The 107,289-nt window shown below is 46.5% G+C and overlaps 1 protein-coding gene and 2 long non-coding RNA genes across 5 annotated transcripts; 1 reads left to right on the top strand and 2 right to left on the bottom strand.

The window, feature by feature from the left end:
- Positions 1–19,297: 19,297 nt before the first annotated feature.
- LOC309535672 lies at positions 19,298–21,874 on the bottom strand. Its single transcript, XR_014221339.1, has 2 exons — positions 21,744–21,874; positions 19,298–21,713 (listed from the first exon to the last, which is right to left on the bottom strand). It is a non-coding gene; the product is annotated as an uncharacterized lncRNA (long non-coding RNA).
- Positions 21,875–25,894: 4,020 nt separating this feature from the next.
- Positions 25,895–100,966, bottom strand: CLMN (calmin). 3 transcript variants are annotated; one of them, XM_082228794.1, is made up of 13 exons: positions 100,756–100,966; positions 54,252–54,313; positions 53,182–53,277; positions 51,811–51,894; positions 46,577–46,669; positions 37,913–38,103; positions 36,314–36,507; positions 36,020–36,102; positions 34,037–35,305; positions 31,741–31,928; positions 29,250–29,310; positions 28,208–28,272; positions 25,895–26,098 (listed from the first exon to the last, which is right to left on the bottom strand). In XM_082228794.1, exons 1-13 carry the CDS (start codon positions 100,835–100,837, stop codon positions 25,936–25,938), a joined length of 2,631 nt encoding a protein of 876 aa, XP_082084920.1. In that variant the 5' UTR covers positions 100,838–100,966; the 3' UTR covers positions 25,895–25,935. The 3 variants fall into 3 exon arrangements, with proteins under 3 accessions (XP_082084920.1, XP_082084921.1, XP_082084922.1); XM_082228795.1 differs by lacking the exon at positions 100,756–100,966 and adding an exon at positions 55,028–55,123; XM_082228796.1 differs by lacking the exons at positions 51,811–51,894; positions 53,182–53,277; positions 54,252–54,313; positions 100,756–100,966 and adding an exon at positions 50,303–50,459.
- On the top strand, positions 41,267–42,741 carry LOC309535682. The gene is made up of 2 exons (XR_014221343.1): positions 41,267–41,964; positions 42,087–42,741. It is a non-coding gene; the product is annotated as an uncharacterized lncRNA (long non-coding RNA).
- Positions 100,967–107,289: the final 6,323 nt, after the last annotated feature.

Genomic DNA, 107,289 nt, shown 5'->3' with positions numbered 1-107,289 from the left:
GCAGTTATTGGGAAGCATTGCTGTAGGTTGACTATGTGCTCTGCCCTGAATCTGCCAGCATTCAGCTTGACTTGCATGGATGTCCCATGAGTTCTAGTCAGCGTTCGAAATTGCCATTGTTCCAAGGTGCATTTTGCGCCTAAGATTTTGGATTTGAAACTGCAGAGTGGAGCTTTTTCTGCTTCCCCACCTACAGCTACTCTCTGAAGAATGGAGAAGAGACCCTCTTAAAAATATTAGGGGGGCGGGCAGGGGAAGGACCAGACCATGTGGGAAATGAACATAACATTTATCTGCAGTTCATTTTCAGCTTTGTATTCTAGTTATATAAAAAAGCACGCCTCAACATTCCGTTGTTGCGCCCATAACCTAGGTTCACAGCATAAAAATTTAAAAAGCAGCAAAAAACCATAAAAAACAAACAAACCCGTAACCCCACCCCAGCCCATTTTTAAAAGGACGCCCTAAATGGAAATACTTCTCCCCCATCCCCACAAGGTACTTTTAAATATTTCTTCCAGCCTTTGAGATTGGATGGAGATAGAAACTCTCCTTCTATCTGGGATGTCCTCTCCCACTTAGCTTGGGAAGCTTGAAAGCCAGACCTTAGTGCAACAGTGCTTTCCATATATGTGATTCCTGCCAAGCAGCATTCATAGGCATACTGCCTCCAACTGTGGAGGTAGAAAATGGTTATTGTGGCTAATAACTATGAATTTTGGTTGATAAAGGAATTATAACATTTAATCTAGCTTTCTGTTTTTCACTAATGAAGCAGCATAGCTACCTACAATGGGTGTGTACATTTCATTCTTACAAATGCCCTTCATTATATGAAGGTATGTTGACATGCTTAATAATAATATAATAATGAATTTTATTTGTACCCCACCCTCCCTGGCCGGGGCCGGGCTCAGAGCAGCTAACATCATATAAATAACACAGTATACATAAAAACAGGCATCAATTAATTAAAATACATCTTAAAATTAATTCAGACAAATGAAAATCTGGACAAATGGCAGTTATCAGGTTAAGACTGAGAGCACTTAATACTTGCCAGGCCCAACTGTTTTCACTGATCATATAAGGACCTGTGAACAGGCTGGGAGGCCTCCTTCATGCTTGTTCTTATACAAAGGAAAAAGGTCAGACTGCACCCTGGCCAAAGGCCTGTCGGAACAGCTCCGTCTTGCAGGCCCACCAGAAAGATATCAAATCCTGCTGGGCCCTAGTCTCTTGTGGGAGAGCGTTCCACCAGGCTGGGGCCACAGCCGAAAAGGCCCTGGCTCTGGTCAAGGCCAGTCTAATTTCCCTGGGGCCCGGGATCTTCAGTGTGTTATTGTTCGCAGATCTTAAGCATGCTTATTCAAATACAGGTTATTACTGCATACCAGGGGGTTGGACTAGCTGACACTTGGGAGTCACTTCCAATTCTACAATTCTAAGAATCCAGATCCCATTGTAGTCAATGGGGCAGACTCCCAAGCAAATGCACACAGGACAGTACTCATAATTTTACCTACTCAGCCCCTAAGGGACCAGTACCCTGATTCTAATTATATTTACTTGCAATGCAGAGTCTCTTCTCTTCAAAGCCTTATGGTGCAAGCCCCTCTCTGTACAAATTTTAAACTGCAGCCAAACCCACTTAAAAGTGACAGGTCAAGGCAGGAGCTTAATCACTCCTTTCTTTTTTGTCTGAAATTCTACTGTAAAATGGAGTGCCCCTATCTTATGAGCATCAATAATTTCCTAGTATCCTGATTTCCACATATGCCTAATCAGTTGTTAAGTGGGTCAAAGTGATTTTGTTTCAGATTGCGGGCTGTATATGTGGCATGTGGCATCTATCCTTGTAGATTTGTTTTGTTTTTGAAGCTTAAAGCAGAAAAGGAATTTACATAATGAAACAGACCAGAACAGACTCCAGCAAAATACTCAGCACTGGGGAAACAAAACATAATGATGGAATCAAGAAATTAATAAAAAGATCAAGCACTTGAAAGTGTGTTTTATTTGTGTAGGCCCCGTGCACAATTTAGAACCCCAGCAGAAGTCTGCAGAAAAAATGTTTAGATGTGGGGAAGGGGCTCTATCAGTGGCAACTTAGAAGATACATGGACTAAAGATCATTTGAGGGGGTTGAAAAGGATTTGACAGCTGCTTCCAACTACCATACTATATACTGTGTAGTTAGCGTTCCCTTCCTTCGGTTCATGAGATGAGTGTCAAGTCTCATCTTCAGCTGTCCTGAGGCCTCTAAAATTCCAGTGTCTCATCCAAGGGAACATAGAACTCCAGAGTGTAAAAAAATATTTTAGATTCCATACGCCCATATTTCTGTTAAAAGAGCCACATGTAAACATTAAAATCTCAATTACTCAGCGGCAAGAGTTACTACCTAGTAAAGGAAAGAATGATACTGTTAAATTGTGCATTTATATGTTTCACATTATTTGATATCAACCAATGGCTTACATAGGAAACAGTAAGGGGCTAGCAATGTGCTTGTTGCAGTGGAAAGCTTCTAAGCTAAATTTATTTTCTATTAAAGAGCCATTTGAAGTACATCGTCCAATCTCCTTAAAAAAAACCCATGCAATTTTAAAGGATTATAGTACTATTTAGCATTTATATGATGTTTACAGTGTTCAGAGCACTTCATATACGTTATTGCAGTAATCTTGTTTGGATAAAGGAGAGGTTATAAAAGAGCCAGCTTTCTATATAGACAGACAGAAGAACAAGTATAATCACTTGGGGAAGGGCCATTATAGCTTAATGGCAGATCACATACCTTGCCCACAAAGGGTCTTTGTTTTACTCCCCAGCATCTTCCAGTAGGGTTGAGGAAGACTCCTGCCTGACACCTGAGCCACTGCCAGCCAGTATAGCAAGGCAGAGGTGGGGAACCTTTGGACCAGAGGATGCTGCGTCACTTCCATCAGCTCCAGCCGGCATGGCCAATGGCCAAAGGTCAGGGATGGTGGGAGTTGTAGTCTAGCAGTATCTGGAGGGTCAAATGTTCCCCATGCCTGAGATAAGGGCTGGGAGATCTGTGCCCCTCCACTTGTTTTACCTACAACTTTCATCATCCATGACCACTGGCCATGCTGGCTGGGACTAGGGGGCTTTGAAACTAAACCAGGGACTCAGCTATACAGCTGCAAATGTGTTGTAAAGTGCAATATACAAATGTGACACTAGATAGCAACAGTGAGCTATGTCAAATTCAATGTAGTTTTCAAAACTTTGTTTTTAAAAGCATTTTTACAGCATTTTTAATATGTGTGTAGAAGATTCCACCCAGATCTGGAGACCTGCAGTTCTCGCCCTTGGTGTAGACCAGTGTTTCCCAACCTTTTTTGGGCAAAGGCACACTTGTTTGATGAAAAAAATCTCGAGGCACACCACCATTACAGCCCTGTGACGTCAGCGCGCAGCGTCACGCCGGGAGGGACGCACGAAAGTGTAAGTTTCAATTTTTTCCCCTCCCCCTTGCCGGGGAACCTCCAAGCTTTGGGGGTGGGGGGGAGGAGGCAGCAAAGCGAGGCAGGAAGGAGAGTGAGGCTTGGCTGGGTGAGCTTTGGCAGGGGCAGGGAATGAGAGCCGCGAGGCGGGCGCTGCGGACGGAGGCGCTGCCCGCCGAGCTCGCAGGCAGCCAGGCAGGCAGACGGCAAGAGCCCCGCGCTGGGCGGCCTCTCCTCGCCGCCGCCGCCCTGCCTCTCGCCACCCGACTCGCCCGCCTCCCTCCAGGCAAAATCTCGCGGCACACCAGGCAACATCTCGCGGCACACTAGTGTGCCGCGGAACAGTGGTTGGGAAACACTGGTGTAGACAATGGTGAGCTAGATGAACAAGTGGTCTCACTGGGTATAGGGCAGTTTCCCGCAGTCCTAAGAACGAGGATTGGGTAAAGGCTATGAATAACCACTGTTTCCATGTTGCTAAACAGTGTTGGTTTCATTACATCTCCTTTCCTATCTGAGCAGAATGCTGGTTATTTAAGAATGTATGTTCTGCAAATCAAAAAGAAGGGACATGTTCTAGGAAAGGGTGTATGTAGTATTACTAGTATTTATTTATTTATTTTATTTATTTATTCAATTTATATACCACCCTTCATCATAAGATCTCAGGACAGTTCATAGAATAAAATACAGCACAAAACAAGTAAATAATTGAAAACAAAACAGCCAAACAATATCCGCCCTTCCCACAGACACATTTAAAAGGCCGTAGAATATTAATCAGCCAAAGGCCGGATTGAAGAGGAGTGTTTTCGCCTGCACCTAAATATATATATAATGAAGGCACCAGGAGAGAGCATTCCACAATTGGGGAGCCACTATCGAGATGACCCATTCTCGTGTTGCCACCCTCTGAACCTCACATGGAGGTGGCACACAAATAAGGGCCTCAGATGATGTACAGGATGGTTTATACGGGGAAAGGCCTGCACATCAACCTACCAAGTAGAATTCAGCCCACCATGAGGTCAACCTCCTGTTGCTACTGGTTGGGGCTGCAAAAATAGAGGTGTGCCAAAGGGACAGGTAGGTCTCAAATTATGGCTGGAGGCTTGTGCATGCCCTGGTGGGTCAAGTGTAACTCACACTTAATGAGGGGAGATGGGAAAAAGGCTCACAGACCTCAAAGGAAGCTCCTGCTGTCTCACAAGAACCCTGCAGCCTGCCCACAAGCTGATGCCCTCCACATGCTGTGGGAGCACAACTCCCACCATCCATTGGCCATGTTGGACGGGGCTGATGGATGTTCTTCCAATAGGGGAACATTGGAAGACTCCAAAGTCCCGATGCAAATGTGCTCTAATCAGTGCTGCACCAGAAAGGAGCCTCTGTGTTCCCTACATCTGAGCCACAGATGTACCAACTGTTCTGTTTGCAGATAAAATGCTGGAAGACTTTTATTTTTATTTTATTTTTTGCATTCATCTAGCACTTTGAGCTGTACCAGGTGGGACTACCAAAGCCATTCTTCGTCCATTTCCGAAATTACACCCGCTTCTTCAGTGCTGCTCGGGTACTAATCGCTAAAGCTGTAAAGTATCTGTGGTTCATTCCAGGGGCATCGTTCTGTTCTCCGTGGCTGGAAGAAGAATTATGTCCTGTGAGGAGACCGAAGGAAGGGGAGCAGCTGTTCTGCTGTACGCCGTGGGAGTTGGTCAGAACATGTGAGGCCATGCGTCTGCTTAGGTCAGGCAAATTTTGAATTCTTCAGTGTATTTTTAAAGTAAAATATAGCAGCAAGGTGGGAAGAGTGGGGGAACTCACACAAACCCCAAGACTAACCCATGCAAGTGCTTTGCAGGCTACCATCAAAGGAGGTGGTTTATCACGATGTGCAGGAAGTTCAGATAAAGGCCAACCTGGAGGATTTATAGACCCATGATAAAAGACGTGATAGGGAGATGAGGATTCTTTAAGGGTGCTCCTCTATTCCTCCTGCCTCATTGCAGAAGGAAGCGGATTTGAAGAGGCCCTGGACAGAGACTACCTCCTCCATCCCGGTGCTTTAACCAAGTGAGAGTGGGTGACATCAGAAACACCTGGTTGCTGACTCTGAACTATACAGTGGTACCTTGGTTCTCAAACTTAATCCGTTCTGGGAGGCTGTTTGACTCCTGAAACCGTTCGAAAACCAAGGTGTGCCTTCCGATTGGCTGTAGGAGCGTCTAGCACTCAAGCGGAAGCCGCGGGCTTCCAAAAAACGTTCAAAAGCCGGAACACTTACTTCCGTGTTTTTGGCGTTTGGGAGCCGATTTGTTCAACAACTAAGCTGTTCGAGAACCAAGATACCACTGTTTTTTGCCTTCAAGGTGTTGGGAAGGTTTGATGTGGTAGGCCTTGCCAGAACACAGGGCACGTTTCTCAACCTGAAAAACAATTTAGTTCAGAACAGGTAAATTCACTATTACAGCAGGGATCGTGTTAGAAAACTATAGGGATGGAAAACTTCTGTGCTTCTTACAGAATCTAATAATACTTTAGGCACCAAGCAAAAATATTCTTCTTCAACCAGTCCTTTGGCTGATTAACATCCTATACCCTTTTAAATGTGTTGTGAGGGGATTATTGGTTTGGCTCTTTCTTGTTGTTTTTGTTATGTATTTTGTTTTTATCTTGTGAGCTACCCTGAGATCTATGGATGAAGGGTGGTATGCAAATTTAATTTAATACTACTACTACTACTACTACTACTACTACTACTACTAAGTGTGGCCTCATTATTTCCCCAATGGAGGCTTATCACTAGGCTGTGCTTTTTCTGGGAGTACTCAAGAGTATGCAGACCCCCACCTCCCCCCCATGTTAAAAGTGTGGCACTTATTGTAGCAACTTCATGTCAATCAATCAAACTTCAATCAATCAGTCAAGCAAGCAAGCAAGCAAGCACTGAGTAGGCGTGACTAGAACCAGGGGTGGTTGGGGCCTAGGCTATTCTCTTTTTCTCTTTCTTTCTCTCTCTCCACATGCACTTATGGGGAGTGGAGTGTTCATTTTTACAGACATGACTCTTCACCCCATCATCACAATACATACATAAATTTATTTGTATGCCACCTTTCCATAGTTAAATCCATGCTCAAGGCAACTTACAACATGAAGGGGGGGGGATCACATAATTACAAACATAGTAAAAGTAGTTGTCAGGGGTTCAGGAGCAGAGACGCAGAGAAGGGAGGAAGCAGAGAGCGAGGGGGAGGAATCCGAAGGGAAAATGAGTGATGATGACGACCCGAGATCTCCAAGCCTAAGCAGTGAGTCAGAGGACTCCCAAAAGGGAGCCCCAGTGAGCAGAGCAAGGGGGGGATCCGGGGGGACACCCCAGGAGGAAGGGAACAGAGGAGATTCAGAGAGCAGCAGCTGGAAGTCGGGACCCACGCTCAAGACTGAGAGCAGCAGGGAGGAAGGTAGCCAGGCATCGGGTTCCGGAGGCTGTCAGCAGGAGGGAGGGCACGAGTCAGGGGTGGTCACGCCCTCCTCAGAGAGCGAGGCAACGGTTAAGAGGAAAGTAGAGAGTTGGGCGCGCGCGCCAAGTTCAAATGCAGCGGAAGCTGGAGCAGTAAGCAGCCCGGAGAGTGAGCCAGGTCCTAAAGCCCGCCGCAAGGAGGCAGAAGGATCAGGGGGGTCAGCGTCAGAGGAGAGTAGAAGGGAGGAGGCCCAGGGGGGCAGAAGGACCCAGAGACGTAGGGAGAGGCGAAGGAAGTGGAGCAAGGCTAGGGTATTAAGCTGGTGTGCAAGAGGCGGGGACTCAGACGGGTCTTCGCCGACCTAGGGCAGAAGGTGTAGAGCTGCACGCTGCAGTTCGGAAATGAAACCTGTAACTTAATAAAGACTCTTATAAAGTGAACGCTGGCGGACTTGGTCCTATGTGAGCTGGGACTGGGTGGCAGCTCTGACAGTAAGACCCGTCTCAAAAAAGCTTCGGACACCTGATATCTCGCAGCGGAGAGAGAGGCAGCTGGAGGAGGGGATCGGTGTTTGGGAGCAAGCTCACGACGGTTAGCAGAGATGACGGAAGCAGAGACAGTTGCAGCGCTGCAACAGGCAGTTACCCAATTGAACGCGGAGGTACTGGCATCCAAGAAGAGGGAGGAGGATGCGGCAGCCGCCTACAGAGATCTCCACGCCAGGTTTGAAGCATGGGTTAAACACGGGCAGCCAGGACCCAGACCGGAGGGGGTTGGGTTGGCACGGAGAGCAGGAGGGCTTGTGGCTCACTTCGATGGGAATTTACAACAGTACCCCAATTTTCGAGCAGACGTAATGTGCGCACTGCAACTGCTGGCAAAAGACTTTAGAGATGAGGAAGAGAAAGTGGGGTTCATACTATCCCATTTGCATGGGGATGCTAAAGCGTGGCTACGCAATTTGTGGAGGGATAAAGATCCGGCGCTTCAGAATGCAGATGCCTTTATCAAAGCGATGGATGCGTGTTTTTTGTCTACTATTGATGTGGATCTTGCCCGACGGGAGATTCATGGACTAAAACAAGGGAGGGCAAGCGTCCGGCAGTACCACGCCCGCTTTTTTGCGCTGGTCAGTGCCTTAGAGTGGGACCGGGATTCGCCCCCTGTCAGAGACCTGTTCTGGGAGGGTCTAAGCTCTGCGGTCAAGGATGAAATTGCAAGGGGGGAGAGGCCCCGAAGCACGCAGGAGGTGGTCCAAAGGGCGCTGACTGTGGGGGTGAGGCTGGAAGAACGTCCATGGTGCAGAGATGAAGGACGTGGAGGGCGCGAAGCAGCGAGAAGTTTCTCTTTCGTTCCAAGAGAAGCAGCGCGTGCGCAATCCACACCTCCGCCAGGAGGGGGAGGGGAACCGATGGAGGTTGGAGGTGCAAGGGCTCAGTCAGCAGCCAGAGCCCAAGCACCGACAGCAGTGAAAGCGAAGCCTCCTAGAGGGAACAGGAAGTGTTACATCTGCGAGGATCCAGGCCATTTGGCGAAAGAGTGTCCCCGGAGGCTCCACAAGCACACTGCAGCCTCAGCAATGGTGACTGCAGCAACGCAGCAAGGAGAACCACAGCAGGGAAACGACGATGTCTGGCTGGAGACAGAGGCACTGGGGCCCAGCCAGACGCATCAGTGAAGCAGTCCCCAGCGATCTTGCAACCCACGGACCCCCTCCCACCCAAACCAGTAGTGCAGCTCACAGCATCTCTCCAGCTACCCGATGGCGTCACTATCGAAGTGCCGCTTTCCGTGGATTCTGGAAGCAACGCAGACTTTATAGCGCAGGATTTTGTGGAGCAGCACGCTATACAGCTACTGCCTGCCACTCTGCCCCTGCAAGTCGTCACAGTGGATGGCAGAGAGTTGCTAGGGGGGCAGGTGGTGAAGCAGACGCCACCGATGGTGATGCGCCTTGGCAACCACAGGGAAGTCATCAGTTTTAATGTCACCCAACTGTCGGACACGCCCATTGTGTTGGGCATGAGTTGGCTGGACAGGCACAGTCCGACACTGGCTTGGTACCAGAGACAGCTGATCTTCGGCTCCTCTTATTGCGCAGAACACTGCATCCTGCCCAGACAGGAGGGAGAGGAGGAGGAATCACAACTGCAGTTGGGAACGTTGCAAGCAGTCCCCCACAAATACGCAGACTTTCTGGAGGTCTTCTGCGAGAAAGAGGCTGACAAGCTACCACCGCACAGGCAATATGACTGCAAGATTGACCTCCTACCAGGGGCGACGCTGCCGAAAGGGAAGCTGTATTCCATGTCTGAGGACGAATTACAGGAACTCAAACAGTTCATAGATCACAATTTGCAGCGCGGTTTCATCCGGGAGTCCAGGGCAGTAGGGGGCAGTCCTGTTTTCTTCGTGAAGAAGAAAGACACGCCCCAAAAAAGACTGGTGGTGGATTTTCGCCTCTTAAACAAGATGACCAAGCCTTCTGATTTCCCCATGCCCAGGATTGACGACCTGCTAGCGACGGTGCGCAAGGGACGCGTGTTCACCAAGTTGGACCTGCGAGGTGCGTACAATCTCATCCGCATGAGGGAGGGCGATGAGTGGAAGACAGCCATGTTCACGCCTCTGGGCACCTACGAATACAGAGTGATGCCGTTTGGATTGCAAAACGGTTCTCACTGTTTCCAAGCTTTCATGCATCATGTGTTGGCGGGACTCCTTTACAAGAAGTGCGTCTGCTTTCTGGATGACATCCTGATATTCTCCGAATCGCAGCAAGCCCATGACCAAGATGTTCGGGAGGTGCTGAAGAGGCTGCAGCAGCATAGACTGTACGCCAAACTGGAGAAGTGCCAGTTCGACACGACGGAGGTGGATTTCTTGGGTTACAAGTTGTCGGACAAGGGGCTAGCCATGGACAGCGCCAAGGTTCGTGCGGTGTTGGATTGGAAGAGCCCGCGCAACCGGAAGGAGGTCCAGCGGTTTGTCGGCTTCGCCAACTTCTATCGCAAGTTTATCAAGGGGTTCGCGATGCAGACGGCGGCCATTACGGACACGCTAAGCTCCAAGAAAAAGAAATTCATCTGGACGGAGCAGGCGGAGCAGTCCTTTCAGGCACTCAAGCGTCTCTTCGCGTCGGAAGAGCAACTGCTGCATATCGACCCCAGCAGACCGATGCGGGTAGAGACAGACGCGTCCGATAGAGCAGTGGGAGCTGTCCTGCTGCAAAGGGACCCACAGGGGGTCTGGAGGCCGGGAGCGTTCTACTCCAGAAAGCTCAGCAAGTCGGAGCAGAACTACACCATCTGGGACAGGGAGTTGCTGGCCATTCATGCAGCTTTCAAGGCGTGGAGGCACTTCCTGATCGGCGCCAAGCACACGGTGCAGGTCTGCACGGATCACAAGAATCTGGAGCACTGGCGCACGGCTCAGTTCCTGAACCAGAGGCAGATACGTTGGGCGGAGTTCTTTGCTGACTTCAATTTCCGAATAGAGTACGTCCCAGGCGACACCAACGTCATGGCGGATGCACTGTCCCGCAAACCGCAATACCTCGAAGAGGCGACGCCAGCGGCAGCCATGCACATCTTCGCGCCAACAGCGTGGGCGTGCGCTTCAGCCACAGTAGACCTGGATGCGGTGCGGCGGGCGTTGCAGGACGACTCCTTCGCGCAGGCGAAGATGGCAGAGGTGCACAAGGGCACGGCGAAGGGCGACGAGTTCCAGATACGAGACGGCTTGCTCTTACGTAAAGGGGCCATCTACGTGCCGGGAGACGAACTTCGCGCCAGGGTACTGCAGCAGCTGCACGACGCACCCACGGCCGGGCACTTTGGCACGGAAAAAACGGTGGAATTAGTCGCAAGGGACTTTTGGTGGCCCAGACTGAGAGGGGAAGTCGCGGACTACGTTGCGAGGTGCGACACCTGCCAGAGGGCCAAACCGGTGCACAAACCACCGGCGGGACTGCTGGAACCGCTGCAAACGCCGTTTGAACCGTGGGAGAGAGTGGCCCTGGACTTTGTTACGGATCTACCCAGCTCGAGAGGCAAGACAGCTGTACTAGTGGTGGTGGACTTGTTCACCAAGATGGCACATTTCATTCCGTGTGCGAAGGTGGCCACGGCGGAACAAACCGCCAAACTGTTCATAGATCACGTGTTCAAAGTGCATGGTCTGCCGCGGTCTATCCTGTCCGACCGCGGGCGCCAGTTCGTCTCGAATTTCTGGCAGAAGCTGATGAGTTTTCTAAATGTCAAGGTCGATCTGGCATCAGCAAGACACCCGCAGACCAACGGGCAAGCAGAGAGGGTCAATGCCATCATGCAGCAGTACCTGAGATGCTATGCCAATCAACAACCTGCGACCTGGGTGGATTACCTGCCGCTCGCCGAGTTCGCTTACAACAACACGAAGCACGTGTCCACAGGGGTGACGCCGTTCTTCGCCAACAATGGGAGGAATCCCAGAACCTTCCCGGGACGGGAGAGAGTGGGGGACGGAGAACCACAGACGGCGGACGCGTTCGCGTCAGAGTTGCAGGCGGTACACGATCAACTCAGACGGCAGCTGGAGCTAGCTAAGCACGCCTACAAGGTGCAAGCTGACAAGCACAGGCGGGTTGGCGAAGAGATCCAAGTGGGAGACTGGGTCTGGTTGGCAGCCCACGCAGTGCCGACCAGGTCACTAGCCAAGAAGAAGTTGGGGCACAAGCAAATTGGTCCGTACCAAGTCGAAGCACAGATCAACCCGGTAGCCTTCCGACTGGCGCTGCCGGAGGGTTCCAGAATGCATCCGGTGTTCCACAGGTCGGTGCTCACTCCCTACAAGGCACCTCACAGGTTCCAGGAGCCAGGGACGGCACCGAGTCCGTTCCGGGAGCGGACGGAGACGCGAGGGGTGACGCAGCAAGACCCCATCAACGAGGTCACGGAGATTTTGGACTCCAGATGGGGGGAAGAGGGAGTCGAATACCTCCTAGCCAGAGAGGGCACCCGGGCCAGCGCCAATAGCTGGGTGCCAGACTACGCTTTGGAGGAACCCCTGCTCAAGGACGAGTTTCATGCCCTTTTCCCACACAGACCCATGCCAGCGAGCTTCTTCGACGACTGGCTGTTCACGCCCACACTTTCTTCCAGCACGTTCCATGGATTCGACTCGGACGGGGAACCCGCACTGAGCACCCGTTCCCCAGAAGGATCGCCGGCGGGTTCGGCGTCAGACACCTCGTATTGGTGGGACGATCGACCGGAGGAGCAATGGCGCCGGAAGTGGCTGGAGATGCCAGGTCGAGCGACCGACGCAGAGACTGACATGGACGTGTTCGGGGAGGACCTTGGGTTCGAGCACGGCGGTACAGAGATGGAAGCGGAACAGGTCAACGTCGGCGACCGCGAGGAGGAAGACTCGGAGGTCTTCAGTTGGCGGCCAACCACAGGGAGCGAACTGTATCCGGCATTCCCTCCCGTGATGATGGAGCACCCAGCACCCACACCTGAAAGCGGGGAGGGGGGAAGGGGGGGCTTCGAGGGGGGGATGGATGTCAGGGGTTCAGGAGCAGAGACGCAGAGAAGGGAGGAAGCAGAGAGCGAGGGGGAGGAATCCGAAGGGAAAATGAGTGATGATGACGACCCGAGATCTCCAAGCCTAAGCAGTGAGTCAGAGGACTCCCAAAAGGGAGCCCCAGTGAGCAGAGCAAGGGGGGGATCCGGGGGGACACCCCAGGAGGAAGGGAACAGAGGAGATTCAGAGAGTAGCAGCTGGAAGTCGGGACCCACGCTCAAGACTGAGAGCAGCAGGGAGGAAGGTAGCCAGGCATCGGGTTCCGGAGGCTGTCAGCAGGAGGGAGGGCACGAGTCAGGGGTGGTCACACCCTCCTCAGAGAGCGAGGCAACGGTTAAGAGGAAAGTAGAGAGTTGGGCGCGCGCGCCAAGTTCAAATGCAGCGGAAGCTGGAGCAGTAAGCAGCCCGGAGAGTGAGCCAGGTCCTAAAGCCCGCCGCAAGGAGGCAGAAGGATCAGGGGGGTCAGCGTCAGAGGAGAGTAGAAGGGAGGAGGCCCAGGGGGGCAGAAGGACCCAGAGACGTAGGGAGAGGCGAAGGAGGTGGAGCAAGGCTAGGGTATTAAGCTGGTGTGCAAGAGGCGGGGACTCAGACGGGTCTTCGCCGACCTAGGGCAGAAGGTGTAGAGCTGCACGCTGCAGTTCGGAAATGAAACCTGTAACTTAATAAAGACTCTTATAAAGTGAACGCTGGCGGACTTGGTCCTATGTGAGCTGGGACTGGGTGGCAGCTCTGACAGTAGTCATAAACAATAAATACAACATCAAAAGTAGACAACGAAATTGAACCATTACCATATAAATCATAATAAGATGTTTTAAAAAAATAAATGAATGTCAATAACGGCAACAACCCCCTCCCTTAAACATTGCCCCCAGCCCAAGAGTGTGTTCAGCAGCCTCAGCTTTTGTAGCTGGAGTCAGTCCTCTCAGATCAGGTGGGGAAGGCCAGCAAGGCAGGGAGCAGGTCTTCCAGGACATAGCCAAGATCTCAGCCACACTCCCTCCCAGCTCACCTAACAGTTGGGGGGCGGGAATTGGAGGTAGGACACCCCCGTTGGCCACACTAAAGGCATCTGAAGACCTCATGATTACCATCTGTAAACTGGGAATTTTTAATTATGTAAAATGATTGGAGGTGTGTGCACTTATATCTCAAATGTGGAAGAGAGAAGGCTCTCTCTAAGGTACAGGCTCTTTGGTTCATTAATTTTAATTGGGCTTGTTCTGGCTTGCAGGCTCAATTTGGCAGTGACGCTGAGTTCTGAGTGTAACGCGGCAACTAGGTGCAGGTTGCTTTTTGTATATCTTGTTCTTGTTGTCCTTCTCTCATTCTCCTGTCGCTTTTGCAAAAGGTCAGTGCCTCCCAATTTGTAACGTTGGTTTTTACAATGCCAGCCTGAATTTACGGGCCCTAGATATCCGCTTCAGGAACTCCTTCCCGAAAAAGAAGAGTAAAATCAATTCTAGCATTGAGCTGCATCGAGAAGTCTGTAAAAGATTAAAAGGTCGCAGAACATTAACCAAATACAGCAGGAGCTTTATCCCCTGAAAGAGCGAGCTGTGCCTCTTCTTAGCGTGGGCTGATTGGAGAGGGAAATAAAATCAAAGGAAAGGGCATCTAACGTCTACGAGGAATCAATGACAGGACAACTTTGTGTGCAAAAGGTAAGGAACGTAGCAAGCTGCCTTAAAAGCAGGTGAGAAAATCTAGCCCAGTATACCCTGCTCTGACTCACACAGCAATGCTGCTGACTCCAAACCCTTCATATTGCGTGGTCAGTCAATCCTTCCTTCACCCAATGTCTGCACATTGAGCATGGACAGGTATGCATCACAGATGGGACTCCACGTGACAGAGGTGCCTGAGAATTAGGAGCGCAGGATGCTGTCTTAGGTTGAGTCAAACCATTGTTCCATCTAGTTGAGTATCATCTACATGGGGCAGCCAATGGGGTTCCTCCCCTCCAGGTGTCACTAGACTGCTGGTCAAGAGTGATGGAGGTTGAGTGTCCAACAAGATCTTGATGTAATGTTGGCTACCCCTAAGTCTACACTGACTGCCAAAGGCTCTGCAGGGTTTCAGGCAAGGTTTTCCTCCCAGTCCAACTTGAAGATGTTAGGAACTGAACCCAGGATCTTTTGCACTTTACAATGCACTGAACTAAGGCCCTTCTGCAAGGAACCACTAGGCATCACCAGCTGCTCAACTGGAAGGTTCCAAATGTCTACCTGTTAGGGGAAGGACTGAGTCAACCATCTGACAGTAGGGCAGGGGCAGGCTTTGGTCATTTTTCGTAATGTGTGAGCCCAAAATTTGGTGCCCCCATATTTTCAAGTATGGATCTTCTCAATTTTGTGCCCTCTTGGCTCAGTGCCCTGGGGGGGGGGCACAGCTTGCACCTCCCTGAATCCAGGGCTGGATATGGGGTAGAGCAGTGATTCCTAAACTTGGGTTTCCAGCTGCTTTTGGACTACAATTCCCATCATTCCTGACCACTGGTCTTCCTAGCTAGGGATGATGGGAGTTTTAGTCCAGCTGGAGACTCAAATTTGGGAAACACTGGTAGAGCCAGTTGCACAATTTTCCTCCTCAGTCTAATCATGAATCCCACTGTAGTCTGTATTGTTATAAATTTGTGGGGAGGATCCCCTTCCCCCCAATAAATAAATGAATGAATGTCAGGATCTAGTTAATATTTGGAATACTGAAGAGAAGGTTCCAGGCCATTGCAGAATACAGGCTAAGCTTCCTTTACAAGCCAGGGCCTCACCTGGGATAGAGACATTAGTATGACAGAATGTGTTGATGACCAACATCACAGAGAAATCCTTGGACCCTGGCAGACTGTGCTGCAGGAAAAATGTGGCTCTAAAAAACAAGGCTTGGGATAGCAGGGGAGGAGTTGCTTGCCAGAAGGGTATGCTGAGAACAAGAAAGCACAACAAAGGTCAGAACCATCTTGGCAGGTAGAGAGGGAGGGCAGGGGTGCCTCTGTCTGCCAGTAACTTCTGCACTCCCCCCACCTACACTCAGTTTGCATATATGTGCATAAACCACATATCTTAAAAGTCACTAACTTTTCTGCCGCGCCTTCATTTCCCCAAAGGAACACAGACCGTGGAAGAGGGCCCAAACCCCTGGAATCTTGGGCATTGCTTGGCAAAACTTGGCGTTGCTTGTACCACTGTAAAGGGAGGGAGTTTCTCTTGCACAGCTCCCAAGATGTTTGTCCATTTGGGTATTTCAGTTTGGTAACTCTATAAGCCACAGATGTCACGAGACAGCATAATGAAACAGTAACCTTCCTACTCAATTGTGGGGATAGAATAGAATTTTGCTCCACACGGAAGGGATAAGTTTTCAAGATTAGAATGTGAGGGAGAAGGCAGGTGCTAGCCAGACACGTTTTCTACGTAAGGGATTTATTTTTGCTGAAGTAGTACAGTACACACAGACTGCTTTCACCTGCTGCTTATGAGAACAAGACCTAGCAGGAAATAAGCACTCTGAGGGGCCAATTTTATCACACTGTTAATTAGAAGGATGCGAGGAGGAGGACATGATGGTAGGCTAGCTTGTAAAGGAACGAAATGGATGGTATAATAGTTGAATTTTTAAAAATAAACTGTTCTGCATTGGTGATCTGAATCTTAACAATAGGATGAAGCTTTTTCACCAAGTCTTTCCAGCAGCAGCAGCATTACAAGAATGCAGCTTGAATATTGCCCTTTCTAGAGTGCACCAGTTGAGAAAGCAGATGGTGGACCAATTATTAAGATGCTGACTCCCATTAAAAGTCCCCTGCCAGCATCAAAAGTTAGACTGCCAGGGAGACTGTCACAGGTATGCTAGTTTTTAAAATGTAGATTTATTTTACACAGGGAAGCATTAAAAACATACCACCTCCATAAACATGCCATTTAGCCTTTACCATGAAAATAAATTCTGGCCACCTTTGGTTATTTGCTGAGCTGCTGTGATGTCATGGAAGGTTAATGAACACTAGCTGGTTCTATGGAATAGTATGCGGAAAACGGTGAGGCTGTTGAGTGGGAAATGGGAGGCTAGATTGGGGTGGAATGGAGGGGAAGAAACCAAGTCTATTGTTGTTGAGAGGGGATGCACGGACATGGGGAGGGTGTCTGAAATGGACATATTAAATTTGGTGTCGCTGGACTGATTTTTGGCGGCAAGTCTGTAACGTATCAAATGTCAGGTATGGAAATAGACCAGCTGCTATGAGCCAGATTTGGCCTGCGGGGTCTTCCAGTCCTGTCAATCAGACCGGAACTGAAGCATGCCGATGGAGAGTTTGTGGGGTACTGAGATAATAGAGATGACCAAAGCTGGGAATTCCTCTAAGAAGCAACTTTCCCCCTATGAGAAGGAGAAATTGCAGGAACCCTTTCCTTCATGATTGACCCAATAAGTGTGACTTCCATACAAGGAAAAGTCGAATCAAAAGACTAAGTTGTCATCGTTTATAAATGCCTTACAATTTTATTTTTTTTAAATGATGAATTGATGGCTAAATTGGAGCAAGGTGCCAGCCCTCTTCAGGAACATTTATGGAAACATGGGAAGTGGGGACACATGTACAGTGGGGCTGTGCCTTTGGCCCAGTTTCACGTCACACCTCTTTCACTGTCTCCTTGGTGTATTTGCAGCAAACTTCTTCAGGGTACAAAGTGAGAACGCTGAGTTTCCAGGTTCTCACTCATTCAGGCAGCCTCCATGGAGGGGAAGCTGGCCCAATAGGGCAAACAGGGCACTGCCCTGCCATATTCAGTCCTCAGGCAGCCCCAACCTCCTTACTGAAAACCTGCCCTAGGGCTGGCATGGCTGTCAGCTTCTGACACCTTCTTAGGGTTGCCTTTGCAGAATTCAGCAGGGAGGGATGGGGACCAAAGAAGAATTCGGTGGCTCCACCTATCATTGGCTCTGGCTCCCCCTACTTTTGGCCTTCCTGCCTTCCTCCCCACAGACACACAATAATAATAATAATAATAATTTATTATTTATACCCCGCCCATCTGGCTGGGCTTCCCCAGCCACTCTGGGCGGCTTCCAAAAGAATATTAAAATACTATAATACATCCAACATTAAAAGCTTCCCGAAACAGGGCTGCCTTCAGATGTCTTCTAAAAGCCTGGTAGTTGTTGTTCTCTTTGACATCTGGTGGGAGGGTGTTCCACAGGGAAGGCGCCACTACCGAGAAGGCCCTCTGCCTGGTTCCCTGTAACTTGGCTTCTCGCAGTGAGGGAACCGCCAGAAGGCCCTCGGTGCTGGACCTCAGTGTCCAGGTAGAACGATGGGGGTGGAGACGCTCCTTCAGATATACTGGACAAGGCACCCATGCCACAGATGTTCCCCATAAACTCATAAGCGCCGGAGGAATCGTGCAACTCCAGAGCCCTGCTCCACCCACGTCCCACTGATCATCCCTGGAGAGGCTGGCAAGAGCTTCTTAAGGATGCCGTGGCTTAAGTAATTAAAATATGCAATTCTTCCCGATATTGTTATTTGTATAATGACAATACCAGCATACATGGCACTTTATAAAGTGTAAGAGGACAAGCCCTCTGCCCCAAGGAACTTACAATCTACAGTTCAACCCATGGGAGACAACAGAAGACAGGTGAGGGGAAAGATGTAGTTGGGGGAGGGTCTGTGTTTATTTTTGTTAAACTTATTATTCTTAAAATAAAAAAAATTCCTTCCAGTAGCACCTTAAAGACCAACTAAGTTAGTTCTTGGTATGAGCTTTCGTGTGCATGCACACTTCTTCAGATACACTGAAACAGAAGTTGCCAGATCCTTCTATATAGTGAGAAGGTGGGGAAGGGTATTACTCAGAAGGGTGGTGGGAATGGGAGATTGGCAGATAGCTGAGATGAGCCTGTTGACGACTCTTAACGACTGCAATAGGTCTTACAGGAAAAGGCAAGGGGTGAGAAGGTGAAAAATGGCTTAGTCATGTATAATGAGATAAGAATCCAATGTCTTTGTTCAAACCAGGTCTCTCCATGGTTTTAAGTTTGGTAATGAGTTGCAATTCAGCAGCTTCTCTTTCCAGTCTATTTCTGAAATTCTGAATTATTATTCTTAGTTACAGAATGGCAGTGGTTCCCAAACATCTCCCTGCCCCAAGACCATTTGAAAATTGCGGAGGATCTTGGTGGACCACTCAACGATTTCTCTGCCTGTTTAGGAATCATGATATGCTGTGTATGCTTTTTGAGTTTCCCTCTGCTCCTCTTCAAGTTTCTTGTCTCTTTTTCCCCAACTTGGCATCTATCTCTATCCTGCACAAGCCACAGTTTATTCACCTGGGGAAGAAAAAAGCCTCCTTTCTCTTTAACTTCCACAGACCACCAGAATGAAACTCCTGGACCACGCGCTTTGGGAAGTCCTGTGGCTGCATGCAGGGACTAAGAGAGGGTTAGGGGTCCTGATATTTGTAGGACTCCAGCTCCCAGCAGCCCCAATCATCCTGAAAAATGGTCAGGAAATATGAGAATTGTAGCCCAACAAATATCTGAAGGAAAATTGGCTCCCCAACCATGGATTAAGATGTTGCTTGGAAGCCCTAGTACCTGTCTGCCGCTTCTCAAATCTTTTCTGCGAACCGCCCTGAGACCTCTGGGTATAGGGCACTATATAAACTCTAATAATAACAATAATAACCAAATTATTTCAGCTTGTGACAAAAACGGTATGAATAGCTGTTCTGACTTCCTAAATATGCAGAGGTTAACATAGATTTTGAAGAGGAAAGTAGGCAAACAAACCAATTTAGTACAGAAAATCCATCTATTTATTTGAAAATCAGAGGCATTAGAAAATAAAGTTTCAAGCTGTTCACTATTGCACTCTCCTTTTAATATAACTACAGATCAGTGGTTGGGGCGGGGGCAACCCACGTCCCCTTTGCTGTTTGTTCCAACTATACATAAAACATTTTATTTATTTATTCTTAAAAAAATACTTTTGGAGACTAAGTGCAAACATTCAGTGTATAGAAGTGACCAGGAAAACATACCAGGAGTACATAATGTGCTTGCTTATTTCTGTGCTTTTAAAAACAAATCCTTTTGTCTTAGTAACACCTTGTTCAGATTGTCCCCGCTCAAAATGCCAACGCGCCACAGAACAAAACCTGAATAAGCCAAAGGTTGCCAGTAGTTTGCAAAGAGTTCAAATCGCAGCACAATCCTTTGCATATTTACTCAGAAGATCTGTCAAGGATTTCTGCCACAAAAAAGTGTGTATAGGACTGCAGCCTAAATAAATGAACTGCACTATGCACCCCAGAAAAAAATACTGGTGTGCAGTAGTGTAAGTTCATAAAGGAAGTTTTGTTGCTTTGTGTGTTTATTACATTTATATCCCATCTTTCCTCCAAGAGCTGAAGGCAACATACATGATTGCTGCCCCGCTTTATCCTCGCAACTACCCTGTGAGGTAGCTTTGCCTGACCTAAGGTCATCCTGTGAGCTTCGCGTCTGAGTGGGGATTTGAACCTGCAACTCCCCGGTCCTAGGTAAGAGTGCTGAACCACTACATCACATTGGCTTGCTTCAATTCATTTACAAACTCTGGTTAAGCGCCTTCGGGATCTTCTTTTTTTTTTAAAAAAAAATAAGGTTCTCTATTTTTCTCTACAACCCTGAGGACTAGAATACTGGAATACAGTATATATTTAAACGAAAGTTCTGGGTTTCAGGATTTCACCTCTGGAAATGCAAGCTTCTTCCTTTGGTGCTTTAAGTGAAGAATTTTAGTTATTTAAATACTTGGCTGAATGCGGCCCATTTCTTAAACAGTTCAGCAGTGGAACAGACTGCCAAGGGAGAGTGTGGCACCTCTATTTTTTTTTTTTTTTTTGGAAGCCTGCACAGAAAGGTTGGTAGGCATCTGTTGAAGATCCCTCGGGTGCAGGAGATGCTGCCTTTGGAAGGGTCTTGTGTGTCTTCACGTTAACGCAGGTGTGGGGAGCTGGATTTGGATTGGCAAACTACATCCTTACCTCCCCTGCCCCCTGCAGGATAACTCCACAAGTACCGTATTTTTTGCTCCATAAGGCACACTTTTTTCCTCCTAAAAAGTAAGGGGGAAAGTCTGTGCGTCTTATGGAGCGAATGCGTCGTCCCTGGAGCCAAATTGCCCAGAGGCAAAAAGCAGATTGTGTTTTGTTTTGGTTTTTTTTAGAAAGAGGAAAGGGGGTGTTGAAACAAAGCCGCTGAGCAACTGATCGGCAAGCAGTTGGGAGGGAGATAAGGGACACTAGCGATAAAGGAGGCTGCCTGGGAATGGGGAGGTAAAGACAGCGAACTTGCAAGGAGAGGAGACAGGAATACTAAAACAAGCAATGAGGAGAGAAATTAGAAGAAAAGGAGGAGCAAAAAACTGCTCCAGCTAAGGAAAAGACGCTCAGGCAAACAAGAGGGAAGGGGGTGTTGAAAGGAAGCCGCTCAACAGCTGAATGGCAAGCGATTAGGAGGGAGATAAGGGACGCTAGCAATAAAGGAGGCTGCCTGGGAGGGGGGAGGTAAAAGCACATGGATCCTCGGGGTTTTTGCATTGGGTCACCCCAAATTCACCATCAGATCACATAGCATGTCCATGGCTACAGCCTGCACACACAAAAAACCGCACCCACTGTTTCATGGGGCCACAATGGCACAAAAACCTGGTTACAAAGCATGGATCCACATGGATCCTCAGGATTTTTGCATTGGGCTACCCCAAATTCACTGTCAAATCATATATCATGTCTGTGCCACAGCATGAACCACAAAAATCATACATCCACTGTTTCGTTCAGAATATTTTTTTTCTTGTTTTCCTCCTCTAAAAACTAGGTGCGTCCTATGGCATGAAAAATACGGTAAGTGCAGCCACCCAAGTGTCCATCACTGAACATCAGAGTGACATCAAGTGACCCCTTTTCCTTTGCCTGTATGGTCTGAAATCAAGCTGCACCAGAAAAGGCACAGAGATTTGCAGATGCTAAGGACCACCTGATTGCCAGTGCTTGCAAACTCCTGTGCTTTTGCTGGGATCACTGGCTGTGCCTCTGCAAGCCCAACAATCAGCTGTTCGTTGGCAGAGAGCCAGGAGGTCTCTCATGCTGCTTAGGGGACGGAATTTGACTAGACAGCACTAGATGGTTTTAGCTGTCCTTGTTGCACGATTGGGCCTGCAGTCCTAATCAGCTTACATGGGAGCAAGCCCCACCGAGTGAAAATGCTGAGGATTGCGCTGTTAATGGGCAGGAGGGCTGCAGCTGCAAGAGGGCAGTTATGTGCTGCAAAAGCTAAGAAATGGGATTTCTTAGCCTCCTACAACAGCATCCTCCAAATTACACTAAGAGCTAAGGGAAACCTGAGTGGGCAGACAACACACCACTGTTTGCTTCTCCCGCAGCATTCTCCACTTCCCGTAAATTCAGGAAGGTTTCTCGGCACTGTTCAAGAGACAAATTCTGTTTTGCTAACCCGCATGATCTATCAACTGCATGATGTTTAGGGCAGCAGCTGCAGACTGCGTCTGGTTTAATCTGAGCGCTCTGCCGCTTGAATGGCTAGTTAGTAAGCACTGGGGTGAAAAGGGAGAAATAATAATAATACAGTCATCCTTGCAGCCCTTTTGTTTTCCTGGCAGAGGAATCATTTTGGAAGAATATCAGTAGCATCGAGCGGCAAGAGAAACACTTTTCTGAGGTATCGTGCTGCTCGTCATAGATGACTTGACTTTTTTACAAAACAAAAATGCAGCTATGACACATCTGGGGAAATTCAGCAGGATTGCCTTCAAATGATTTCTCCCAGTGATCAGGATGCTTGCCAAAATGGACGTGCACAATTCAAAACAGCCAAAATCATGTCACACAGAGAAGGTCCTCTTCCTGCCACGTTAATCTGACACGGAAATAAAGCCCCAGAGGTTTGGCCGCTGTTACATGCAGACGGCAGCAGAGGCAATAGTAATGGAGTTAATGCGGCTGAGAAAAGCCCAGCAGAACCACCATGCGTTTGGGTCAATTCAGGGACATCGAAGAGGCTTGGATAATTTGAAATTGGGACAAGGTGAGCTTGGGATGTCAACAGGCTGGATGGCCTTTTAAAACCTTCCCTAGGGCAAGCTGAATTGACGGTATTATTTCTTACTGCAGACAGGCGACATCATTTCTCTGTGTTCCTTGTCTCTAGCAAAAGACAGGACACAACAAAGAAAGGCTGTTGATTCTTTGGAACTTTTATATATATCTATCAATTTATCTACCCAGGAGAGCTTTTAAAAATGGTATTTTCCCCACCTGCAGTCTGCGGTGGCACAGGCTATTCTATTTCCTCATTCTCTGCTGCATGAATCCAGGGAGTGTGGTAACAATCTTCTCATTGCATGAACTGGGCCTACATTCAAAGAGGTGCAACAGACTCTACCCTCTGTATTCAGAACATGTCAAGCCTGCTGGATCAGGCCAATGGCCCACCCAGCCCAACATCCTGATCTCACAGTGGTCAACCGGATGCCTCAATGGGAAGCCTGCAAACTGGACATGAGCACACTGCCCAGCTGTGATTCCCAGTAGCAGGGATTCAGGGCAGGTAGAGGAGCATCATCATCATGGAAAGTAGTCATGGATACGCTTGTCCTCCATGAATTTGCCAAATCCTCTTTTAAAGCCATCCATGCTGGTGGCCATCACTGCCTCCTGTGGCAGCAGGTTCCTTCATGCTCTGTTTCTGAGCTCTCCAAAAGGATCTGCTTAGCTGCTTTTGGAAACCAAATGGTGGACAAAATGGATATACCGTATTTTTCGCCCTATAAGACGCACTTTTCCCCCTCCAAAAATGAAGGGGAAATGTGGGTGCGTCCTATGGGGCGAATGCAGGCTTTCGCTGAAGCCTGGAGAGCGAGAGCGAGAGCGGTAGGTGCGCACCGACCCCTCTCGCTCTCCAGGCTTCGCGGACCTCTCCTCAAGCAGCGGGAACGTTCCCGCTGCTTGGGGAGAGTTGCCGGCATCCCGAAGCCTGCGCGCGCTGATCTCAGCGCGTCCAGGCTTCGCGGATCTCTCCTCAAGCAGCGGGAACGTTCCCTCTGCTTGGGGAGAGTTGCCGGCATCCCGAAGCCTGCATGCGCTGATCTCAGCGCGTCCAGGCTTCGCGGATCTCTCCTCAAGCAGCGGGAACGTTCCCTCTGCTTGGGGAGAGTTGCCGGCATCCCGAAGCCTGCGCGCGCTGATCTCAGCGCGTCCAGGCTTCGCGGATCTCTCCTCAAGCAGCGGGAACGTTCCCGCTGCTTGGGGAGAGTTGCCGGCATCCCGAAGCCTGTGCGCGCTGATCTCAGCGCGTCCAGGCTTCGCGGATCTCTCCTCAAGCAGCGGGAGCCACCGCTGGGCTCCCACGGCTTGCAGAGAGCTGCCTGTTTGGGGGCTGGGGTCGGGGGAAGCTCGGGCTGCCCCAGCCCCGCGCCTGGGGGAAAAATAATTTCCCCCCCTTTATTTCCCCCCAAAAAAACTAGGTGCGTCTTATGGGACGGTGCGTCCTATAGGGCGAAAAATACGGTAAGTCTGATCCAACTTCTTATGTCCTTATTGCCATCCACTGGGACATTATGAGTTTTATCTGGGAAACCTAACCATTATTGAGACCCCATTGTTCACGCTTGTTGACATCCCAACTCTGGTTCACGTTCGTTGACATCTCAACACACGGAGCAAATTCCGGTTGTGCAAAGGTAGAGGAAGAAGCATGTACAAGACACACACTGGAATCCACTATATAATAATGCCAGCCACTGACACTGCAGCTCTGATGCTACGGGATTATGCTGAGAGAACCATGGACTGAGCATTTTACAGATTCTAGTATGGCAACCAGAGGCTAACAACTTTCCTACCTTGGTCAATAAAACACAGTCTCTCACCTCACCTCAGGTATATGGCTCATCTTCTCTCCTGTCCACCCTCATGACACTGATACAGTTCTAAATAACAACATTTGTCCGTACATTTCCACTAAAAATTATAAACAGGGTCCCTCCTTCATTTTTATCTAGAGCAAGGCTGAGGGGAGCCTGTGGCCCTCCAGGAATTGCTGGACTACAACTCCCATCATGCCTTGCCACTGCCTGATGGGAACTGGAGTTTGTTGCGATGTAAGCAGGCGTCCATTTCTATTCTGCCCCATGTCCATAGCACGCCACGCCGGTTCTGTACCACTGCAGTTCAACTTCCATCAAAAGCCACATTGTTCATCTTGCTGTTCACTGTGGTGAAATTTTACATAATTATGTAATTAATCCATGGTACACCTGAAGCAAGAAAACCAGAAGCCTTCATCTGCCCCGCCTGCAATAAAACATGTCTCTCCTGTAGCCATCTCTACAGCCACAGCAAGCACTGTAACTCTCCAATGGTTTGACTTCACCTCCAAAGGTGCACTCCTCCATTGTCTCCCGAAACAGACAGATGCCAACGATTGTGATACTATACCACATCATTCATTTAAATACAAAGGACATTGGATTAAAAAGGAAACAATGCAAAGGTTGTGTATCACATCAATTAAGTATTGTTTGAGGACTAAAAACAACAACAGTGAAGACCTGAAGAGCCGCAGGTTCCCCGTTCCTGACCTAAATCACTGTCTGCCATTCCTTCACAATCCCATATACATTAACCTCAAAGTTGGTTAAATTCTGGTCTTGAGCCATATCACATACTTCTTAAAAAAGTTATCTGGAGCTATTCCAGATTCTTCTAGCATAGACTATATAGTGCAATCCTATACATGTCTACTCAGAAGTAAGTCCAATGAATTCAGTAGTGGGTACCGGACTGCAGCCTTAGACTGGCTCTAGCTGCACATGTTAGATAATAAAATAATTACATCTTGTTTCAGTTTATGGAGGAAGGACAACTTTCTTCAATCAAAAATTTCTACTGAAAAGGCAACACAAAAAATACACACATATATATTTTTGGCAGATTTCATGGCTGTAGATAAAATCCGAAGTATAAGAATGATTCTTTTTGAAGACTAGAACTCTCTAAATCTAGGATTTTCCCCCTAAGAGATTATTCATTTAATTTAACATCCTATAAAGCAAGGCACAGACATACAAAAATTGCCAGTATGAAGTAATTATCCCAACGTCTTCATTCTCTCTCTCGATATATATATAATCTCTACCTACCTATCTATATAAATATATACTATATGTACACAAAGTCAGGTGAGCTGAATCTTCATAATGTAACAAGCCACCTGAGTAAAAGAACGAGCTCTGAATTCAGGGGAGGGGTGTGTGGAGTCCTGTACTTTGGCTAACATTTCTACCTCCTGAAGAAACGCATTTAGGGGCACATCAAACAAAGAACATCAAGCCGCTATCTTTTATTATTCTGGCTCACTCACAGGGATCAAAGGGGACTGCTAACTAGCTGTGGAAGGAGCAATAAGCAGTAGACCAGCACCCAGAGGAAAACAATGAAGTAAAACAGCTCAGGCTGGTCTGTCCGCGGAGAAGGTGTAGGCACACTGGCCTTGTCAGAAGAGTCTTTCTTTTCAAGGTCTTTTCTCTTCCTGCAAAGGAATAGGAAGAAAGATAGTCACCGGAGGCCTATCTCAGAGTACCTTGGCTGAAGGTGGGCAGCTACTGCAAAGATGGAGCCTTGTGGAATTCCAAATTTGATCCACCAGGCCAGAAGCTGCTCACTGGGATGGGGACATTATGCTAGCTTCCTAGCAGGTGGGTCGCTGTTGCCTACCATGAGAGAGAGAGGCAAGGCAGCAGGGAGACGGGCGTGGTGCAAACACGTCATCAGAGTCAATCCAGTGCTCCTGCCAATGGAACTGCACTGTGCTGACCTCCTTGCCACTTTCCCTCTCACTAAGCAGCAGTGACTCACATGCCAGGCTCCACCACATCCACTAAGTCACTTCTACTCCGGACACCTTCATTACTACCCTTCCAGGTCCAAGGAAAAGAAAATCCTGATTATTGGAGCTTTCAGTAGCTAGTTTCATTGGTTTAATGCATCACAGAATTTGGTTTGTTCACTGCATTGGGCTTGTGTATCGTTTAGAGCCTGCTGAATTAGTTAAATTGCTATTATCGATTTTTTAGCCCCCCAATAGCAGATTTTTTTTATTAATTCGGCTGGCTATTTTCTATTAGGATAATCATTTTTAAAAATAATGGAAATTTTGTTATGTCATGCTGAAATGCCATTTGGCAGAAAAAGGTGGCACACAGATCTTTCAAGTGTCAGTGAGTCAGTTTTTTTAATGCTTGGGCCATAGGCCATTCGCATAGAAGATAAATACAGTGGTATCTCTGGTTATGTACTTAATTCGTTCCGGAGGTCCGTTCTTAACCTGAAACTGTTCTTAACCTGAAGCACCACTTTAGCTAATGGGGCCTCCCGCTGCTGCTGTGCTATTTCTGTTCTCATCCTGAAGCAAAGTTCTTAACCTGAGGTACTATTTCTGGGTTAGCGGAGTCTGTAACCTGAAGCATATGTAACCCGAGGTACCACTGTAAATGCAATATAAAACCCAACAGTATAAAATACTGCATAAAATCACGTTGCTGCCTGGAATCATACATAAAACCTACATCTTTGAAATGCTGCATAAGCCACATCTAACTTACATATTTAATACAGACAAAATCATTAATCATTATCCCCAAAGCAATCGAATGCAAGCTCCTTAATAACCCTTGTCCGGATTTTCAACGCTGCTAGGGCAAAAAGAGAGACCTTGTGGGTTACCCTACAATCGGTGTTTGACAGGAAGTAGAAAATCTTTTCTGGAACGGGTCTTTCAAGTGTAAAATAAATAAATAAATATGCAAATAAAAATGCGAAATCAGAATTACCAATATCATTACATAGCGCTGGAATATGTGACACTTTATGGAGGAAGAAGCAAAAAGACAGATTGCTGCTCTGATTGGCATTAATCTAAGTTAAGTCTTCGTGTCTGTGTGCATGTGTAGGGGGCAACATGGAGTTGGGATAAGGAAGCATAACAAGGAATAAATAACAACCAGGGCATAATCCTTCTTGTCCTCAGACTCCACTGCAGGCATAGAGAACCTCTAGGCCATGGGCCAAATCAGGCTAATCAGGGTCCTAATTTGGCTATGAGGCTGTTTTCCCTAAGCCACGCCCACCTGCCCCATAGGTAAAGGTAAAGGGACCCCTGACCATTAGGTCCAGTCGTGACCGACTCTGGGGTTGCAGCGCTCATTTCACTTTTATTGGCTGAGGGAGCTGGCGTACAGCTTCCGGGTCATGTGGCCAGCATGACTAAGCCACTTCTGGCAAACCAGAGCAGAGCACGGAAACACCGTTTACCTTCCCGCCAGAGGTATTTATCTACTTGCACTTTGACATGCTTTCAAACTGCTAGGTTGACAGGAGCAGGGACCATCACGGGGATTTGAACCGCCGACCTTCTGATCGGCAAGCCCTAGGCTCTGTGGTTTAACCCACAGCGCCACCTGCGTCCCACCTGCCCCATACTTAATGCCAAATAACGTAAGGTGTATGGTAGGTAAAGAGACACAGTTCCACTTGCAGCTCCTGACTGGAGCTTATCCTTTGCGAAACTGAGGCTTGCAGTCAAAGCTGGTGTCTGTCTTCACCCTGAGGCTCAACTTATGAAAGAAGGGTAAGTGCCCACCTGGAAGAGGAGCTAGCAATTTCACTTGTAGCCGTGTTCCTTGGAACATCAGTGCTGCCAAGTTCCTGGAAAATAATCAAATCCAAATAGTCACAACAATATAATTAAATAGCCTGGACTGTAAAAGATATAACAGGTGTATTTACAGCATTTATATGCCACACTGTAATAAAAGTCTTCTGGACAACTTACAATCAAGGGGAAATGGTTACATTTAAAAAAAATGAAAACCATGAAATCTAAACATAGCAATAAGCCAGCATCAGAGAACAAAACAAGAAATGAAACACACCGCAGTACCCAAACTTTCACAGATCTTAAGACCCTAAACTGGTTAAGTATTTGGGATTGTTGTAAGCTGTTATGGAGCTCAAATCTTTTGCCATTAAATCAGTAACCGATCATTTGAATAGTTAAAGGTAGGTAGCCGTGTTGGTCTGCCATAGTCGAAACAAAATAAAAAAATTCCTTCCAGTAGCACCTTAGAGACCAACTAAGTTTGTTCTTGGTATGAGCTTTCGTGTGCACGCACACTTCTTCAGATACACTGAAACGGAAGTCACCAGACCCTTATATATAGTGAGAGGGTAGGGAGGAGTATTACTAAAAATAGCTTTATCATGTTTTATCATCTCACCCTTTGCTTTTTCCTGTAAGACCATTTGCAGTCATTAACAGTCGTCAACAGGTTTACCACACCTATCTGCCAATCACCCATTCCCACCATCCTTCTGAGTAATATCCCTTCGGAGGCTTCGGGTTCCTTTTGCTGAAGGGTAGGTGCCCCTTCAACTAAGGTGCAGCGCCCCTTCAGCTAAGCGGGAGGAGAGATGGAAGGGGCTCCGTTTCTCCTGCCACTTCACTGAAGGGGCGCTGCACAGAGAGGGGCATAATATTTTTTTTCTTGTTCTCCCCCTCTAAAACAAGGTGCGTCCTATGTTTGGGTGCGTTCTATAGAGCAAAAAATATGGTATTTAAAGCCATCTTGTACTAGCTTGGTTTTGAATGAATATGCAAAAGAGAGAGACATGCATATATTTACCTTACTGGTCGACTCTGCTAAATATCTTTGGGAAACGACATTGGGATCGCTGTGGCTGACCCTGAAAAGGTTAATTGAATCAATATGTAAGAGAAGCTTGATTAGAAAGACAGCCCATCTCTAACACTTTTCAAGGCGTGGTCTAAAGAGACAAAACACTTGCTAGACATTCTTCTCCACCCCAGTTTCAAGTGATGCACAACACCGTATCGTCCAAAGACATTTATCTCCTGCGTGGTCCAAGTTCTCAAACTCCACTGCAACCAGCATTCCCATTTACTACAATCTAATTAACGATCCCAGCCCAAATTCATATGCAACACTGTAGACAAACCATAGCTCTGGGAGAGAAAGTGACCAGACTCCCAAGTTTGCATCTAGGGATAAAGCATGAACTTCTGCTGCCCGCACCCTTTCTCTCCAGAATGAATAGAGCTTATGGAGAAGAGGACAAGGCAGTGAGGATTAAGGGATGAAATGAGGAAAATCCAAAATAGTTTCCTGGGGGTTATAGAGCAGGAAAAGGAAATGGTGTTGAGGTGGCCCAGTGAAATTGCTAGGTAGGACAAAAATTCTTGAAAGTGAGAATACCATATTGGCTCAAAATAACCCACATCCCCCCCCCCAATTCTGACCGTGAAAAGTGCTGCTTATATTCGCAACATTATGGTATACAGCCAGGAGTGTAGGGCAAACAACACCTAGAGCGTGGTGAAGTGGCGCCCGCCCTGCACATACTTCTCCATCTGCATCCAAGGCCAGGAAGGGAGCAGCTTATATTTGGGTATTTTTTCTTTCCCTCCTCCAATTTTAAAGGTGCAGCTTATATTTGGGTGAATACGGTAGATATAATACCACCACCATCATCATTTATTACTTATACCCCACCTGCTAGGTTTCCCCAGCCACTCTGGGTGGCTTCCAACAGATTAAAAATACATATAAAACAATGTTACTTGAATGCATAAAGCTTGCTTGAGACTCCCCATTGTGCTAACAAGGTTTAACCAGTTTGGTTCATTGTACCTCGCAAGACGAAATTAATTCGTTCCGCAAGTCTCTTCGTCTTGCGAGTTTTTCGTCTTGCGATGCACGGTTTCCCATAGGAATGCATTGAAAATCAATTAATGCGTTCCTAGGGAAACCGCCTTCAGACCAGGTCCGGGGACAGTCTGTCCCCGGACCTCTTCTGAAGGCTGGGGGGGGGGGGGACCAAGGGCTTTTCTTCCCACCCCAGCATTTTAAAAAACCCCAGGACAGCGGAGGACTTCTCCGCTGTCCGGGCGATCTTAAAATGCTGGCGGGCAGCATTTTAAAATCGCCCCGGGACAGCGGAGGACTTCTCCGCTGTCCGGGGCGATTTAAAAGCCCCTGGGAAGGCAGGCAGGGGGGACAAAGACTTTCGCCCCCCGCCCGCCTTCAGAAGGTGTTCCCGCCCCGCCGCCCGGCTTCAGAGCAGCGTTCCGAAGCCCGGCGGCGGGGGGAGGCGTTCCCGCCCCACCGCCCGGCTTCGGAGGAGGTCCGAGGACAGTGGGGAAGACGCGCTGCGCTTCCCCGCTGTCCCGGATATTTCCCTATGGGCTGTCGTCTTGCGAAGCAAGCCCATAGGGAAATTTGTCTTGCGAAGCGCCTCCAAAACGGAAAACCCTTTCGTCTAGCGGGTTTTCCGTCTTGCGAGGCGTTCGTCTTGCGAGGTACCACTGTACTAAATGATGATTCTGGAAGAACAGGATCAGAATCCTATATTCAGCAGTGAGTCCCCCACAATGTCTCCTTTCTCCCCCCCCCTCTCTCTCTCTCCCTCCCTCTCCACATGCACAACTCATCCAGACAACATCTAATAGCCTCCCACTGAGTGCTACTGCAGAGATGGGTCAAGGCCCAAAGCTCAGCATCTGCTTTGCACACAGAAAAGTCCTAGGTTCAAACCTTACAAGTTTGGATAGGGCTGGGAATGGCCCTTGTCTGAAACCCGGGAGAGCTGCTGCCAGTCAGTGCTCATCTAACTGTTCCATCTGCGCAAGTATTTCAGTTTACCAGATGAAACGAGCCCCTCTTTTCTCCACCTGTGTGCTGATCTGGGGGTTCCCCTGACACTCCAGAGCCAATTTCAGGGGCGGGCAGATGGGTGGGGGAAGCGACTTGCTCATTCTGCTTGGAGATCAGTCATCATTAAGAACCGAAGCATGTTTGTGCTAAATTCTTCCACTGAAGCCAATGGGGCTTAAACACAATTCGGCACTTATGGGAGCTGATCACCCAGCAGGTCCCAGAAGTGCTTAGATTTTGGCTGCACCTCGCCCTTCCCAAATGCATCCAGCTGCCTGGACTTTTCCTCCCCTGCCTGTTCTATGGCTGTCCAGGACTGCAGCCAAGAAGGCCAGCAAAATCTGAGACGTGGCAGGCAAATAAGCTTTGCCTGGAAACCAGACAAGAAAAAGTGGCAAGACAGGTTTTGTGTTTAGGAACCAAAGAAGCAAACGGAAAGCACCTTGAAAGCCCCTGATGGTCTGTGGATTCTTCCTCTAGCTTATCTAGTAGCCGGGTGGAGCCAGCTTTCGGACTTGGGTTGTTTTCTCCTGGAAAAATTGACTTGTTCTTCCTTTTCTCTTTCTTTTTGCTCCTTTCTTCTGGCAGTTTTCTTTCTTCAGCCGCAGTATCAAACTGGTTTACCACTATCTGTTAAAAATAAAAATGATGATAGTTCAGGTTTTTAAAAGCAAGAGTTTGTACAAGTTTATCAAGATCCGCCTATTTAATCTTTGAAGCTCCTTTTTTCTTCTTTATATTGGCAAACTACATCCACTTGCTTGTTTAGCTAGCAGGCTAATTAGACACACACATGCTTAGACAGAGGGATTTCTATTTTGCCCGCTACCCAGCAAAATAGAGGTTCCCAAAGTGGCAGGAAGCTGGCAAACAACATCAAAATAAAATAGATACAGAGGTGGGTAGCTGAGTGGAGGGAAGGATTTCTGCCCTGTCTCTCCACCACTACAAAATAAAGGTGGCTAACAAGCAACAATCAAACGAAAAGTCACTGAAAATACAAAAGGCAGCGATCTTAACACTGAGATACCCTAGACCAACTAGAAGAACTCTGTACAACAATCAACTTAAAATCTCATTGGAAAAAGAAATCCTCAGGTGGCAATGGAAAAATTGTGAAGTACAAAGCCATCTATTCTTCTGGGGCAGATAATTTCACATACTGGGTTCCACAACTCATTTGGCGCCAGATGTTGCTGTACTCCAACTCCCAATATTGCTACGCATTGGCTAGGCTGGCTGAGGCTGCTGGGAATTGGAGTCTGACAGCATCTGAGGGCTGCCATGTTGACGACCTCTGTCTCAGAGGGTGTTTTAGTGCGCCAGAATGCAAGTAGGGCTCTATCGATACCAAAACAAGCTGAACAAAGTTGGGTTATATGTGGACAGAACATGTTGTCCATCCTTAAGCTGATCTTCTCATTTTGACAACTGTTTCCTAAACAAGTAAATGTATACAGCGTCACTGCCAAATGATGCTTGGGACACTTTCAAGAAAAGCAAAGGAGAAATGAAACCAACCAAGTATCCAGGTTCAGGGCTGCTTCACACATCATGGTTTGTATCAAGGCTAATTTAGTTGAACTTTGGCCTCCTTGAAATCAACAGGGCAAATTAATTCTGACTGATGTTCCACTGATGTCAAAGGGAATGAAGTGCAACTAAGTTGGTCTGGATCCAACCTTACGTTTGGTGTTTAGGTATAGGTGTTGCACCTATAGTGCAATTGTGACAGATAGGTGTTTGAAACCAAGGGCACCGTAGAGGCAAACTCACAAGAAAAGGCAGGATTAGCTACAGCTCCCTGTTGAGAGTACTCTTGCATGGTAAATCTGGGATTGTGTTATTTGTGAAATGACCCTTGGGATTTTCTAACACCCAACAAAACACAAACACATCTATGAACACAGCTGCAGGATCAGTACATACAGTGAGAGACTTGCCACTTGAAGATCTCACTTCCCCAAACAGAGCTAACCTCTTAGGACAATACATCAAGCCAAGCAGAAGCGAGTCCAAATTAAACTATCATTTTAGGCTGACATTACACCTTATTTTAATGGCTACCAAATCGGGTCATACGGTTGTATCCAACTAAGTCCTACCCGGAGTAGAGTCATTGAAATCAATGGACCTAAGTTAGTCACGACCACTGATTTTAATGGGTCTACTTTGAGTAGGATTTAGTTGGACACAACCCATAGAATACCACATGAAAATACTGCATTGCTCCAGAGGCTCACAATCTAAACTGCAGTACCATCTACTACTTCTGCCAAGAAGAAGTCACATTGGTGGAAGACAAGTTCCCTGACTCTCATGGGAATAAGACTCTCTATGGGAGCAGCAACCACCCAATTTGGTTAGTGTGTGTTTGACCAGTCAATGGGCCTGATCCCAGATATTTAAATATAAGCATTTAAGTCAGGGGTGGGGAGCCTGGGCCTCTCCAGATGTTGCCAGACTACAACTCCCATCAGCCCCAACCAATGGCAATAATTGGGGCTGATGGAAGTTGGAGTCCCAACAGCACCTGGAAGGTCACAGGTTCTCCATCTCTGCATTTAAAGACTACTTCTAGGTGCAACACCAGGGGGGTAGACCCAAGCAGTTGCTAGTCACCAGAGCTCTCAGAAAAAGAACTATGGTGTAAGCTTCTCTATAATAATTTAGATGGCATCCAGTGCAAGGGAAGAATTTGGCACAAGCAAACAAGTAAGTGCAAAAAGCAACCATACCACAGGGACATCTGAGTGAGCAGAATCCACACTGTTTGCTTTGAGTATCACATTCTTCCCTTCTGCAGCAGCCTTGTTAAGGGAAGCCTTGGTGTGACCACGAGCATCTTTTTTCTGCTTCTCCGGGCTTTTATCATCCAAGGCTGTTGGTGCTGCATTACTCATGTGTAGGCCTGCCTTTGAAATACCCTTCTCAGCGTTTTGGTCAAGCAACTCTTTCTCCGCCAAACAGTTTACTAAAAGCTCGGCGCAGATCTTGTTGTTTTCCGAGAGGGTAGGGTCTGCGCCGGGTGTAGCAAAAGCATCCAAGACGTCCGATATGGGAACGTCATAATGGGGGTAATAAAAGAGGTCATGGGGGATTATGGAGATTTTGGAAGGGTTTGCCATCATTTCACCCACCGAGCTGTTTTCATTAGTAATATCTAGGCTCTTGGGAGTGTTTCTAACTGGAGAAAAACGTTCCAATGGGTAACACTCTTCTGAATAATCGTTGAAATCAGGTCCACCAGTTTCCTGGTGAGTAGCATGTCCTTCCTTTACGGAAGAAGACTGCATTGCATGGTCATATTTTTCTGGGAGCTTAGATATTTCCTTGTTCAACAATTCTAGTATATATTTCTTTGTGCTATCTTGCTCATCAGCAGCTGGAATTGGATGTTCAAGCTCCGTTGTCAGATGTTCCGATACGTTTTCAGGTAGAGGGGATGAGCAAGGCTTTCCATCAGATGATTCTTTTGTTTCAGTGGCTGGCTTGTTCTGGCTGAATTCTTCAGAATCGACTCCCGAAGAGTCAGCAGGTTCAACAGAATGTTTGTGATACGGAGGTGAACTTGGCGGAAGAAGGTCATCGCTCTGGGTTGGTGAATCGGACATACTCAGCTGATCCCCTTCAGACCCGTTTACATTATTGGCAAGAATGTCGGCAGCAGAATTGGACCGATAATCAACAGGCTCTGTTATTGGCAGTGAGCTCGGCCTCTGAGGTTCTTCTGTGGAAGTCTCTGAATGATTTGATAGTTGCTGCTGCAGATTGTCATTAATCTCCTCATTTGCCATATGAAAACTTGGGTTCTCTGGATTAAGGGGCGAACCAGGAATATAGATTTTTGGAGGTGAAGACTGGCTTCTGTCCAGGTGACCGGTATAGGTGTGCTTCCCATTCTCATTCAAAATCAAAGCCTTCCCTTGATTTTCTTCCCCTGGTGTCCCTTTGACGTGGAAAGGAGATTCAGCTGCAAAGTCCTTGTCCGGATCTGAAAAATCTTCCTATACAACATTAAATAAATCATCATCATCATCACCATCATCATCATTTGATAAATAATATTTCTTTTTGCAAGGTAGTTGTCGGAACAATTAAGCCACACTTCCACCAGCCCACCAAAGACTTGCTATCATCATAGGAAACAATAAGACATCTCTGCCTGAGTTGCTGCGTGCTTCCCAACCGTAAGGAGGCAAACCAAGAGCAGTGACTCACATGCAGACATGCAATGGCTGGTCTCCTCTGAGGGCAGAGGGTGTTTCTGCTGTGTCTCTGCAATAGTCAGAAGTGACCAAGCAACCTTATGCAGAGATGCACTGGGTGGCCTACCGTGAGTTATGGGAGTGTTTAGTTGATGAACATCTAATGATATACCTGCAGCCCTCTCAACTTCCAGGTTTCTCAGGTGCAGTTCAGGAACTGCTCATGCAGAGTCAAGATCCCAACAGTGTCTCTTTGATTCTTGCCATTTCCAATCTAGGGGGTGGGGAGACAAGAGGAAAGCCACCCACACTTGCTGCCCACTGTTCATATTGTTGGGAATTGGGTTGACCTAGTGAAGTAAATACAACTGAACTGAAGTAAAGGAGGCCAGGTGAGGGAAACAATCACCCAACTTCCTCCTAACTGTGGAGGAGGTGCTTATCGCTGAGAGTGACCTAACAACATTTACAGGAAAGAAGCATTCAAAAAGCGAAGTGAAGGAACATACGTACCCCTTCCAGCTCTGGGAAATGTTCCAAAAACTGTGCCACATAGGTCACAATGGACTGATCGTCGGGCGACTCAACCATGATGTCTGGGGAGACACACATATTGTCTCGTGATGAATTTAAATTTATTTCCTTTTACTTATTGATTTCATTAAAAAATTATGACACTGGAGTGTAGGAAAAAAATTCAGAGTGGTTTACAAACAAAGATAAAACAATGTAACGATCACCACGCCCCACTGATCAGCCTGTAAATCCCAAAAGCCTGCAGAAGACATTTAGGTATGAACAAGTTACCTTCTGGCTCCAGAAGTCTTGGAATACCTAGGTGGTTATGTGCTGTAGTGAATGCATCCTCTAAATTCTCCCGGGGTGATTTCTCCAAAGCTTGCTTCATATCTACCAAGCTCGAATCTATGGCTTTGATTACCGCCAAGAAAGCCAGGCCACTTCGCCAACTGCTGGTAAAGTCCTGAACAGCAACCCCATACCTGGAGGCGAGAGTACCAAGGAGAGAGGTGGTATGAAAATCCATACAGGGAGATGGGCATGTTCAAGACTCTCATAACACAGAAATTTATTCCAGTGCAAAGGCTTTCTAGCTTTAGGGAAATGCATCATACTCTAAGCATTCACAAGAGGGAGTTTTTGTACACCAGGTGCCTTTTCCTCCATCATGGGGTGAGAGAGATCCAGCTGCTTAGCCCTGCTGCCCACCCTCAGAGGACCACAGTGGGAGCTTTTGCCTGGCAAATGGTAACTGTCAGCAAAGGAATGTAGGAAACCAACCAAAGCAGTCCATTGGTCCATCTAGCTCAATATAGTCTACACCAGGAGTAGGGAACCTCCAGCCAAATTTGGCCTGGCATGCGTCCCAGTTTGGCCGTGAGGTTGTCCCTGCCACCCACCCAAAACCACACTCACGTACCCAACACGTGAGGTCACCTATACATGTGGAGCAGATAAAAGATGCATCTGGAGCAGGTGAGCTGAACCACAGAATTGATCCCTGTAGAAAGCAGGGCTGAAGTCACCTTGCATCAACAGGCGGGCAGCTGGATCGGCTTTCACAAGCAAGTTCCCTGCGGGGAGCTTGATCATGCAGCCAAGCCCTGTACTTAGTACTGACGAAGCCCCATGCACATCATTTCCCAAGCATCCAACAACACGTTTACCACTGGGCATTTGGGAAGCGCAGCACGAGAAACTTTAACAGGTGGACAGGACAGCGCACCTGTCGGTCACCTGATGCCACTGATGATTTCACAGGTGGGTTGTCCCACTCACCTGTCAAAGTTGTCCCACAGTGGTGGGGATAGGGAGGGATCTGACCCACCAGGCCGAAAAGGTTCCCTACCCCTGGTCTATTGAGATCTATTGATATTGATGCTGCATTTTATGTTGTATTTTATGCTGTTTTTAAGTCCTATTTTAATCAATGTTTTATATTTCCTGTTAGTCACCCTGAGCCCGGTTTTTAAACCGCGAAGGGCAGGGTATAAATAAAACTTTATCATCATCATCATCATCATTATTATTATTACATTAGCTGGGAGATGGCCTTGTGCCTCATGTCAGCTAATGAAAGGGCCAGCCATGAGCACATCTTTACACTTGGGATCACCCCAAGGCAACGTATGCTGCAAAGAAAAGTCGGAATAGGGTCTTATTACTGACACAAAACACAGAACTGCACAGAACCCAGCTGCATAGCCCAAGATCCTCCTTGGCTGATACAGGCAAAATTACAGAGCCTGTTCTATTGCTTGCCCTCAAATCCACTTTGAATGCATCCAATCCATTTTATCACACAGATAACTAATGGAAATCTTTCATCTGATTGGCAGTGGGATTTGCGGCGACTTTTAAGGGGGGGAGGGAGAAAAGTTGGCTTACTTTCTTGTTTTCCTTTGGACCCAGTTCAAAAGGGTCTTGATTGCTTTTCGCTGATCCTTCACTGAGACAGACATGCTTCTCTCGACATTAGGCGTGTTGGGATGAGAGGTGTCTGAATCAGGGCCACTGGGTCCCGACGACAGGCTGGAAGACGAGGAGTTCCTATTGAGGTTGCCTGTGAGTTCTTTAATCTGTTGCGGGGGATGGGGGGAAGGCAGCAGCCAGGGTCAGAAAAACAGAGCAGAGAATCCATCATTCTGTCATGCTGCCTTGAGGACAAGCAACCCTATTCATTTCTTCAGGCAAGCAGCCGCTTCCAAACTTCACAAACAGCCCTGTCATGCCAGCTAGCCCCGCGCGAAAGGCAGCGTTGACTTGGGGCCCGGTTTCATGCTATCTGAATGAAACCCCTCGGCGAAACACACGGCAAGACTCAAGCCAGCAGCCTGGGCCGCTGCATTCCAGACACAGGGAGTAAAAATGCATAGCAACTTCTAAATCAGGGATGTGGCTGGACCAGGGGTCGGCAACCTGCGGCTCCGGAGCCGCATGCGGCTCTTTAACGCCTTTGCCGCGGCTCCGGGGCGGAGGCGAGGGGAGGAGGCGCATTTTCCGCAAAGCCATTTCCGAGCTAGAGAGGAGACGGGGTTGCGAGCTAACCCCTCCCACACTCCACTCGCGGGGGCTGGCCTTTTGCCCCCGCGAGAACAGGGGAATCCCCGGGCGTCCCTGCAACCCTGCCCGCCAATCGGCGGGGCCGGGGAGGCGTGGCCTAGCCCATTTAAGGCCAGGCACGACCGGGGACCGCCCTCTTTGCCCCGTTCCAGCTCGCACCCTCTCCCTTCCTTCCCCTCGCGGTGTGTGGGATTCCACTCCCGGCAGTCCTTCTCTGCCGTCCTCGCTGCTTTCCTCCCCCCCGCTTTTCTCCCTCTCTAGCCTCCTCTAGGCGTGGGTTGAAGCTGCGGCGGCCATTTCTTTAAAGGGCACCGATAAGGGAAAATCGTCGGCGCCATCTTTGTGGGCGCACGTGGGAGTCGCGGGAGCGGCCATTTTGGTTGAGGGCTGTAAGCAGGCTGCATTGAAAGGGGGCATGTAAGCTGGTCACTGTTTTGAAGGGGAGTGAAGAACACACACTCAAAAAAAGGTAACTTGTTAATTTAACGTTTATTTCTATGAGGAGGAGTAATTCTGAGGGGTCAAACAAAAAAATAATAAAAAAGTGTCAAAAAAAGTTATTTTAAAATGACGAGGATGACATTGGGCCCTCATTATTAATTATTATTTACATCAGGCACTGATTATGATTTATGGTACACTGGGGCCCTGATTAATTTTCTATGGCATTTTGGGGCATTGATTATTGGACATAGCAAATTTTGCTATGGGGCCCTCTGATTTCTAGTTACGTCCCTCTTTTGGACCCCCGATAGGCCAGTCATGGATAAAGGCAAGAAAAGAAAAATTTCTGAAGAAAACAGAATGTTTAATGATACATGGACAGAATCATTTGCCTTCTCTACTGACAAGACTGGTTTACCAGTATGCTTAATATATGGTGAGAAATTTGCAAACAACAAAAAGTCAAATATTGCAAGACATTTCCACAATAAACACACAGCCTTTGCTGAAAAATATCCAGATGGAGATGAGAGACGAAAAGCCATTGCAGAACTTATGAGGAAGGTTGATAGGAGCAAAAATAATTTCAAGAATTGGGTGAAGTCTGCAAATTCCACAACATATGCTAGTTTTGTAGCCGCTCAGGAAATAGTCAAGCACAGTAAGCCGTTCACAGTGTTATATTTGTTTTAAATGTCGCAATGGTTTTGCGGCTCCCAGTTGTTGTTTTTTCTTCGGAAACGGGTCCAAGTGGCTCTTTTTGTCTTAAAGGTTGCAGACCCCTGGGCTGGACTTTAGCTCCCGTCAGCTTTGCCCATTGGCCATGCTGGCTGGGGGGAGGTGGGAGTCCCACAGTATCAGGAGTGCCACAGGTCCCCACCCCCCAATTCCTGCTCTAAAGGCAAGGATCCTGCAATGGAATGAATATGGCCCACATGTCTTAAGGTCGTATTTCATGTCAATATCTTGCTTGCACGATTCCCCTAAGCTCCTCTGGGTTGGTTACTGCAGTTAACAGGAGTGCTAAGATGGGCCTGGGATTTGATCCTGCAGGGCTCTTCTTATGTTCTGGTATAGCAACAAGAACCACAAGAAGAAAGGTCACATCCGTACCGTGCGTTTTAAGCACTCTTATGCTATTTCAACAGTCAGGGGTTCCCTCAGAGAGTCCTGGGAACCGCAGTTTGCTAAAGCTGCAGAGAGTTGCCAGGAGACCGCTCACACAGCTAACGTTCACCAAAGCGAATGCTTTGAAAGGTGCTTGGAAGTCCTGACTTTGGGACTTCAAAGCACCTTGCTCACGGCATCACTATGATGTCATGGGTGCAGCCTTGCCCACCAGACAAATGCAGTCCATGAGGCTGACCCTGATAAGGATCTCGCCCCTGGAGCCAAAAATGTTCCTTGCTCCTTGTATAGACAAAATGGATTTTCCCATAAACTATGGAAGACACAGAATGCTAGAATGCAGAGGAGCAATTCTCTCAGTGGTGAGAAGAAAACTACAACAGAGTTTTCGGGAACATATAGGCAGCTGGGGGATGGGGCAGACTGGGGTAAATGAACCATATAGTGCTGGAGAGAAGAGCGAATCCTTGCTTCTCAGTCATTTGATCTTGTGGTGCCAGAAGACCCCCATCAGCAAAACCAATATTAGGAATTCCTTTGCATGAGATAACAGAAAAAATCCAGAATCATTTTGGGTGAATGCAGGCGTCACATCCTGATCTCTTAAGGGCAGTTAAAGAGTTCAGTCATAGACATGCCTTATGCTGTCTTAATAGCTCAGTTGGTAAAGCTTAATCTCACAGTTGTGTGTTCAAGCCCCACATCAGGCAAAAGATTCCTGCATTTCAGGGGGTTGGACTAGATGATCCCAGTGGTTCCTTCCAACTCTACAATTCTATTCTTTAATAATAATGTTATTTTATTATTTATACCCCGCCCATCTGGCTGGGCTTCCCCAGCCACTCTGGGCAGCTTCCAACAAAACACTAAAATACAGTTACAAATAGGTAGCCGTGTTGGTCTGCCATAGTCCAAATAAAAAAAATTCCTTCCAGTAGCACCTTAAAGACCAACTAAGTTAGTTCTTGGTATGAGCTTTCGTGTGCATGCACACGGTATCTGAAGAAGTGTGCATGCACACGAAAGCTCATACCAAGAACTAACTTAGTTGGTCTTTAAGGTGCTACTGGAAGGAATTTTTTTATTTTGACTAAAATACAGGTTATGTATGAGCACATAGGGCAGGAGTGGAGACCCTGTGGCCCTCAAGAGGTGGTTGGACTCCTCAGCCAGTATGGCTAGTGGTCAAGGATGATGGGAGATACGAGTCCAGCAACATCTAGAGCTTCTCCAATTTAAGGGGCAGAGTTGGGGGTAGGAAAGCTGTCCTGCTGGGTTTGCTGACTTGGGAGGATCTGCTTTCCTGTTTTTGAAAACTTGGCTCACCTTTAAAGAAACAGAGTCTGGGTCAATCTAGAGGCGGCTACAATGACACAGCTGGCATTAAGCATGATTGTCCTTTGTTTAGTAAATAGTAGCTGCCAGGGGGTCAGTTGAATTTGGATTGGGACCCTGGTGGCAGCAAAGGGTAAATTCCCTTCTCTCCACCTATCACCAGCTGCAGTCCTAATCTGGACACACACATACACACACAATAGCCCATGAGTGTGGTTGCTATTTAACTGAACAAAGAACAATCACACAAGCTACCAGCTGTGCGATTATCATCATGTCTACTTTGGCCCTTTGTTAAGCAATGTCGGAATTGTGTGGCTAAGAGGGTGACATAAGAGATGCTCATGATGCCAATTGGATTTGGCCTTCTTGTGGGGGAAGGGGGAATAAAATATTTTAAGTGTTCAAACTGGATTTTGTTTAGTTGACTGACTACATCCGCTAGGATGTTTGGGGATGAGGAATTCCAGGTGCCCAAGCAAATATATCAATATCACCACCACTACCACCACCACCGTCATGTTTTCATCAGTTCCATTTGGGAGGATACTGGAATCCAGAATGTAAGAAGTGCCCTGCTGGATCAGACCAGAGGCCCATCCTGTCTTCTTAGTGGCCAACCAGATGCCTGTGGGAAGTCCACAAACACGACATGAGCACAACAGCACTCTCTCCACTTGCAATTCCTCTTCTTCTGACCCAAATCTGAAATTTGGATTCTTCACCTGAAACTCTCTAGGAGCTTTCAGATTCCCTAAAAGGGGATGGTAGGCTTTACACAGAGGAGAGGGCATTGCTAGGCCCTCAAAAGACTTGAGGCACAGGGCCATGATGCAAATGTGAAAAACAATGACATACGTTAATTTGTAAGTAGAGGTGCAAAGTTAGACAGACTTTCAGAGGGAAGGGGAAGGTTGGCCATCAAAGTAACCCTGAGCAGTGGAATGCCAAGATTTTCTAGGCCAAGTACTGTATGTGGGTTTTGCCCTCTACCTTGCGTGATATTAAAACTGAAACAAGTGTCTCTGGGCAAATGAGGTCGGCAGATGAATAGGGCTTCACTAGTACTGTGCTTTTATACTGTACCTGTTTGCACCAACAATGCCCCTGTATGGAGATATCATAGTTTTTCAAGGAAGCTCAGGACCATGTCAATGCTTTTCAAAGAATCATAGACTCTTATGAGTTGGAAGGGACCCCAGGGGTCATCTAGCTTAACCCGCTGCTATGCAGGAATCTCAGCTAAAGCATCCATGACAGATGGATATCCAACCTCTGTTTAAAAACCTCCAATGTGTCTATTTTAAATGGTTTGGGCACTCATTGTTTGATCTCTGGCCTTTTAAGCAGGAAAAAACTACTCCAGGAGTTTTCAGAAATCAATTTCACACTTTAAAAGCTTTAAAAATACTAGGAGGAACTTGGCACACTTTGATGGGCTCTCCCATAGGCCATCAAGGTCTAGTTTAGGAATTACAGTAACCAGTCTCCTGAAATGGCCCATAGATGTCAGTGTCCTTCCTTAAATTCTGAAGGCTCTCAAAAGGTGATATCCAGATCCCAAGGCACAAGAAACAAGGTGCTTGCTTGTGGCCATTCTGTAGAGCATGATAATCCAACAGTCCACACCTTCCCTGAGTAACAGGAAAGTGGTTCAACTTAATGGTGTAATGTTGGAAAATGTCGACCACTTTTCCTACCCGAGCAGTTATCTTTCCACAAGGGCCAACTTTGATGCCAAAATCCAGCATCGCCTGAGTTCTGCAAGCTCAACTTTCTCCTGATTGAAGCAACAAGTGTTTGAGGACCAGGACGTTCACAGAGAAACCAAAATGCTCATTTACAAAGCCATTGTACTACCAACTTTACTGTATGTTTGCAAACCATGGACCACTTATAAACCCTATCTCCAACTCCTCGAAAGATTCTATCAACAATGTCTCTGGGAAAAATTACACATCTCTTGGGAAGACAGGCGAACAAATGTCAGTGTACTAGAAGAAGCAAAGATCACCAGTGTTGAAGCAATGATTCTTCAACATCAACTTCATTGGACTGGTCATGTTGTTTAGATACCTGATTATCATCTTCTAAAACAACTACTCTATTCCCAACTCAAGAATTGAAAGTGAAATACTGCTGAAAGAGGTTTAAAGATGTTCTCAGGGCAAATCTCTTAAAATGTAGCATAAGCACTTATAACTGGGAAACACTGACCTACAAGCGCTCCAATTGGAGAACAGCCTTTACCATAGCAGCCATGGACTTTGAAGAAGCACAAACTCAGGGTGAAAAGGAGAAACAAGCGAAGAGGAAGGCACGCTTGGCAAACCCTCACCGTGATCAACTTCCACCTGGAAACCTATGTCCCCACTGTGGAAAGATATGTGGATCCAGAATTGGCCGTCACTTACAGACTCACGGTTAAGACTGTTTTCAGGGAAGACAATCTTACTCGACTACGAGTGCTTGCCAAAGAAGCAGCAGCAATACAGTAAAAGAACAAGAAGTGGGATGATTTTGTGAAAGGGTATAGGATTGCATCCAATGATGATTTTGAAAGCCCTATTTCACTGCACAAATTAGACTGCCCTGTTTTTTCAGATTATCCTTGCGTACTACCCTCAGGAACAGCATTAGAGGAGGACAGTGAGAATCAAGTGGCTTGGGAAAAATGGGTTGCCATGCCTGGCACAACTGGGGTGTTTTCTACTAAAGAGCCACCTACAACCCAATCTACAAATGTCTCCTGAAGATAATAACAAGGAATTCAGCATGGTGCTAAAAGCCAGAGATCAGGGTTACCTCCTAATAAATTTTTGTAATATTATTATACAACGACAAATGTCATTATAGCCTAATAATCAGCCTCCTTTGGGGATTAAAATGATTTAATCCTGAAATCAGGGTTGTTATCATTATTAGGGTGACATATTCACACAGGATTTCATTTTTCGCAACTTCCCCACAAAGCAGTCAAAAAGACAGCTGCCTGCTATGAATCACTCCATGCATTTCCCTTTTCGTTTTTTGTTATTTGCTTCTGGAATTGAATCACATTATTAGTCAGGTGCTCCTTGAATTTGACAGCTAGCATGTAAGTGACTTTGAAAAATCCCAGCATTGTTCATAATCTACAGGGGTTCTGGCTTTAACCAATTTTACTGTCTGCCCCCCGCTCACTGCCTACACTAATCAGTAGTAAGAGAAAATATCAACATGTTTGGATATGAGCCTAGAGCACAATCCTAACCTCCCAAGTAGTAGTGCTGGGGAGGGTGGCTAGAATTCAGTGAAGTAGCCCTGTGCCTAGGGACGCGGAAGGCGCTGTGGGTTAAACCACAGAGCCTAGGACTCAGAAGGTTGGCGGTTCGAATCCCCGCAACGGGGTGAGCTCCGTTGCTCGGTCCCAGCTCCTGCCAACCTAGCAGTTCGAAGGCACGTCAAAGTGCAAGTAATAAATAGGTATCACTCCGGCAGGAAGGTAAATGGCATTTCCGTGCGCTGCTCTGGTTCGCCAGAAGCAGCTTAGTCATGCTGGCCACATGACCCGGCTGTACGCTGGCTCCCTCGGCCAATAAAGCAAGATGAGCGCTGCAACCCCAGAGTCGGTCACGACTGGACCTAATGGTCAGGGGTCCCTTTACCTTTTACTAGCCCTCTGCCTGGCTCTGCCAACAGGGGGCAGCATCACAGCAGAGTAGGGCTAGGCAATACATTGATTTATTGTCCCAAATCGATTTGAAGTCCACATTGTCGTTTCGGATTCATAACTATTGACCTGACAATATATCGCCAATCGTGTGTGTGTGTGTGTGTGTGTGAGAGAGAGAGAGAGAGAGAGAGAGAGAGAGATGCAAAAATCACAATGTGGGGAAAACTATGAAGCCAGCCAGTGCTTCTATTGATCCCGGTAGTGCCTGTTAACTCTGCTGACAAAGCTCTCCCCTGCCTGAGGCAGGGGGCAGCGAATCACAAGATCAGGTGCTGGCAGAAATCATGGTGAGGGGAAAACCATGCCCCTAGATAGCTCCATCCTTATTTCAGACATCGTGATATATCAGTATATCGCAATGTTTAGCTGGTGATATATCACAATGCTGAAAACCTGATTATCACCCAACCCTACTGCAAAGGATCTTGCAGAGGGCGGGCAAGATATGGTAGCCAACAAGGGGACCCTGAAATGAGACATGTCAGGCTTAGGGTGAGAGCAGAACTGTGTTGGCTATGGATCTATTGGATCCTAAGCTAAGCGCTTCCTGGAGAGGAGCCTAATTTGGGTGTAAAGCTGGTGTAGAGGGGGGAAAGTGTGTGTTTGTGTGTGTGTGTGTGTGTAATGGCTGCAGACTCAATGAAGGACCCTCCATACTGCACCTCCCTCAAAATTTGCCCAGGGAAGGAGAGGTGGGTGTGGGTGGGTAGGTAGAGGGGTAATACACTAGCCCATTGTCTGCTCTTATCCATGCTTAAAGAGATTGAACTAGGTTACATCTGCACCAGACTTTTGAGAATGGTCAGGTTCACTGGCTGCATTCAATTCTTGGCATTTCAAGGCTCCCAGATCATTGAAATCCGTATCAGATTCCATCTTAGTACATGAAAGTAGTGCAAGTAATGCATATTAAAGGGCTTTAAAGCCTCGTTTCAGGACTCGGGTCTTAAGACCCATGTTGCTAAAAATGCACAAAGCAGCATTCAAGTGTTTTCAGCACAAAAATAGAAAACAAGATCTTCTGATCTGGGTTCTGGCCAGCAGCCACGTGCACACAAGGCAGGCTGGACAAGTACTTTGAGGCAGAAATCCATTTGCAAGGGCAATGAAGTGGACTGAGGGGTTTGCAAGGTGGGGGGAGGAAAGTGTAGTGACGCCCAGGTGTCTCATCTATTTCGGTTTATCCAGGTTTGTTCATACATTTACGGAGTCTTTAATGCAAGAAAAATGAAGACCCGACACAAAACGAGGTACATGGGAGAAACAAATCTGTTTCATTCCTTGCCTTTAGACATAACAAATCTGTATTCCGATGAAAGGTTTAATGGAAAAGCCAACATGTAACAACATTACCATTTGCTCCTTACCTGAAAAAACAGGATTATGTTCCATATCAGGCCCAGGACCATGGAAGAGTTTCCATCTGCTATTTCAGCTGCATCAATGCTAACCAGCTTCACCTACAGAAAAGGGGGTTGCAGGTTTTAAAAGACGTTTAAAAACAGGTAGACAAATGCACTCAAGTGCAGTTTTAATTTACAGAATGCACATGTGTCACATCTAAAGGCCAGGGAACAGGGAGTTGCATTTTGCACTCATACTGGGTGAGGTTTTGGCTTGCAATGTATAAAGCTGGATTGGTTGCTTCTATGTATATCTAGTTCATGCAATATGGTTGCAAGATAGCGGCTCACTGAAGGGAGGACTGTTTTCTTTATGGGGGGAGGGAGAGAGAGAGAGAGAGAGAGAGAGAGAGGAAGGAAGGAAGGAAGGAAGGAAGGAAGGAAGGAAGGAAGGAAGGAAGGAAGGAAGGGTGAAGCCACATGGCTGCTATGCACTCATGTAACTAGTTTGACTCTCAGTTGCATTATTCTTAATGCCCTTGTGATGAAGTATTTACTTGATTATATTATGCATATTTGCAGATACATAATCTGCTGTCATTGTTCTGCTGAAGTCAGATTTATCAGGTCCATCTTGGCAGACAGCCTGCTGACGTGCAGCATGTGTGATTTGGGGAGGGGCAGGCATGGGTAGGCAAACTAAGGCCCGGGGGCCAGATCCAGTCCAATCCCCTTCTAAATCCAGCCCACGGACGGTCCGGGAATCAGCACGTTTTTACATGAGTAGAATGTGTGCTTTTATTTAAAATGCATCTCTGGGTTATTTGTGGGGCATAGGAATTCGTTCATTTCCCCCCCAAAGAAATATAGTCCGGCTCCCCACAAGGTCTGAGGAACAGTGGACCGGCCCCCTGCTCAAAAAGTTTGCTGACCCTTCCTCTAAGGTGCCATCTGAGCTTCTGGGGTGATAGAAAAGTGGAACAGAATGCCACTCTAATACTAACTGGGCAGAGAAACACCTCTCCACTATCTTGGGAGGCTCAGCTATCACTACAGATGCCTTCTCCATTTTTAAATGCTTGTTGAGCACGGTCTGGGGAAGGGCCGTAGATCTGTGGCAGAACATCTGCTTTGCATTCAGAAGGTCGCAGGTTCAATCCCTGGCATTTTCAGGTAGGGCTGGAAGAGAACCCTGCCTGAAACCCTTGAAGCACTGCTGTCGGTCAGTGCAGACAATATTGAACTAGATGGACTAGTAGTCTCTGTATAAAGGCAGCTTCCTACATTCCTATCAAGTTACCAAGGATTCTGGGTTTGAAGCCATGACAGGGCCCAGAGTTCCCACAGAGAGGTTTAATCCATATGACAAGGACCAGCTTATGTTTCTCCTTCAAACGACACACTCTCTTCTCTTGCTCATTCATTGCAAGCAGGATGGCAGAGCAGAAAAAGAAAGAAATCCCCAGGCTGCCCATGATAGTGTTAAACCCTTGGGTTGCAATACAGGGCCTCAGACCTTTCTGAAACGCTGACAGAAAGAATATTGAGCCTCTCCCCACCTGTCACAATTCCTCTCAAGTTCTGCATTAACTACACACCATGGCTGTCCCTTCCCACCTCTTTCATGGTGGTTTAATATTTAAACTGCTGGCTCTCCATTGCCAAGGGAATGGTAACAACATTTCCCTGCCCTGCCCTGACTTTTCAAATTTGGTTAAACTGGCTTGAGATCAAGAGGGAAACCTTTTAACCCGTGGCTCAACTGCAACAATGGTTCAGTCCCGGTAAAATGTCACCAACGTCATATCATTCCTCAGAGGGAAGGCCACAAAGGCAGCGCATGGGCTGGAGCAGGATTAAGCAACATGGCGCCTTCACATGTTCCGGCCTACAAATCTCGCCAGTTGCAGTCAACATGGCCAATGTTGAGAGATGACAAGAGTCAGCACCATGTTTGATGCGCATGGATAAATTTTAGGCTGGAGGGGTTTTTTTTGGGGGGGGGGGGTTGTTTGCGTGTCCAGGCACAGTCCCACCCACTTCCGGGAGCCAGACCTCAGACCAAGGAAAACACATGACAACATATTTTGGGATTAAAATGGCCACAACTTTATTGAATTTCAAATGTAGGAAACCTTGGCTTAGGCATTGGGCATATATCCCTCTCAGCCCCCAGCTGGGGGTCTGAGGCAAGACAGGGTCAATTGGGAATATGGGGGACACTGCAAAACGTGCGTTTACACAGCTGGCCCCCTCCCTGCACTGCTGAGGGAAGCTCTATGGCCCACTGCTGAGCGCTTGTGGTCAGAGACTCCCCTCAGGACCCTTCTAAGTGGGAACCCTGATATCGCCGCCGCAGAAAGGGGTGAGTCACCGCAACATCCCTTCCTCTATTGTTGGACTAAAGGATTCTGCCCAAGGCCTAAAACTGCCACCCAAGACCATGAAATTGCCACCTCGCCGCCAAGACTACCTACAGCTGAAAACCACACCTCATGTCCTCATTCCTCAAGGCCCTGCTTCACATCCCACAACCAGTGTTCATTTCCCAATGGTGCACGTCGTCAGCTCTAAACAATTCCAGCTTGTACATTTTAATGTCCGGATGTTTGATCACTCGGCCCCCAATACACAGAGTCACATTGAAAATAGCCCTGTTCATTTTAACTTGTGCGCTGGGCCGCAAACCTCGCCCACCGCCAGACCCGGTGAGCGGTTATTTAAGCACATCTCTATCCCACTGTAGCACTTACAGTTTGCAAAGTATAAGGTAAAGGTAAAGGGGCCCCTGACCATTAGGTCCAGTTGTGACCGACTCTGGGGTTGCGGTGCTCATCTCGCTTTATTGGCCGAGGGAGCTGGCGTACAGCTTCCAGGTCATGTGGCCAGCATGACTAAGCTGCTTCTGTCGAACCAGAGCAGCGCACGGAAACACCATTTACCTTTCTGCCAGAGCAGTACCTATTTATCTTACTTGCACTTTGACGTGCTTTCGAACTGCTAGGTTGGCAGGAGCAGGGACCGAGCAACGGGAGCTCACCCCGTTGCGGGGATTCGAACCACCAACCTTCTGATCGGCAAGTCCTAGGCTATGTGGTTTAACCCACAGTGCCACCCGCGTCCCTTTTTTTGCAAAGTATATAACCACCAATATCTTTGTTTGGTTCTTGCTGCAACATCCACAAGAGGTGGATCACTCTTATTCCCATGCTGAAGATGGGCAATTATTGTGGGGAATTTGGGGCCCATCTCTTCCAGTCCCAAGCCTGACTTCTCGTTTTTTTTCTGAAGTTTTCCAAAACTTCATACATACACTTCAGTACATAGTAAAAACTCCCCCCTCCCCAACTTCCCAGCCCCATTCCCATGGTGTTTCTTTCCTTCTGCTGCACTGTCTTTTATCTCTTAAACCTTAACAAGAATACCATAACCTCTAATCCCTTCTGTTGCTCATAGTTCAAATCGTGCTCATGTGTTCATCATATAATAATATTTCTTTAAATTAATCTGAAAGAGCTAGACTTTCATTGTTAGACCAAGCCCGACTTTTCTTATCTACTGCCCAAGGTGGGTCCTGTGTTGGAATTTAAAATAGCCTATAAATGGGAAGCTGGTTAGATTTTGCCAGTGCTGGACTTCTCTTGAGTCACACAGCTGTTGCAAGTCCTTGGATTCGAGACCTGGTGGCCCTGGTTTCACCACCATACGTGAATAACTCTTCTACATCCTTTCCAACTAAGCATGACTTACAAGAATGAGATTGTGAAGACCCTTGGAAGGGGCTGGACACAAGAGACCAAATCAGTCCATCTGGCCTCTGAAAAGTTCAGTGTGTGCCTAAAGGAGTGTTTCACCTTACATAAGCTTTTAAAGCAAGGCAAGGCACCTTACTATGACATACCAAGGCCCCTGGCAACAGGGCTAGCATGAGCGTGTGAAGTGTGATGTCAGCAGCAGATGCAGAATCCAGTGATAAGGGAGCAAAGCAACAACGGCCTGACAGAGACGCTGCTGTGAGGCTGGGTGGTGATTTATAGGGCCACAGCTAAGCGACAGAGCATCTGCTTTGCGGGTCCAATCCCCGACACCTTCTGCTTGTCAGTGTAGACCAGGGACAGCCAACGTGTCTTCCAGATCTTGTTGAATCACAACTCCCATCATCTCTGGCCATCTTGCTGGGGATGATGGGAGCTGTAGTCCAAAAACATATGGAAAGCACTATGTTGGCTATCACAACGCTGAGCTAGCTGGGCCAACTGCCAGGCTTGGTATACACAGTGGTGGTGTTTAACTGCTTGAGGTGAAACAGGAAGAGCCACCCTGTCACTCCTGCCACCATCACCACCACCAGCACTGATTTCAGATGGAAGCATGCTGATTTCAGGCGATCTCACCCAAATTGGCACCGATGGCTTATTTGCTGATGCGGTTCTCATGGCTGCCAATACCTGACTTGCTTTACATTGCTGCCCATCGCCCAGCCTTGAGAGGGAACTGTATCTATCTCCTCACCTTCACATAAGACTCCAAAATGGGTGTGAGTCATGCTTAGGGGAAAGGCCACAGCTCAGTGGTAGGGTACATGCTTTCATGCAGAAGGTTGTAGGTTCAACCCTTGGCTTCTCCAGTTGGTGCTGGGAGATAACCCAATCCTGGGCAGCCTCTGACAATGCTGAGTGAGATGGACCAATCTTCTGATTCAGTATAAGGCCGCTTTCTACATCCCTCCTTCTGCACTTGATGCAAAGGCAGCCTGCATAGCATCACTAGAGTGGGGTGGCATCCCCCCCCCCACATAGTTACACAATGTTCAACCCCAGACCTTGCAGAATTCTAGAGTAAGTTTCCATCTTTCTTTGCACAAAGCTCAAATGATCTCTTGCTATAAATTGGGCAGAGAAATATAGAACTTGTGATGCTGAAAGCATTTTTTTTGGGGGGGAGGGAAAGTCAGATGACTCAAATCACCAACCTTCAGAGCAACTTGAGCCCAGCTGCTTAAAGGTTGCCGAACACAGGCATTTCTTTTATTTTCTTTTAATATTGGCCTCTTGATCCTTTAATCCAGTTGAACATTACGACATTAAAATAATAATTTGCATTGAGAGGAACCCCTCCTTCTGCATACTGTATGCAGCCTTTCAGACACAACTTTAAACAAAACATAATTCCTTCAGCTTACACATTCCTCATTTTGGAGAGAGATATATTGCACTGGGAGAAGTGAAAAACAATTCAACAGCTTTCGAATTACTTACATTGCTGTCCTCCAAAAACTTAAGGGCTTTTGCGATATTGTTCAGTCGAAAAATACGATGGGTTGAGGGCTTGTATTCATGTAGCTAAAGAAAAGAGGGAAGTAAGCCAGTTAGTGCTTTTTAAAATGCATTATTGAAGGGGGAAAGGCTGTGGCATCTGCTTTGCATGCAGAAGGTCCCAGGTTCAAACCTACTGCCTGAAACCCTGGAAAGACATTGCCAGACAGCGCAGACTCTACTGAGCTAATTCTGAGCACATCTACCAGGAAGTAAACACCAGTAAGACAAGCTGGAACGTTTGCAGAGGAGAGTGACTGAGGTGATCAAGGGTCTGGAAACCAAGCCTTATGAGGAACGCTTGCGGAGGTTGGGTATGTTTAGCCTGGAAACCTGGGAGGATATATGATAGCCATCTTGTCACATGGAAGATGGAGCGAGCTTGTTTTCTCCTGCTCTGGAGGGTAGGACTCGAACCAATGGCTTCAAGTTACAAGAAAGAAGATTCTGACTCAACTTCAGGAAGAACCTTCTGACAGCAACAGCTGTTCAACAGTGGAACAGGCTCCCTCAGAAGATGATGGCGACTTTCCTTCCTTGGAGGTTTTAAAGCAGAGGGTGTCTGGCCACCTGTCATGAATGCTTCAGTCGAGATTCTTGCATTGCAGGGGGTTGGACTAGATGACCCCCCCGGGTCCCTTCCATCTCTGCAATTCTATGATTCTATGACTGCAGTTATAACTGCCAACACTGGCTGTGTCCATGTACTTTCTATGAACCAAATGCAACTAGGATATACAGACTGGCTGCAGCTGCCCACCTCAAGATATATTTCTGATGTGGTCCTTGGGTGTTGAAAAAGCTCAATTTTATCACAAATGCTGTGATTGTTTAGCTCTGCCTGGACCTCAGACTGGAGGTATCTTCAGAGGATGAGCAGAGGAACTTGACTCACCCACCACCTGCAAACCTCACACTGTCATTGGCCATGAAGAGCCATTGGATCCAAACCCCATTTCTTCCACAGGACTGGCGTCCCCCTGCACCAACTGCCTGGGCTAGGTCAGTGACCCACCATTTCTGCCCTAGCCCCATAGGAGCAGGACAGCCCGGCTGGAGCAACCACCAAAGAGGCCAGCTAGCTGAACACAAGGCCACACAGATGGAAGGGGAAGCCACAGGGGACACTTGTGCAAATCAGGGCCTGGCTGAGAGCCAGAAAGGGGTGGAGCCACCAGTTCCTATGTAAAGTGTCCGATCTGAGCCACTTCATGGCTGAAGAAACAGCTTTCTTACAAAATCCAGCCCTCCTGACCTGGTAAAAACAGGCAACATCATGTCAGACAGAGGCTGTTAACGAAGGTTTACACCTACCAGATTTTGCCCAGAGAGAACTTCCAGCAGAGCCATCAAAATTTTGCCATCTTTAACATCAACCAACAAATCTTTCACTTCCAGAGGGGGGCTGCACTGTGAAGAAAGAAAGGGGTACAGGATTGAGAAAGGTGACCTTTGGCTCTGTCACAGGGCGAGCTAAACAGTAAATCACACAGTTCAAAATTGAGAGTCAACTCGTTATTTGCAAACACTGTCTTCATAGACTTAGAGGAGTGTCAGACCTAAAGAGCACAGAAGCTCATTCCCTGTAGGTCTTACTCCACGAAATCAGTTGCCGAGACTGAAGGTCCCCCCTCCCCACGGTTGTCTATGTCTCCACCTCTTCAGGACAAGCAATCAGAGAGACTATGCCTGTATGCCTGTTTTTGCTCCTCCCATTTCATGCTTCTTCTAGTTCTGGGCATCATGGGGAAAGTGGAGACACCCGTGACTCTTCACACCATGACTCATCTCTGCCTCTTCACCTCTCTCCTTCCACTAGCCTGATGAGGCTTCTGATTCTGAACTTCTCTCTGCCATAAACTCTCCCTGTTCACTAAGCCCTGTCACCTCTTCAGCTTCCAACACCTCCTCCTCCCAGTCTTCTCCCTCTGACCACTCATCATCGTTCCACCACCAATCCCCACGCTCTGAGTCTTCTTCCTTTGGGGGTTTCCCAGCTGGTTCCTCCCACCACTTCTCTGTGTCCAAACAGTCCATGATAGGCACTCAGTTGGAAAGGACCTCAGTGGTCATCCAGACCACCTGCAAATGTATCATCAGATAATAAATATTTAAGGAATAATATAAACCCCTATCCTTTCTCATCCACTTTTCAATAACTGCAATTTTAAAAAAATGATTGTTGGTTTGTTATTGCTGTTGTTATTTATCCACCCTTCATCCTAAGGTCCCAGGGCAGGTTACAGCAATTAAAACATTATATTCAAAACAGTTTTAAACAACTTAAAAGTGGGTCCCAAAAATATACATCCAAAATGTCAAAAGCCAAGATAGACAGGTGTGTCTATAATATTTGAATGGGCTAATTTGTTCAGCAGGCTTACCTTTTCCAAATGTAGATTTATCCAACGGGTAAAAGTCCTTTTCTGCACATTTTCCCTTTCCACTAGAAAGGAAAGATATAAATAAACTCGGGTTTATTAAAAAGGGAAAGCGCCTATTTAACAAAGTGAATCTGCTTAGGAGAAGCAAGGTTTGGCTTCCAGTGCAACTTTGGACTTATATGTCATGCAATCTATGAAAATAACATTAAGGACACTTGCCGAAAGAACACCAGAGGATGCTCCCAGCATCATTGAGCCACATTTGATTCACATGTCTCTCGCTGCTTGCCCTTTTTCTATTGCAGGACTCCCAATATGAACCATTTCAATCTGCATGGCTCACAGAGGCTCCATAAAAGTAATACCGTTTCCAAAAACCCAATTAAACATGTTCTTTTTGCACCTATCCTTGTGAAAAGCAGCAGTCAAAAAGGAAGGAAGAAAAATCTGTCCAAGTCTTAAGATGTCTGCTCACATACATATGGTTTACTGAATCTGTGTTGGCTTTTTCTGGGCATCCAGAGAGCAGTAACAGGATTATAAATCTCATAATTACATACAACACACGGCTAGGCCTGTTCACCAATCCACGGCACCATGCCAGAAAGAAGTCATGTTTGCTAGAACTCAGTAATATAAACAGTAAAAAAGAGAGAGAGAACAGTCTGGTTTCAGTTTTAACCTTCCAAGAGTTCCAGGCTCAATAAAGACAACAGGAACTCAAGAGGAGAAATGATCACCAGGCAGCTGACTTCAAAACTAGGCTTAACTCTTACTCTCAACTCAAGTTTGAAGCAGCACACAGAGACCAGTCGTCGCTCATTCTCCCTGTGCACTCGGGACTCCAGAACCCCTTCAGCATTTGTGTGTAAAGACGTGACAATGGCTCATTGACATTCTAGAGCCCCGGCGCACCCAGGTCATGTTCCCATGGTATGCCTCTGCAAGATGGTGCAAACTGAGTCAGCAGCAAAAGTTAACCCAGTCTGAGATTCATAGAGTTGGAAGGGACCCTGAGGTCCCCCTTGCAATGAAGGAATATGCAGCTGTCCCATATGGAGATCGAACCTGCAACCACAGAGTTATAAGCACCAGGCTATAACCCACTGAGCTTTGCATGCAGGTGCTGCAACTCAGATTAACTAGTTAACAAAAATCAGAGCAGGGTAGCGAGGAAATGAACAGTACGGGACAGGAAAGGGTTGTGTTGGGGCTACCCTTGAGGTTGGTCTGGAGGCTGCAGTCAGTGCAGAGCACAGTAGCTAGATTGCTTGTGGGAGCAAACTACTGCCAGCATATAATACCTGTTACATATTATTTAAAAAAATCCTTCCTACACACACAAACACCCTAGATCACTGGATCAGTTTTGAATGAAGTACGATTGCATCTTGCGTGCAATTAATTTGTGCTCTCTGTTCCTGTTTTTGAAAATGCAAATAAAAATAAAACAACAAAAACAACTTGTGCAATTTCAACCTTATGCACTTGAAAGCCGGCCAGTTGAATTTATGGACATGCATGAACAACATAGAACAAGGGAACCTTGGGGTGGGGGGTGGAGCAAAGTCAGGGGATTCTAGTAGTCCCAGGTTTTGGATTCAATGTGGATTGTTTATATAGTTGTTTTAAGGTTTTGATGTATGGTTTTTCTTTTTCATGTGATGTTTAGTTGTTGTAAAATTAATAAAAATATTATTTCTTTTTTTAAAAAAGAAAGCCGGCCAGCTGAAGTCCCACAAATTAATTGCATGCAAAGCAGAAAGCTTAAGAGCTCCTTTTGCACCAGGTTTTTCTGGTGCAGAAAGAGCTTTTAAGGTATCTGCCTTGCTTACCAGGCTCTGGGACACTCTCACAAGATCTTCAGGGATCGTGAGCTCTTGCAAAAGCATTCTGGAGCCCAGGAAGCAAGGCTTAAAAGCTGCCCATCTTGCTTAGAAGGCAAGGATGGTTTGTGTGGAAAGAGAAGCAGCAAGGTGGCAAATGAATTTTAGAAACAATGTGGACAAGATGACTAAAGCATGCAAAACCAGGCTCTGGCACATTGAGTGGACAAGACCAATAGTGGGACCAACGGTCAAGAAGGTGGTTTCTGCACATGCTGTAGAGGGAAGTGAGGGGCAGATGGGGCTCATCAACCTGCGAAGGTAGCCCATCTAGGAGAAGGAAAACTCTGACCCTAAACCTTTGCTGCCTTGCAGGATATCTTTGGTAGAAGAAAAGGCTAAGGAGTAAATGCTACAGAAATTTGGAGTCCCTAAGACTAAGATCATGGCCACTGGTCCCATCACCTCCTGGCAAATGGAAGGAGAAGAAATGGAGGCAGTGAGAGATTTTACTTTCTTGGGCTCCATGATCACTGCAGATGGTAACAGCAGCCATGAAATTAAAAGATGCCTGCTTCTTGGGAGAAAAGCAATGACAAACCTAGACAGCATCTTAAAAAGCAGAGACATCACCTTGCCAACAAAGGTCCGTATAGTTAAAGCTATGGTTTTCCCAGTAGTGATGTATGGAAGTGAGAGCTGGACCATAAAGAAGGCTGATCGCCGAAGAATCAATGCTTTTGAATTACGGTGCTGGAGGAGACTCTTGAGAGTCCCATGGACTGCAAGAAGATCAAACCTCTCCATTCTGAAGGAAATCAGCCCTGAGTGCTCACTGGAATGACAGATCATGAAGCTGAGGCTCCTCATGAGAAGAGAAGATTCCCTGAAAAAGACCCTGATGCTGGGAAAGATGGAGGGCACAAGGAGAAGGGGACAACAGAGGACAAGATGGTTGAACAGTGTTCTCAAAGCTACCAACATGACTTTGACCAAGCTGTGGGAGGCAGTGGAAGACAGGAGTGCCTGGTGTGCACTGGTCCATGGGGTCACGAAGCATCAGACACGACTAAACAACAACAAGACAGTTGGATAGCACCTTATATGCCTCTTTCCGGCAACTCCTTCAGCCAAGCTGGTGCCAAACATACTGCTCTGCTTTCTTTTGGACCACATCAGCGAGACCGAGGGGGGGGGGGTCTTGTTGTGTGGGCAGCCCAGGACCCCCATACACACTGCCCAGGCTTGCACCCCAGGGAGGTCACTTTGGTGCTGCTAACACAGCCATTACGACTTCACCCCCGGAGGCACACTCCATTGTCTCTCAACAATGTGCATCCAACTATCAAACTGCAATAGTAGGAGGAAGGCTAGGCAGGGGGAGGGCTGGAGGGACTGGGAGTCCCTTTTATATTACAGTTGTTTCTGCCCTTCAACATCTTTTAAAATACATACTTTTCACAACCAACACGAAATTAACAATGGCTCAGTTCCTTTGAGGCTCTTCTCAAGGTTGTGATGTGACTAGAACATACTAAATTCAGGCAGTGCAATCCAAATCCTTGGAGATAGTGGAAAGACCGCGAAAGCAAACAGAATTAGAGAGGACAGAGTATTAATAGTTCTGAGAAAGGCTGTGCAATGGTTACTGGCTTTATGGGAACATTACTGAGGCTAAACAGAATCATCTCTGGCTCAAGTCAGAACTTCTGGAGCTCGCCAGATGAATCCACAGCTTCTTCCAGAGTGGACTTGCATCTGGCCAAGCCATTAAGGGTGTGCAACACCACACATTTAAGGGAGATTTGTTTAACCAGATCATGGCAGCTAGGCAATTGCCTTCTTCCAGTTTTTAAGCAAGGCCTCTAAAACTGGTCCATCTATTCTTTAGGAGTGCAGTAGAGTTCTAGATTTTATTTTTCTTTCTTTTTAGTCATGGGAAATGCAACAACTTTTTCTGCTGTTTGCAAGACCAGCATCCACCATTTTGTACTACCCAAGGGATCTGAGAAGGGGCGGGGAATTTGCTTCTTCAAATGAGTAGTACTTTAAACAAAAACGACAAAAAGGCCTCATGAGTTTGCACTGGATTTGGCTACCACTTTATAAAATGATGTTAGTTACTAAAAATAGTCCCTCTTGTTTTACTGGATTAGAACAGTAAAGCCTAATTTAATTGAAAAATAACTTCACCCTGTGTTCTTTTATTCCTGGAGGTTGCCAAGCTTTAAATTGCTCAAGTTATGAGTTTACCTACTCCGATTTTCAAATCATTCGTAATGGCAAAATCGCACAGATATTCTCTTTCTTCTCTCCCCCTCCCTTTATTTCAGGATTCTGTGGAGATTTCATTTGGTGGGTAGAAAACACTCCATTGGGAGGACTAGACGGTGCTGGATTTTGATGGGATCCAGCAGGCTCCTTCTTATATTATGGGATGGGATGTGGGAGAGAGACTGAGTTAAAGAAGAAAGGGTTAAATTCCCTTCACGTCTGCTCTGATCCCAGCAAATAATTATACAAACACCTCGCTGAAGTTTAAAAACCTGTATCCTAGCATTTCTTTCGGTTCTTTGTCAGAGGTATTTTCCAGAATTGTTGAACTGTCAGTGTTTTTCTTTTTTAAAAGTATTTTACACACCTGTTATTCTCCACTCTCCTATCATATCTCAACAGAATCTCTTCTCATTCAGACAAACTGGTGTCAGAAAATCTGGTTGCACACTTTACGAACTACCGTCAGCAATCCCATCCACTCCCACTTCCTTAAAAATCCAGATGTCGTTCCATTTCAGTTTTATTTTTGGCCACTGTGAACACACCGCATATTTTAAAATCTATTCCTATCTTCGAAAAACAGAGTTTATGCTATAATTTTCTCTGGCAATGGGTTATACAGCCATTCTTGATGGGATTATCTTCTATCTTGTTAATTATGGTGAAAAGCGCCCTGGAATTCTGAAATATGAAGTTACAGCGGAATGGGTAATTATACCAAATTACATAATGAAACATACACTTACTGCTATTTCATCCATGGCCAATACTACTCTGTAAGATTCACAAAGGACCAGCCCTACCATTGGGTAGGATGAAGCAGACCTCAACCCCACCTTCTTCTTTTAACAAACTTTTTGGTCTTTCCCAGTCTGCACCTGTATCAGAATTGTTTTTATTTTTTATTTTATCACTTGCTGTTTTCCAACTTGTGCTCCTCTGGGAAGAAGGGCAGGATATAAGTTAAAGAAATGAATGGCAGGCTTGGGGTTGCTATTAAAAGGGCAATTTGTCATTTAGTTAATTTCACTGTTTTACCACTAGGGTTCCAGCAACTGGTATTCAGAAGAATTGCTACCTCGCAACTGTGGGCACAGAACATAGTCATCATGTCTTGCTAGCAACCACAATAGAATCATAGAATTATAGAGTTGGAAGGGACCCCCAGAGTCATCTAGTCCAACCCCCTGTAATGCAGGAATCTCAGCTAAGGTAAAGACCATTAGGTCCAGTCATGGCCAACTCTGGGGTTGCGGCACTGAACTCGCTTTATTGGCCGAGGGAGCTGGCGTACAGCTTCTGGGTCATGTGGCCAGCATGACTAAGCTGCTTCTGGCGAACCAGAGCAGCGCACGGAAACGCCGTTTACCTTCCCGCCGGAGCGGTACCTTTTTATTTACTTGCACTTTGACGTGCTTTCGAACTGCTAGGTTGGCAGGAGCAGGGACCGAGCAATGGGAGCTCACCCCATCGCGGGGATTCGAACCGCCGACCTTCTGAACGGCAAGTTCTAGGCCCTGTGGTTTAACCCACAGCGCCACCTGCGTCCCAATCTCAGCTAAAGCATCCATAATACATGGCCACCCAACCTCTGCTTTAAAAACTCTAAGGAAGGAGAGACCACAGCCTCCCAAGGGAGACCGTTTCACTGTTGAACCCTCTCCTCCATAGAAAAGGATCCTTACTTCAGATCCTTGCCCTCAAGCACATGGTTTGCTGTACACAGAATAAATACGTTTCATGGGACAGGGTGGAGCTCAGCAGCCCTTCGCCTCCACTGCTTACATGCCGCGAACACCCATACAAGGCTCTGTTCAGATCTCAAACTATCATCTGCTTGTAGAGTGTTGTGTTTATACAAAAACATATGGCAAACAGTTTGAAAGTCCTGCTAACTTAGTTTGTGAGAACATGGGCAAGGCTGCACGAGGCTGAACCGGTTTTGCACCTTAGGAGGAGGAGATGAAAGACTTGACTGTGTGTGTGTCGTTGTTTGTTTCAATTCACCATGTCTTCATTTGCTTCAACCTTGATAGGAAAGTCAGAACTAGAGCAAAACGTTCTGTCCATGATGGAGCTTAACATTTGTCCCAGGAGTCATGTGAAATTCCATGTCCCCTGCCAGGGAAAGGAATCATTGTTCATAAAATGTATTTCTAAACTGAGTTGCTATTACTATTTGGTTTAGAATACAAATTGTCCTGTAACTGTTAACTGTACAGGCTAGGGCAAAATCCCATATCATCTTGGCTTTAAGTTACAAGAAAGGAGACTCCCACTAAACATATGAAAAAAACCTTCTAACAGTAAGAGCTCTTTGACCATGGAACAGTCTCCCTTGGGAGGTTGTGGACTCTCCTTCCTTGGAGGTTTTTAAGCAGAGGTTGGATGCCCATCTGTCATGGAAGCTTTAGCTGAGATTCCTGCATTGCAAGGGGTTGGACTAGATGACCCATGGGTCCCTTCCAACTCTACAAATCCATGCTAATCAATGTCTTATGCAGACTGTTTTGACTCACCAATTCCACCACCATATTCATTGCAGAATTTAGCTTTAAATAAATCAGTTCTCTATCTGACGGGCTGAAAGAGGACAATCCTCTATTAGAGGGAGCCCTGTATCTGAAAGACCATCCAGTCCTAGTTCAGTTTAAAGATAAAGAACCCTAAGAGAAGCAACCAAGAAGGGCCTGGAAGTTACCACCAGACTAGGCAGGACACACTACATCTGTTTTCAGCCTTCCTCACTATGGAAAGTTGTAAAAAGGTAAAGGGACCCCTGACCGCTTCTGGCGAACCAGAGCAGCACACGGAAACGCCGTTTACCTTCTTGCCAGAGCAGTACCTATTTATCTACTTGCACTTTGATATGCTTTCAAACTGCTAGGTTGGCAGAAGCAAGGACCAAGAAACAGGAGCTCACCCCATTGCGGGGATTCGCACCGCCAACCTTCTGATCGGCAAGCCCTAGGCTCTGTGGTTTAGACCACAGCGCCACTTCTGTACTTCTAATTCACATTATAGTAAATCTTTCTAAATTTGCACCTATGCAGATACAAATTAGCACATGCACATTTTATGCAAACAATTCCCCCACCTAGTCCTCTTTTGGATTGATCGGTTTCCTCTCTTTCATTTATTATTATTTTTTAGGATGATCCTTCCTTCCCCTTAGATGCATGCTGTACTTTGGTGGGCAGCCACACTGATCAATTAATCTGTGTCCCCAAGACTAGAAACACGACTGGGCTAAGGAGGAGGTAGCCACTGGGGTACCATCCAGATGTTGCCATACCCATCGCCCCCTGACTATGGGTCATACTGACTGGGGCTGGTGGGAATTGTGGGACAATTCTATGATCTTACGAACATATGGGAAGCACCACATTGGCTACCCGTGACCTAATACTAAAAACTGATGTTTATCGGCAGGGGAAAAACAAAAAACAAGGCAGGTTTTACAGTTTCTTTGACTGATAATATGGGGATACAATCAACTGCCAGTTGTCTTCTGTGCAAGCCCCACTGAAAAGGACATCTGTGGTCACTGGAGTTTGCTTAATGAAGGAAGTTGGCGCAATGATGATTGCCAAAGGCCGGAAAACTGATTTGGACTTAACTATGGTCATTTGGTGCACTCGTATCTGGACATTAGCCGTCTTGGGAAAAATGATTTATGCAGTTCGTAAAGCCTGTAGGCACTCTAGGAAGGCCACATTTTAAACAACATGGATTGCCCTTTTCTCAGTTATCAACGAGTTGACAGAGGGGAGGAAGTCTTCGTAAACTAACGGGTTTCTGGAGACATTTCTCCATCAACTAGACCAGTGGTTCCCAATCCGCTAAGTACTGAGGACCGCTTTGTTTTTCAAAAGTCAAACCATGGACTTGCTACTTTCGAAAAATGTTATATCTCTTTGGCAGTTTTTGTTAGGTGAATGGCGCCACAGCCCCCCTGGGTGGGTTATGAAGATTCCCTGGGGTTGGTGGACTACCAATTGGGAACCACCAGACTAAACAATTACTGTCAGATCCAGGATATTTCTCCTCCATTTTCCTCCTCCTTAAACTTTTTTTCTGCTCCTACTCAGACAAGAGTACTTGTACTATTTGTTCACTTTACTGAGAAAGCAATAATATGTTGTTTTTAAAAGAAGCTAGCACATGATTGCACTTTCCCATAGGAGAAATCTGCCACTCAGATAGATAGATAGATAGATAGATAGATAGATAGATAGATATTTTTTCTAGAAAAAGAGGTGCCAGATCTCACCATGAACACCTCCCTTAGTCTCTTGTAATGGCAATGGCGCCCACCTGAGAGGTGCCATAACTGAGTTCCAGTGAGTTCCGGCTGAAAAAACAGTCCTGGATATACAGCTATATGGCACTCAACCTAAATGGGATATGGTCAAAATAGACTACAAGGACAGCACAGTTTTCTGGTCTTAGCTGAATAAAAATTCAATGCAAGGAAGGCGGGGGGGGGGGGGCCGCGGCGGCAACTGTGCATATGACAGCAGGAGGGAGAGTGAGTTGTCATGGCCCACTAAGAACCTGCACCACCCTTAAAGAGGTCAGATGGTCAAGTCTGCACTGAGTCTAACAGCTTGTGGGTTTCAATATTTGAGTTCATTTGGCCATTAGCCCATACTGAAGGTCACAGGTCCACTGAAAATGCCTGGAATTTCCCAACAATAATTTAGCTTCCCTGCTAGCTACAAAATAAGGTAACTCTTTGACAAAATTCTGACTATGCCAGGCTTCAGCAATGTCTAAGGAGTATTTGAACAGCCATTTCCTGAAAACGGATCCCCACTTGTATCACAAACAAATCATTTACAGCACTTATCTCCTTGAGCTTTCTACATTCTGGAACTTGAGCCCATGTGAAACGCGCAAAGAATTTTCCACAGTGAGCCATTGTCATATATATTTTTTTACAATATAGTGAAGAGGACAATATGTATTTAGCCCCAAAAATTTGTATCAAGGATGGGAGGTGCAGTCTAAAAATATTTAGAGGGCACCAGGTTCAGGAAAACTGATGCAAGGTATCAAGATGTGTTATACGTATAACCCATTGAGCATCACAATTATTAGGCATCGACACCAGCATGCGTGTTGGGCTTCATTTTTCTCATCACCCATCAACAAAAGATTTTGCTACTGGCCTCAGAGAAGGAAGGAGGAAGACAGCTTTGCAAAATGAGTTATCAACCCACAAAAATGTTTATGAGGCCTAGATATATCCATGACTCATTTGTAGGCTAAAGGAAGGGGAATCAACTCTTGTAAAGCTTCCCTGCCCAGTTGCTGGACGCTGTTGCAAGTGGCTACTTCAAACACTAGGTCAGGATTCTTCCTTTTTGCCTTTTTAAAAGTAAAACCTTAAAGGCTTCAAAGTGTTCCAGGTGGCCTACTGTAACCATAGCAATGCAAACAACACCAAAACTGGATTAAGGATCTTAAATAGCAACCAACCCTTAAAATCCAAGGACAACCTGGTGCCTCCTCAAATCCCTGCCCATTGGCCATGCTGGTCAGGGCTGGCAGGAGGGATGTGTGTATTGATGCTATACAATGTCCAGACTCTTTATATTCAAAAGAACTTTACGTTCATAAGCATATAACTGAGGAGAATCGATTTACAATCCCATGTTTTTTCACTTTGTTCCTTATAGAGAGCTCTTCCTATTAACTTTCAGGGATCTTCCTCTTTGTCTATTTCACTTCAGACAGATCACAGTAACACACACTGTCCTCATCACTATCCAGAGAAGCCTCTCTCAGCAGCCATTCTCCTCTCACACAGCAAGAGAAGAACAGAAAACAGTTAAAAAATGACAGTTACTGGAATAACAGTCACAACAGAATGGAATGCCTCTCTCATGTGGCTCACAGTCGGCCAATCACATGAGAGAGCTACTGCCAAAGGAAAAAAACCCATGCTAAAAATACACAGCAATTTGAAATAAGCAAACATTCCCATTTAAGGAAATTAAACCATTATCAGCCCAGCTATATGATTGCCAGGACAATGGGAGTTGTAGTCCCAAACATCTGGAGGGCACCACGCTGGCAAAAGCTGTTTTAGGTCCTATTTCTGTGCAATTAAACAAAAAATGCTTTCCTGCTAAGCGGCATTCAAACTGGAGGCAGATAAGGCAACTGCTCACCTCCTGCGTCTCTGGATAGGCATCAGAGGAGCCATAATAAAATATCCAAGCCCTTCAATCTGTGACACTGATCTGAACTTAGGATTCCCCATGAGGGGCTCAAGAATCATGTTGCCAGGCAGCAGCGGATCACCATGTGGCCTAAATGTTCGATAAGGAGATTTTGGTCCCTACACAGACTCATTAAAAGGATGTATCACATGGCACCACAGTCTCTGAGCAGATCCTACACGGCGGTATGAAGCCTCTGTTCACTTCCTTATCCATGCCTCAAACATTTCATGCTTTAATGAAGCTGGTTTAGCATACAAACAAATTTTTAAAAAGTATTTCTCGGAATAGCCAAGCTCCTACGACACAACTCTGTAGATCCATCAACCTAAGAATGCAAGTGAGAGGCCCACAGAGCTCTGTCCCTGTTATGTACTGAGTTGAATAGGATTCAGAATGCAGCAGTCTGGTTGGTCCTAGAACAATAGAGTCTAGAATGCAGCAGTCTGATTGGTCCACAGGAGCCACCCAATCCAGCTCCAGGTGGAAGTGAATCCGCAACCTGATTGGCCTACAGGTGAATCCCGGAATTAGCCAATCACGTGGGGCCCATTGTGTAAAATAATGAATATAAAGCAGACATTTTGGGGGAACTTCTATTCTCCTCACCACTATGAGCTGAATAAAGAGCATGAAATCCACTCTCGACTCCGAGTATATTTCAGTCCCTAATGCACCTGGGATTAGCCAGGCTACCTGCAGGCATCACTCTTTTCGCAGAAGGAATCTGGTCCACTCACCTTCCCTATGACTTGAAACACAAGGAAAGAAAGCCCTGCTGCTGTTGGCATCTGAAGAGACAATGGAGTGCGCCACTGGGATTGGAGCCGAACTGCTGCATTAGTGACCTTCTGGTGCGCAAGCCTGGGCAGTGTGTAGTATGGGGGTCCTGGGATGCCCTCGGCCTCACTGATGTGGTCCAAAAGAAAGCAGAGCAATACGTTTGGCACCAGCTTGGCTGCAGGAGTTGCTGGAAGGAGGCATACAAGGTGCCATCCAACCGTCTTAGGGACTCCCCTCCAGATTTCTGTAGCATTTACTCCTTAGCCTTTTCTTCTCCCAAAGATATCCTGCAAGGCAGCAGAGATTTAGGATCAGAGTTTCCATCTCCTAGATGGGCTACCTTCTGAGGTTGACGAGCCCCGTCTGCCCTTCACTTCCCTCTAAAGCAGGCATAGGCAAACTCGGCCCTCCAGATGTTATGAGACTACAATTCTCATCATCCCTGACCACTGGTCCTGTTAGCTAGGGATGATGGGAGTTGTAGTCCCAAAACATCTGGAGGGCCGAGTCTGCCTATGCCTGCTCTAAAGCATGTGCAGAAACCGCCTTCTTGACCATTGGACCCACTATTGGTCTCGTCCACTCGTTCACATACAGGGGAAGTTCTTAACTCACCCAGAGTTTGAGACCCATTGGCTACCCTCACTTGGTTTAGCCGGCTAGTCAGAGCCAGTCCTGTGGTGTGACAGCTGTCACATGCTGACTTCTTCTACGAGTCACAGGTGAGAACTGAGTGCAGGGTGGGGACCAAAGGTACAGAAACTACCCCAGAAGAAGGACAATGTTTCCCTCATCAGAGGCACTAGCCTTCCCCTAACACCCCAAACACCCCAAAATATCTGTTTAATCAGGGATTGCTGTACAGTGGTACCTCTGGATGCGAACAGGATCCATTCCGGAGCCATGTTTGCATCCTGAAGCAAACGCAACCCGCGTCAGCGGGTCGCGATTTGCCGCGTCCAAGCATGACATCATCTTGAGCATCTGCGCATGCAGCAAAACCCGGAAGTAACACGTTCCGTTACTTCCGGGTCGCCGCGGAGCGTAACCTGGAAACGCTCAACCCGAAGCTACTTTAACCCGCTGTGGGTTAAACCAGAGCCTAGGACTTGCCGATCAGAAATTCGGCGGTTCGAATCCCCGCAACGGGGTCAGCTTCCATTGCTCGGTCCCTGCTCCAGCCAACCTAGCAGTTCAAAAGCACGTCAAAGTGCAAGTAGATAAATAGGTACCGCACCGGCGGGAAGGTAAACGGCGTTTCCGTGTGCTGCTCTGGTTCGCCAGAAGCGGCTTAGTCATGCTGGCCACATGACCCGGAAGCTGTACGCCGGCTCCCTCGGCCAATAAAGCGAGATGAGCGCCACAACCCCCGAGTCGGTCACGACTAGACCTAATGGTCAGGGGTCCCTTTACCTTTATGCCTGTATTACTTAAACCAGGAACCTGTGGTCCTCCAGCTGTTAGAGGACTACAACTCCCTTCGGCCCCAGCCAGCAGTCAGGGAAGATAGGTGTTGGAGTCTAGCTCCTATGGACCCAAATCAATGTCTCAGTGGGAGGTACCTGGGAGCCCCACGTAAGCTGCTCTGAGCTTTCCAAGCTACAGCAGAAGTGCAGGCATAAATCATGCCCATCTCCACCATTCCGAAAGGATGATGTCTGCATGCAACCCACGTGCTAGCAGAAGCCTCATAACATTACCGCTGCCAGGATGTGAACAGCTGCTCTCGGAGTCAGCCTTTGGCAGCTTTCGCATGTTTAGATTGGCCCATCCCTCAAAGCTCCTTCACTGCTCAGGAAATGTATGTTACCTTTTAACACAGCAAACACTGATTAAGAAAGAGGGGGCCGCAAGTTCAGAAAAACCGAGTGTGTTACGCTTTGGAGGCACTCCTGATGAGTGCAAAAAGAAAAGAAAAGAAAAACTGCTCTCCACATATGCACTTAATTGTTCTCACAAGGACTGTAAGTGCAGGTAGCACATGCACAAGTGCTTTCAAATGCTTCACAGATTAGCATCAGGGGGAGCAGAGGGCATCATGCAGAAGTCTGGAATCATCTCAAAGAAAACAAAGAAAAAGAATTAACGCCAATCCTTCAGGATTTAAATATTTTCTCAATTCTCTTTTCAGCGCTCACTCCTTTTTTCTTTTCGTTTTTTAAGGGAACACTTCCTTAGCCCTGCAAAGCCAAAGCAATTGTTGACATCTGTCTGTATCGGGAGACAATGGAGGAATGGACCTTTGGGGTTGAGGTCCAATTGCTGGAAGATGGCAGCACTTACTGTGGCTGTAGACACCGAATGCCACAGAATTGCAAGGCCTCTCCTCCTTCCGGAGGGGAGGTGTTGTGGGCGGGAGACGTCTCCCGCGTCATGCAGGGGGCATAACGCCCCCTGCCCCATCCACATGGCTGGCGTGCCACACCTTCCGGTTGAGCACCCAGTCGGGCGGCTTGGTGGGGGCGTGGTTTGCTGCTCAAGACGCAGCCGTGCCAGCCATTCGGCCCATTTCCTCATCTTCACGTCGCGAGTCACCCACCCACCTCTCCGTTAGGGCTTAGCTTTCTATTGACCTTGCTATGGACCTATGGTTGGTTGCCCAGAGGGCCTGGTAGGAATTTTTCCAACTGGCATTAGGCCTTTTGGGTTTTTTGCCTACCTCATAGCAATCGTCACAACTTTCTTGGTATTGGGCGGTTAGGCATTGGAATGTGTTGTTGGTGTGTGGAAGGGCAAGGTGTAGCCATCGCCTACCCCTTCAAATTTGGGTATTCCGTTAAAGGAATCCGGTGGTCGTGAATCCTGTCCGATGCCTGTGTGGCGGAGGGCCATGGCACGACCCTCGGTGTCATCAGGGGAGAGCTTATAGTTGTATTAGCATCAACAGGCTCCCCCGACTGGTGGTTAATCCCCTCTTCAGACTCACCCCTCTTCGAGTGCGTGGAGTCAAATCTTCCGTGGTTCAATGCCTAAGCCAATACCTTCTCACTTGCTGTAATCAATAAAGTTGTGGCCTTTTCTTGCCCATTAACCTTATATTCTGTGTCAACGTGTCTTTATTCCACCAAGCGGGGATCAGGTCCTCGAACCACAAAAGGTCGTTTCACACATTTCCCAATCTGTGAGGTTTTAAAGTGAACATCCAGAAATGCACAGTGCAAATGTACACAACAGAAGCACATTTATCAGGGAACCGTGATTGGCTACAATGATCCGCAGCATGCCGATGGGTGGAAAACCTGTGGTTGCCTTTGTGCAATGTGTGAGCTATTCCCAAGAATCCAATCAATGGGACTGGATTCAGAGAGCCATAATGTACACCGTTATCCTTTGGGGCCTGGCTCAAGCTATAAAATGCTCAAACATGCTCTTGATATCAATTAGGTGAAAAGAAAAGTATGTGGCCAACTCAGTGTCAGAAGCGGAGTGAAACTTTAGTATTATTATTCCCGCGTTGGGGTTCAGTGCAAGTGAAGACTACTACCCTGTGCAAAAATTAGCCTGTTCAGTCAAGTCTTAAGTTACAAGTGTGTGCAGCCCATGCATTTTCCAGTAATATGAACAGATAAACTAAACACAGCCAGACCCAAAATTTAACTCTGATCTCTGGAACACTTCCTGAGATTTCAAGTAATCTAGCCTGACAACCTTTCTCAACTTGAAATTAGACCTGCCCAGATCAATCAGATCCTGCCTTTTGTTCTTTCTAGCTTGCTTATGGAAAAGTCAATATATGCAGAGAGTTCCTACCCATAGCAAACCCAAAACCCTTTTGCTGAAGAACTGACTGCTGGCAAGCTGACAGCATTACATAGCGAAGCCTTGCTTGCTGAGACTTCTCATTCGGATCACAACGTATGAATTACAGCCAGAGAAAATCAAGTTGTTAAGGATGAAATTGCCTTCACAGGAAAGTCTGGGTCCAGTATATTCCAAACCAATTTATATCACAGATGATTTTTATTTTTTTGGTGGTATGCCTAGGAGAAAAAAGGCCTGGTCCAACAGGGCAGGATTTGAACCCGAGCTACATTAGCATTCAGATTCCATCCAGCTGTAAACCCGTCAGATGGAACCAATTTTGAAACAAAAACTGGTATCCGCTCTTTTGAAAGATGATGCCAAATATTCAGTATGACTCATTCTTTCAGCAAGAACTACAAACGGACAGCCCATTTTTGAAAGTGGCCTCCATGCATATGACCCAGGAACAGTGTCGGAAACTGACATATTCTTAGGAGGGTCCCTTCTCCAGTCTTCAGAAAATAGCTGGAAGTGGGGAGGTAGAAAAAGGTCCTCCTTTCCTTCTACTCTGCAGTTTTAACCCAAAATCTTAGGTGTAGTACTGTGGGCCCAGAGCTCAGAAACTGCTTGCGCTAATGAAATTCCCTGTCACAAAATGTGCCTTAGAATAATGGGAGTTTTGAACACAGCCTGTGAATTTGCAGGAAGCATCCTTCCCATGAACCAGAACCTACATGTGGGCACAGTGCATACAGTAACGTAAGATGACCCTGCTGGATCAGGCCCCAGGCCCATCTAGTCTAGCATCCTCCAGATGTTCTTGGGCTACAAATCCCATCAACCCTACTCTAAGGTTACCAGACGCCCCTGTTTCCTGGGAACAGTCCCCGGGTTTCAGGGACGCGGACTTATAAAAAATATTGGGGGGGGCCCGGGAAAGCTCGTGAAATGTAAATAAGCTCATGAATATGCAAATAAGCTCATGAATATGCAAATAAAGTGGCGCCGCCCCCTCGTGAGCGAATAGGGGAGAGCGTGCTGCTGCCTATTTATCAGCTCCGGAACAGCTGATATGCGGGAAACCTGGGGCTAGAGGCAGGAGCCCCTGCCCCCGGGGATTCCCCTGTTCTCGCGGGGGACGGCCGGGGCTCTCCGGCTAGGGCGCGCGGCTGGCTGGCTGGCGAGGGAGCAGGTGGGGAGGAGGCGGGGGACGGCGGCGGCACCCGAGATTATTGGGGGGGCTGAGCCCCCCCAAAAAATTTTTTGAGGGGGCTCAAGCCCCCTCAAGCCCCATGGAGTCGGCGCCTATGCCGGGTTTACAAATCAGTCCCCTTACAAAATCCTATCATTCCTATTGAAGTTGAAAAGTGTCCCCAGATTCATTGAAAAAAAACTGGTAACCTTACCCTAGTCCACACATCCAATGGCTAGGGATTGTGGGAGTTGTATACCTGAAGGAGCGTCTCCACCCCCATCGTTCTGCCCGGACGCTGAGGTCCAGCGCCGAGGGCCTTCTGGCAGTTCCCTCAGGGAACCAGATAGAGGGCCTTCTCGGTAGTGGCGCCCGCCCTGTGGAACGCCCTCCCATCAGATGTCAAAGTGATAAACAACTACCTGACATTCAGAAGACATCTTAAGGCAGCCCTGTTCAGGGAAGTTTTTAATGTGTGATATTTTAGTGTATTTTTGGTTTCTATGGAAGCCGCCCAGAGTGGCTGGGGAAACCCAGCCAGATGGGCGGGATATAAATAATAAATTGTTGTTGTTGTTGTTGTTGTTCAAGAACATTGAGAGGGCACTATGTTACCTTTACTCTCAGCCATTGCCTTTTATTACAACTAACAGACTGGAGAAAAATAATTTAAAGACAGAGAGAGAGAGAACACCTGATGATTGTTCAAACTAAAATTACTTTCCATCATGTTTTATTTAGACCTGCATTGTTGTATAGGGATGAGCAGTCCAAGTCTGTGACCTGCAGATGTAACTTGTGTTTATCTTCTATGAAATGGCTGTGAAAAGCAGCAGCAGCTTGGAATTCAGAACCCCACAACCAACCATAACAAACATAATTTGATCACATGGAAGTCCTGAGCACCCATTTGGAAAATTGAATTTGGAATGGGAGAAGAAGAATGCAAGATAGATACCAGCCTCGTGATATGAATGAATGATGTTGAACCTGATTCACCACAGAGGTTAAGATGACCTGGTCCTCCCACTCACCAGTGTAGCTTGTTGAGTCATGATCCTAGCTGTTCCCAATAGCTGTGCACTGCAACTTGGCTGAACCTCTGAAATTCTGGACCCGTGAATATCTAGAAATGGAAATGGCGCAATCTGCACCAGGGGTAGGGAAGAGATGTGGCTAGGTGGCTATCTGGGAATGCGCTATATTGAATCAGCGTCTCCACTCCCATTGTCCAGCCCAGACACTGATGTCCTGTTCAAGGGTCCTTCTGGCAGTTCCCTCAGTGTGAGAAGTGAAGTTACAGGGAACCAGGCAGAGGGCCTTCTTGGTAGTAGCACCTGCCCTGTGGAACGCCCTCGAATACCAGATGCCAAAGAGATGACCTGACTTTTCAAAGACAACTGAAGGCAGCTCTGTATCAGAAAGTTTTTTATGTTCAATGTTTAGTTGTGTTTTTATATTATCTTGGAAGCTACCCAGAGTGGCTTGTGCAACTCAGTCAGATAGGCAGGGTACAGTGGTACCTCGCAAGACGAATGCCTCGGAAGACGAAAAACTCACAAGACAAAAAAGGTTTTTCGTTTTTTGAGTTGCTTCGCAAGATGAATTTCCCTATGGGCTTCCTTCGCAAGACAAAAACGTCTTGCAAGTTTGTTTCCTTTTTCTTAAAACCGCTTGAAGAGGTGCAGTTGCGACTTGACCGTGCTTCACAAGACGAAAAATTCGCAAGACGAAAAAATTCGCAGAACGAATTAATTTCGTCTTGCGAGGCACCACTGTATTATTATTATTATTATTATTATTATTATTATTATTATTATTATTATTAAACCAGGTCCCTGCAGCCACTGGGACTGAACCCTCTGCTCATTAGCTGATGAGTGGAGGGTTCCATCCTGCTGGTACTGCTTCTCCAGCACATTCCCTTCATGAAACACACTGCTGAAGCAGATCCCGCTGCCTTATTCCATACAATCGTACCCCGTTTTGCCGCCGGGATCAGTTCTGGAGCCCTGGCAAGCCGAAAAGGACGCAGGGCAAAGCGCCGCGCCTGCGCATGCACACAGAACAGTTTCCGCTTCTGCGCATGTGGCAAACCTGGAAGTAACCCGTTGCGGTACTTCAGGGTTTGCCGCGGACATTCGCCAGAATGGACACTAGACAAGGCGGACACTAGACAAGGCGGACGTTTGCGGAGGTATTACTGTAGTTAATACCATTTCCACTGTGTGTGTCTCTCCTTCTTGCATACTGGGAAAAATGAATTGTTTTAAGAGCAAGCTACAGTCAAGCAATGTAGTCGAGATCATAGCGCTGGAAGGGTCCCAAGGCTCATCTAGTCCAACCGCCTGAGAAATAGACATTCCGTTGTGACGAACGTAACTTAGGCTTAAGGTGCCATTTGGCACCTAGCTTAAAAGGTAAAGGTACCCCTGCCCGCACGGGCCAGTCTTGCCAGACTCTAGGGTTGTGCGCCCATCTCACTCAAGAGGCCGGGGGCCAGCGCTGTCCGAAGACACTTCCGGGTCACGTGGCCAGCGTGACATCGCTGCTCTGGCGAACCAGAGCCGCACACGGAAACGCCGTTTACCTTCCCGCTTGTAAGCGGACCCTATTTATCTACTTGCACCCGGGGGTGCTTTCGAACTGCTAGGTTGGCAGGCCCTGGGACCGAACGACGGGAGCGCACCCCGCCGCAGGGATTCGAACCTAGCTTATATGTATATTAATTTCTAACACTGGAACAAACACAGATGACCTTCCAAGACAACCAAATATGCAAAACATAGAGTTGGGTTTGGGTGTTAGCTAGTTGCACTTAAGTCCTATGCGGATGGCGCTGTGGTCTAACCCTCTGAGCCTCTTGGGCTTGCCGATCAGAAGGTTGGCAGTTCAAATCCCTGTGACAGGGTGAGCTCCTGTTGCTCTGTCCCAGCTCCTGCCAACCTAGCAGTCTGAAAGCACACCAGTGCAAGCAGATAAATTGGTACCACTGCAGCAGGAAGGTAAATGGTGTTTCTGTGCGCTCTGGTTTCCATCATGGTGTTCCGTTGTGCCAGAAGCGGTTTAGCTGGCCTCATGCCCCGGAAAGCTGTCTGTGGACAAATGCCAGCTCCCTTGGCCTGAAAGCGAGAAGAGTGCCACACCCCATAGTCGCCTTTGACTGGACTTAACCATCCTGGGGTCCTTTACCTGTTTTTAAGTCCTATGGGAACTAAGTTGCATCTAATTTAAAGCTGCATCCAAACCACCGTCTGTAAGTGCAGTTTGCCCTACAAAAGAACTTTGGCTTACCTTAAATCCTCGCTGCTTTGCCCCCACACGGTTCCCTCGAGTCTACTATTAATTTTTAACATGCTACATTTTTCAATTTTATGGGCCAGTTTCAGAGGGATCATTTCAGCACAGTGGTTCCTGCCTCTGTGCAAAGGAAGCTGGATTAAATAAGCTTTGAGTCTGTTTCCAGACCGATGGATACCACAAGGTGTATCCAGATGTAGACAACAGTGTGCACTCTAAGTGGTTAAGAAAGGATTGCACTGTCAGAGGAAGTTCACCCTTGTTGAAACCAAAGCAACACAGCGTTCTTCTCTCTCACCGCCTCAATAACCAGCCTCTTTCGGTTTGCTCCTTTAAGTAGCTTCTCTGTTACTACCTAGAGCTATGATAAGAGCAGCCATCAGTTTTTGAAACACACACACTGTCCTCTGTCCAAAGCCACAGTCAAAGTCGTATTTGTGCTCCAAATTGCTTGTGTGCTGCTTGCTTGTAGCCCAGCTCCTCTCCCTAATCTCTCTGCTAAATATCAAATCCTGTTGCAAGAACCTGTGTCAGATATACCACCAAAAACAAAATAAAAATAAATCACTGTGCATCTACCCACGTTCCCCTTGGGGCTTAATTTGAGGCAGAGCTCTAAACTTAGTTTAACAGTAGCATACAGACTTGCGGAAAATACAGAGGATGGTTGAATTTGCAGAAACCAATCTATGAAACTGCCTTATACTACTGCATCAGGCTGCCCATTCTACCCAGTCCAGCCTTTCCATATTTGATAGAATCATAGAATTGTAGAGGTGGAAGGGACCCAAAGGATCATCTGCTCCAACCTCTATAATACAGGAATCTCAACTACGGCATCCATCCTCTGCTTAAAAACCTTCAAGGAAAGAGAGTCCACCATCTTCCAAGGGAGCCTGTTCTACTGTCCAACAGCTCTTACTGTCAGAAAGTTCTTCCTGATATTTGGTCGGAATCTCCCTCCAGAGCAGGAAAAAACAAGCTTGCTCCATCTTCCATGTGACAGCCCTTGAGATATTGGAGGACAGCTATCATATCTCTTTTTTACCCAACTCCTTCAACCATTCCTCATAAGGCTTGGTTTCCAGACCCTTGATCATCTTGGTCTCCCTCCTCTGCACATATTCCAGCTTGTCAATATCCTTAAATTGTGGTGCCCAGAAATGGACACAGTATTCTAGGTGTGGTCTGACCAAGGCATAATACAGTGGTACTATTACTTCCCTTGATTTGGACACTAGACTACTGTTGATGCAGCCTAGAATAGCGTTAGCTTTTTTTTGCTGCTGCATCATCATCACACTGTTGAGTCATATTAAGCTTGTGGTCTACTAAGACCCCTAGATCCTGTCCACATGTACTACTGGCAAGCCAGGTGTCCCTCATCTTATACTAGTGCAGCTAGTTCTTCCTGCCTAAGTGCAAAACCTTAAATTTGTCCCTACTGAAGTTTGTTTTGTTAGCTTGGGCCCAGTTCCCCAATCTGTTGAGGTCATCTTGAATGCCCTCCAACTTGTTGTGGATTGCAACTCCCAACATCTCCGAACCAGTTGACCAAGCTGCCTGGGGCTGATGCAAGTTGGAGTCCCATAACATCTAGAGGACACCGGGATGAGGAAGGCTAGCACAGCACTCTCAAATCTGACCGCCTATAGCCCTCCCTGAAACCTTTTAACTGGAGATGCCAGGAAATGAACTTAGAATTTTCTTCATCTAAGGCACGTACTCTAGCAGGGTGTGTGTGGCTTGTAGAAAGTCTCAAGGGCCACCCAGAGAGCTCCAAAGAGCAGCATTTGGTCCCCAGGCCTGAGGTTCTCAATCCTGGCTCCAAGGTATCACTTCTTTTGGAATAGCCTGTATTTTACTCTTGAAATAGGCTTCCTCAACATCTAGAGGACACCAGGTTGGGGGAACGCTGCTCTAAATAGTAATTCCTATCTGCTCCTCAAATTAAACCAAGGACAGGCTGAAATTACCCATCAATTATAGTCTCACCTCCAGGGAACGATTTGTGCTCCATGGGAAGGCTTGAAGCTGCACAGCTAAAAGCAGCTGCCTCTTGGTTTAGCAATGGCAGACAAAACGTGCAGAAATGCCCTTAAATAATACATCGAAACACAAGATTTTAAAGTCCACCACGGTGCACACATTTCATGCATTATTCCTTGACGGACACATTTTTTAAAAAGACGCTACAGCTGATATTTTTAGCCGGCTTCTCCGCTCTCCAGTATAGTAAAAACGAACAACAAAATTTGGGCTTTAATAATATATGGGGAAGGCGCAGCTGATGGTTTTGTTTATTTTGCACACTGCTACGGGCTTTTCGAAGATGTGCGATGGGACACGGCGTGGCCTTAAGGTATTATGCTCTGCCGGAAAATTTTCTCTCTGCCAGGCCTTGGTCTGCTATTTTTAAAGGTTGTGAAGAGATTCCTCCCTTTATTTATTTTTTCAACATTGTTAGATATGGACAATTGACACAGGGTTGTGTTAATTACAAATGAGGTACATGTTGGTAAGCAGAAGACCTAACCAAATGCCTTATACTGAGTCAGACGATTGGTCCAGCTAGCTCAGGGTTGCTTACAGCACTGACTGGCAGCAGCTCTCTGGAGTTCCAGGCAAGGGGCCTTTCCCAGCCACTACCTGGAGAGGCCGAGCACTGAACCTTGGACGTGCAGAGGAGATGCTCTACCACTGAGCTACACCTCTAAATGGCTTGCGCCACCCTTGTACCTGCACAAAGACACAGTACTGATGGCAATTCATCTACAGTGGTACCTCGGGTTAAGTACTTAATTCGTTCCGGAGGTCCGTACTTAACCGGAAACTGTTCTTAACCTGAAGCACCACTTTAGCTAATGGGGCCTCCTGCTGCCACAGCACCGCCGGAGCATGATTTCTCTTCTCAACCAGAAGGAAAGTTCTTAACCTGAAGCACTATTTCTGGGTTAGCGGAGTATGTAACCTGAAGTGTATGTAACCTGAGGTACCACTGCACTGTTCACCTGTGCTGCCAGGGGGTAGCTGCTTATTTACTTATTTATTTGCCGCCTATCTGACTGGGTTACTCCAGCCCCTCTGGGCGGCTTCCAACAAATTAAAACACAATTAGACATCAAACATTAAAAACTTCCTTATACAGGGCTTCTTTCATATGTCTTCTTAAATTCATATACAGTGGTACCTCGGTTTACATACACTTCAGGTTACAGACTCCGCTAACCCAGAAATAGTGTTTTAGGTTAAGAACTTTGCTTCAGGATGAGAACAGAAATCGTGCTCTGGAGGCGCGGCAGCAGCAGGAGGCCCCATTAGCTAAAGTGGTGCTTTAGGTTAAGAACAGTTTCAGATTAAGTATGGACCTCCAGAACGAATTAAGTACTTAACCCGAGGTACCACTCTAGTTGTTTATTTCCTTGACATCTGCTGGGAGGGCATTCCACAGGGTGGGTGCCACTCCAAGAAGGCCCTCTGCCTGGTTCAATGTAACTTCACTTCTCGCAGTGAGAGAACCGCCAGAAGGCACTCAGTGTCCAGGCTGAGTGATGGGGGTGGAGACGCTCCTCCAGGTACACAGAGCCAAAGCTTGTATACAAGGCCAAAGCCCCTCCATACCTTAAGGAACACCTCTCCTCTCCATACAAACCAACCCGGACCCTGCACTTGCCACCCAATGCCCTTCTCTGTGTCCCCCCTCCCCAAGAGGTTCAGATGGTAGCAACATGAGAACGGGCCTTTTCTGCGGTGGCTCCCCATTGATGGAATGCTCTTCCTAGATAGGTTTGGCTGGTGCCATCACTACATGTCTGTAGGCGGTGAGGTGAAAACATTCCTCTCTACGCAGGCCATTATATGATATATGGCCTGTTCAATGTGCTGGGCTGGGGGGAGTTTGTTATTATAATTATTACTGTGCTGTGTATTACTATGCTCTGATACTCTGTTTTATTTTTTTTTATCATTAAAAGGGACCCCTGACCATTAGGTACAGTCGTGACCGACTCTGGGGTTGCGGCGCTCATCTCACTTTATTGGCCGAGGGAGCTGGCGTTTGTCCGCAGACAGCTTCCGGGTCATGTGGCCAGCATGACTAAGCCACTTCTGGCGAACCAGAACAGCGCACGGAAACACTGTTTTACCTTCCTGCCTGGAAACCTGAAGCAAAGGTTGCAGGCACATCAGTGCAAGCATGTAGTCACCTGGACCTTAACCCCAGCAGCCTACACCAGAATTCCTGTTGTTACGCAGCTCACATTCTACAGGTGTTGGGAGTACATTTCTCCATAGGTTTTGGAGCAGAGCCCTGATTAAAATGTTAGCAAGTCAGCTTTTTCCAGGACTATATTAATTGTTCAAACCCCCCCCCCTCCTTCCCCCAATGTCATCTATGTCGGGTTATATTGAAGCCTGCCCTAAATTCTTGAAACAGGTCAGAAAAAAGTCTAAAAATAAATACAGGACAGATTAGCCTGCCAACTTCATTCAGTTGGTCTTATGCTGGTAACCAGTTAGCTAATTTAATGTATAACAGAAAAAGGGAAAGCGGGGGGCAGGGAGGAAGCTGCTTCATCGTTCCTCCATTGATTACAAAAGCTGGTTGTATCTACACTTGTTTTGGTGCAACCCAGAGCCAGTGATGCTTTAGGTCTTCAGTTTCACCTAAATTCTCCATGCATGCAAAATTAATACAGTAGGATTGCATCTCACACAGATTTTACTTACTCACATCTTTACATGCTTGGCCAAATTCTTTTTTTAAAGTGTGTGTGGGGGGGAAGTAGGAGCAGACCATCAGCGAAAAGAGGTTTTAAGCGCTCCGCCTTGCTTTCCAGGCTTTGGAGGCCTTTGCGCGATCTCGCAGGACCGTTCAAGATCTCGCGACGTCATGCGAACGTTTCCAGAGCTCAGTAAGCTCTTCACCTGCCTTGCCTGTGGGCAGGGTTCACTTAGCTTTGGAAAAGTAGGAAAGGTCTTATGCAGACAGTTGTGGGAGAGCTCAGATAGCATGAGACTCTTAATCTCAGGGTTAGGAGTTCGAGGCCCATGTTGGGTGAAAGACTCATGCACTGTAGGGGGTTGGACTAGATGACCCTCACGGCCCCCACAAACTCTACAATTCCATGATTTTTTACTTTATGTGCTTCCCACCCCACACCTCACCCTGGAACGTAACCCCCATGCCATATGTGATCCTACTGTAATAATTATATACAAATGTCAGGGTAAGAGATGCTGAAAACAGTTTTAGGATTCCTCAGGTTGATAAAACAAAGTTATCAATAATCAGAATGCAGGTTTCCTTTTATAAAAAAAAAAAGGTGGCACTTCTGCTCTCCAGATCATCTCCATAATATTTTTGAATGTGACATATTCAAGTTTTGCTCCTCCACAGCATGCTTTCTGAGACCAAAACACCCAATGCCTAATTGACATCAGGACAGAACTATTACACAAGGTAAATAAACGCTTTCCAGAAATGGAAAGAGTTACAGCATTTTAAAAAAAACATTCTAAATTCTAAAGTTTGGTTCTGTGGAAGGGGAAAAAAGAAGAAAAAAACACAGCTCCCTTCCAAACCTGAAGGCATCTAAGGTAGCAATCTGCTGTACCCAGACATAATTTGTTTAATTATCTGCCTTTGCTTTTGATCCGAACATCCATTACTATGGATGAGATATTATTTTTATCTGCATGCGTTCCAAGTGTATCTTATGCATAAGCCTCCTCTGGTGAGAGCTTGCTTTGAGGATAGGATTGCTTGTGACCTCAAATTGCATTAATCAATTTGGATGGATGCAACAGCAAAACCCTCCTCCTTCTTTTGCACAAGGGCATAGGAATATCTGTGCTGGATCAGGCCAAAGACCCATCTAAGAGAGCCAGTGTGGCGTAGTGGTTAAGAGCGGTAGTCTCCTTATCTGGGGAACCGGGTTCGCGTCTCCGCTCCTCCACATGCAGCTGCTGGGTGACCTTGGGCCAGTCACACTTCTCTGAAGTCTCTCAGCCCCACTCAACTCACACAGTGTTTGTTGTGGGGGATGAAGGGAAAGGAGAATGTTAGCCGCTTTGAGACTCCTTAAAGGGAGTGAAAGGCGGGATATCAAATCCAAACTCTTCTTCTTCTCTAAGTCCAGCATCCTGTTCGCACAGTGGCCAACCTGACACCTGTGGGAAGCCCATAAGCAGTACCTGAGCACCACAACACATTCCCACTTGTGATTCCCAGCAACTGATAGCGAGAGGCACACCGCCTCTGATAACGCCAGATGTGTTGTTCTTTTACCACATTCCACTCTGGAAAATTCCCACTTTGTGCTTCCCTATAGAGACAACTGATAGAACTCATTGGCTTGGCGTCTATGGATGATCACAAGAATTACCATACCAAGCTATATAATGTCTCTGGAAACTCACAAAGAGCACATGGCGGAAACACAGGAAGCTGCCTTATACTGAGTCAGACCAGTTGTTCCATCTAGCTCAGATTGACTGGACCTGGAGAACCCGGCGGTTGAATTTTGGACATTTGTATGCAAGGCAGGTGCTCTACAACCGAGCTACAGCCCTTCCATCATGGTGATGGCTTGACGTCCCTGGAGTCCCACACAAGACCACGGCCCATAGAAATGCCTGGGTAAATGACAGTAACTGTCATGGACTGTCTGGGTGCAGAGGAGTGGTGGGAGGCACCAGATGGGGAACCCCAAAGGGAACCCCCAGGGGAAGAAGGTTCAGAGCCAGGGGATTGGTGGTGGGATGACGAAGAGTGGTCAGAGGGAGCAGGCTGGGAGGAGGAGGTGTCGGAAGCTGAAGAGGCAACAGGGTTTAGTGAGCAGGAAGAGGCTGGGCCAGAGAGCAGTCCAAAATCAGAGGCAGGAAAGGAAGGGGGCTAGGAGACAGAGATTAGGCACGCTGCTGAAGAATCCAGGGAGTCTCCCCCTCCTGCTGCAACGAGCAGCTCCCCTCCTAGAACATGCAGAGAAATGAAGAGAGGAGACCAAAGAGAGGCTAGACCAGGGGTCAGTAAACTTACTGTGCCTCAGGCTGGTGTCTCCAGCGCCGACTGCTTAGCGGGCCGGAGGGCAGTGGAGCGCGTGCCCATACGGGGCACACACGCTATTTCTGGCATACTTCCAGGTCAGAGGAGCGCCGAAAATAGCTTGTGTGCATGTGCACGGGCCTCCTCCGACCGGAAATAACGCTTGCACATGCACAAATAACGCTTGCGCATGCGCACAAGCTATTTCCGGTGCTCCTCCGACCCAGAAGTGGGGGGCCACGCAGCGCAGCGCTGGTAAGAGCTGGTGGCGGCAGCAGGGGTCGCTGCGGGCCGGATAAACAAGTCCCTCGGGCCTTATCTGGCCCGCGAGCCTTAATTTGGGGACCCCTGGGCTGGACGAAGGAGCCTCGGGTTGCTTGGAAAGGACCTGGGAGAGGAAGCATCTTAGAAAGTGCTGGGATGGTGGGGACCTTCCATCCTCGCAACTGCTCCATTGGGGAGGTGTTGCTGGAATCACCAAACCTGGGCTGTTTTGTTTCTTTGAGTAAAGAAACTTCATCAGGTGCTTTATTGTTTTATTGCTGATGTATGCCTGACTCCAGCTTCTTCACAATAACTAACTAGGTGTTGCAACACCATTGCAGCTGTCCATTCTTTCTAGGCTTTTTTAAAAATAACAACAATGCATATTAAAGCAGGAGTAGCCACCATCCTGACCTTTAGATGTTCTTGGACTACAGTTCCCATCATTCCTGACCACTGACCGTGCTAGCTGGGGCTGATGGAAGTTAGAGTCTAGCAACCTATGGAGGGTAACCATACTGGCTGACCCTATGCTACAGGATCAGGATTTCAAGGAATGTTATGCCAATAATGCGCTTGCCAGCAGACCAGGTACATCATGTGCCCATTCCTAGTAGCAATCCAGATCAAAGGAGCCCCTTTTTTGTCTCCAAATTATATGAATCTATTAGATTTCTGGCTGCTTTTGATCCTTTTGACAAAGGCATAATGTTTCAAGTTAATAAGGCTAGAATGCAATATTTCAAAAAACACACACACACAAAAAGCACACAATGGTTGCCACAGGAGAAAATTAAGCCTACTGAGCAAAAACCTTTTCTGACCTTGGCATGGGCACAAGAGAATAGTTACTTTTAGAACCTGTATCAAACTTGTCAAAATGAAACTGGAACAAAAAGTACTTTCCCAACCTTCCAACTTTGTGTACCTATAAAAATGAAAACTACTTTCAAGAACTGGGAAGAAATGAAGAAGTTTGCAGAGTTATTTGAGTATTAAAAGATTTCTGCCACAAGGGTCTCTTTCCTTAATAGGATTTAGGACCTAGCATTTATTTATTTAAAGCTGGCTGTCAAGGTGGAATAATAATAATAATAATAATAATAATAATAATAATAATAATAATAATAATAATAAAATTATTATTTATACCCCGCCCATCTGGGAGGCTTCCAACAAAATATTAAAATACAATAGTCTGTTAAACATTAAAAGCTTCCCTAAACAGGGCTGTCTTCAGATGTCTTCTAAAAGTCTGGTAGTTGTTTTTCTCTTTGACTTCTGGTGGGAGGGTGTTCCACAGGGTTCCACCGAGAGGCCCTCTGCCTGGTTCTCTGTAACTTGGCTTCTCAGAGCGAGGGAACCGCCAGAAGGCCCTCGGCACTGGATCTCAGTGTCCGGGCAGAACGATGGGGGTGGAGATGCTCCTTCAGGTATACAGGACCGAGGCTGTTTGGGGCTTTAAAGGTCAGCACCAACACTTTGAATTGTGCTCGGAGCCAGTGTAGGTCTTTCAAGACTGGTGTTATGCGGTCTCGGCAGCTGCTCCCAGTCACCAGTCTAGCTGCCGCATTCTGGATTAGTTGTAGTTTCTGGGTCACCTTCAAAGGTAGATCCACTTAGAGCACATTGCAGTAGTCCAAGTGGGAGATAACTAGAGCATGCACCACTCTGGTGAGGCAGTCTGCAGGCAGAAAGGGTCTCAGCCAGCATACCAGATGGAACTGGTAAACAGCTGCCCTGGACACAGAATTGACCTGTGCCTCCATGGACAGCTGTGAGTCCAAAATGACTCCCAGGCTGCACACCTGGTCCTTCAGGGGCACAGTTACCCCATTCAGGACCAGGAAGTCCTCCATACCTGCCCGCCTCCTGTCCCCCCAAAACAGTACTTCTGTCTTGTCAGGATTCAACCTCAGTCTGTTAGCTGCCATCCATCCTCCAGCCGCCTCCAGGCACTCACACAGGACCTTCACTGCCTTCACTGGTTCTGATTTGAAAGAGAGGTAGATCTGGGTATCATCTGCATACTGATGAACACCCAGCCCAAACCTCCTGATGATCTCTCCCAGTGGCTGAATGTAGATGTTGAAAAGCATGGAAGAGAGGACAGAACCCTGAGGCACCCACAAGTGAGAGCCCAGGGGTCTGAACACTCATCCCCACCACCACTGGACACGTTCCAGGAGAAAGGAATGGAACCACTGTATAACAGTGCCCCCAGCTCCCAGCCCCTCTAGATGGTCCAGAAAAAAACAAAAAGTTACAGGGTTTAAGCAGGAAGCCAAGGGACATGCGCTTCTTGCAAGCAAATCAGTTAAGTCCATCCCAAAACTTTTGCAGGTGCAAATGTTATTGAAAGCTCAGTTGTGTATAACTGCCTTGAAAGCATCACGAGTACAAACCACGATGACTTCTCAATACAAATGAAGTCTAGAGGGGCCCCTAATCATACCATCAATTTAAGAAGAGACAGAGACAGAAAGCACCTCCAAATACTAAATTCCCACTTGCCTTTTAAGTCTGACTGATTACTGTTTCTGCACGGACTGCAAAGCTGCAAGTCCTATCTGTTTGGAGAAATAAATCCTCCCCAAGCCCTTCTTCAGCAGACAGTCTCTAGCTGTTGCTTTGTGGGGGAAAAGATGCTTGATTTAAAAGTGAAGAAGTGTGGCCTTAATACTGCAGATTGCGGCAAGGAGATGTATTTCAGCTGCTTGCTAGGAAACACACCAGCAATTATGATCGAGTACACCCCCCTCCCCTGCAATTCCCATTGTTAAGACTCACCCGTCTCTACTGAATTTAGCTGAAAAAGAGGGATTAAATAATAGAGAAGGAGCTGTGTTAAAAGAAGTTCAGTCAGTCCTCCGGTTTAGCTGGTAAGGATGAGGCTAACAATGGCTATCGACCACAATGTTCTCCCTTCACTGTGGGAGGCAGTGTGCCTCCGAATACCAGTTGCCGTGAATTGCAAGTAGGGAGTGTGCAGGAATTTTCTTATGGTCTTAACTCACTGTAAATTTCGACAAACTCAAACATGGATTATATTAAAGCACCAGGTTCACAACTAGTTTACACACACACACACACACACACACACGTATTTTTCCATGTATAAGATGAGGTTTTTTTAATTTAAAAATTATGTAAGAAATTGGTGGTCGTCTTATACACGGATATTGTCAGCGTTGGTCTGGTGGGTGAACGATTTTCGGCAACCCTCCCCCAAAAAGCTTAACAACTCTTGGCAATCTCCCCCATTTTCTAAATTTGGAGTCCCCCAAAACAGGGGGCGTCTTGTACACGGGGCGTGTTATACACGGAAAATACAGTATATGCCACAGTTCACAGTAAAATGTGCAAATTACACTCACTGCCAGCGTCAATATTTCCCTTTCAGAGTGTTTCCAAAACTCAAATTCTATTGAGCTGCGTGTGTTTTTAGCACAACCCTTGTAAGGCCGGCAGTGGGAGCTTCCTCCTTGTACAGTTTACAGATCACAAGTATGCAAATCTCATTCCTTGGTTGGGAAGTTTACTAAATGTTCTAGAGCTTCATGATGTAGCTTTGCACCCTGCAGATCTTGTCAAATTCATTTATTTTAATTACCATTCCTGCTCTGAGTGATAATGCTCCAGAGATGTCACCGACAGCATAAATAGCTCAAAGGTATTAATGAAAGACATTCGCCTGGACCATTAAAAATGAAATAAATGAAGGCGAAGATTCTAGGCTACTCTCGGGGTCACGCTACTTGCTGTATTAAGTAGGGAGTTCCAGCGTAACATGTAGTTTGGTCACCACAGCCTTTATATCCCTGATCAGCAACTGGTCTATAATGGCTGCTGCTTTGGCTGCTGCTATTATGTTTTTATATGCACTGGTAGCCACTCAGATGGTTGGGGAATAATAATAATAATAATAATAATAATAATAATAATAATGGCTTAAGCTAAGCAGGCCTGAATCTATGGCTGACTGCCTTGGAATTACATGCATGCCACCTCAGGTCCCTCTATGGAAGAAAAGCAAAACGTAAATGGAAGAAAATACCTGTACTTTTCTGTCTATAAAACGCCTCCATGGATAAGACGCCCCCAATTTTGGGGGACTCAAAATTCAGAAAATGGGGGTGGGGGAGAGATGGCTCCGCTTTTTTGCAGAGGATTGCCCAGAGTTTTGCAGCTTTTGGGGAGGGGTAATTGCCAAAAATCACTCACACGCAGCACCAACGCTGACAATCACCAGCACCCAGCAATCACCCGCTTGCCACAGTGACAGCCAATTGTGAACAGACCCTTCCCCAGCAAAAAATATTTTACCTGCCTAAGAAAAGCTGTCCGCTGGCAATTGCATGCGTCCCAGAACAGCAGCCACCAATCGCGGCAGCCAATCCACAGCAGTGTTTGATGCCGAAACCAATCACCAACCCCATTAGAAAAGCAGCAGCCAATCCAGAGCAGCCCTTCTAGCAGCCAACAATCATTGGTGACAAGCTCCTGCTTGCAGCTGCAGCCAATCACCCATCCACCCCATTCACTCACCATCCATGTATAAGACGAGGCACGTTTTTGAACATAATTTTAGAGTAAAAAAATCTTACCTTATAAAATTCATACCTCGTGTTACGTTTGCTTCATGTTACGTTTTTTCAGGTTGTGTCCCGCGACGACCCAGAAGTACCGGAAAGGGTTACTTTTGGGTTTCACCATTCTCGAATGCGCACAAGTGCTAAATCGTGCCTTGCACATGCGCACAAGCGCCAAATCGCACAGCACACCTGCGCAGATACGGCACTTCAGGTTGCGGGCTTTTCATGTTGCGAACAGGCCTCCAGAACAGATCCTGTTCGCAACCAAAGGTACCACTGTACAGACGCTTCAGGTTACATACGCTTCAGGTTACAGACTCCGCTAACCCAGAAATATTGTTTCAGGTTAAGAACTTTGCTTCAGGATGAGAATAGAAATTATGCGGCGGCAGTGGGAGGCCCCATTAGCTAAAGTGGTACTTCAAGTTAAGAACAGTTTCAGGTTAAGAGCAGACCTCCAGAACAAATTAAGTTCTTAACCCGAGGTACCACTGTACATGGAAAAGTACGATACATGCAGGAGGCTCAACCCATAGCCTCCAAATGTGGCCTCTCAGCCAAGTTCTGCTGCCACAGATGTTGTTTTCTCTTGGCACCTTATGTCCCAAGTTGGCAGCTGGAAGGAGGGAGCAACCAGCGTCTGTCGTGGGACCATGTCTGCCCACCCCTTCAGGACAACAGCACCCCAACTTTTCCGATGTGAGTTCTCAGACAGCTTAACTGCTCCGTCTGAAACAGAAGCTGCTCCTGCAGATTTAAGCACCGTCTGCGTCTAATGTCTCACTCGGTTGGCAGGAAGGCAGCACCATGGTAAAAAACCGAGTTTGGAAGAGAAGACAACGAACAGAATATCATCATTTTTGCATGGATGAAGCCCCAGATGCCAGTGCCTGTTTCAAAGCTGATGTTTTCCCTCCTCCACTTATTCCAAGGATGAAGAGTGGCAGCTTCCTTCAGTTAACAGATGTCTCTGGAAATGCTATAAACGAGCCCAGATAAACTGCAGAGACGGTATAATTTCAAGGCAGGAGCAGGGAACCTGTAGTTCCCTCATCCTAATTTCACGCAACATTCTGCAAGTAAGTTAGTTCAGATCAGAGGGGGAGTTGGAAGAGGGGATCTAAAACAGGCTGGTTCACATGTTGCAAGGAACACTAAGCTGTCTCTACACCTGTACAAGTGTTTGTGTGAAAAGGCGCTCACTTGATGACTCAACTGTTGTGTACAAAGGCATACAGCCTCTTTATATTCAGTGCTTCTTTTTCAGGGGGTACTCAAAGCTATGCAGTACCGGCACATCTTTTTGTTGTTAAAAAGCATGGCACTTACTTTAACAATTTCATGGCAAGTACCGGCACCTATTTTTCTAGGTAAAAAGCACCGTTTATACTCACTGAGCTTTCCATGTGAATAACTGCACGGATATACAGTCATACCTCAGGTTACAGACACTTCAGGTTGTGTTTCTTTGGGTTACAGACCGCCAAAACATGGAAGTACCGGAACGGGTTACTTCCAGGTTTTGGCGGTTGCGCATGCGCAGAAGCGCTAAATCGTGCATTGGCAGAAGACCAAATCACAACCCGCGTGTGTGCAGACACGCCGCTGCAGGTTGCGAACGCTGTTGGTTGCGAACGTGCATCCCATATGGATCACGTTCGCAACCCGAATGTCCACTGTACAGGTCAATTACTTTGTACACAGACTGTATACACTTGCTGAATGAGACACGAGAACAATGTAATGCCCCCCCCAAAGTGTTAGAAGCTGAGACATATGAAAGCTAGGAGCTAAATGGGACCTTAAACCTAGGTTACGGGCGCAACAACGGAATGTCTAGGCACGCTTTTTTAAATAACAAGAATACAAAGCTAAAAATGAATGAACTGCAGCTAAAATATTATGTTCATTTTTCACATGGCCTAGTCCTTCCCCTGCCCACCTACCCACCCTAATATTCTTAAGAGGATCTCTTCTCTAGTCTTCAGAGAGCAGCTGGAAGTGGGGAGGCAGAAAATGGTCCTCCTTTCCTTCCACTCTGCAGTTTTAATCCAAAATCTTAGGCGCAGTATTGTGCCCAGAACTCAGAAACTGCCTGCAATCCCCCCTCACAAAATGCACCTAGAACAATGGGAGTTTTGAACACTGACCCCACCACACACACACCCAAGCCATTCTGGTGTCTGAGGCAGATAATCTCACAAGGGGTCTCTCCCCCCTCCCTGTTAACAATCATAACACAACAGAGTACTACCCTAATGAACAGTTAACATTATGCTGTCCTTTGAGGGCAGCTGCCTGAGGCAAACGCCTCACTCTATGTGATAGTAGGGCCAGACCTGTGAAACCTTTCCTTATGCATGCCTCTCAAGTCCTCACTAAACCAGAGACCTGTGGGAGACTAGCAGTGAAGAGACCACATAAGGTGTGTGCTTTGTCAATTAATTGCTAGCCAACCTCTCGTCCTAAAAGGTCATTTAGAATGCCATCAATGTGGCCCTCCAGATCCTGTATCAAACGATCCCGGAGAGAAAGAGAAAGCTACTTGATCCACATCCAGCGTTATCATTAACAGGTTGTAAATTGCCAAGCATCGTGATTAATAATGTGCCTATGTTTTCTAAGGACTTTACAGAAAATTTAAGCAGTTATTTGGTGCATTTCATTTTCATCATTGGGTGGGGCAGGGAGGTTCAGATTTTCTGCCTCTGACACCAAAAGTCTTAGGCATCTCAAGACAAGGAGTGTCTGAACTAACAGAGTTCTGATATCCATGAAGCTAAGGTCAGAGGATCTGTCCTTTATCAAAGAAGTCAAACTACAGTGCCATAAAAATACACAGTGGTACCTTGGTTTTCAAACATAATCGGTTCCAGAAGACAATTCAAGTTCTGAAACATTTGAAAACTGAAAACTCAACAGCTGACAGCTAGGCCTCAGGATCTTGCACTCAGCGGAAGCCGTGTGGCATGTTCGACTTCCGAGGCGTGTTTGAAAACTGAAGCATTTATTTTCGGGTTTACATCAGCGTTCGAAAACCGAAATTTTCATCAACAGAGACATTAAAAAACCGAGGTACCACTGTAAAGCAAATTATGAATTCTATAGCTTACAGAATGGAAGCATGATGACCTAGTCATTATAAAGGTGCATGTCATACAGGTAAATAATTATTTGGCTGTAACAACAATGTAAGGCTATAGGAGCCTCCTTTATACAGAGTCAAGTCTACCGGTGTATTTGGTGTAAACCCTTTGACTCTGACTAGCAGTGGATTTACAGGGATTCAGACAGGAGACATTCCCAGCCCTACTTTATAGCCAGGGATAGCTCAGTTGGCAATTTGGTCTCTGGTTCCTCTGCCTCTTCTAAATCCAGCTTGCACTTCTGGGAGTTCTCGGTCCACATACTGCTTGAGCCTTCCTTGTAGAATTTTAAGCATAACCTTGCTAGCATGTGAAATGAGTGAAATTGTGCGGTAGTTGGAGCATGCGCTGGATTATGGAGAAAGCCAGAGAGTTCCACAAAGACATCTACTTCTGCTTCATTGACTATGCAAAAGCCTTTGACTGTGTTGACCACAGCAAACTATGGCAAGTTCTTAAAGAAATGGGAGTGCCTGATCACCTCATCTGTCTCCTGCGAAATCTCTATGTGGGACAAGAAGCTACAGTTAGAACTGGATATGGAACAACTGATTGGTTCCAAATTGGGAAAGGAGTACGGCAAGGCTGTATATTGTCTCCCTGCTTATTTAACTTATATGCAGAATTCATCATGCGAAAGGCTGGGCTGGATGAATCCCAAGCCGGAATTAAGATTGCCGGAAGAAATATCAACAACCTCAGATATGCAGATGACACAACCTTGATGGCAGAAAGTGAAGAGGAATTAAAGAACCTTTTAATGAGGGTGAAAGAGGAGAGCGCAAAATATGGTCTGAAGCTCAACATCAAAAAAACGAAGATCATGGCCACTGGGCCCATCACCTCCTGGCAAATAGATGGGGAAGAAATGGAGGCAGTGAGAGATTTTACTTTCTTGGGCTCCATGATCAGTGCAGATGGTGACAGCAGTCACGAAATTAAAAGACGCCTGCTCCTTGGGAGAAAGGCGATGGCAAACCTAGACAACATCTTAAAAAGCAGAGACATCACCTTGCCAACAAAGGTCCGTATAGTAAAAGCCATGGTTTTCCCAGTAGTGATGTATGGAAGTGAGAGCTGGACCATAAAGAAGGCTGATCGCCGAAGAATTGATGCTTTTGAATTATGGTGCTGGAGGAGACTCTTGAGAGTCCCATGGACTGCAAGAAGATCAAACCTCTCCATTCTGAAGGAAATCAGCCCTGAGTGCTCACTGGAAGGACAGATCGTGAAGCTGAGGCTCCAATACTTTGGCCACCTCATGAGAAGAGAGGACTCCCTGGAAAAGACCCTGATGTTGGGAAAGATGGAGGGCACAAGGAGAAGGGGACGACAGAGAATGAGATGGTTGGATGGTGTTCTTGAAGCTACTAGCATGAGTTTGATCAAACTGCGGGAGGCAGTGGAGGACAGAAGTGCCTGGCGTGCTCTGGTCCATGGGGTCACGAAGAGTCGGACACGACTAAACGACTAAACAACAACAAAAGCTCAGTTGGCAGAGCATGAGACTCTTAATCTCAGGGTCATGGGTTTGAGCCCCATGTTGGGCAAAAGATTCCTGAATTGCAGGGGTTGGGCTAGATGATCCTTACGGGTCCCTTCCAATGTTCGGGTTCTATTTGGAGATGCTAGGATTGAAACTGGGACCTTCTGAATGCATAGCATTTGCTCTGCCACTGAACTATGCTCCTTTTCACCAAAGGATTCAGAACAGGATAATGTTTATGCAAAGCAATTCCACGTAACTCCATAAATTTCAACGTGCATCTTTTTGTCAGTGGCTTTCACCCCGCTCACAAACTTAGATCCAAACATTTTGAGTAAGCTTTCTAAACATAACCTCTCGCATTCTATTTGGGAACAAGCAAGATGTGATTTTTTTCAACTTGGTCAAAAAGAATTACCTGAGTTTGAGAAGTTCTCGCTCAAGGTCATAAAAGGACTTTAGGCCTACGTTAGACTACCATATTCACAACAGGGTTTATTATTATTATTATTTATTTTAAAAATTAGCAGCTCTGCTGGTGAACACACTTTGGCAGCCGAAATTGCCTTTGGCACCATAGCAAATGGAGCTTTAAAGCCCTGCCCTCTCTAAAAATCAATTAAAAAATTCCCCCTGGACTTCAGAGTAAGAGCAAGGCAAACACTCTGTGCCACTTCAAAAACCTCACTGGTGCATTCAGATCATACATCACATTGGGTGGAAAAACAGATTGGATTTTTAACTGGATGACTGCTGCACCAGGTCCATTACATCAGACGATGCAGCCTGTTGCCTATGAGAATATAATATATTTGACTAGTTAGTCCCTGTCATCCCAAAGCAATAACTCGGCTATAGTCAATCACTGCTTATCTTCTAGAATTGCATTTTTCATCTTTTTGTCAGGCTCCAATTAGTCCCTGAACAGATTTTACCAATGATGCACAGGGGGGAAAAACAAGAGACAAAAAGCACCAGTAAATTTGCCTTAAAAGACAACCAGCTGTATCCAATGTTAATCATACCCAGAGTAGACCCATTGGAAAGTGGACTTGAAATTAGATCCATTAATTGGGGTGCGTCTACTCTAGGTAGAAGTTAGTTGGCTAAAACTCTCGGCTATGGAGAAGATGCAACAGAATTCTCATACAGCATTTTATCCTTTTATTTATATCATTTGTCTATATATTGCATTGTATCCTGCCCAGGTATCTAGAAGAATGGTGGGTTATAAATACTTTTAACAGTTAAATAAACATACAGACAAGAACCAGGTGCCAACCCTTAATTCAAACACACCTATAAAGTCCCATGAGTCCTGGGACAAGTACTGTAATGTACAGTAAAATGCAAACAAAAGCTTGCTTGGATGCAGAAAGGTATCTCTGTTTGCTTCTACAGTTGTATTATATAGACACTCAAGTGTTCCCATTTTCCTGCTACTTGGACAGTCTACTCCTGCGCATTGAACTGGTCCTCTGCACTGGAGTTTGCCAGATGTACATGCTTGGTTTGGAAAGCCATCCTATTGGGAACTGGGAGCCCATTGGGACAGCCATTTGGGCCCACGGCAGCTGCTTGAATTCCTGTGCGTGTTGGATCCCTGTACGTGGCTAGCTGGTTAGGTGTTGTTGCTGCTGCCTCCAGGCACAGGGAGATTAAATGCTTTGCATTCCACCACAAAGCTTTGAAAGAAAGAAAAAGAAAAAGACATTTAAGGGTGGTGAGCAGAGCAAAGTCCGCTTCATGGTGGCAAATACAGATGCAGCAAAATTTCTGTTAGGTTTTGTATGTAGTTGTTTGCAGCTGTATGTAGTTGCTTTATACCGCTTTTAATATTTGCTGGTTGCATTTTCTACTTTTTCTATGCTTACCCCTGGAGAGGGGCTGGTAGATGAACATTATAGACATGAAACAAATATGTAAGCAAATAGGAAGTTCTCTGCTTACACAGTGGAATGATTTCAACCAACATAGCAACTGACGAAAACTTTATAAAATGTTATACTGCAAAGGTATTGTCTATTTTTCTTTTTAAAAAACATTTTTAATAATAATAATAATAATAATAATAATAATAATAATAATGCAGATAAATGTTAGTGATGCCGTGTTAACAATGCTTGATTATTATTTTTTTACACATTTGGAGACAGTGTTAATATTTACAACAATTTAGGTATGCTCTCAATTACATACAGGAGATGTTCTATAACAGGAGATGTCGCAGGGAGTGCTACTGAATGAGCCAAGAAACTGGGCGGAAAGCTGAAGGAATGGCTGGGTAGTTTATTAGCTGGAGCAAAAAAGCTTTGCACACAGAATAGGAATGTGAAAACAGCAGTGGGGGGGGGACTACTAAAGAAAGAAAAAGAAAGTACCTTATTTTTCGCCCTATAGGACGCAATTTTTCCCCTCCAAAAATGAAGGGGAAATGTGGGTGCGTCCTATGGGGCGAATGCAGGCTTTCGCTGAAGCCTGGAGAGCGAGAGGCTCTCGCTCTCCAGGCTTCAGGAAGCTCTGCGCAACCCTCCGGAGCCCGGTGCCAAGCCGCGCCGGGCTCCGGAGGGTTGCGCAGAGCTGCCTGCATTTCGAAGCCTCGGGCACGCTAAAGAGCGCGCCCGGGCTTCGCACAGCTGTCCGCAAGCCTGGGGAGACCGGCGCAGCTCCCTAGGCTTGCGGATAGCAGGCTGTTCTGGGGGCTGGGGTCGGGGGAAGCTCAGGCTTCCCCTGCGCCAGCCCCGTGCCTGGGGGGGAAATATTTTCTTTCTTTCTTTCCCCCTCAAAAAAACTAGGTGCGTCCTATAGGGCGGTGCGTCCTATGGGGCGAAAAATACGGTATGTGTTAATGTGCAAATTGGCCATCAGTATTAAGACATGAAAGGAATTGTAACGCTAGGAAACAGCAGAAAATTTAGCACATGGTGGTTGATGATAACCAATAGTAGTCCAACTCAAAAGCAGACCCATCAAAATCAATAGACTTAAGTGACTCAAGACCATTAATTTCAGTGGGTGTACTCCGAGAATGGCTTAATTAGATATTACCCTTTGGGGGGAAAACTTTCAAAAGAGTAGGTGCACAAAAATATTTATTTAGTTACTGAAGTACATTTCTGCAGTTCACTATAATGAAAACCGTAAAACACAGACACAAGGAATCTAAAACTAACCGTGCAGTATAAAACCTACGACAGAGAAAACAGCAGCACAAAAGGTATAAAGAATAGTAAAACACTTTTCTAATGGCCCTGGAGGAGTAAAAAGATCTTCATCTGGCACCAGGAAGACCACAGCATGAGTGCTAGGCGGGACTCTCTATAACAACCATAAAAGCATAATATTTGTTTCAACATTATAGCCCTTCTTTCCTAGATTTTATTTGACAAATGATAAACACCATGTATGTACTCTTTAATATATGTGTGAATGCGTGATCTACAGCGTTAGTCAGATGGACCCACTGAAGTCAAAGGATTTAGCTTGTCAATTTCAGTGTGGATCTATTCCACTGAAGGAGCATCACCACCCCCATTGTTCAGCCCAGACACTGAGGTCCAGCTCCGAGGGCCTTCTGGCGGTTCCCTCACTGCGAGAATTGAGGTTACAGGGAACCAGGCAGAGGGCCTTCTTGGTAGTAGTGCCTGCCCTGTGGAATGCCCTCCCATCAGATGTCAAAGAAATAAACAACTATCTGACTTTTAGAAGACATCTGAAGGAAGTCCTATTTAGGGAAATTTTTGATGTTTTATTGTGGTTTTAATATTCTGTTGGAAGCCGCCTTTTAAGTGTTGTTAAAAATGTTTCCTTTTAAATTCTACGGCAGTGGTCAGGAAACCTCGAAAGGAGCAACGATGAGCTTGAAACACATGTAGCCTGAACCTCACAACCTTCCTAGCACATATTGAGATACCGGTATATGTGTGTTTATGTTTGTGTACACACACACTCTCTCTCTCTCTTACAGACAAGGCTGCAGGGGCGCAATCTCACCCTCAGAATCGTGGGTGCCCTCCACCACAATGCAGGCATGCCATGTCACATGCACACACATGTACATAGCACATGCCACATCACACGCACGACGTGCAGGCGTGTGCATGTGACATTTCATGTCTGCCTTGCAGTGGTGGCAGCGGCTGCTCTTCCTCCTCCTCTCCGTAGCCAGCGAGGTATCCTTTTCCACAGGAGGAGCTCAGACTCAGAGGAAAAGCGTGCCTCGCTGGCTGGCTGTGGAGGGCAAAGCTGAACTGCTTCTCTCTCGGAGGCAGCGCCGCTGCTGCCTGCCAGCTTTTCTTATTGACTTTGTGGGTGCCTGCCCCCCACAATTACATTATTGTGGGCGCCCAAGCACCCATAGCCCCTTGGAGTTGGCTCGATTCTCATTTGTGACTTTAACGACAAAAGTCTACTGCACTTTTCAACAAACACTATAAAAAGGTGGCAGCTCAGTCCTACGCAAACAGTGCAATCCTATGTATGTTTACTGAGGAATAAGTCCGAGCACTGTACTTAATAGAGCTTGTTCTCAGGTAAGTATGCGTAAGATTTCAGTTTCAAGTCACTTGCTCATGGGCAACACAATCCAAACCGATTCCCACTGAGTGCAATGTAACTTGCTTCTCAGCCAAGTGTGCTTAGGGTTAGTATTGGTAGAAAACAAGTCTGTTATAAAACAGAAACCACGTCGCTTCCCATCAACTGCAGCAATTTTCTCTGCATGCTTTCCTGTCGTATTAAGAACATTTGCTCCCTGCTCCTAATGATAATGGCATGTAATCCCAAACCTATTATTTTAATACAAGGTACAGCTATACTTCAGCTTAACATCAACTGTTGATTAAAAAGATGGGGATAGGCTACATTAAGCAAATTGTTTTCCCATCCCTGTATAACCACAGCTCCTCTTTTACTGTTACTTGAGTTGGCACAGCCCCTGCCAACTCAGGCTTACTGGAGATGAGCAAACATAAACTTTGCTGGACATTTCTCATCCATACGGAATGAAAGCTAATGAAAGTCAATACAGCTTTGCTTTTGCATTGCGGACAGAACAATCCATGTGCCATTTCTCCCTTAATATGCTCCAGCGAGGTTCCATTGCAAGGAAACCCTTTTCCACCACCAGTCAAGTTCTGGTCTATTGTGACAAGAGTGCTGTAAACCAAGCTGGTTTTCCCAGTGAAATTTCTTTCCTAGCACAGTATACACCTTTGCAGTTGATCCTAAAACTACCACTATAAACCTACTGCTGGACTCCCCTTTAGAACAGCACTGCCAGAATAAAATTCCAACCCAGGGAAGTAAGACCTAGGGCCCTCTAGACACTGCTAGACTAAGTCCCATCTTCCCTGTCCACTGGCTGATGCAAGTAATAATAATAATAATAATAATAATAATAATAATAATAATAATAATAATTTATTATTTATACCCCGCCCATCTGGCTGGGCCTCCCCAGCAACTCTGGGCGGCTTCCATAGAAACCAAAAATACACTAAAATATCACACGTTAAAAACTTCCCTGAAGAGGGCTGCCTTAAGATGTCTTCTGAATGTCAGGTAGTTGTTTATCGCTTTGACATCTCGTGGGAGGGCATTCCACAGGACGGGCGCCACTACCGAGAAGGCCCTCTGCCTGGTTCCCTGTAGCTTTGCTTCTCGCAATGAGGGAACCGCCAGAAGGCCCTCGGCGCTGGACCTCAGCGTCCGGGCAGAACGATGGGGGTGGAGACGCTCCTTCAGGTATACTGGACCGAGGCCGTCCAGCTCAAAGCATCTCAACACTTCTAAATGAGTTCCACTCTCTTAAAATCATGGCTTAAGATCATTCAATTATGGCCAGACACAACAACAACAACAATTATTTCTATACTGCCCTTCATCTGAGGATCACAGGGCGGTTTACGATATCAAAACACAAAAATGCACAGCATAAAAGCAAACATCTGAAAATAAAGTTCCAAATCAAAGGTTAAACTTCACTTTCAAAGTGAACTAAAAGAGCCCCCAAACCCTGCAAAGATCACAGGCTCTCAAGTTGCTTTGTCTACCTCACAATATTTGACCTTTAAAGAAGAAGAAGAAGAAGAACCAAGATTGTTACAAATACTGGCCTTTGAATAACAGATTGTCAAGAAAGTGCCTGGGAGAAATACTCTAAAATTACTCCTTCGGGGATGGCTGTGTCAGGTACCTAGAACAGAGATTTTGAGGAGGAGCATCAAAGTCCAACTGCATCATACACATGCCTCTAAGCGTTCATGGAAATCACATTTAAGTGTATTTCTGTTAGCAACCAGTTCCTCGTAGTTCCTACTGATCTTAAGAGGAAGACTAGCAGCCTATTGCATCTGGGCCAGTACCCCATCTAATTCTTCATTAACCGGCAATAGCTCTCCAGGTTTTTCAGAGAGGACTCTTTCCCAGTCCTCCCTGGAGATGCTGGCAACTGAAGTTGGGACCTTCTGGAGGAAAAGCATGTGCTACAGTCCTTCAACCTTGCATGATCAAAGCACGCAAATTATTGCTTTTAAAACTCAAACCTAAACATGTCAACTCAGGCCTAAGCCCATGCGAGGATTACAACTGTAAAGAAATTCAAGCAAAGCTGGCGTGGGGGCTAGGTACACAGAAAACTCTGGTGAGCATGGGCACTTAAGAAACATAAGTTCAATGGTAACACACGAGAGATATACATACTGGAAGGGTCATTTCCTTCCAGCAGCAGCATGGACTCTCTGTCCAGTCCTTTGCAGAAATACTACTGCAGAACAACCTTGACCCAGAAATGTCTGAATTCCCAACGGTGAAAGAATAAGCCTTATTTGATGTTCTACCACAGATCTGGAACGCTGAGCAAAAGACTCTCTACACTCCCCAAAAAACAAACTCTTGACAAACATATAAATTGTCTGGAGGAATTCATAATGTGTAAGGCCACTGAAAGCATTAGTTGTAGAAAATGTTCCAGGCAAGTCTGAGGAAGCCTCCCTCTCTTTTACTTATTTCAAATAGAAAGATAACCCAGCCTCTCAATACAGAAACCAGGACATGCATGAACATATACATACAAACACACACTTAAGAGTCCATACAGTGGTACCTCGGGTTAAGTACTTAATTCGTTCTGGAGGTCCGTACTTAACCTGAAACTGTTCTTAACCTGAGGCACCACTTTAGCTAATGGGGCCTCCTGCTGCCACCGTGCCGCTGGAGCACAATTCCTGTTCTCATCCTGAAGCAAAGTTCTTAACCTGAAGCACTATTTCTGTGTTAGCAGAGTCTGTAACCTGAAGCTTATGTAACCTGAAGCGTATGTAACCCGAGGTACCACTGTACTTGCAAAGACGGCTTCCATAGTCTCTAGCTCTTCCTAGCTATCTATATTCAAGCAGTCATGTTCAGGAAAACATGATTTAAACTTAGTGACCTAAGAGGAAGAATGCAGTGGCAAATGCCTGTAATCCTAGAAGCAGAGGCTGGTGGATTGCTTGAGCTCAGGAGTTCGGGGCTGCTGTGGGCTATGCCGATCAGGTGTCCGTACTAAGTTCACCATTAATAGTGTGCTCCAAAGGATGCCATTTCTGAAAGTCACCCATCGCCAAGAGTAAGAGCCATCCTAACGATGTCACATTCTTGGGCGGGTTGACCAGGTACCACAACTATCCCATGAATAACATGGATATCCCATGAATAACAGCATGGACAGCCCTTCCTGTTGCCATGTTGGCTCTAGATCAAAAGCTTGGCAACCTGTGGCCTTAGGCCTCATTTCATGCAGCCCTTGGCCCAGTTTCAAAATGCCTCTGCAATTGATCAGGACCGCTGGCGAGAGTGACGTGTCCCTCCCTTGGCAACCTACTGGCCAGGTATGAAGAGGAAGACAGAGAGGGAGAGAAGGACGGAAGGAGAGACAGAGAGAGACCGAGAAATTGGTGGCAGAGAGAAAGAGAAGGAGTGGCCTGTCCAATATGTCCTCTAGCCAGGGGCGCCAACTTATAAAAAACATTGGGGGGGGGGCCATACCGGGGTCCTGCCCCGGGAAGTTTTCTAAATTTTAGATGAAAATTAGTGAGTTTTAAAGTATTTCGGCGGAGCCGGAGCGATTGGGGAGGAGGGGGCTTGTTGCCGGATTCTTCAGCTGGGCCGGAGATCTGCTGCTGGGGGGTCCCTGGGCCGAGTTGTGAGCACGGCCTGCTGAAGGGAGATCCAGCCAATTGCGTGACGGGGACGGCCAGGGCTCTCCGGCTAGGGCGCGCGGCTGGCTGGCTGGCTGGCTGGCGAGGGAGCAGGTGGGGAGGAGGCGGGGGACGGCGGCAGCGCTCTGCTGGAGGGGTGCCCGAGATTATTGGGGGGGCAGAGCCCCCCAAACGAATTTTTGAGGGGGCTCGGGCCCCCTCAGGCCCCATGGAGTCGGCGCCTATGCCTCTAGCCCCAACCGTTGCTGGCTTTGGCTCCTGATGATTACCCTCAAAGGAATAGATTGATTTCACAAAGTTAAATTAAGCTAAGCTAAGCAGATATATAAGATTGAATGTTTAATTATTAAGATACAAAGATACAATCTCAATAATAAAGTTATAAAATAATAACAAGGGAGTCACGCACGGATGGAGAGAAGACACAGGGCAAGAAATAAGAAATGGATAAATGTTGGTACATAATGAAATGTGAAAATGTGAATTTACGAATATAATGCATATGTATCATTATGTAAAGATTTCATATATGTATTGCAACATTAATAATAAATAAATAAAAGGAATTTTCTCCCAGAGAAAAATGGCTGCCTAGCTATCCTCTAGATCAGTGGTTCCCCACCTCTTTTGGCCATGCCCCACCTAAGCATCTCTAAAATCCTGATGTCCACACACACACACACACATCCCCGGTGACATATAATTCTTATTATTCAAAAAGTGGACTCCTATTCACGTGGAGGGAACCTAAAAAGCCATTCACTGTTAATAACTCATTCTCGAATTACCCCCCCCCCCTAAAAATCAAATTGCCCCCCTGTGGGGCATGTGCCCTACGTTGACAACCACAGCTCTAAATGATACCATGGGTCTTCTGTCAGGTGCGATTTTAATGGACTTTTCCACTTATCCAATGAAAGCTTAATATTTTTTAAGCTACCTGATGTGGAGGAGGAAGCAAGGGCAGATTATAGGAAACAGTCCATTACAATTTCCCAGGAAATTTTCACTGCCCTTGCTTAACCATGCTCCAAATTATATACTTAGCACATTTATTCCCTTAATCCACTGAAAATGTGAGTATTTGTGATAGGCTTTAGAAGCTGTGGAGGAGAAAGAAAGGACAGTGCAAGGATGTCTATGAAATCAGAGTACCCAGCCTTATGAGTCCATTAAATCAGGACTAGGTTAGATGTAGGCCTTGCCCTCTCTAGTGTTTTCTTTCTTTTTTACTAAAATCTTCATGGTCTATCAATGTACAATGCAAGAATACACACCCAGAATCTACTGCCATCTATACAAAATACCATCAATATGACTGGCATTTCACAAAGTATAAGTGGAGGGAGAGAAGAGATGAAGGCAGCAGCACTGTATACTGTATATTGCTTCAGTTGCACACACTTAAACTTAGTTGCCGTGGCGCATGGGGAGGTTAAGGAATGGCTAATCAGTGCTATGCGCTCCTGAGAGTACATTATTGCTGAAAAAAGTGCCTTGCTTGCTCAGACCAGGGCCCATCAATTCCAGCATGCTTTGCAAGAATCCCAGCAGGCCTTGGGGGCCTAGAAATTGGCCCAGTGGTTTCCCAGTGAACCATGATCTACCGTCACATTTCCATATTTACTCAAATGTAATGCATACCTTTTTTGGCTAAATTACGTCATGAAAATTAGGTTACGCATTAGCTTTGATGCCCCATTTACATTCGCCAGCAAATACTTTTTTGGTTTCAAGGTTCTGAAAATGGAGTGCGCGTCAGATTCGATGGTGCATTAGATTCATGTAAATACAGTATATCCCATTTTTAGGTTCTCTGCAATGCTGATTGCTTCAACTTTTCCTAAAGTTAAAGACCAAAGCTAATGCACATAACCGCTTCTCCTTCTACGCCCAAGCCTCTCTTTCTATGATTTTCAAGCAAAAAATTAGCAGCAAAAGCAGAATGATACCTTCAACAAGTCACCTAAAATTACATTTGGCCTCCTCCGATTCCCCAGTCCTGCATACAGAGCATCCCACCACCACCAATTCCTCTTCGTGCCCCAGCGTCAGCTATTTTATCCTTAAGTTTACACACATTAAGATAAACACCCATACACTTTCTTTTTATTATTTGGTCTCACAGGCACAGCGGATCAAAGCAGCCAGCGAATGGGAAGCTGTGCTCATATGAACAGGCGGAATTAAGACGCGGGAGTTGGGGGGGGGGAGGGAGAGAAGGAAGGAACCGGAGTTTAAAATCCCAAAATCGAATCCATCTGGAAGCCAAAGCCGGAGGGGAGCGCGCTCTTCGGGTGCGGACGCGCACGCCGCACGCGCGCACACAAACTCGAAACACGGAGGGGCAGGATTGGGGTGCGGGGTGGGGGGCACAAATATAAAAATCTAGGTATTTTATTTGTTTGCTTTTACCTTGGAGATTTTGGACTCTGATGTCGCTGATCTGTCCGATCAGCTCCTCCCGCTGAAACCAGTCCCATTCGTTCCCAGCCATGAAGGAGCGAGGCAGAAGTGGCGATGGAAACGCCGCGGCTGCAAAAGCGGGGGTACCCCTCTGCGTGAGCTCTCTCTCTCTCCCCCTTCTCCGAAAGCGCACTCGGGCGGAGGCAGGATGGGGGGGGGGAGAGGGAGAGCAAAACGAGGAAGAGAAGGAGAGAGAGAGAAGAGAGAGCGCAACCGGCAGGGGAGCGATGGGAGGGAGCAGGAACTGCTTGGCCAGAAGAGTTTGGGGAGGGGGGGTGGCGTTCAAAGCCACTGAGCAGACACAGGAGGGGTATAGGGAGGGTGGGTCCGGAAAAAAAACCAGACCTCACATTTACGCACAGGAAAAGGGCAGTACGCGGAGGAGAGGGGTGCAGAAGGTATGGGGAGGGGGCTGGCTGGAGAGAGACCCGGAGCCTCTTCTGGACGGGAAGGAAAGCCCCGTGCTCTTCCCAACTCTTCCCACCCCCTTCCCGGTGGGTTCAAGTTTTTAAAGGACGGAGGTGAAGCCTGAGGATTCTCGGTTGCATATTGTGATGTTTCGCACAGAGGCGACGCAGCCGCTGGTTTGAGTGAGGAATGAGCCGCCGCGCAGAAATGCGCACACAAACACCACCTGGTTAATGTTTACTGGAGAGCAAGACGCGTAACGCTGGCGCCGGCCACCCATTCACACGCCTCTCTCTCTAGGCCAACGTCAGCCTCGCCTCCTCTGCTCTTTTTTTTTCTGGCCAAGAGGATAAAAAAAACAATCGCCATCTGATTAATCATTTTTTTTCCTATTGCCAATTGGTGGGTGGGAGGCAGGAAGGAAGGAAGGAGAAGAGGAAGGGGACGGGGGGGGGATCTCCAAATCTCTGGGAAAAGCAAGCAGATATTCTGGTTAGCGCGACCGTCCCCTCTGCCGGTAGCAAGAGCAGCAGCAGCAGCCCCCGTTTGCAAAATGAAGACATGAGACCAAGCTCTGCATTCCTGCTTGGGGATTTCAAACCGTGTGTGTGCGGCGGAGAGGAAAGGAAAGCAGCGCAGGGGGGCGGGAGGGAGGAGATCCGTATCACCCGAGCAGAAAAAGAGGGAGGAGAAAAAGGAGAGAGAGAGAGCGCAGGAGGGACGGGAGGAGGAGCAAAACCCTCCAACCTGTAGATTCCGGGGGCATCCAGGACTCAAGGAAAAATAAACAATGCAAATGTTTTTAAATGCCCAGAAGAAGAATTTGGGCAGACTGGTTAATTTATACGAGGGCTTCTTCCGGTCCCAGTAACAAGCTGCAACAGGGGAGAGAGAGAGAGCTCTTTTCTTCAGGTTCTTGTATACAGTAGTTTCTCGCCTCCAACCATCTCATTTAGCACTGGATGGGTTCCAGATCCGTTTGCCAGTTGAGTGTTTCTCAATATGCGATACTCGATAAATAGCTTTATGGTCTAGCATAGGGCTCGTGCTCAGCCGATTTCATGTTTCACGTGGGAGCAGGTTGGAAAAATTATTTACGCAGGGATCGAATGGTCCTACTTTGGGAGGCGACTCGCACGTTTGGGGCGCTTCTGAACCGGAGGGTCTCTCCGGATGATGGCCTTGTTATTTTAAGGAATGCAAAACCAGTGCCTTTTCTCCCCTGGGGGTACTCACGGGTACGCAGTACCGGGCTACCGGCACCTTTCCCCCCTTTTTAGAAAAGCACTGTGCACAACTCTCTTTAATTTATTGCAGGCAACCCAAATGCCTTTCTTCCGGATAGCAACAAGGAAATGGTGTTTCTTGACCAGGATTCAAAAGTGCAATTTGGCCAGTTTGCAAAATCTTCCCTACTAGCACCAGTAGTGCTGTTGGGACAGCTTGGGAAGATGGTCCTAGGTGCCCATAAATATCACAGAGGGCAAGTGACACATTCTGCTCCCCCTCTTGCTTTTTAACGTTGCCAGATCTCTGGATCTGATCCAAAGTTTTCAGGTTTGGACCTCCTTTTCTGTGTCATCAAGGAGAAGGAGCTAAACCTCTGGATGGCTGGAAGAACAAGAATAGCCATAAGTATTTGTGTGAGACAGTGCACACCGTGGTGGGTACTGGGAGATGACAGAAGCAGATACCTTGGTGAGCTGAGATCAGCCTCAGCTGGAGCCACAATAGCAGGGTGAGCATGTATCTTACTTTACAGAATGGCGTTCGATTTGAAGAACTGTCGGAGGACAAACCTCTTCTAGAAGATGCCCTCAATCTGAAGGGCTGTTCAGTCCCAGGGACCCCAAAAAGGGAGAGCAAAGGGGTCGTTAAGGTTGCCCACTAATGGTTAGAAGTTCCACAGCAAGCACACAAGTCACATGGTCATAGACTCTGTCTGTATTTAAAATATTTGCATCTTTACATATCAGCTAACATATGCAAGTAGATAAATAGGTACCACTCCGGCGGGAAGGTAAATGGTGTTTCCATGTGCTGCTCTGCTTCGCCAGAAGCAGCTTAGTCATGCTGGCCACATGACCCAGAAGCTGTCTGTGGACAAAAGCCGGCTCCCTCGGCCTATAGAGCGAGATGAGCGCGCAACCCCAGAGTTGTCCATGACTGGACCTAACAGTCAGGGGTACCTTTACCTTTAGCATATGCAAATTTTATGCAAATACATTTCTTCTTTTAAAAAAATGTGTCAGTGGCTCTGTACCCTATAGTGAGTTCCTACTTTGCTCAGCCTTTCTCTGTTTCTTCTCTGCCTTTGTCATGTCAGAGGTGACTGGGAGTTGGTTCCACATCATAAGCCGTCTCCCCCTGTTCAGAGAAACACGGCACTCGATGTGTCTTGCGTGCAACAAACTGTATGGCTTAGTGCCATTATACTGTCGGGCTCCAAAAACTGATTTTACCCCACTGGCCAGCTAATTTTTCTACTGGGTCATCCAATTCCTTCACCCCTTTAAAAATCATCGTGAACTTTGGGTGGAAGCAGAAGCTGATGGTAAAAAATCCTCAAAATGACCTGTTTCGTTTTTGCTGCCAGAAATGCATACAAATGCTAATTATGATGTGGAGAAAGAGCGCTGCTTTCCTGATGCAATTGCCTTCTTTAAGCAAATATGGAGGAGGTTATCCCATAGAGAAATGACGATACACCCCCTCCCCCAAAAAAATTCCTGAGCTGTTAATAATGGCTACTAGTAATTGAAATAAATATTTAATTATGCACTTTATAGCTTTTCCATCTTGCCTGTGTGCTCAATACATGGGCAAGTGCAATAAAGATACAGTGGTGCCCCGCAAGACGAATGCCTCGCAAGACGGAAAACCCGCTAGACGAAAGGGTTTTGCGTTTTGGAGGTGCTTCGCAAAACGAATTTCCTATGGGCTTGCTTCGCAAGACGAAAATGTCTTGCGAGTTCCTGCGGGGTTTATTTCCTTTATCCCCCCTTTTTCCCAAGCCGCTAAGCCGCTTATCAGCTGATCCTAAGCTGCTAAGCCGCTTAACAGCTGATCCGCTAAGCCGCTTATCAGCTGATCTGCTAAGCCGCTAATAGCGCTAATCCGCTAACGGGCTTGCTTCGCAAGACGAAAAAACCGCAAGACGAAGAGACTCGCGGAACGAATTCTTTTCGTCTTGCGAGGCACCACTGTACGTGCAGCACGATCCTCCACATGCATGTTGACTTGGATGTAAAACCCACTGAGATTAGAATGGATCACTATAGCTCGGTGGTAGAGCATCTGCTTTGTATTGCAAATACTCCTGAGTTCAGTGGCATCTCCAGGCAAGGCTGGCGAAAGGTCAGTGTGCCTTGGCTGAAAAAAGTATTATAGCTGCTATCGTGGTTCAGATAACATGCTGAGTCACATATTAGCACTTTCCCTCATACAGGGCTCTCTCGGCAATCTCGGGACGCACGGTTAGTATTCTATAGATCCATAGATTGTTGTGATTCCAAATGGATCTCTGTTCTGTGAACTTGGCATGTTTTAGCCAGAACTCAAAGTTTCCATAACTGGTTTAGCAACTTTTAGTATCGGTAGTAACAATCAGATAGGGTGGACGGGGTAGGTTCAGGTATCAGCATCATACCCATAAAGCAAAGTATAAAACAAACAACAGTTGTGGGTGCCAGCCAGTTGCGACGTGCGTCGGCTCACATATACCTCTTCTACTATAAAAACATGTATTGATTTGCATGCATAGGCACACAGGAAACTACCTGTGCCAGGCTATTGGACCCTCTATCTCAGTTCTGTTTGCACTCACTGTTTTATATATATATATAATTTTTATTGATTTTAACATATAAATTATAAAATGTACCACAAAACTTATCACATATACAATATTTTTAGACTTCCATCAGCACTTCTGATGATCCACTGTTTTAACCACTTTTTATCCATTTCTTAACTTTATACTGCCTTTAAATCTTTTAACAAATCATCCTGTAGCACCCTGCTTGTGGTTAACGCTTAGCTGGAATGAAATATTCAACACAGCAATAGAGAAATTAAAATAATAATTTATTTGTCAGGCAAATAAATGAGAGACACAGTGGTATATGGTTACCAAAGCTCTGCCCACTCCAGCCCTGATGGCCAGCACTTATATTTCCTCAGCCCAGCCCCCTTGCTCCTCCTTTGGCTGCCTCTGTCCAATCAGCCTGGTTGAAATTCCTATTGGCTGTTTGCTAGAACCAATCATAAAAGATACACCCATTTCCTATTACCTTTTATGGGATACAAAGAGCTATATTTCCTTCTATCCATAAATGGCAGACAAGTAGCCATATATCTTACATTTGCCTCGACAAGGCACCTTAATTACCAGATCATCTTTGCCCTATTGCCCTATTCACTCCAAAACAGATGGCTAAAACAGATGGCTCATGGTAACAGAGATCTTGGGTTCACCTTCTCACACACCATCAATGAAATAAGAATCTAACATAAGAATCTAACATTTCTTACTTTCTAAATCCTTTGCATACTTACATTTAAGCCAATATATTTCATACATTAACATATATAGTTTTTTAGAAGAAAAGGAACTTAGTAAAAAGGAAACAGCTTCAGAGAGAAGCCTCTTCGGTTTACAACCCCCCTTTCCCCAGCCAGCTGCTGTTCCTATTAGCTCTTGCCCTTTAACCTTATGAAAATATGGCTTAAGTCTAATGGGAGGCACCTAGTATTATTTTCTGTTAAACAATAAATCTCACTATTTACCAACTCTTAATTGTGTTTTTGCAGCTTGATTGTATTCTGTAATATGTATGGTCAGTATGACCTTTTGCTCCCAGCCTGTAATTTCCTTTTACAACTTTGAGAAACGTGTCTCCTGCTACTGCTATAAATCAGAGGGGCCTCTGAGCAGGAAGACAAACAACTGCCAAAGCATCCAGCCAGCTGCTTTATGCCTGGCATGAAACACACAAACATCTGCAAATATATCTTTTAAGCTCATTTTAAAATACAAGCCTTGATCAGATGCCTCAATCCTTCCCCTTAAACATTTTTGCAATAATTGCAATAATACTCCTCACAAAACTTCTTGCAAACCTACAAACGTCATCTGGTCTTCACAAATACTTTTCAAATAGCCCGTAAATTTACTCCGGTCTTCCGTGAATTTCTGGATCCGCCAGTTTCGAATCCTTCCTGTTAATTTATCTTGTTCTGCATAGTCCATTAACTTCATCCTGCACTCACTGGTAGTGGCTCTTCACGGTGGCAGTCAAGGGACGTTCAGAGCCCTACCTTGAGATTAAACTTGGGACCTTTTGCATGCAAAATAGATGCTCTACTAGTGAGCTACATCTCTTCCCCTTATTCAAAATTAAAATGTCATTTAATTAATTTATACTCTGTGTACTCATCCATACTTGATTCGTTTCACTGGTTTGGGTATCATCCAAAAGAGGAGGGAAATCATAGATCCATTTAAAAAGGCATTTTGTGGGAATCTCCCACAGATATGGACCACATTCTAGAAGAACAGACACATTTGCAGCAAAAGCAACACAGTCCTCTTGCGCCTTAATCAGCCATAGATATACATCCACTTATCTGGGAATAAACCCTACTTAGCAAAATGGATTTTATTATTATTATTCATTACATGGCCACCACCCCAAGGTCCCAGGGCAGGTTACAACAATTTTAAATACAGCATTAAAGCAACAAACAATTGCAAAATGAGAGTGCGTCCTAAGAATATACGGTACTTCTCAGGCTTCAAAGGGGTAAAGAAGTGCACATACATTTATAGGATTGTGCTAATTATTGTGACATGCACTTTCACAGACTAGATTCTTCTGTGTATTAAAGTATTTAGATAATTTTGGCCACAATGCTAAGCATGCTAAAGGTGTAACAGATTCTATTGAAATTGATGGATCATACTTCAACGTACCATATTTAGGATTGGCAAGAAGTCCACAAGCCTATACACCCAAGTACTTCTCATTCACATACGTTGATGTTTATTCCGAATTTCTCTCTTCTGACCAACAA

Source organism: Podarcis vaucheri, assembly GCF_965113315.1.
Source record: "Podarcis vaucheri genome assembly, chromosome: 1".
Lineage (NCBI taxonomy): Eukaryota > Metazoa > Chordata > Lepidosauria > Squamata > Lacertidae > Podarcis > Podarcis vaucheri.
This window is presented reverse-complemented; position numbering and strand designations above follow the sequence as displayed.

Bases quoted from the DNA above. Each gene is read 5' to 3' on its own strand.
- CLMN (XM_082228794.1), bottom strand. From the start codon at position 100,837: ATGGCTGGGAACGAATGGGACTGGTTTCAGCGGGAGGAGCTGATCGGA. The intron at 46,670-51,810 runs GTAAGTAATTCG...CCTTTTCTGTAG, and splicing joins AGTTTTTGGAGGACAGCAAT to GTGAAGCTGGTTAGCATTGA. The intron at 26,099-28,207 runs GTGGGCACTTAC...ATTCCTTTGCAG, and splicing joins ATTGCTAGCTCCTCTTCCAG to GAAGAGAAAAGACCTTGAAA.